This window comes from Schistocerca piceifrons, chromosome 3 (assembly GCF_021461385.2).
Source record: "Schistocerca piceifrons isolate TAMUIC-IGC-003096 chromosome 3, iqSchPice1.1, whole genome shotgun sequence".
In the NCBI taxonomy this organism is placed as follows: Eukaryota; Metazoa; Arthropoda; class Insecta; order Orthoptera; family Acrididae; genus Schistocerca; species Schistocerca piceifrons.
The window spans coordinates 528,276,366-528,420,544 of record NC_060140.1 but is presented as its reverse complement, the minus strand read 5'-3'; the positions used below and the strand labels follow the sequence as shown (position 1 = coordinate 528,420,544).

At 42.9% G+C, this 144,179-nt stretch overlaps 3 protein-coding genes across 3 annotated transcripts in view; 1 reads left to right on the top strand and 2 right to left on the bottom strand.

Annotated features, from left to right (window-relative positions):
- The window catches only part of LOC124789687 (protein scarlet-like), a 371,381-nt gene extending 366,156 nt beyond the window's left edge, over positions 1-5,225 (top strand). The window contains exon 14 of the mRNA XM_047257124.1: positions 4,919-5,225. Coding sequence (XP_047113080.1) covers positions 4,919-5,100 — 182 coding nt within the window. The 3' untranslated portion in view covers positions 5,101-5,225. The remainder of the gene's footprint in view (positions 1-4,918) is intronic.
- A 28,964-nt stretch (positions 5,226-34,189) lies between these two features.
- Positions 34,190-100,827, bottom strand: LOC124788801 (peptidoglycan-recognition protein 1-like). The gene is made up of 4 exons (XM_047256083.1): positions 100,811-100,827; positions 100,425-100,564; positions 44,393-44,737; positions 34,190-34,461 (listed from the first exon to the last, which is right to left on the bottom strand). Exons 1-4 carry the CDS (start codon positions 100,825-100,827, stop codon positions 34,190-34,192), a joined length of 774 nt encoding a protein of 257 aa, XP_047112039.1.
- A 5,704-nt stretch (positions 100,828-106,531) lies between these two features.
- Positions 106,532-136,248, bottom strand: LOC124788800 (peptidoglycan-recognition protein SC2-like). The gene is made up of 3 exons (XM_047256081.1): positions 136,224-136,248; positions 125,080-125,478; positions 106,532-106,767 (listed from the first exon to the last, which is right to left on the bottom strand). The coding sequence occupies exons 1-3, from the start codon at positions 136,246-136,248 to the stop codon at positions 106,532-106,534; spliced, it is 660 nt and encodes a 219-aa protein (XP_047112037.1).
- Positions 136,249-144,179: the final 7,931 nt, after the last annotated feature.

The following is a 144,179-nucleotide window of genomic DNA, read 5'->3' as shown; positions in this document are numbered from 1 at the left end:
AGAAGGTACCCAGAGAATGAACTGGGCCTGCCCGTACCCCCGGCGTATATCCCGTCATTCACTCGTGTGATACCTGGGTGAAACGTATTGCAGGACCTTGACATGCGCCGACGACCATCTTGAAGTTTTCAACTGCACTGATGGAGGAATGAAACCCTACCACAAGAACTTCTCTCCAAGTTTATGGGCGGCATGGGGGCACGTTGCAGTCCATCATTGCCGACCGTGATGGTCATACACCCTATCATGAACCATGTTCTATCTTTCGTAATGTCCAGGGGACATTCATAAATAGCGGTGATTCAGTGTAACCATGACCATTGAGTAAAATGATCATTTCTGTTCGTCTCATTTTGTATTTATTTCGGTTGCCGTCAGTGCTATACTGAAGCAGTTCTTTCTGTGTATGGTCCAAGTTTCATCGAGCTACATTAAGTGGCAGTGATGTACATGCGAAAGTTGCTTTCATCCTTAAGCATTGGACATCAGTGGATTTTCATTAAAAAGTACAAACTCAGTGTCAAATTCGCAGCTATAAACGTTTTATTTACCTGCGTACGTCAAAACATTCGACATATTGTGCGCTATAATTTACCGGAAACCGCATCTAGATATATCTACTCAATCTACATGTATTTAGGGATCCTGCCTGACATGCCTCACCTTGTATATGACACCTGATGAGGTTAAAATTATGTTCTGAATTCTTTATATTCTTGTCGGGTCTGCAGCCAGGACACAATGCCTTAGCAGTCCATCTCGCTAACAGTGATATCACTTGAACACCTGCCGAATCGTTAAAATAATGTGTCAAGATGAGTATTGCATACCCGACAAAAATATAACGAATTAATACGCCGGGAAAATTTACGTAGCCTTACGTTTTTTTGTTCTTATCCAACAGGCTTGAAACGGATGCTTAAAGCCACAAATTTTCCCCCGATCTTACTCTGTCTTCCGACTGGGTGAGTGTCTTGCTAACAAATTAGTGGTTACACCTGAGACTCAGTTCCAAATATGATGCTGTTCTGCAACGCTGTATTCTTTACAATCAAGGATTTAGCTTCAGAATATGCAACCAAAGTTGATACTCAGTTGATACCTTTCTGTGTCTACAGTCAGTACAATACTTCCTGTTTCCCTCTAGATCTTCAGACTGCATGTTAGTTGCAGCCAGTTAAAATCTGTCGCATTAACCTGGGGCCTCCTTTCCTTCCCCTTTCTTCTCCCTAAGCGCTTATTCTTCACTGATGATGTCCTTGCTCTTCTCTTCTATTCCATGCCAGACAAGTGGCATCGGAGTGGTGTCAAATGGTGGCCCGCTTGCAGGCGTCGACGACTGTTTCGCAGGTTTTCTCTGTAAAGGCACGTTTTTAATATTCTCAGTAAATGTTGACGGGTGTCACCGATGATGTTGCCGAACTGGGGCATCTTAGGAGGACCATTTGCCATTGTATTCACGCAAGTTTCAGTGTCGCTGCTCTCTGTGACCGTATCAGAAGAGGGTGTGAAAAAGGAGTGCTGAAAAAGCATAACCACGCTTTGCTGCTTCAGATCACATTCAGATTTCGTCGAATGGTTTTTGAACGATCCATAATGGTTACAGACTGCGGTCGCGCTGCACGCTAAAGTAGTGCGAACACGTTCAATGGTGACGCAGCCCCACAATTGCATTAGAGAGAGCTGAAACGTGCAGGGTGTCGTCAGGGTCAAACGTTCTCAAGAACATCGTCCCGTTGTTCATCGTGCTGAGGAATGTAGTTTTAGATTGTAAAATGCGCTGGCATCAGCGCCCCAGGCAAAGGGATGACTTTACTGACGCACTTTATGCCACCCACTGATGCCTGTCGATTCTGATCAGCGGTGCATTTGAAATGGTTTCCTTTGCCAGCCAGAAGAAAACAGATTGATTTCAGTGCTGTGTGTCGCCGTTCTGACCTCCATCGTGGAGGCTTGAATAGAATGGGTGACGACCTTTTCGTCATGAGACACGTCAACGGTGGCATTGGGCAGAAATGTTGCGCAATTTACTGACTATGTGACACCATTACCCCCCTTACGCTTCAGATGAACTTCTGAGTTGTTGTCTCTTTTCCGTATGTGTCTATACCTTGCTGTTTGAAGCGCCGCCGAGCCCGAGAACTTGGAAAAAGCGATCCTTTAATACTGTTGCGCGGATGTGGTGGACCTCCAACTCGTCAGACCTGAACCCAATCGAATACATCTAGGATGTGGTTGAACGTAGAACGTAGCGTCAGAGCTCATCGTCCCCTCTCCCCCCCACCCCCCCCCTCCGGGAATTTTCGGGAATGAGGTGACATGCGTGTGGAGATATGGTGCCAACTCCCTCCAGCGACCTACCCCAAGGCCTCACTGCTTGCATTCCACACCTCGTCGCTGCTGTTACCATGCCAAATGTGGACATATGAGCTATTACGTAGGTGGTCATTATGTTCTGGTTGATCAGAATATATGAAAATGCAATTGATTTGAGCATACTCCTCCGTATGTTTTACTTCTGGCAAGTTTTGATAACGTTCCAAATTTCATTACAATTAATTAACATTATTCCATGCCAAATTGAACTTAAATATCTGAATAAGACTTAAATACTGATAAAACTGTGTATATTTTCCTATTGGATTAATCAGTTGAAATCAGCTTGTCTACGTTTTGCAAATGAGCTGAAATATATTTAAATTAAGGACATCATAGTATTAATAAAGGAACAAATGTGTGAATGCAGTATATATTAATATTAGTTGTAAGACAATGTTCTTCTCAGAGTCTTTTTTTATATATGTAGCCAGGACATTATCCTCGGTGATCGCACACATATGCAAAATGAATTCCTTCTGTTCTTCACCGACCGTTAACATTCTGTTGGGATCTTGCATTAAATTCACTCCTCTCACAACGTATCATATGTCACCTTAAGAATTTTCATAGTCTCTTTGGTACTAAGGCAGAAAGTGTTTGAATCCGTAGAAGTAGGAACCTTATTTAAGAGTTATAAATCTACAAGAGACTAAACCAGCAAAGAATACAGGGAAATGTGGAAGACTGGTTGGAAAGAAGGATGTACAAGGGTAAACGAGGGCATATAATGACAACTGTAATCATTATTGTTGCTTTAGTAGATTTGTCATTAACTCTCTTCTAAAGCTGAAGGTGTTACTCAGTTCCCTAATATAAAGCGGAAGGTTGTTCCTGAGTCAGGTTCCCGCTGCTGAGGACTTCGAGAACGTTGCTAAACGGTGGAATGGGACAGAAAGGATTTTGCTCTGATGGGACAGGGTAGTGTACCAAGTTGTTCAGACAACAGCATTAAGGTCGAAGAGAGATATGGGAGATAGTGAACGTTGATAAGAAAGTAGAGAGGACACAGTGTATGAAAATGCCTGCGATTGTCTGCGTGCAGTCAGGGTTCCTGTACATATGATGGTGAAATATGAATTCAGCAATTTCCCCATTTGAAGCGCCGGCCGGAGTGGCCGTGCGGTTCTAGGCGCTGCAGTCTGGAACCGAGCGACCGCTACGGTCGCAGGTTCGAATCCTGCCTCAGGCATGGATGTGTGTGATGTCCTTAGGTTAGTTAGGTTTAATTAGTTCTAAGTTCTAGGCGACTGATGACCTCAGAAGTTATGTCGCATAGTGCTCAGAGCCATTTGAACCATTTTGAACCCATTTGAAGTAATAAAGAGATTCAGAGCAGAACATCTTAGAAAACATTTTGATGGATTATGAGTGGCCTATACGAAAGTGCTAAATTTAAATTTATTCATTGAACAGTTTAGGCTTTCCTTCAGTAGGATGTTATGGTACAGTGAATAAAAAGATTTATCTGACAACAGTTAACAACGGATCACAAGCTGCTTGGTTTGTTGTTGGCTATGATAATTCTTCAAAACCCAGTTGAAGCTCCACGTTGATTCAGAAAAGCCCCTTTTGCCACACACTGAAACTTGATGTTTACTCTAAACTTGGTGCGAATGATTAAACCGAACGTAATCTCGAGATGAGTGCACTTTTCATCCCGGCTAATTCGAAACTCACTTCTCAACGAGGGCTTATCAGGAGATCGCTGCCTACCAACTGGTAGTGATACACGCCCAGCGTGTTCTCGCAGCACGAAAAACGATGATAATTCATAAAACATTGTCAGCAGGCAACGATTAATTTTGCTTTGCTTTATTTCTCGCATTCGAGTTTCGCAATGAATAGGGAGGATCCATTTCTGGCACATGGGTTTGTGATTAAGATATTCCTAACGAATCTGAATTTGGAATAACAATAAACACGACTGAAGGTCAGAGAGACTAGGAAACAGGAGATGGTTAGAGAGGTGGAGCAGGGAGGAAGTAGGAATAGCGGGGGAAAGGAGGAGATGGACAGAGAGAGCAGGCAGGAGGAGTTGGAGAAAGAGAGGGAGGGAGGAGAAGATGGACAAAGAGAAACTGGAGTTTCAAATGTGTGTGAATTCCTAAGGGACCCAACTGCTAAGATCATCGGTCCCTAGACTTACACACTACTTAAACTAACTTATGCTAAGAACAACACACACACACCCATGCCCGAGGGAGGACTCGAACCAACGGCGGCAGGGGCCGTGCAATCAGTGACATGGCGCCTCTAACCGCGCGGCAGAAAGTGGAGGAAGTGATGGACACAGAGAGGGGGGAGGAGGAGTTTAGGAGCTATATCCAACTCCCATACATATTTTGCAATTGCGAAGCATTGCCTGGTATGCTAGAAGCTTGTAATTATCAAAAAAATAGTAAATAAAACGACGTGTGAGAATATGGGATCTTTGAAACTCAGTTTATGACACTACTTATATGGAACCTACGTGATAATGAAAGGAGAATTGCTGATCTAGGATGACGTGCTTTACCTCTGTCTCTCTCTCTCTTTGCAGCATGCGAGTTGCCCGCCGGTGCGATGGGTGCTGGATGTGCCACGGACGGCGCGGAGGTGCTGTCGCAGTACAGCTTCGCCGAGGGCCACTTCCTCTACGACATCGGCATCATGCTGGCACTGTTCTTCATCTTCCATCTGCTGGCTTACGCTTGCCTGAGGGCGCGTGCTAACACTAAGTGACTACGAAACCGGCATCAGTGCTGCCATTCCACTTCACATTCTTGTGCCATGACTACAGAGACACAACTCATCCCGTGTACAGATAATTTATTAGAATCAATAAACTGTTTTATGTTATGCTGTAATACTTGCGAACTCAATACATTATTTAAGCCCCCTCCTTATATGAAATATTGGGCACCTGGGATGTCGTACAAACTCGTTTCGTGGAACCTAATACAGTCCGCATTCTAAAAGGCACGGAACTGTTAGATGGTGTAAACCACTGAATGTTTTGCTGGGTGGTAATGCGGTCACGCATACTGCGCCCTCTGTAGAGATGAAGGCTGCAGCTGACGTACGCGGTCTTGGAGGATAGGGAAAGTTGCCTGTTATTACATTCTGGTGTCTTTCTTTTACCCTCCGTTTGTGCGGTTAAGATTCGAATTTAGAGGAAGATGCGCTGTCGCATTAATATTAGACGTGTGTGACAAGTAAAACGAAGAATACAGTGGAGTTGTAAAATATGTAGAAACACCGTGAGAAGTGTGTGCTTGAAGATAAAAGCAGATGCTAGCCAAGTCTGCAGGTTGCGCTATTGTATCTGACCACACTACAAGTGTCAGTCGTGCTCAGGACAATGTTCTGTCTAGTCATGAATGCATAATGTCGAAGCTAAGTGAATTCGAACATGGGCGAACTGTGGGTGACTCCATAACCAGAGTAGCCGAATCTTTGATGCTCAAAGAGGCACCGTATCGAAGATTTATACCGCATACAGGGAAAGGGCAAAACCATCATCCGCTAAGTCACAACGCGAAAGAAAATATGTGTTGATTGGTACCGATAGACGGATATTGAAGAGGGTTTTGACGAAAAATAAGCGGACGACAGCTGCAAAAGTCATTATACAGCTGAATGTCGCACTCGCGAACCCTGTCTGCACCGATATACACTACTGACCATTAAAATTTCTACACCAAGAAGAAATGCAGATGATACACGGGTATTCATTGGATACATAAATTATACTAGAACTGACATGTGATTACATTTTCACGCAATTTGGGTGCATAGATCCTGAGAAACCAGTAGCCAGAACAACCACCTCTGGCCGTAATAACGGCCTTGATACGCCTGGGCATTGAGTCAAACAGAGCTTGGATGGCGTGTACCTGTACAGCTGCCCGTGCAGCTTCAACACGATACCACAGTTCATCAAGAGTAGTGACTGGCGTCTTGTGACGAGCCAGTTGCTCGGCCACCATTTACCAGATGTTTTCAGTTGGTGAGAAATCTGGAGAATGTGCTGGCCAGGGCAGCAGTCGAACATTTTCTGTTTCCAGAAAAGCCCGTACAGGACCTGCAACATGCGGTCGTGCATTATCCTGCTAAAATGTAGCGTTTCGAAGGGATCGAATGAAGGGTAGAGCCACGGGTTGTAACATCTGTAACGTAACGTCCACTGTTCAAAGTGCCGTCAATGCGACAAGAGGTGACCGAGACGTGTAACCAATGGCACCCCATACCATCACGTCGGGTGATGCGCCAGTATGGGGATGACGATACACGCTTCTAATGTGCGTTCACCGCGATGTCGCCAAACACGGATGCGACCATAATGATGCTGTAAACAGAAGCTGGATTCATCCGAATAAATGACGTTTTGCCTTCCGTGCACCCAGGTGCGTCGTTGAGTACACCATCGCAGGCGCTCCTGTCTGTGATGCAGCGTCAAGGGTAACCGCAGCCATGGTCTCCGAGCTGATAATCCACGCTGCTGCAAACGTCGCCGAACTGTCCGTGGAGATGGTTGTTGTCTTACAAACGTACCCATCTGTTGTCTCAGGGATCGAGACGTGGCTGCACGATCCGTTACGGCCGTGCGGATAAGATGCCTGTCATCTCGACTGCTAGTGATACGAGGCCGTTGGGATCCAGCACGACGTTCCGTATTAACTTCCTGAACCCACCGATTCCATATTTTGCTAACAGTCATTGGATCTCGACCAACGCGAGCAGCAATGTCGCGATACGATAAACCGCAATCGCTGTAGGCTACAATCCGACCTTTATCAAAGTCGGAAACGTGAGGGTACGCATTTCTCCTCCTTACATGAGACATCACAACAACGTTTCACCAGGCAACGCAGGTCAACTGCTGTTTGTGTATGAGAAATCGGTTGGAAAGTTTCCTCATGTCACTACGTTGTAGGTGTCGCCACCTTGTGTGAATGCTCTGAAAAGCTAATCATTTGCATATCACAGCATCTTCTTCCTGTCGATTAAATTTCGCGTCTGTAGCACATCATCTTCGTGGTGTAGCAATTTTAATGGCCAGTATTGTCTCTCAAAGAGAGCTCCGTAAGCAGAGAAGTACAAGGCGAGCTGGAATTCTAAAATTACTGCATCATCAGAGATACGAACGCCGGTAATAGGAAAATGTGGTGAGAAGCCATAAATCTTAGAATAAGGAACAATGGAAGAAAGTAATTTGATCGGATGAGTCTTGTTTCACACTGTTTCCAGGTTGTGACCGCGTTCACGTCCAACGAGCAAAACATGCCAAGGTTTCAGTGATGGTTTGGGCACCCATATCGTGACAAAGCGTAGGCCCCATGGTTACTCTGCAGCGTCACATTACTCCCGAGCATTACGTGACCATATTGGTTTGTCACGTTGCCCCTGGCCACCACAGTCACTAAAAATCTCTATACAATTGGATGTGTGTATGTTTGTATGTCCCACATCCCTTGCGCTGAGAATTATTAAAACGATCTCTACGCACAAAAATTTCACCACATAAAAAAGAAGCCAGATATGAAGCACTTAAAGAAAATATTTATTTGTGAACTCTGCGCAAGGCTGATTATGAAGTAAAATTTTCAATGTCTTCACTTGAAACTGACATTCAAATTCACGCTTCCCCGTTAGGCCAGAATAATAAAACTTTTGCAGAACTTTTCAAGATAAAACCATTACTAAGTTCATCAGATTGCCATGCAGCAATTTAGAAAATTAATTATTATTTTCGTGGACAGGTTATTCCTATTAGTAAAAAGGAAAAGGGAAAATAGACGAAATGTGAAAAATAAAAGATAAGTAAGTACGTTTGTTTCAAATTTTCTGCCCGATCTGTGGCATAATTACGAAGTTGTTTTCCTGAACTGAATACGAGAAATCAGAATAAGAGATTTTTTCCCACATACTTCGTAAGTTGGCTTTCATCTTCACCAACTCAGGTATTTTAAAATTTTGTTGACTGGAGGCTCTAAAACTGGACATTGTAAATTAGTAACAATATCTCGCCAATGGCGGATCGGTACCACATCGAAGTGTTGCATTTGCCCTGCTAGAAAAAAGGACTCGCAATACAATTCACAATAAAATAAAAAATGTGGACTGGAGGATTAATAATATAACAGCACTTACGTAACACGAAATAAGTCAGCATATAACGAAATCACTGCACCTATAGCCCATGAAGCTTACTTTGTGGAAGCTGAAAACGGAAAGACAAGTGCGAACAGCCAGGCTCCTCGAAGCTGCTCTGTAAAAGAAATTTGAAGACTGTGCCTTCTTTTATTACACAGTTACACAAATATGTACATAGACTCTTGGTCGCAAAAAATTTTTACACAAGCTTTTACACAAAATACAGTTCTGTAGAAGGGGTATTACAATGCCCCCTGAGTGACTACGATACTATTGGCTACTTCGTTGTGAGTAGTCATTCAACCTTTACACATCGGAAAGAAAAGTTAATATGTAAATATCTTTTCCTTAGTTAATATGTAAATGTCTTTATCTTATTCAATAAAAAACAATTTCATTAAACGTTTCATCTAATCGTAAAGTCCTTGGAACAAATTTGTCCTTAACACATATAAATATGTCATATGAGCGACACAGAGCTCTGGGCGTCGATTTCAAAGACTTGTCGGCTTGTGCACATGGCACAAAGCTGGATGCGAGTCGATCCAACGCTTGACGTTAAGACGCGGATCACGATGTCAGTCGCAGGTTATAACGTCAGGCAGGGTTGGCGTGACGTCAATAGGCGGTGCCAGGCTGGTTGGCTTCACATTCTGGGAACGCTCGCAGTGCACGGGCACACTGTCTTCCTGGTTGTCACCTTAGTGCGTGCTTGCATTCGAGCAACTGTGCCGAGGCTCTGCTATTCACGAAATATTTGTACATTGGCTTAAGTCGTTTGCAAGGGTTCACTTCTGAGGTGCACACAGAATTAAAATGCATAGAAAAATACATTTACGGTAGATAAATATTAGATTGCTTTCCTTACAATTTGTAGCAACATAAGTTTATAATTTACAACCATTCATCTTTTTATGGTACTTAGTCAACTGGAAAAACTAGGACTTTTTCATAGCATAGGAATGATACAAATTCAGTCTAAGCTGAAAGTTTTCTCTCTGGATAGTAGATTCCTTATCTACAAATGTCAAAAGTTGTTGAATTCACACAAATGTGCCTATTTTGTTTTCTTGTGCGTAAATTAACGTGTGCATTTTGAATGGTCAATAAGTGCACTACACCGAAGTTGGACGACAATTACATTTTACTGTTGGCGCAGCCAAATCGTCTGTCTCAGGATGTCTCGTGTAGTAAAAAACGTCATTGTATAAAGTCTAAAAATGTCTACGTTATTCTGTTCCAACTCTGTTCTCACCTTGTGCCAACATGGATCTGTTTCTTTTAATTCTTTCATGTTTCTGCACGTATCAGTATCGTATTGTCTCCAGAGTTTTTCATGAGTACAATGCTATGGTCCATTACTTTTTCTACAGCTTCTACATTTTCTTTAATACCTTTTGGGGTCTGGACAATGCGTCAGTTACATTATTTTGTTTTCCTGCTATATGAAGTAATTCAAAAGAATATTCTTTTAAAGCCAATGGCCAATGCAGTAGGCACGGGTGTAATAACCTGCAAGACATCAGAAAACTCAAAGTTTTGTGACCAGTACCTAGTAAACCACTTGAAGTTTCACTGCTGCTTCATATTGACCGCTAGCGGAGGTAAGGAATATGTTATGTTTTCACCATGAATGTAGTAACTGAACTTTCTGAATGTCCACGCGATCGCTAATGTTTCTGATTTAGTCACTGAATAAAAACGCTTGTGTTCCGTGAGTGTTCTACTTGCAAAGCTAATCACTTTTACTTCGTACTTACCTTATTCTTGTCCAGTTTGAAAGGGACTTGAAAACAATCCTGTGAAGCATCTGCAGTGACACAAAAATTTTTGGTCAAACCAGTATGATATAAGCTATCCGAGTTAACTTGTGCTTCTTTGATTACATTCAAGTCATTAGCGCATTCCAGTGCCCAAAGCCATAAAGCATTCTTTCTAAGTAAACATAGTAATGCTGTGCCATTTAACTGGTCTGGAACGAAACATCACAAAAATGAGCAGAGTCCAGAGAATGCGTTTAACTGCTTCTTGGTGTATGGATACAGGAAATTCTTGACTGCACTAATTTTATCAGCATCTAGTTGTATTCCTTGTAAGGATATTATATGTCTTAGAAATTTGATTTCCTCTCTTGCAAACTTTGATATTTGTAAATTTGCTGTTATTCTTGCTTGGGAAAGTTTTTCTAGCGTTCTTTCTAGAATGTGTAGGTTCTCTTCTTATAATTGGTTGCTGTAAGGATGTTGTCAATGTACAGTGTTACACTTTCTACCACACCTAACCTAGTACAGTCTAAAGCTGTGATGAACATTCCAGAAGTAACTAAGTCCGAGGGTTGTACATAAAACTGAGAGCTTCTATCGCAAGAAATAAAGGCCATATACTTTCTAGAATCTGGAGTTAAATAACCTGCCAGTATGAACTTCTTAAATCAGTACTCATAAGATTTGGACACCATGAAATTTTTGTATCTGCTCGTTCTAAGGCCTTGTGCGTACAGGCATAATCATTTTATTTAAAGCTTATGCATCTAACTTGAAAATAATACTTCCATTAGGCTTGGCTACCGATGATAACGGACTACAGTATGGTGATTAAAATGGTTCAATAATCTTCCACTCTACCATTTGCTTCATATCGTCTCTCACTGTTGTTGGCTTCGATCAGGTGATCATGTAGGTGGCATGTAAAAATATATCATGTGGGCGAGTTCTGTATTGTAACATAGACTTCAGTAACACCTGGTTTTTGTTTAACTATCTGTGAATAGTGTAGGAGTAAATCATATAACTTATCTTGCTGTTCCTTTGTAATGGCAGTAGATGCAATCACTTTATCGCCCATGAGCTCCTTTAACTGCGATATTTCATCCTTTGTTTTGGGGTGGCTAATGTTATGACTGACATGATTGCCTAAAAATTGTATACGATAGCTCTTGCAATATTTACCATGATTCAATTTCTGTCGGGAATTACATCAATCCTTTCGCCATTGTGCGTCAAGCAAGCAAACTGCACTCACGATTCGGAATTTCTAACAAGAAATTGCGGAATAGGGATTAGTTCCCTCATCCTCTTGTATAAATTGTTTGATACAGTACATATCGCTTCCCCCGTATCTAAAGAAATTGTGGTTGGCATACCACCCACAATAGCTAGTGTTAATGCCAGTAACACTTTGTTACTTGGGGCAACGGTATTTCGCATTTTATGGTGTTAACTCGTCACGAAGGTCAATAAAAGTTCTTTCTTAATTACCGTATTAGATCAGTCGGTTCATTATCTGGTTTATTATGGTTCTTGTAACTAACGACACTTGCGACAGGGTGTTAACCCCATCATGAGCCCAGTTAAAACTTACAATGTGTCATATTGTGCCCATTTAATGTTGTGTATTTGTTACCAGCAGCGGACTGGTACTGTTGTCTGCTGCAGTTCTGAATGTAGCATGGGGTATCGTTTGGTGAGTGTTTCTTTATATGTTACCTGTAAGAGGGCTAAGTTGTCGTAATGCAAGTTGGCAGTCCAGCTAATACCAGCGATTATTTCTTTCTTTTCTTGCAATCGTACAGGCGATGAGTTAGTTTCCGGACGACTGCGGAATCATTTAGCAAATAAATTCTTTGAATTACGTTTCTGATCAGAGTAGTTAGCTGTTTGTGTTTAAACAGAGTATTGCGGTACATAAAAATTGTGAAAATCTCATTACTGCCCCCGGATTATACAATAGGTGGTATGACAGTTTCTTGCTATCCTTTGTGTCACGCGTTTTGCTAAGCTGGTTGACGTTATGTACCACGTTGTCAGAGCATGAAATTGTTGAAAGAGTATGCACTGCCCCCCCCCCCCCCGCCCCTACCTAATCGTAGTAGGGCAGGTTACGAAAAGATACCTTCCTGTATACCATATCGCTATGATGCTTGGTTTCAGAAAGGTCTTTCTTGTTTTCTGAAACGTCACTGAAATATGTATTCACGTCGTCGAACGGACATGCGTGAGGACATACCAAAAGCGTCAAAATTCATCTCACGTCGCATTGTGTTCTTGAGTGATGTGAAATTATATGACCATTCTGGTGGCTTTTTCACATAATTTTTTTTTTAAATTTCTTCACAAAAGTGACACAGTTTACATTCCTGATAAATTCATCGTGCGATAGCCTTTCACTTGCATTCCATTTGACTACGGATACGATGTCAACATTTTTGGTTTCAGAGAACAAAGCATCGTCTGCAAATGGCAAGCTGAAGGCGATTTGCAAAATTTTCTGTATTGTTGCAATCATCCGTTATTTCTGCTGTGATCAATGGCAGGACCGAAAAGTTATTTCTACTTCTTGTTCATCTAATTGTTCAACATTTGCAAATAGTAATAAAGAAAGATCATGTTCCCTAGTTTCTTTCCGTTTGCAAACGTTTGAAACCTGCTTCTGAACATTAGATATACTCGATGAGAGTTTCGAAATTATGTGGTAATATTTTTTGTTGCTTCTTCGAATTTCGTTTTCATTTCGAGCTGATACCATCGTAGCAGTTTCACTTCTGATTTCACCTCTGAACATAATCATATAAGTTCATTTTTGAACGTGTCCATATCGTATTTGGTACTCAGAGCGGATATTTCATCCTTGGGGCCAGTGTGGGTCTTTGAGCATTCATTTCCTTTTCGAAAGTTGGCATTTGTGTGGTCAGTTTAGTATCAAGAGCAGATATTTGATGGATCGTGCTGAGTAGATTTTCTGCAATATTTGTACCACATTTAGTCCGCAAAAAGCTTGTACTTGGGGAATGCACGCTCGTCTGAAACTCGAAGCATTGAGTTCGCGATGTGTTCGTTACTAGTGGATGAGTGCACATTTTGTTTTACTGTGTCATTTTCGGAACGCATATTGCTTTCACTCAAAGCAGCGTCGGTATCTTCCATATATGCGTTTATTTCTACATCGTTACTTCCTTCGACTGAAGATGTGGCTCGAAACAGTTTCAGACATTTTTCTTTTTGTAACTTTCTGCCATAATAACAAAAGATTGATGAATCACAATAAAGCATTTTTTGAAAACGTGACATTAACTGAACGCAAATATTAAACCTCTGGCATATAACGGAAGCACAGTTTGCATTTATGTCAATTATTAGCTTGACCATTGCGCGTGTGATACAACACGATCGTCTGTTTTCTAAGACCTAAACTGCAAATTTTTGTCACTGCTATCGTATTGTATTATGTTACGGGAAAATATGTTGCTAAGCTTCAAAAATAATGTACTGCTGAAGTGTTAAAATAAAGGAACATAAATTGCGGCCTAGCACTAATAGCAAAAATGAATTTTCTCTTAACTTCAATCTTATCATGCTGGTTCCGGATTATTACTGATTTCTTTTCGCATTTCCTTTTTTTTATTACATTGATTGCAGTTCTAGTTTTCATTTGGTTTATGTATTCTTGCAATAATACTCCAATTGATCGATCGACCATGAAAAGGACAAACAGTTAGCACATTGAAAACAATGATGGTTACGTACAATAGGTGTTATTTAATAATTGTGCGGTCGTGGTCGCCAGTGTACGGTGGCTTCCATCTCCGTCAACTAAGATATTTTAAAATTGTGATCCCAGACAGGTGTGGGAGCGGCGCAACAGGGGATGTGGACCCATTGAATTTTAATAGATGTAATCTGCATTTCGCTATTTGTTTGTCGCTCTATGCTGTATCGTCAATTAGAAAAACTCGGAATTCTTTTCTGAATGACTGTAGATTCTGCACGTACGGTAAGTAAGAAAGGACACTTCAGACTAGTAATAAAATCACACCAATGGTGGATCACTACCGTACCGGCACCTCCTAGATATTCTGAAAATAAGTCATAATGCAATGAATAATGAAATTAAACTTGAGGACTGGAGGGTTAATAATAAAATTTCACTTAAGCAACTCAAGATAATTTAGTGTATTGTGAAATTGTTACAATTACAGCCCACAATCCTTACATTAAGGAGGCTTAAAATAGAAAGGAAACTGCAAACAGCTAGGCTCCTAGCTCCTGTCTAAGAAATTTATTACACAGATAACGTAAATATGGTCTATAAGATCATCGACTCTTTCGTAGCAAAAACTTTTCCCTCAGTTTTTTACACAAAATATAGTTTTTTTAGAAATGAGAATCACACGATCACGCATGTGTTGTCCAAAATGTTAAATTCCTTTGATTAATATCAAATTCATCCATCAATGGACTTTTAAATAAGTTACTTTTCTACGCTTCTTACCGTACTTTGTTTTATTCAGTATTTTTTTTAAGTACATACAAGTTACTTATGTCTGCAAGCTGAGTTCATAGAAGGTACGACTGAAGAACATGTAACAAGTAGACAGATTCTGTTTCCAAAAGTTACGTGAATTTTTTAATAAGCAACAACTACAGGTATTTTCCTATATATTCTCAACAGTTAGTTTAAAATTACCTAAATCACACAAACAACGTACAAATTTGGGAGGTGGTGCCAACCAGCTTATACATATTTATTAAACACCACATTTACAACTAATGCTGCTGTTTCGCCATGTCAGAACCCTTATTTTCATCCAGTTGTGGTCACATAATATCATCATCGGGCGCCTTGTTATAAAAGACTAAGCTATTTTAAAGTACATTAAATGATGTCAGTAAAAACGGTAGTGTGACTACAAAATATCACGTGCAAGCAATTTCAATACTTCAGCACTTGCGCATTGTATTCATGACTTTCGGTTTCCCGATAACATTCATACATCGGGAAATATAATGTAACCTGCTGAAATGCGTGTGACATTTGAATAACAACGTTACATATGATCACTAAATCCTGCCACAACTTCAACAGGAACCAACATACTGGTAACTGATGAGAAACATCTAAACATACTGTTTTATATATTTCCTGATTTTTAAGCCACCGCGTGGTTTTTCTAAATGACACGAACTTTTTGGAGCAAAAATATTTAATTCTGGTACAACTGCTGTCCGAAGGATGAAACTATTGGTTAATGCTTCTCCTTCATTTCACGTATTGGGCAAATTGTCTGTTGTGGTATTCCGCTTCTTAAATAACATTCGTATATTTTTTCCAGTGCTTATATGTTTGAGAGCCTTCACCGAGAGTCCTCCACCTGCGTGGTCTACAAGTTCCTTGTACAGGGTGTTTCCGTAAAAGCGTGAAAAAATGCACCACGAAATAGAGAATACTCCACTGATGATTTTGAGACAGAGAACCTGGTGTCGGAGAAGCCAGCTTTCGCAGATATGGAAGTAAACTTGTCTAGCATTACTGTTTTCCATCTGATTTACGACTAACACGTGCACAAGTTTCCACGTAATGTGCTCTTTATTTACATGTACCTTCTTTAGCTCCTACAAGGAAACAAGGACGACGAGCCTGATTACCAGGAAGTCATGATGCAGGTTTTGTTTACTTTACTTATCCATAAGATGGCTCTGTCGTATCGTATTCTCATTGTCCCATGACAGAACGTGCTATGAAGCAATGGCAGACCCGTTCATTACTCAGTGCTATTCAGAGAGGTGCAGTACCGGCATAGTATTTCCTGGTCGCTGGATTAGGAGACGACATCCTATTACATGGCCTGCGAGATCTCTTATCCTCTTGATTATTTGCTATGGGGTCATCTAAAATCACTTGTATATGAGACCCCAGATGATATGGAGGTGGAATTAGTTGCCAGAAGAGTAGCTGCAAGTGATGTGATTCGAAACACTCTAGGGATATTTGCCACGATGGGTCAGAATCGTGTTCTCCGATGCCATGCTTGCATTGACATTGATGGCTGTCAGTTTCAGCACATTTTGTAAGATACAGCATAAATGGTACGTTCATTGTGTCAGTGATATTATTCACATTTAACTAATGTAAATAAAAAAATATACACAGTAATATAATTTTACTCTTTTGGCTTCTCCGTCCGCAGCTCGTGGTCGTGCGGTAGCGTTCTCGCTTCCCACTCCCGGGTTCTCGGGTTCGATTCCCGGCGGCGTGAGGGATTTTCTCTGCCTCGTGATGACTGGGTGTTGTGTGCTGTCCTTAGGTTAGTGAGGTTTAAGTAGTTCTAAGTTCTAGGGGACTGATGTTAAGTCCCATAGTGCTCAGAGCCATTTTGGCTTCTCCAACCCCAGGTTCTCTATGTCCTGTTACATTTTTCCACGCTCTCGCAGAAACACCCTGTAGAATATTCTCGGTTTACAAGCCGCGTCACTTCGAATAAAACACTCTAGCATTCAGTAGCTGTCTGCATCATCATCATCGAGAGTTAAAATCAGGACTGCCGAGGATGGAGCAGTGTTCTACTTATACAGATTTGAAGACAGCGTCTTCCAGAGGGGGCCGGACTGACGCATGCGCACAATTTGGGCTGCTCCTAGCAGCTCCGTCCCGCCGAGGGACCCAGTGACGTCACCAGGCGCGAGGGGGCTGGTACGATTTTTCCATTGAGCACTTTGAGGAGCAAGGTCAGAGAACTGCGAGGTTGCGTCTGTCTTGCTACCCAGGGTACGTAAATGACTCCTTGATAAGGCCTCGTGGTGAAACTGCACTGTAGCAGTTCGTCGACCAAGTGAACATTGTCCATCCCAACATTAAATCTGCTACCGAGCGAGGTGGCGCAGTGGTTAGCACACTGGACTCGCATTCGGGAGAACGATGGTTCAAACCTGCGTCCGGCCATCCTGGTTTAGGTTTTCCGTGATTTCCCTAAATAGTTTCAGGCAAATGCCGGGATGGTTTCTTTGAAAAGGCACGGCCGACTTCCTTCCCCATCCTTCCATAATCCGATGGGACCGATGACCTCACTGTTTGGTCCTCTCTCCCAAATGAACCAACCAACCAACAATTAAATTTGTGAACGAGTTGTAGAAGGACGGCTTGTATATTTTGGTTGAAAGGAAGGTAGAAGGCCGGAATGATCATTCAGTGTACAGGAAATCCACACACCGACAGGTACGTGAACACCAACAGTTTTCACCGCCATCTGCACAAGAAAGCGGTCCTGACACTCTGGTACAAAGGACAAACATTATTTCTGACGACGACAGTCTAGAGTCTAGAGTCTGACTTGTAGCATTTGAAGTGTATGTTCAGGGAAAGTGGTTAGTGCAAGGGAGACATTCCAAAAGCTTTCAGATGCCACCGACGATAGAAGCATCGTGAATTGGCGGAAGGGGCTGAGGCAGCTGCATTCCTTCAGTGCTGTGGAGCAGCTACTAGCATGATAGGACGCCTGCTAAAGAGACATGGACTGAGACCAGTGTTCCGGCCCACGTGTAGGATAAAAGATATTTTGCACCCAGATAAGACAGTAGCGGTCTTCGAGTTCCTGAGATTTATGGTGTCCCCTGTCAATGTGTTTGCGTTTACGTTAGTCAAACTACTCGCCCTGTTACTGAGCTTCGTGCAGAGCATTCACGATGCAACAAACAAGGGAACTTGAGAAATCGGCCGTGACTGAATATCGCCTAGAAAATGGGTGTAAAATACCATTTGAAAAGACGGGAGTTTTGACTCAAGCATCATCATATTGGGATTTGTAAAGGAAGCGAACGACATTAGGATAAACAGCAACAATTTTAACAGACACCAGGGGTACACACACCTAGCAGGGCATAAGGACGAGCACTGGGCGCTGAGCGAAAGCAAAGGCGGATGCTTGACGCTTGTTTGGACGCGGGAGCGGCAGTCTGAAGCGCGGTGGCGGCCCCTCGCGCGCTCTGACGACACTCGGTCGCCCGGCGGGACGGAGCTGCCAGGATCAGCCCAACTTGCCTGCACATATGAGTCACTCCGGCTCTCTTTGGAAGGCTCCAGACGCTGGCGTTATGTATCTATAAGCAGAACACGGCGTCAGCACTGACAGTCAGTAATTTTAATCCTGAGGCGGATAGCGTAGACAGCTATCTACAGCTCGCGTGTTTTATTCGAAGTGACGCGGCTTGTAAACCGAGAAAATTTTATCGAATTCATGCCATCGCGAAAGTTTCTGTGGACAAAACGTTTCTTTCAATTTTCGTTTAGGGTATATATTCCTAAATCTTTCCTTGTATCCTCAACTCTTTATCCCTTTTACCATCTTCACAACTGGTAAATATCAAAAGTATCGCTACATTGATTTTGATTCGTTATATCAATGAGCAAGTGCTGAATTATTGATCGGTTTTTAACTATATATATGACGGTAGTATCTGTTCCCGAAAGAACAGTTACCGTGGATGACCATGCAGCTTTGCTAGAAATGAAATGATAATTAAATACACACCCTAGCTGCAATCAGGCGTTGATACACTTCATTGGGGACATGTTGAAAATGTGTGCCCCGACCGGGACTCGAACCCGGGATCTCCTGCTTACATGGCAAACGCTCTATCCATCTCAGCCACCGCGGGCACAGAGGATAGTGCGTCTGCAGGGACTTATCCTTTGCACGCTCCCCGTGAGATCCACATTCCCAACATGTCCACGACACTACATTCGTAGTGCGCCTAATGGATGTTTGCCCATCATACCCATTACTCGTGGCAGATTAATCTACCAAGTCCCGTACGAGTTCGGGCATAGCGTGTGCGTTCGCACAAGAAGGTCAAAGGCCGGGAACCCATATTTTTAACTATATATATGACGGTAGTATCTGTTCCCGTACGGGACTTGGTAGATTAATCTGCCACGAGTAATGAGTATGATGGGCAAACATCTATTAGGCGCACTACGTGTTGTGGACATGTTTGGAATGTGGATCTCACGGGGAGCGTGCAAGGGACAAGTCCCTGCAGACGCACTATACTCTGTGCCAGCGATGGCTGAGATGGATAGAGCGTCTGCCCTGTAAGCAGGAGATCCCGGGTTCGAGTCCCGGTCGGGGCACACATTTTCAACATGTCCCCAATGAAGTGTATCAACGCCTGATTGCAGCTAGGGTTTCTATTTAATTATCATTTCATTTATCGGTTTCTATAATTGCTGATCATAATCGGGCTATTACTAATTTATTTTTTTCCAATAGTAATCGTAGAATCTTTGTCACGTAAACTCTGCTTTTTATTATTTCTGTTAATCACTGAGTCACATTTTTGCAGTTAATGAGAGTAACACAAGACGTAAGTCTATGTGCCAAAGTGATAAACTGTCATTATGGGACTCGTCAAGTACGGCTCACATAATACACAAATATCCCATGGGGATCAATAATGCTGCTGCCTCTTGGGCGCCCACATAAATTTATCCAGGAAGTGACAAGATTCTTAATTAGCTGTTTTCGATATAACTGATGGGCAAGCATGGTCTCCGCACTTGCCCTCAATGGAAAACGTGTGGGATATGATGGGACTACTCAACCAACAACTTTTACAGAACTACATGAACAGGTAGTCCAGGCAAGGCATAACGTATATCAGGACAGTATTCGCCCTATGTACGATCGACCGTGTCTCAGAATCAGCGCCTGCAATGCAGCCTGTGGAGCTTACACCACGTAGTAATATGAGCGTTTCAGCGTTGGTCTATAGCTGGTGCTTCAGAACCGCTTGTGTTCTTGATCTGTAAATATAAGAATTTCATGTACTTCGATTAGATTAGATTAGATTAGATTTACTTTCATTCCAATTGATCCGTAGTGAGGAGGTCCTCCAGGATGTAGAACATGTCAGAAAAACAACGATACATGACAAATATTTACACCTAAAACAAATAAGCTAATGTACATTCCACAGGTCTCAAGTGGAATGATCGTCATTTCTTAATGAACACTATATGAAAGAGTCATTTTACAAATACTAATGCGCCGAATCTACACTCCTGGAAATGGAAAAAAGAACACATTGACACCGGTGTGTCAGACCCACCATACTTGCTCCGGACACTGCGAGAGGGCTGTACAAGCAATGATCACACGCACGGCACAGCGGACACACCAGGAACCGCGGTGTTGGCCGTCGAATGGCGCTAGCTGCGCAGCATTTGTGCACCGCCGCCGTCAGTGTCAGCCAGTTTGCCGTGGCATACGGAGCTCCATCGCAGTCTTTAACACTGGTAGCATGGCGCGACAGCGTGGACGTGAACCGTATGTGCAGTTAACGGACTTTGAGTGAGGGCGTATAGTGGGCATGCGGGAGGCCGGGTGGACGTACCGCCGAATTGCTCAACACGTGGGGCGTGAGGTCTCCACAGTACATCGATGTTGTCGCCAGTGGTCGGCGGAAGGTGCACGTGCCCGTCGACCAGGGACCGGACCGCAGCGACGCACGGATGCACGCCAAGACCGTAGGATCCTACGCAGTGCCGTAGGGGACCGCACCGCCACTTCCCAGCAAATTAGGGACACTGTTGCTCCTGGGGTATCGGCGAGGACCATTCGCAACCGTCTCCATGAAGCTGGGCTACGGTCCCGCACACCGTTAGGCCGTCTTCCGCTCACGCCCCAACATCGTGCAGCCCGCCTCCAGTGGTGTCGCGACAGGCGTGAATGGAGGGACGAATGGAGACGTGTCGTCTTCAGCGATGAGAGTCGCTTCTGCCTTGGTGCCAATGATGGTCGTATGCGTGTTTGGCGCCGTGCAGGTGAGCGCCACAATCAGGACTGCATACGACCGAGGCACACAGGGCCAACACCCGGCATCATGGTGTGGGGAGCGATCTCCTACACTGGCCGTACACCACTGGTGATCGTCAAGGGGACACTGAATAGTGCACGGTACATCCAAACCGTTATCGAACCCATCGTTCTACCATTCCTAGCCCGGCAAGGGAACTTGCTGTTCCAACAGGACAATGCACGTCCGCATGTATCCCGTGCCACCCAACGTGCTCTAGAAGGTGTAAGTCAACTACCCTGGCCAGCAAGATCTCCGGATCTGTCCCCCATTGAGCATGTTTGGGACTGGATGAAGCGTCATCTCACGCGGTCTGCACGTCCAGCACGAACGCTGGTCCAACTGAGGCGCCAGGTGGAAATGGCATGGCAAGCCGTTCCACAGGACTACATCCAGCATCTCTACGATCGTCTCCATGGGAGAATAGCAGCCTGCATTGCTGCGAAAGGTGGATATACGCTGTACTAGTGCCGACATTGTGCATGCTCTGTTGCCTGTGTCTATGTGCTTGTGGTTCTGTCAGTGTGATCATGTGATGTATCTGACCCCAGGAATGTGTCAATAAAGTTTCCCCTTCCTGGGACAATGAATTCACGGTGTTCTTATTTCAATTTCCAGGAGTGTAAAATAGAGAAGTTTATTTATTTATTTACAATGTAATAAACGTGCAACACAACCACTATAATACTTATTTACAATGAACACATTACTGCACTGAAATTGTGCAGAAGTTTTATCACACACACAAGTCAGTTAGTTCTACTGAGAAATTCATGAATGGAGTAGGAGGAGTTGACCCCCAATAAATCCTTTAGGCTTCTCTTAAACTGAATTTCATTGGTTGTTAAGCTTTTTATGGCTGCTGGCAAGTTATTGAAAATGTGTGTTCCTGAATAATGTACACCTTTTTGTACAAGACTAAGTGACTTTAAATCCTTGTGAAGATTATTCTTATTTCTAGTATTGATCCCATGAATTGAGCTGTTGGTTTTAAAAAGCGATATATTTTAATGACAAATTTCATTAAGGAATAAATATGTTGGGAAGCAGTAGTTAGTAGCTCTAGTTCCCTAAACAGGCTTCTGCAGGATGTTCTTGAGTTCACACCACATATAACTCTTACTGCACTTTTTTTTTGTGAAATGAATTAAGTACATTTTCATTGTAGGTGTAGATAACGTTCTCAATATCAGAACCCTTTATAAATCGAAACTGTGACTTTCACAGTATGTTATTTGGGATAAGATGCTTATAAGGCCGATTGTACATTACTTTTTCTAAAATCTTGAGTAGATTGGTAACCTCTAAAACGGTATAATGATTATTTTTCTGGCATTGTATTATGCGTTGCTAAATGATGGAAATTTTACGTTGCACAAAAGTTTCTTCAATCATAACCTTAGCTAAAACTACTCATAACCATATTCCAGTTGTTCATCATCATCATCCGCGCAGCTCTTTTAGCTCCTCTGCTCCTTGGTCTATCAGTTTTTTTTTTCTATACGCTGCACTGAAGCTACTTCCTTCGAGGTTCGATGCTCATCGATTATCTGCAGTATTAACTCAGTGGAGATGCTAGCTGTAATATCCAACTTCTCGAGGATATGAAGTTTTGCTACATTCCCATCATTAAACCCTGTTAAGTTTCCAAAACAGAAGGCTTCGCAACCAAATTGGAACAACCACAGGCTTTGAGCATTCGTTCCTGATATGACCACTGAAGTTTTGATTTGGGTTCTGCATTTCGCCATGCAGACACTTTCATAGAGATCCTGCCGAAGCCAGTGCTCAAGGGGTAGGTATAGTGGCCGTTATAATCTCATCAGGAAGGTTATTCTAATGTTTATAAGCTTCCACACTTCTCTTGCTTTTCAGGAATTTGCGCTACTATTGGAACATGGACCATGTTGTGTATTGTCTGTCAACTAGTAATAAGATCAAATAGCTCATATTGCATTCTTAAGAGCCTCTGTCTCCTAAATACTGTATGTTTTCTTACGCCAGACTTTTGCAAAAACCAATGGAAAACTAGTTTCATTCCTGCAGTTTCCATCCCACCATTAGAGTCTAAATAATTCCTGCTAACAACAGCTTTGTGTGTTTGTTGCCGTTGTGTTTCTTTGCCAGCATCGTTATATTTCTCGTGCAGGGAACATGCAGAATAATATTTGGACGGTACCTATAAATCTAATAATGTTTCAGTGTCGATACTAATGACGGTTGAACCGTAGTGAAGTAATCCTCTCTACACCCAGGAACTGTGAAACAAAGCTGATATATCTTTGGCGTTAGTTGCATGACAGTTTTCTTGCGTAGCACTTTTATGCTGTCTTCAATTATATCTGCATTTGCAGTGAGGAAAATTGCGTTCATTGCAGTACATTGGAGTGGAGGACCAAGCATGTTCATCATACCACATTAAAAGTTTCCAGGAAGGAGTTTATGAGCGCTTAACTGTGAAGTTAGTAGTGCATAAAAAGGTTTCCACCTCGTCTTCCAAGTCCTATACAGCTTCATTCTATCACTGACCTTTGATGCCTTTAATGTTGTGACAGTGTCACAGACACACATTACTTGCCTGGCAATAACGTATACAGTATCACTGGTGTCATTGAAGCGCGCACTTAAGAACTGCAATACGGCTCACGGATGAAGTGCAAACAGCTATCTCTTTACTAATAAAATAGTCGTAAGAAATGAGGATAATATGATGTAACTATGTTATCTTTAGAGTTTGGACACAATGATCACTACATGCGTCGTGTTTGGTTATAATTTTTCGTACAGCAGACGGAAATACAAGGAAGGTAATGTTTCGCTGCAAGTATAATAAGAAAGATCTTACGTATTGTTGCCTTTGTACTGTATGTAATCCTTAACAATTATATTACACTTCAGTCTTAATTGAAGTACAGGCAGTGTTTACATAATTTATGTGCATTTAAGGGTTTTAATAAATCTAATATTAACAGACGTAGCTTAAAGATCATTTGCGGCTTTCCTTCGATAGTATGCTCGTTATGAATTAAGAATGTTCTGCTATAAATATAAAATGCTATTTGTCATTGATAACAGGTGTCCTTATTCATTTGAGTGTTCATACGAAAAGTACAGTCTGCCTTAAATGTTTCTACGTGTAACTTGACGTTTCTCTGTGATAGGTTCTAATTACGTGTGCTAAATTCAACCAGTACTCAAATATTTTGCATTTTATCCTTTACTAACAACTGCAGTCGTATATAATGAAATAATGTACAACCTCTTGCATAAAAGATATTTAATATCTTTATCGGTTTCGGGCACTTATTTGTTTACCTGCATAACTTGCTCGGACCACATCGTAAAGCTAATAACGTCACTTCGTTCCAGAAAACCGTAATAGTTCCATACACAAATTTCCTGACGCTGACATCTTACTTCAGAGAACACAAGGCTTCGGTAAAAGACGCGGATTTGCCGATCCATTTATGTATGTCTATGGTCAGCATCACAGTTTTGACATACTCGTAATATGTGTGATATACAAACCAAGTTGAAGGGGAAGCAAGGGAAGCGGCAGTTGAAAAGGGAGTAAGACAGGGTTGTAGCCTATCCCCGATGTTATTCAATCTGTATATTGCGCAAGAAGTACAGAAAGCAAAAGGAAAATTTGGAGTAGGAATTAAAATCCGCGGAGAAGAAATAAAAATTCGAGGTTGGAAGATGACATTGTAATTCTGTCAGGGACAGCAAAGGACCTGGAAGAGCAGTTGAACAGAATGGACAGTGTCTTGGAAGGAGGATATAAGATGAACATCAACAAAAGGAAAACGATGATAATGCAATATACTCGAAATAAATAAGATGACGTTGAGGGAATTAGATTAGGAAATGAGACACTTAAAGTAGTAGATGAGTTTTGCTACTGAAAGGTCTCTGTTGGATTCCTTTCATGTTAATTTCTTAAAGCTGTTGCCATTTAAGGCATACATTTCAACTTCTAAATTTACTGTGGTGTTTCTGACTCTATCTGGGAGGAGACTGAGCAATAGAACACGTTACTTTTACACACAAACAAGAACGATCTGTCACATTACTACACTTTAAAACATATTTTATATGTAATTCATGTCACACAGTCTCATATGGAACCTACATGCGCTTTCTTTTGTATAGTGTATATGATAAGATACTGTCATCCTCCTTCCCTTCTGTGTGAAAGGATGAATGAGCAAATTATTTCTAGTTGCATGCTTGATGGTAGCAGATAAACCTGTCTGCTAGAGAACAGTAGGACCAACGTCGGAACAGGTAGCTACGCTTTCTAAAAGCAAAGAGATGTCTGTTCTTGGTATGGTCCTGTCCGTCCCTTGGCATGTTGGTATAGGAAGCTGCCTCTCTGGTCACTTCCGTTTGTATCTGTGAGGCACCCTCAGTAGGGGTCCATGCCAGCTGGTCTGCGGCGAGCGTCTGAAGTAATAAGATCTCCAGCTAAGTGCGTCTCTGCTAAGTCCGTAGGACAATGGATTTCTTAAGTTCAGCCTAACTGAAAATTTAATTACCTTTGTTTCATGCTTAGATCTAAAATATCGTATGTTATCTTAAATTGCAACGCAGTGTAATTCGAGTGTGAAGTTCAGAATATCTTCCAGTAGTTGCTTTGTCACTACTTTGAAGTGAAACCACGTGTTGATGATCTGTAACTCTAACTAAGATCATCAATCTTAAATGCGGATGTGCGTGAGATTATAACGTCTCGTTTTGACAATATTTTTCAATATAGCAACTTTTCTTTATGTTCAAACCACGTGGGGTGTACTTTGTAAGACCAGTACCACGTGCTTGTATGATTGTTTGACCCATCAGCTTAATAGTATGACGATAGTAACCAGTTCGAGGTTTTTCTTTTGTAAATTGCGTTTCGATGTAATTTATTTTAATTATCAAAATTATTGTGGAGTTACACTCTTTGTGTAAACCAAGTTGACCACGTGAAGCATGTGGTGTAATCATCAAAGTAGCCCTCAGCTATTCTTTCTGAGAAGATTTCACAGATAATTAGTATGAATTTAGTATACCAGTGTGTGGTAATTTCATGACGGACAGGATTGCGCTACAACCGTAACTTCTTTGGGTGAAAATTGAATCGGTTGGTTGTGGTTAATTTCCTCTTGCATATGTTTCAACTTTCTTCGTGTGATATTTTATGAATGCAGTGTTGTATGCAGTCTCCCAATCTTGGCTCCATATCTGATGTGTTCCGTAAGATTAGAAACACACATTTTCACAATCCTAAATAAGGCACCAGTTAAGTCATGAATCAAGTTTAATATGCTGAAATTATAACGGTACAATGATCAATGTTAAAATAAATGTCCAAATATAAACTGATTTATTTCTTTTTATTTAAATTCTCTCTCTCTCTCTCTCTCTCTCTTTCTCTCTCTCTCTTTCTCTCTCTCTCTCTCTCTCTCTCTCTCTCTCTCTCTCTCTCTCTCTCTCTCTCTCTCTCTCTCATATATATATATATATATATATATATATATATAATCACTCGTTGTCGTAATGACTATTAAAGATTATAATTAATGTTAGTCTGGATGGCAACTTGGTAAACTAGACTGGATATCTGGTGAAACAGTTGCTCGGTAATGCAAGGATAACTTCCCCAGATAGCTCACAGCTTTTAACCTGGTTTTATTATCTTGAATATCAGCACCGCTTTCAGAAAAACTTAATGCATCAACCTTACACTACTTAGGGAGCAAAATAACTGATGATGATCGAAGTAGTGAGGGTATAGAATATAGACTGTCTGTGGCAAGAAAAGCGTTTCTGAAGAACAGATTTTATAGATTTAAGTCTCAGGAAATATTTTCTGAAAGTATTGTATTAAGTGTAGCCATGTATGGAAGTGAAACATGGGTAATAAATAATTTAGACAAGAAGAGAATACAAGCTTTCGAAATGTGGTGCTACAGAAGAATGCTGAAAATTAGATGGGTAGATCATGTAAATAAGGAGGAGGTACGGAATAGAATTGGGGAGAAGAGGAATTTGTGGCACAACTTGAGTGAAGCATGAAGGCATGAAGGGATCACCAACTTAGTATTGGAGGAAAGTGTGGAGGGTAAAAATCATAGACGTAGATCAAGAGATGAATAACTAAGCAGATTCAGAAGGATGTAGGTTGCAGTAGTTACTCCGAGATGAAGAAGCTTGCACAAGGTAGACTAACATGGAGAGCTAAATCAAAACAGTCTCTGGACAGAAGACCACAACAATAACATACAAACCAAAGCTTCTCTCTTTTCATCAACCGCTATATTCACTTTGCTCCATAAACAGTGCGCGAACCGTTCCATAATTGTGAAACCCTCAATTCTTTTTTGATTTGCTTTTCCTAGCACAGTACGTAATCCCACGTTTTATCTTAGATGCACTTGAAGATAATTTAACATTTTCTTCTGCAGGCCTAACCATGATGTTGAAGTGCGTCGGGCTGTAGTCATCCCTTGTTTCATTCCTTTTCACTGAGCAAACTTGATTGCATGATATGAAAGGTCTATTTAATCGATAGTTTTCAGTGTGTAAGCAAGACAGTGGTATTCTCCATGGGAGTGCATGATGATTTAATTCTAAAATCCTTTGCGGTTTCTGCCCGCCTCGGCTTGCCCTCAGCGGGCGAGGCGAGTGACCGCATGCACGGGACTGGAGGTAAACACTGGTCGCCCGAGTCGCAGGTAGCTGTCCGCTCTATCGAATTCAAATCGTTCAAATGGCTCTGAGCACTATGGGACTTAACATCTGAGGTCATCAATCCCTTAGACTTAGAACTACTTAAACCTAACTAACCTAAGGACATCATACACATCCGTGTCCGAGGCAGGATTCGAACCTGCGGCCGTAGCGGTCGCGCGGTTCCAGACTGAAGCGCCTAGAACTGCTCAGCCACACTGGCCAGCTTATCCCCTCTATCCCATTCACTACGGCAGAGGGCGGCGTGCATCTTTGACAGGGTTAGCATCGGTCGCGGAAGAAAGCGTTTCCGTTCTGTGTTCAGTGAACACTCCAGCTCTCGCTGTAGTGGCGAATATGAATGTGGCGTTTTCTCCGAAGAAACCAGCCACCCATGCAAACACCGCGTCCTGTAAGATAACATCTCACTCTCGTGAAGCAGCCTTGGGGTGCGTCCACAGGCTTATCTGGCGCTTTCAGTGTAATCATTTAGACTGTATTAGCTGTACGACTGTTGGTTGGTTAGTGCTCGCTACTTTGGGAGCGACTGTTTACCAAAGGGTGGCACTCGCAAATTTTTGGAACGAGGAGTTGTCATAGCTCAGCGCTTGTAGTCTTCCTAAAAGCGTCGCATGTCCTTCCACAAGAAATAAACATTTTTGATTGGAGAAATAGATCATAGATTGACCAAATGGCAATTTTGGAGGGCTCACAGCACGAAGGAGCAGGAGAATACAAGTTCCATATTCACTTGAGGCTAGGATCTTTAAAGAGTCAGGCGGTTCAGTGTCAGGAGCTGGAGAGAGGTATTCGATATCTGGAAGCAAACTCTGGACTTGGAGAGAAGCAGCCGATTTGTGAGGAGATCAGCCTTGCCAAGCCAGCGTCCGTCTCCTCCTGCGACCTCGCCACACCTCGTCTTCCGTGACTCGTGTAAGTTTCGCAGCGAAACGGCGTACAAAATTTCTCAAAAGTACAGGCTCATTGCCTCAGGATAATTAATCATCCACTGTACGATGACTTCTCGGAAATGATTTTATTCTTTGGGGTTCTACTACTCACTAACCTTCCAAAGCAGTCACCACTAATAATTTATGTCAGAGAACACGATTCCTTATCCGTTTGGTCTATCAGGTGAGAAACTGTGTGGTCCTTTCCTTCCTAACGTCCATGATTATCAAGCGTTTATTTGTGTATCTGCAGTCATTCTCCCGTGACGAGTATTTGATCCTCATTACTTCTGAAATTATTGTCGGAAGGATTGACTCAGCATACAAGAAAAATCAAAACAACCTTCGCTGACATAAAAAGCAAGGGTGGTAGCGTTAAGAGTGCAACGGGGCTTCCGCTGTTAAATGAAGAGGAGAGTGCGGATAGATGGAAACAGTACATTGAAGGCCGCTGTGAGGAGGAACATTTGTCTGATGCGATAGAAGAAGAGACAGTAGTCGATTTAGAAGAGATAGTGGATACAGTATTAGAATCAGAATTTAGCAGAGCTTTGGAGGACTTAAGATGAAATAAGGAAGAAATGATAGATAATATTCCATCAGAACTTCTAAAATCATTGGGGGAAGTGGCAATAAAACGATTATTGATTTTGGTGTGTAGAATGTATGAGTCTGACGATATACCATCTGACTTTCGGAAAAATATCATCCTCACAATTCCAGATACTGCAAGAGTTGAAGATTGCGAGAGGTATCGCACAATTAGCTTAACAGCTCCAACATCCAAGCTGTTGACAGGAATAAGATACAGAAGAATGGAAAAGAAAACTGAGGATGTGCTAGATGACAATAAGTTTGGCTTTAGAAAAGCTAAAGGCACCCGAGAGGCACTTATGACGTTGCGGCTGACAATGGAAGCAAGACTAAAGAAAAATCAAGACACGTTCATAAGATTTCACTACCTGGAAAAAGCGTTCGATAATGTAAAATGGAGCAAGGCATTCAAAATTCTGAGAAAAAAAGGTGTAAGCTATAGGGAGAGACGAGTAACATACATTATGTACAAGAGCAAAGAGGGAGTAATAAGAGTGGACGACCAAGAACGAAGTGCTCGGATGGTATAATCTTTCGCCGCTACTGTTCAATCAGTACATCAAAGAAACAATGATGGAAATAAAGGAAAGGTTCAAGAGTGGAATTAAAATTCAAGATGAAAGGATATCAATGATACGATTCGCAGATGGCTTTGCCATCCTGAGGGCACGTGAAGAAGAATTACACAATATACTGAATAAAATGAACAATCTAATGAGTACAGAATATGAATTGAGAGTAATCGAAGAAAGACGAAAGTAATGAGAAGTAGCTGAAATGAGAACAGCGAGAAACTTAACGTCAGTATTGAAACTTCTTGGCAGATTAAAACTGTGTGCCAGACCGAGACTCGAACTCGGGACCTTTGCCTTTCGCGGGCAAGTGATCTACCAACTGAGCTACCCAAGCACGACTCACGCCCCGTCCTCACAGCTTTACTTCTGCCAGTACCTTGTCTCCTACCTTCCAAACTTTACAGAAGCTTGGTTCGCAGGAGAGCTTCTGTAAAGTTTGGAAGGTAGGAGACGAAGTACTGACAGAAGTAAAGCTGTGAGGACGGGGTGTGAGTCGTGCTTGGGTAGCTCAGTAGCTCAGTTGTTAGAGCACTTGCCCGCGAAAGGCAAAGGTCTCGAGTTCGAGTCTCGGTCCGGCACACAGTTTTAATCTGCCAGGAAGTTTCATATCAGAGCACACTCCGCTGCAGAGTGAAAATCTCATTCTGTTAACGTGAGTATTGTTGGTCACGAAGTAGATGAAGTTAAAGAATTCTGCTACCTAAGCATTAAAATAACCAATGATGAACTGAGCAAGGAGGACATCAAAAACAGCCTAGCACTGGCAGAAAGGGCATTCCTGGCCAAGAGAGGTCTACTAGTATCAAACATAGGCCTTAATTTGAGGAAGAAATTTCTGAGTAGGTAGGTTTGGAGCAAAGCATTGTATGGTAGTGAAACATGGTCTGTGGGAAAATCGCAACAGAAGAGAATCGAAACATTTGAGATGTGGTGCTACAGACGAATGTTGAAGATTAGAAGGACTGATTGGATAAGGAATGAGGAGGTTCTGCACAGAATCCTAGAGGAATGGAATATGTGGAAAACAGCAACAAGAAAAAGGGACCGGATGATAGCACACGTGTTAAGACATCAGCGAATGACTTCCAAGGTACTAGAGGGAGCTGTAGAGGGAAAACATTGTAGAGGAAGACAGAGATTGGAATACATTCAGCAAATAATTGAGGACATAGGTTGCAAGTGATACTCTGAAATGAAGAGGTTGGCACAGGAGAGGAAAAAAAAAATCTTCTGAGCAGTCTTTGAATGGGCAACCAATAAATGTACGTGATTTGTAACCCTTGTTTCATTACAGTAGCTGATAGTCCCCATCACTGCTTAGTAATTATTAATATTCATCAGGGCACACACGTGTCACAGCAAACCCTTCCCCTTCATTTCCCTGTGCATAACTCCTTTACATACACCTCGACTACAGTGGGGGCCCTGCACCTTGAGTGATGGTTATGTTATGTTATGTTAACAGGGGACCTAGAATCGACGGAGAGGCTCCGTCCCCACCTCAGCCGCAGTGGTCCGCAACCCCACGACGATTACCGCAGTCCACCCCTCCGCCGCCCCACACCGAACCCAAGCTTAGTGTGCGGTTCGGCCCCCCGTGGACCCCCCCAGGGAACGTCTCACACCAGACAAGTGTGACCCCTATGTTTGCTTGGTAGAGTAATGGTGGTGTACGCATACGTGGAGAACTTGTTTGTGCAGCAATCGCCAACATACTGTAGCTGAGGCGGAATAAGGGCAACCAGCCTGCATTCGCCAAGGCATATGGAAAACCGCCTAAAACCCATCCACAGACGGGCCGGCTCACCGCATCTCGACACAAGTCCACTGAGCGGATTCGTGCCGGGGACCGGTGCTCCTTCCCGCCTGGAAAGCTGTGCGTTAGACCGCACTGTCACCTGGGCGGGCTGAGTGATGGTACTCGGTGCATGTCAGTGGCAAATCAGATTGACTACAGCCTTAACCCCAGCGGAGTCTTGCAATCTCAACGCCATTTTGCCTATTTGTACAGGGTGTTCGGAAATTCCCGTTACAAACTTCTAAGACTTCTAGAGAAGAGTGATTACGTAATGTTTTGAATAGAAACCCACGTGCGGGAACGTCATCAAACGCTCTAAAGAGCGTCAAAGTTATGGGCACCGGCGCCTGTAAACGCATGTACATACAGGGTGATTTCGTGAAGATGTTACAAACATTCTACGAGAAGGATAAATCTGTCAGTTTGAGGTGAAGGTCGCTGTGACGGAAACAAACACTTGAAAGTTGTAAGTGGAAACTGTTCTGATACCTATGACTGTTGTTGCTAAGACTGTAGGGTACGCAACTTTCAGACATGGCAGTATGGACCGAAAAAAAAAAAAAAGAAATTGTAGTAAACATGGGATCTAAAATACATACCTTAAGAGACTCGTGTACTCATAGCTCCTTATGTATGCATTTAGAGCCTATGTTCACTCGACATTTTTTCCTTTTTTTGGTCCATACATCCACCTCTGAAACTTACGTATCCTGAATTCTTAACAACAACAGTACCAGCGTATGCATTCCACTGTCAGACCTCTCAGAATGATTTTTACTTATATCTTTGGACTCGTTCATTTCAGAACCAGGGACACTTAGATTGATACAGTTATCCGTCTCCAGAATTCTTGAAAATTTGTACCATTAACAAGGAATCAGACGCCGGTGCCTGTAACGTCGACGCTCTTTAGCATCATTGGATGACATTTTCGGACATAAATTTCTGTTCTAAATATTATGTACTCCCTTCTACAGGTTCTGGAAGTTTGTAACGGAAACTTACGAAGATCCTGCATTTGTATAATGGGACTTAATATACTTTTTAAGTACTTTACCATGTCTTGGCATTGTAACGAAAGATCAATATATTTTCCTTGCACAAATAATGTCATAATAAATAAAATTATACTCAAATTGCACTACACAGCATAAAACTTGTTTATGAAGCTCCACACCATTGTATCAAACACTGCTCTGACCACATAATGGGGTGCGCAACTTTTCACACACACACACACACACACACACACACACACACAGATTGTAGGCTTCTAAAGCTATTGTTCAAGATTCCTCAACTGGAAACCTAAAAAAGTGGCTGTGGCGCCTTACACTTTAGAGGGTTTCAACTTTTTACTGTCATTTGTAGTTCGTGTTTCAATATCAAAATATGAGATAATAATTCCGATTATGTGTACGTATTTTGAGATATGCAAATAAAAGTGTTGCGAATTTTTCATGATTTCTGCCACCATCTCCCCTTAAATCTTCGGTTTATTAGATTCCTAGACAATCACTGTGCGATAATTTTGTAACGAATACAAAGTCTGCATTGACAGATACCGGGAGGATAAAAAGGTCCCCTCTTGCCCCCTCTGCGGATAGTGCTGTACTGCCTGGTTTCTATTTTAGTCATGGTAGTGATCTTTGACAAGGTGTCTTCCGGATTTAAGAACTATCAGTGAATGAGTAGGAACAGACAGTAGAACCAGTTTTACAATGCTTCACAAATCTTACCGAATTCAAAAGACAAATTTTCTCGTACGGGTTTCTCTACTCTACCAGTAAGTCTTACACTTCGCCCTATAACCCTATGTGGACTAAAACAGCCGGCTAAGATATATTTCAGATGAGAAATTTTGTTCTATTTTAAGAGTAACAACAGCCTGTGTTCAAACCGTAACTTATCGGTAAGTTCGGGATGGACAAAAATAGCATGTGCAGTGTTACACAACTTGATAAGTACGAGTATGTTACCAATGATGATTAACTATAAAGCAAATACGTCAACCATATTAATTTATTTATTGTAACAACAATACATGCTTGTGATACACGTATTTGCATGATCTGTTTCCAATACCTTTACATAAGCTTCCGTTACTGTAGTATACAATGTCTTTTGTTACATTTATATTATTAAACCAAGTGACATGTTCCAGGATCTAACACGTCTGTTCTGATCAAGGAACTCGTCAGTAATCATCAAGACACCCCAGTCGTGGGCAGCGTATGTATTTTCCATGTCACCCACAATTAAAATGTCCAGTTTCCGCGAATACACATGCATCCACTCTTCCTTACACTAGTGCAGTGTTGATATACTACATGGTCTCCAGCGACTTCGGACGAAGCACGGAGTCAGTTGTCAGCTGCTTCCATGAAGGTCTCGTCGACACAGGATGCAGCAGCTTCAGCGTCTGCTGAGCAGGCTGGAGTGTGGGTTCGTGCGCAGCCTGGAGCCAACTGGCGGATCGGGGCACTCCTCGTCTACACAGGGCTGAGGGTCGTCCGTCCAGTTGGGCAGCTGCGTCACCCAGGCGTACAGCTGGTCCCCCGGGCACAGCGTCGCCTTGACCTGCCGGTGGCCCAACACCAGGTACGAGTCGCTGACCTTACCCAGGGACACACCGCAGGCCATCATATTCTGCAGGGTCTCCAGAGCCGCGTCGTTTGGGAGCCGATCTGTACACATGTTATTGAAGTCGACCATTAGGAAAGACTGAAATTCTTTATGAGTCTTTCAACACATATTCGTGTGTCAAAGTAGTTTTTTATTGATGAACAAAACTGAAGAGAGTATTTTATCATATCGGCGCAGACTGACACTTCAATGCATAATCAATAGCGAACACGGACAAGAGCAGTTGAAACGAAGATTCGAAACCATTCATCGGTTTTGGAAAAGACTTCTTACTAGAATTCCGTCATGCAACTTATAAAATCATTTTTTCTTTTAATAATATGAATATTTATATATGTGTTTGGAGAGTGAGAGAGAGAGATTGATTTTTGATTGAGATTTTTGCTGTAAGTCATAACTGGTAACTGAATTTTGGTTGCTGCCTCCTTGAATGATCAGCTTCTGCATCAGTTGGTGAAGTATTGCAATTTGAAGGAAGTTATTGTTCTTTATGGTTTAAAATACGACTCTGTTAGTTACTTGGCCCTATTGCGGATAGCTTTGAGCCCAAGTTTTCGTAGCTTTTCATACCTAAGGGACCACTGTTGTAGTTATATAAGATCAAACTGCAATCTGCTTTTCGTGGGAAAAGGAGATTGCTTGGCACATAAATTTCCTTCAAACTACACGTCCTGCTACATCAAAATTGGTCAGTGGAGTTCAGCACCATACTGTTGTACAAGAACATAATCCAGTTACTGTAAATAAGAAATTATGAGAAGTTGTTACTTATTGAGTGTAAACTATAGAGAATGCATTTCTTTTCCTGTATTTTAGTGAACTTTGTACACTAACAATTCTATCGATTGATAGACGACGACGACAATTAAATTCACCGCCTTTTCCAAAAACAAGATATTTCTATTCTTCACTTCCAAAAAATGTGTATACATAAATGTTTGGCAACTCTTACATATACTTTGCTCGGTTTTATCAGTAAAATATAAGTTTTCATTAAATGTACCAATACGTTCTGAGCGACGTCCTAGCAACACGCCTCTTTTCACAAGATACAGATTAACAGTCCTCTTTTTTTAATAAATCCATACTCAAAGATTCACAACTACAATAGTTGCGGGGATTGCGCGCTAAAGAGTTTGTTGCTGTCCAGCTGCGCTTCACTTCACTTCTAGTACTTTATGAATCGCATTTACATTTACGGTATTCACATACATTACTGAGCTTCTCAGAATAAAATCAGACACAAGTTAGTTAAAAAAAGGGGCTGTGAGGTTCACATAACATCATAAACTGTCAGCTGTCAGACTTAAGGGGATTGTCAATTCATCACTTACAAATGCTTTACCATCACCTTGCCACCGTGCCTTCATGTTTATAACGTGTTTCATATAATATCACTGGACATATATTAGTCACTCCCTCAAGAGACCAAACTGGTCACTTTGGAGTGCTGTGGACTCTGTAGAACTTGCACCCAGGCGGTAACATGTGTGATGTTAGTAAAGTTTTATAAAAGCTCGAATTTCTATGCAAAATGCTATCAGTAGTTTCTACAACGAAACTCTCTCGAAACGCGGCAGAAATTACAGACAGTTTCTGGTCGTATGTGAGGCACACCAGTGGCAGCATAGAATCAACACCTTCACCGCGCGATAGTGACAATAATGTTACCCATGATAGTGCCACCAAAGCGAAGTTACTATTGACTGTTTTCCGAAATTCCTTCAGCAATCAAGGTGAAGTATATATTCCAGAATTAGAATCAAGAACGGCTGCCAACGTTAGGAATTTACAAGTAGATATCCTGTGTGTAGCGAAGCAACTCAAGTCACGTAATAACGGCAAGTCTTCCGAATCAGACTGTGTACCAGTTACATTCCTTTTACAGTATGCTGGTATATTAGTACCATACATAGCAATGATACATATTCACTTGCTAGACGAAAGATGCAAATCTACAGACTGGAAAGCTGCATAGGCCAAGACAACACTCTAGAAAGTAAATACGAGTAATCAGATGAATTATAGTCCCATACAATTTTCGTGGTTTGACAGTAGGGTTTCGAACATATACTGTCTTCAGAGATTACGAATTACTTCTATGAAAACGATCTGCAGACACAGCACGGATTCGGGAAACGTCGTTCTTGTGCGACACAGTTAGTTCGATATTCTCATGAAATAACGAGTGCTATCGACAGGGGATCTCAAACTGATACCGCATTTCTGTATTTTCAAAAGGATTTTGTTACCGTACGTCGCAATCGTCTTATAATCAAAGTGCGTGCCTATTTGAGTATAGTCTCAGTTGTGCTACTGCTTCCACGACTTCCAGTCAGAAAGGTCACGTTTCGTAGTAACTGACGGAAAACCATCGAATGAAAGTAAAATGATGCTTATCGTTTTCGAAGGAAGAGTTTTATATTGTTTAAGTCATTTTTGAGCTGTTTCTGATCTTCTGGTGACTTTACTTGACGGTAAATGGCAGTACCATCTGTAGAGGGCTTATAGCCCTCCGCTGTTCCTATACTATGCAAAAGATTTACGAGAGAATCTGAGCCGCGCTCGTTAACTGCAGATGGTACTGCCATTTACCGTCAAGTAAAGTCACCAGAAGATCAGAAACAACTCTAAAATGACTTATCAATACACTTGTTTGATGAAAAAAGTGTCTATTGAATCTAAATAATGAGAACTGTGAGGTCGTGAGTACTGAAAGGAATCCACTAAGTTTGGGTTCCACGAGAAATCACATAAAACTAAAGACTGTCAATTCAACTAAATACCGAAGCACTGTAACCACGCTTGCGCATATGAACCACCATTGGCTCCGTATTGTACTGAACTGGGACTCGAACCTTGATTTCTCGCTTTACAGGAGCGGTCGCCTTACCGCTTCGCCTACCTTTGCAGTAGTCACGACCAGACCATATCATCGTCCATATGTCACAAGCTCCACTCGTACGTTACGTATATTCCCGTCCAGGCGGCCATATTTATTGAGAGTCGGAAGCCTGGTATTGACAGATAAATACTGAATATCAGTGCCTTTGTTATTAAGATATACGATGCAATTATCCTTCGGACATGACGCAAGTCCGAACGAACAATGAATCGTACTTCTTAATAATACGGGCACTGCTATTTCTTAAATACAAAGGGATAACAATTACGAACAACTCAAATTGGAACGATCACATAGGTAATGCTGAGGGGAAGGTGAATCGCCATAGGCAGAACACTTAAGAAGACGCAAGAAATCCATTAAAGGAACTGCGTACATTACGTGGACATCGGCAAAGTTATGGGTGGGGTAGCTCGTTTCGTAACATCGCGAAATAGAGAAGACAGTGTCACGAACGTGAAAAGCGAGTTTGGATTGCAATCGTTAAAACATAGTCGTTTTTCGTTGCGGAGTAATCTTTTCACGGAATTTCAGTCACCAAATTTCTCCTCTAAATACGAAAATATTTTATTGTCGCCGACCTACATAGGGAGATATGAACATTATAATAAAAGAAAAGAAATCATTGATTGTATAGAAAGACCTGGATGTTAGTTTTTTCGGCTCCCTCTTAGAGAATAGTCACGTAGATGTAGAAGTTGTGTGCAGGTGTCAGTGGGTTGAATGAAACCAATGCAGTAAGATGTGCCGAACTGGAGACGTAGTAAAATACCAAAACAGGTATCGTGCTTGGACACGCCCATGACCACGCCGCGAATGAAGTCGTTGGAAGTGACATATCTATCAACGCAGACTGCTCAAAATGTCGACCAGAAATCGTGTACCTGTGCAGACTTGTAACACCGGTCAAAAACAACGGCTGTGGAAAGGTTCTAACGGACAGGCCCCAGAGACCAATGATACGCCTGTTCGATGATCATCGGTTTCAGACCCGCCAAGAAATGGTTCTATCAGTGAATCCAGTTCAGCCTCATCCCGTTCTTGACTGACTGTGAAGGGAGCAGCACGAATTGGAGTTTTTCAATACGGTACACTACGTGTCTCGTCGGTAGTCACTGCGCGATCTTCGTGGCTATCGGACGTGCGTGGGGTGCACTTGGCTACGGCAGTGCCTCTCTGCTGTTATTATTCTGGTATTCAGCAATAGAAATGGAATCGCTCGTTCACGAAGGGAGATTGAAGTTTACTAAGTTTAGTTTCACTTTTGGTTCTCATTAGTATTAGTATAAGAATGGTACAGGCATGCGTATTCAAATACAGAGATATGAAAACACGCATAATATGGCGCTGCGTTCCGTAACGCCTGTATAAGACATGTGTCTGGCGCAGTTGTTAGATCGGTTACTACCGCTACAATGGCAAGTTATCACGATTTAACTGTGTTTACACGTGATGCTATAGTCAGCGCACGAGCGTTGGCACCCAGCATCTCCGAAGTTGCAACGAAGTGGGGATTTTCCCGTGCGACCATTTCACGAGTGTACCGTGAATATCAGGAATCCGCTAAAACATCAGATCTCTGACATCGCTGCGGCCGGTAAAAGATCCTGCAAGGACAGGACCAATGACGACTTTCAACGTGACAGAAGTGTAACCCTTCTGCAAACTGCTGCAGATTTCAGTGCTGGGCCGTCAACAAGTGTTAGCGTGCGAACCATTCAACGAAACGTCATCGGTATGGGCTTTCGGAGCCGAAGGCCCACTCGTATATCCTTGCAGACTGCACGACATAAAGCTTTACGTCTCGCCTGGGCCCGCAACACAGACATTGAGCTGTTGGTGACTGGAAACATGGTGCCTGGTCGGACAAGTCTCGTTTCAATTTGTATCGAGCGGATAGACGTGTATCGGTATGAAGACCACCTTATGAATCCATTAACCCTGCATGTCCGCAGGTGGAGGTTCTGTAATTGTGTGGGGTGTGTGCAGTTGGAGTGATATGGGACCTCCTAGATACGACTCTGACAGGTGACACGTACGTAAGCATCCTGTCTGATCACCTGCATCCTTTCATGTTCATTGTTCATTCCGACGGACTTGGGCTATTCCAGAAGGGCAATGCAACACCCCACACGCCCAGAGTTGCTACAGGCTGGCACCACGAACGCTATTCTGAATTTAAACACTTCCGCTGGCCACCAACCTCTCCAGACGTGAACATTATTGAGCTTATCTTGGATGCCTTGCAACGTGCTCTTCAGAAGGGATCACCACTCCCTCGTCTCTTACGGATTTAGGGAGAGTCCTGCAGGATTCATGTAGTTCCGTCCAGCACTACTTCAGGCGTTAGTCAAGTCCATGCCACGTCTTGTTGCAGCACTTCTGCGTGCTCACGGGGGCCGTGCACGATATTAGGCAGGTGTACCGATTTCTTTGTCTCTTCAATGTGTAATGTGATTCGTGGTTATTTCAGAGTTAAAGAGACCATGGAGAAGATGTAGGTGAACTTGCATACAACTTAAGAATCAACACGTTGTGCGTGAAATCTAGTAATGAACAGTTGTGTAACTAGATCATAACAGTCAACGGATCTGCTGAATATGTTTAGAGTACTAATGAGGTAAGTACTGTCAACATTGCTTAAACCATGTTTGACGTTCGAACAGTGAAAGTTTACGTAAAATGCCGTTTGGAGAAGAATAAACTGTATCAAAACCGTGTTTTGTCGAAGTACGGAATCACCGTCTGCTGGTATGGAGACATGCATTTCAAATCAAGGGTGGAAGCATTTCCAAAATGGCATCTGTGGTTAAAGCATGGCGTGCAAGACGAAAACGCCCTATCCAAAACCGGCGCTGGTGCAACTGTGGCATACCACAGGCCTTAGATGACAGGGGTGAACGACAGCTGCAGAGATTTGTTCCGACGAGCAGATGTGTAACTGTTGAGCAGCTGACCACCCAACCACCGACAGTATCTTCTCAGCAACCGTTCAGCCAACATTGCTGCGTACCGACTTCCGCAACTGGTACGCACGTTGACCACGGATCATTGGAAACAGAGGCTGGAAGTTGCACACCACTATCGCAACTCTACGTCCACGGAGTCGCGACACGTGGGTTCTTGAGATGAATCTCGTTTTTTACTCTCTCCGACTGATAGCCTTTGGATCGCCACGAAGGTCCAGGACCGAGGAGGGAGAGAGCTATGATATGGGGAATGTTTGCGTGGCATTCTGTGCATAATCTCACCAATCTGGAAGTCATAATGGATAAATACAAGTATGCATTTATCCTGTTTTTCCTTGGCACGATGGCATCAACCAGCTTCTCATGATTCAGCAGAAACTAGTACAAATGGATACACGGTATTTAGTCAACACTCTTTAACAAAAGGCAAATGAAACCTGCCTTCAAGGATCAAGAATGATACAAGTGAAATAAACCACTAGGCGTTGCTAGGGTCGTGGTGTAATGAGGCAATTGTTTATTAACCATATAAGTGAGTTGACTAATTTCATCGTCTAAATTATTGCATCAGTGAAGAGTACATAAAATCTAGTGTATAATTTTACAAAAAGTACTTTTAAATACTAGTAGTAAGATGTAGTAATTACATTGAAGAACAGGTGGCGATTATCTATAGCTTTGTCTATTATTAAAAGTAAAATTTAATAAAGCGTGGAATAAATGAATAAGCACTGAACAACAAGAGATGGTTTAAACCAAAATTGCTCCCCGAGAGGCAAATTTTGAAAAAGCCATACATCAGAGTAACCAATTGTAAAACAGCCAATCAGATTACATTATAAACTAGTGTGAAATTAATAAATAACAATAATGTCAATGCACATTTGTTCTGCCTATCAGAATTGATTTACATTTCTACGTTACATATTCTCAATTCTATGGAATCATTTCTCATTCTTAAAGATTAAAAATTAAACGTGTTATGAAGCTTATGTTGGAGTTACATATATTGCATAATTCATGCCCGGTTCCTGTATTTTTCCCTTTCACTTCTATCTCCCCCTCCATTTCACTCCGACCCTCTCGTCTCCCAAAACCAATCTCCCCCCCCCTCTTTTATTGTTGAACCACTTACTAATTTACCATATGATACATATAATTCCAGCATGAGCTTCATTGTATGTCTATCTTTTAATCTTTAAGCATGAGCCCGGATTCCATGGAACTGAGAATATGTAATCTGATTTCATCGATTAGAAATAGTTTGTGAAAGCGTGTGACTGTCAAAACAATGCGTTTGTTAATAAATAACTTTCCTGCTACCAGTCATGATATTAGTTTCTTTATCTTTTACGCGACGTGTTTTGGGAAATGATTACCATTTCTCCGTGTACTGCTCCATTTTTTTTTGTACTGTTTTCGATGTGTGACGTTGTGTATTGTTCTTGTGACATTCTTGCAGTATATAAAAATGTGGAACTTTTTAGTTGATTATCGACATTTTGCTACCTGTTTTTCAAAATAATTACTGTACTTTACTAATAATATTTAAATATACTTTTTATGTACTCTTCACTGATGCAATTATTTGTACGATAGAATTGATTAAATTACTTATTTGGTTTGGAGGTTTATTCAACTTTTATCATTCTTGATCCTTCAAAGCAGTAGACTGTTTCCAGTTGCCTGAAGTTAAGAAATGTTGACTAACGTTTCTTGTATTTCTATTGATACCGGTTTTGTCTTTGTTTATAGCATTCAAAAAAGACGTAAGTCAAATCTCTTGAGGCACATTGGAACCAGCAGAAAAATGCTCCGATCTGACCACAAACAAGGTGAATTTCCTCCTCTTCGATAAAAGACTCTGCAAAATGGTGTAGCAGCTACCTCTTTCTACCTTCGTCACCACCTTCAAATATATTTCCAAATTTTGCCATGCTAACATATTCGCGCTCTTTTTAACATGCAGCTCACTTCTCACTCCCATAAGCTGCCCCCACTGTAACTCGCTCGCACTCACTAGTCCGTCATTGTTAATCTCACATACCCATCCAATCCCATCTGCCCATTATCACACTCATTCGGCCCAGCTCATTGTCATTATCTCTTGGTGGCTCTCTAGCTGTCTCTGTCTCCTCTGTCACAGCCTTTGTTCTGTCCTTCTATTACTGTCTCCTCTCACTGTGACTGCCTCCCTGCCTCTTGCGATTATCTCATTCATTCCATCCCTCTACTGCTGTCTCTTCTCAATATCTCTGTCTTCCACGTTGTCATTGTCATAGACCCTGTCTCACATTATCACTGGTTCTCACCCACTTTCACTTTTTCCTTCTCTTTATTCCTCTATTATGGCACTGTCTCGTCCACTCTTTTCCTGGTACTGTTTTCTCACTGCCCACTCTGTTCCACTGCCACTGAGTCCCTCTGTTTCTCTCACACTGCCATTGTTCCCTTCGCTCTTTCTATGCCACAACCACTGTCTAGTAGCTTCCAGTATTTATTACTCTCCGTCTCTTTTAGCCAATGCTACTATCTCTTCGCTATCAGCATAAAAAAGTGCCAATATGTTTGAATTTCAATACCTTTTGGAAAAAAATTTAAATGTGCTGAGAACGGTAGATTGAAGCATCTGGTACCCATTTTTCGGCCCCGGGTCTTTTAATAAACAGGTGCGTATTCACCTTTTTTGTGCTCCGATAGGAGCATTTTTTGTCCGGTTCCGTTCTATTCCCTATCACGGCAGAGCATGCCACTCATTGAAAAGAACTTGATGGGCTAGCTAAATTTTGATAGTTACCTTATATGAAGTTGAAATAACGCAAAACTAATTTTATATTTCAGAGCCAAAATTACGTGCGCAAAAGTTTCAGTACTGGAACGTGTGGTGATAACGGAGACACACTTTATATTATCTTTCTCCCAGCTACGTCACTTTATAAACTACGTTTTAGCCTCAGACAGAGTTTTACGTACGTTTTTTACGTGCACGAGTCGGGTAACTTTGAACCTCTGATGACCTCAGCAGTTTGGTCCCATAGGAACTTACCACAAATTTCCAATTCGAACCTCTGTACCTCGGAGACTGATGAAGATATCCATAAAATCTTCAAAGTTATTCGAGACCGGAAGCTTTCGAATATACCGTAAAAATTACAGCTACTTGGCGTGCGCAGCCACCTTGAAATCCGCGTTTGGGGTTTAATCCTCTGCTGATGACGAAAAAAAGAGTTTTTTCGGGTTTTCTCAGGAGCCGCCTATGAATTTAGTTAGGCATATGGGTCATTCATTCATTCATACATACATTCATTCATTCACGGGTATTCTCGTCAGTTTAATTAAATCACGATTTTATCATGGGTATACCCTTCACCAATCAATTTATTTACTTTTACTTTCATATTTTTCGTCTACATGTAGAGCAACATTGAACCTTTGTATCTGGGAAAGGGATAAAGAAATCAAAAAAATTTTCAAAGCTGTTCGAGATCGGGATTTAAGGAAGAGTTTTAGCCTTTTTGCTGTGCAAAGACATCTTCGAATCAACAGCTATGTCTGGGCCAGCTGGTGGCAGCGAAAATATACTAAAAAAACCTTTCTTGGGTTTTACAGAGGAACAGCCCATGAACTAATGGTACCTAAAGCCCACCATAGGATACATCAAAATCCAAAGGAACCAACCGATTTGCTCCTCTTGCCCAAGCAGAAGGAAGTATGCAGTACGTATATTTTGACCCTGTACTGTGGGATAGTGACACTAAAAAGATCCTTCAGTTCATTATATAAATAGTCCCTAGCCCAAGGGCTATCCACAATACTTGACACTACCGTTTTATCACCAATAGAATCCGAGGTACGAGCAACAGAAAATCTCATATATATGCGCAGCATTTCGGCACATATGGGTAAGCATGCCGTCTCTCATACAGGCCGATAATGATTATAAAATTGTGGCCAAGGCATCTCAAAATGTTGAAGCTTCAGGCTTGCATGTGGGTTAGAATGGACACACGAATTCGAGGGCCTGTTCAGACGTTACCAGACATTAAGAAAATGAATGTTATTTTGGGGGCCCGAGTACACTGCGGTTCGAGGACTCACCTGAGAAGTCTCCCATGACACAGATTCCGATGCTTTGCTGGTTGTAGCCCGGCGCGTGGGCCCCCCTGGCGTCCCAGCCTCGGCCCTCGTAGGCGTTGCCGTCCTCGCCCACCAAGAAGTTGTATCCGATGTCGTCCCAGCCATTTGTGTCCATGTGCAGGTCCTGGTAGGAGCGTACAATGGCCGCACACGCCTCCTCGTCGAAGCAGTACTCCTGCATGCCGCCGTGGTGGACCACCACGTATGGCACTGGCGAGATCGTCAGGTTCTCGTGAGGGACCAATGGCTCCCGAGCGCCCCACTCCTCGCGGCTGACGATGCGGGGGCACGGCGAGTCTTCAGCCACTGCGCACATCAGAGGACAGTTTAACACCTAACGCCATTTTTCTATCGATTTTCGTGATAACAAGCCAAATTATCATTGAAGATGTGCCAAAACCACGAACTGGATTGTAAAGTTCTAAGATGCAAGCCATTCCCTTATCAAAGAAATCCTCTCACCATTGGAATTAATCAAACAGATACTACACTGATGAGCCAAAACATCATGACCGTAGCCTACTGCGAGAGTGATGGTCTGATTCCCTGACAAGACCGAAGAGTACGATGCTGATGAAGGCAAAGATGTTTCAGAGCACACCGTTCAGCTCATGTGGCGCTTCGCACCCAGATGGCATTGTGGGACAGAGACAAATGGGAACGTTCTAGATCCGATATGGAATGCAAATGGGTAAAAAAACTGACTAGCAACTTCTACAAAGGGCACATTTTTATGGCTTGGTGATTGGAAAGAATAGTCTCAGAAACGACGAAGCTGGTCGGTGTTGGCAAGCTTCTGTCATATGCGTCAATGGAGAGTGGTTCAAGGATGGTGAAACCACAAGTAAATGAGAAGGTACTGGGAGAGTTTCCCAGTTCTGTAAACCAGGACAGGCGCTGATAAGCTAGAGACCTGATAATAGAGTATGATGCTGATGCAGGTACAGGTGTTTCAGACCACACAGTTCAGCTTGCATGGGCCTCCGCTACACACAACAGCAACATGTTCCCATGTTAACCTAAGGCATCACCAGGTCTGACTGCGAAAGTGTCGTCTCGTAGGATGAGTCACGTTTCTTGTTGCATCTGGTCGATGCTCGTGTCCAGATACAATGTCACCCAGTGGAACAGTGCCCAAAAAAATGTTCGAGTATCTGTGAATTCCTAAGTGACCAAACTACAGAGGTCATCGGCCCCTAGACTTACACACCACTTAAACTAACTTATGCTAAGAACAACACACACACCCACGCCCGAGGGAGGACTCGAACCTCCGGCGGGAGGGGCCGCTAAGTCCGTGACATGACGCCTCAAACCGCATGGTCACTCCGTGCGGTCAGCTGCCCGCAGCATGCACTCCTCCTTGGATGCAGACCGGTGGGAATTGTGCTATGTTATGGGGGACATTCAACTGGGCTTCCATGGGACCGGCAGTACTAATCGAAGGCGCCATGGCAGATGTGGACAATATGAACGTTATTACGAAATACCTTCATCCATTCATGCTTATATGTCTTCCTCGATGGTGATAGCATCTTGGAACAGCATAATTTTCTGTAGAAGATGACTATAATCGTGCTACAGTGGTTTGGATAGCTCATGTTGACGTTTTAATTACAAAATTCGTCTGGTTTAAATCTGATGGAAAACATCTGGGATACCTTCGGTTGCTATGTTCCAGAAGAAGCCGCTTGACCTGCAAGGTCCGGGTATTCACAGTGGGTTAGGTTATTGGTGCCTGCGAGGTCCAGTGTTAGCAGCGTCATTGAACCTTTTGAGAATATTTCTTGGAAGATGGGAAAGAAGCATATGTGTAAGTACACTCTGTGTGCATATCTGGGAGAGTCATCCTAGATGTAGAATGGGCCATTACAGACGAAATGAAGAGCACAGGGAGCAGTGAACTGTAGGTCGTAGCTCATGTCAGTACTAATGCTGTGTGCCGGTTTTGATTGGAAAAGATTCTCTCCACTTTCCGCCGGCTATCTGAAGTGGCAAGGAGTCAGTCATTCTAGCTTGCAAGAGGAATGCAGGGCCCACATCTGTATCATTACTGATGAGATCGATTGTGGATCTTTGTTACTGATATGGATGAAACGTTTGAATATGTGGCTCAGATGGCTCTGCGATTATGTATGCTGCAGATATCTTGACAAGCGTCTTAGGATGGCGACGTGTTTGGGATCCGCTTAATAGATCAGGCAACCGTTATACACAGGAAGCGGCTAAACGAGCAGTGGGGACTGTGTAAAGGGAACTAGGCGTTTATTTTTAAATTAGAGGGTCTCGGAAATGTAGAAACAAGGGTTTAGTCTCGAAGGAAGTCAAACGCAGGACAATGATCGACCTCAAAACTTTTGGTATTAAAAACTTAAATTACCGTAACTGTGATGTTGTGAGGTTCAAGTGCTCATAGAAGACAATGAAGCGGAAATCATTACATGTACTGAAACCTGGCTAAAGTCGGAGATAAGTTCTACTCAAATCTTTACCAAGGAGCAGATGCTCTTCAGAAACGACAGGTTAAATTATTTCCGTTAGAAATCATCTTGCAGTAAAATTGAAGCATATATTTACTGTGGTCTAGGGATAGTTTCATTTACTACTAATCAAAATATCATAGGTGCGATGTTCGAACGCAATGGCTGCTTAACTATTAAATAAAAATCATCAACAATGACGGCCGAAGACATCTGGCATAAATAGTCATCCTCACTCGGCCAACGGCCTTGTCCAAGATGGCGGAGGATCAGGTAGAGGTTCAGAGCACTCTCTTGCCCTTCTGGAGGCAAAGTGCCCCGAAAAGGCGGAAGAATCTGCAATGATCATCCGCATGATGACGCAGAAGGCATCAGAGACGCATAATGTGTATCCACAGGACATGTGGCCTGCAATTGGACAAAATGTCATTATCATCTCTATTGGCAAAAGATTTCGGGTTAGTCCCCCATTCGGATCTTCAGGAGCGGCCTGCCAAATGGGAGGTGACCATAAGAGAATGATGGAATAACCAATGTCGGAATAATAGTGGACGAATCGGAACACTGAGTGTCAGAAGTTAGAAAGAGATAGGAAAGCTACACTTTCTGAAAAGGGAAACGCAAAGGCTCAATCTAGATATACTGTGGGCTAGTGCTACGGAAAGAAGAGTCTAAGTCAGACGAACGTCGGGTAACACTACAGCAACATGAAACGGAATAACCGAAGTAGAGTTCGTTATGAATATTAAAGTAGGGACGAGAACAATTCAACGATGGGATTGTTCCCATCAGATTCGGTAGCAAACCAACGTCGACGACGGTAGTTAAGGCATACATTCCGGAGTCGCAAGTATAAGAGAAAAATGTAAAGATATTGAACGAGTAATTCAGTATGTAAAGCGAGATACAAATACAATGATAATGGGATTTTGGAACGCGGCTGTAGTGGAAAGTATAGAAGAAAGATTTACTAGAGAACAGAAGTTACGTAGTAATAATGGAAGAGGAGAGAGACTACTATCGAGTTTTACAATAAATTTCAGATGGTCATAGGGATTACTTTATTCGAGAATAACAGGAGGTGGAGCTCTACTTACAGAAAAGTCAGACGCACCGGAAGATTCCTTCTCGGTTACATCATGACCGGAAAGAGATTCAGAGATGTGTGCTGGAGTGTGAAGACGTAGCCATCTGCAGACATAGGCTCAGACAACAAGTTAGTAATGATGAGGAGTAGAAAGTATTTAGAGAATTACATGGAAAAATCAGCGTGGAAGACAGAAGGATAAGGAAGTATGAGAAATGATAAGTTGCGTTTGAAGTTCGAGAAGAATTTGGATATTGCGACAGGGAATATCACAGTTGGGCGTTCAGTTGAAGAGGAGAGGACATCTCTATCAGGGGAAATCATATGTCGGGCTGTCAGACACAGATACAGGAAAGGTGAAGCCGAAGAAATCTGGAATGACCAAAGAAATACTTCATCTGGCCAATCAAAGGAGGAAGTATAGAAATACTCAGCGAACGGCAGGACTAGAGCAATATAAATCACCTAGGAATGAAACAAATAGAAAGTGCAGACCAGACGAGGCGAAGTGGTTGCAGGACAAATGCGAAGAAATGGCAAAAGAAATAATCGTCAGAAGGACTGACTCAGCATATTGAAAAATCAAAACAACTATTAGTGAAATTGAAACCAAGGGTGTTAACATTAAGAGTGCATCGGGGATTCCACTGTTAAATACAGTGAGTGGATGGAAAGGACACCCTGAAGGTCTCTATGAGAGGGAGAACTTGTCAAATGACTTAACAGTAAAAGAAACTGGGGTCAATAAGGAAGACACAGGGAATCCAGTATTAGGATCAGAATTTAAAACAGCCCTGGAAGACTCGAGATCAAATAAAGCAAAAGGAATACAAAACATTCCATCGGAATTTCTAACGTAATAGGTGGGTAAAGACACCCAATCGACTCTTCTGCCGCGTGTTTAGAATCTATGAGACTGGCGACGTAACATCCGTCATTCTGAAAAATATCATCCACACAATTCTGAAAATTCACAATATGATCAAAAATATCCAGACATCCCCAAAAACATACGTTTTTCATATTAGGTGCATTGTGCTGATACCTACTGTCAGGTACTCCATATCAGCGACCTCAGTAGTCATTAGACATCGTGAGAGAGCAGAATGGGGCGCCCCGTGGATCTCACGGACATCGAACGTGGTCAGGTGATTGGGTGTCACTTGTATCATATATCTGTACGCGAGATTTCCAAGCTCCTAAACATTCCTAGGTCCACTGTTTCCGATGTGATAGTCAAGTGGAAACGTGAAGGGACACGTAGAGTACAAAAGCGAACAGGCCGACCTCGTCTGTTGATTGACAGAGACCGCCGACAGTTGAAGAGGGTCGTATTGTGTAATGGGCAGACATCTATCCAGATCATCACACAGGAATTCCAAGCTGCATTAGGATCCACTGTAAGTTCTATAACAGTTAGGTGGGAGGTGAGAAAACTTGGATTTCATGGTCGAGCGGCTGCTCATGAGCCACACATCACACCGGTAGCCAATCGACACTTCGCTTGGTGTAAGGAGCGTAAACATTGGACTATTGAACAGTGGAAAAACGTTGTGTGGAGTGACGACTCACGATACACAATGTGGCTATTCGATGGCAGGGTGTGGGTATGGCGAATGCTCGGTGAACATCTGCCAGAGTGTGTAGTGCCAATAGTAAAATTCGGAGGCGGTGGTGTTATGGCGTGGTCTTGTTTATCATGGAGGGAGCTTGCACGACTTGTTGTTTTGCGTGGCACTATCACATCACAGGCCTAGACTGATGTTTTAAGCACCTTCTTGCTTCCCGCTGTTGAAGATCCGTTGATGGTGATTGCATCTTTCAACACGATGGAGCACCTGTTCATAATGCACAGCCTGTGGCGGAGTGGTTACACGACAATCACGCCCCTGTAATGGACTGGCCTGCACTGAGTCCTGATCTGAATCCTACAGAACACCTTTGGGATGTTTTGGAACGTTGACTTCGTCCCAGCCGGCCGCGGTGGCCGAGCGGTTCTAGGCGCTACAGTCTGGAACCGCGCGATCGCTACTGTGGCAGGTTCGAATCCTGCCTCGGGCATGGATGTGTGTGATGTCTTTAGATTAATTAGGTTTAAGTAGTTCAAGTTCTAGGGGACTGATGGCCTTAGAAGTTAAGTCCCATAGTGCTCAGAGACATTTGAACCATTTGACTTCGTCCCAGGCCTTACCGACCAACATCTATTCCTCTCCTCAGTGCAGCACTCCGTGAAGAATGGGCTGCCATTGCCCAAGAAATTTCCCAGCACCTGATTGAACGTATGCATGCGAGAGTGGAAGCTGTCATCAAGGCTAAGGTTGCGCCAACACCATATTGAATTCCAGCATTACCGATGGAGGGCGCCACGAACTTGTAAGATATTTTCAGCCAGGTGTCCGGATACTTCTGATCACATAGTCTAGCAAGTGTGGACAGCCGCTAAAACTATCGAACCTCAGCTTAAAATATAGTGCATCCAAGTTTCTGACAGGAATAACTAATAGACTAATGTAAAGGAAACTGAGGATCTGTAAGATGACAGTCAGTTTGGTTTTGGGAGAGATAAAGGCACCAGAGAGACAGTTGTGAATTTGCGCCTGATAATGGAAGCACGACTCAGGAAAAATCGGTGCCCTAATAGGATGTGTCGATCCAGAAAAACTTTTCGACAAAGTGAAATTCCTCGAGATGCTCGATTTTCTGACAAAAGTAGGAGTAAGTTGCTGGAAAAATACAATATATACAAGAAACAAGAGGGAATAGTAAAGCTGGACGACGAAGACCGAAGTGCTCGCATTAAAAAGAGTGTAAGATAGGGAAGCCATCACTCTCCCCCATTCTTCAGTCTACACATCTCAGAAACAGTGACGGATATAAAAGGAAGAGTCTAGAGTGGTATTAAAATTCAGGATGAAATCAAATCAGTGATAAGATTCGTTGATGAAATTGCTATTCTTAGTAAAAAGAAAAAGAACTTAGACGATGAGTTGAGTGGAATGAACAGGTACAGAATGTGGATTAAGAGTAAACCGGAAAAATATAAAAGAGATGAGAAATAGCTAAATGACAATAGCGAGGAGCTTAACATAAGAAATTGATAGTAACGATGTATACGAAGGAATTCTGATACTTTGGAAGTAAAAGAACTCATGTCGTACGATGCAAGGAGGACATAAAAAGCAGATTACCACGGGAAAAGGAGATATTCCTGGCAAGAAAAGCCCATTGATATCAAACATTGGCCCTAATTTAATGAAGAAGAACTTGAACAAAAGAGCATCCAAGCGTCTGATATGTGGCGCTGCAGAAGAATGTTGAAAATCAGATGGACTGATAAGATTAGGATGAAGAGGTTCTCCGCGCAATCGGCGAAGAGAGTGACATACGGGAAACACTGACAAGACACGGACAGGGTGATAGGACATGTGTTAAGGCATCAGGAAATTATCTCCGTGGTACTAGAGAAAACTGGAGGGTCAAAGCTGTAGGAGAAGACATAGACCCAGCAAATAGGTGGTGGTGGTGGTGGTTAGTGTTTAACGTCCCGTCGACAACGAGGTCATTAGAGACGGAACGCAAGCTCGGGTTAGGGAAGGATTGGGAAGAAAATCGGCCGTGCCCTTTCAAAGGAACCATCCCGGCATTTGCCTGAAACGATTTAGGGAAAACACGGAAAACCTAAATCAGGATGGTCGGAGACGGGATTGAACCGTCGTCCTCCCGAATGCGAGTCCAGCCCAGCAAATAATTGAGAACGTAAAGAGCAAGTGCTACTCTGAAATTAAGAGGTTGGCGCAGGAGAGAACATCGTGGCGGGCCGCATCAAACCAGTCAGACTAAAAAAAACGTTCCTGTTTGTTAGTATGCGTAGACAATATACTCGACAAACGGAATAAATTAATAATCGATTCCTTTTACCGATGCCCTACTTAGATGACACAGTTGATTAGAGGTTCAAGGAAAATTTGTGTCTCATTTCAGTTGGAGATGACTACTATCACTTCCCGTATGTCGGTGAAAATATGTGTTTAGTGACAGTGGTAGCTATAAAACATCGTCCGAATTTGTACTAGACGCTTTCTCTGATAACTGTTTTGATCAATTAGTTCAGGAGTCTACACGTAGTGTAAAATTTTCTCATAATATACTAGACCTCTCAGGATCAACAATGTTGAGCAACTAAAGAACATCATGACACGTAAAGGGACTAGTGATCAGATGATTATTGTAGCAGGACTGAAAACCGTAGCATCGACAGCCACAAAAAATAAACGAAAAAGTAAATCTATTTAGAAAAGCTGATAGGTGTTTAAGTGAGGCTGTGGAATGGCTGTGCGACCAAGTAGCTGTGATGTTACATACCCTAATTTATGTTGAAATAATTTTTGCGAGTACAAACTACTGGCTTTAGCGTTTCACATAACTTAGATTGTTTGACTGTATACTGGTCAGCCAAAACATTATGATCTCTGTCCACCTCAACGTTGGATGCCGCCTGGTGAAAATGGGGAAATCCATTGAGATAAACAACTTTGATAAAGGGCAGATTATTATTGCGCAGAGCCTGTGAACGAGTTTGTCGAAAACTGTGAAGCTGTTGTGAGTAACTACGGAAAGAGGTAGGACAGTGAAACTACCACTAGGCGATAAATGGTTGGACGTCCACGACTCTTCACAGAACGTGGAGTTCGGAGGCTCGTCTGCTCTCTAAAGTAGGATGGACGGTGATCTGTGGCATCTCTGCCGAAAGAGCGCAATGCTGGTGCACGCACAAGCATATCGGAGCACACTGTTCACCGTACGTTGTGGACCATGGAGCTCCACAGCAGACCACCACTATGTGTTCACACGTTGACCCAACGATATCGTCAATTACAATTGCCGTGCATCCGGGACCATCGGGTTTCGACCGTCGATCAATGAGAGCTTGTCGGGTCTTTGGGTGGATCACGTTTTTGCTACACTAGGTGGATGGTCGTCTCCACAAACGCCATCATCGAAATGAACGGTGGCTGGAAACGCACAGCGCGCCACAGCCGCTGGTTGATGAGAGCTGGACTATGCTATGGGAGACATTCGCCTGCGCTTGCACCGAACCTATGATAGTAATCGAAGACGCGCTGACACCTGAGAACCGCCTGCACCCCTTCAAGGTCGATGTATTTCCCGGCTGCGATTTCGTCATTCAGCAGTATAATTGTCCTTATCTCGGAGCCAGAACTGTGCTACAGTGGTTTGAAGAGAATTACAGTGAACTCACGTTGATGTCCTGGCGAGCAAATTCGCGTTGTGTATATCCAATGGAACCCATCGGGATCGCTATCGGGCACCATCACCTCGTACGCAAATCAGCGGCCCGTTATTTACGTGTATTATATGACTTGTGCGTAGACATCTAATTCCACGTACCTCAAAAACCTAACAACAAACTGTCTGATCCCTGATACAGAGAACCAGTGATGTATTTCGACTTTATTCCGAAGATGCAGAAACAAGGTGTTAAGCAAGTGATCATAATAATGTGGTTCATCAGTGTATCTCCAGTGTTTGATGTTGCGCTACCATACGAACTTCGGATTTGCTTATAGGGTTTGATGCAGGTATGAGCTCTTATTTTTGCTGTAGTTGATACTAATAATGTTGTGTTTTCAGGCCAACGAACTTTATTTTTATGCCGTGATTGATAGCTAGAAACTGTATTTTCAGTCTCTGAAACGTGTAAGATATCTGTTGAACTAGCCTTAAAGTGAATGAAATAATTATCGTAATATTCAGATACTCTGAGCCAATGACATTACACGTACCTGTCCTGTATCCCTAATTAATTACACATGGTATTCGGAAGTTCCTAGTACAAACTTCTGTGACTTATATACGGAAGTGAGTATATAATATGCTGAATATGAACCCAGGTCCGGAAATTTACCATTTCCGTGTTACAGCCGTTTGAAAACATGTTTGCTAAGTAGGTATGCAACATGGTCGTCATGGTGGGAGATGGTTACGTCGGATCGGCTGATATCATTTGTCGTCCATCCTACCTCTCTGACCTGATTCGAATCCCATTCACGTTTCTGTGAGTGTTGGAGCAACATGGTTAAGTTCACGTTTGCAGAATACACTGACATGATCCTTCTGAATAGCGAAGCTCACGGTAATGGAAGAGCTGCTCGACGCCTTTATCAAGATAGTTCTTCACAACTTCCGACTCCATCGCATAACCTTTTCGCCACAGTTACGCAACTGATTCGAGGAAGGGTGCTTTCACCGTTACCAGTCGTGAGTGTGATGCTCCACGGAGATGCCGCACATCCGATTGGGAAGTAGCCGTAATCATCATGTTCAGAACCCGTCAACGAGTACACGAACAGTTTCTTTCGCTACTAATGAATCAAAATGCATAATCAATTATTTGTAAAAGTGGCTGCGTTACCAACATGTTTTCAAATGCTTGTATCACGGAAACGGTTCGCTTCGGGGCATATATTCGAATTCAAAATATTATTTAATCATTGTCCTCTACAAGTCTTGGAAGTTTGAAACTGGAATTTGCGAACACACTGTATACATGAATTTTATGTTTCAACCTTTATTACGTCTGTCTAGCGTAAGTTCAGTGATGTAATGACGACACACCATCCACGTATCACTACATGAATCATTACTCTGCTTACTTTAGAACCTGGAGAATGATTTGATGCAGAACGAAGTCCTATTTATCTTGCTGCGCACTGCGATGTATTTTGTCGCGTTGTATTACAAGGTCACACGGTCGCCAATCATCCGACTTATTGCTATCCAACAGAGAACTCTGCACCTGCATATAGTTCTTCAAACACCGAAAGTGAGAACAATAAGCACAGAGTCAGCTACGGAGGCAGTTTTATATAAAACATATCTCATTTTTCAATTTATTATCAGTCATTTTCATTCCCGCCGCAGCTCATGTAGTATTTCCTCCTGTACTACAGTTAATAATTCACCTTGCATCCATAATTTCATGTCAACGTCATTAATCCTACAGGACATACCAAATCATTTTAATTATTTAATTGTATCATTCGCTGACTGGTCTGTATGGAATTAATTGAAGTAACAAATGACTGGGCTTTAAAGCGACGGTGCACACCCGGCGTCTCTGATAACCAGTCAAGGCAACAAATTATAACATGCATTGCCCACAGCGATAGTAGCCTGCTAAAAAAACTGTATTTGTAGCTTTTGCACCGTTTAAGAAACATACGACAGCATTACCGAGCAGATTAAGATCAATGGATAACAAAATACAACTAGACGCAGATTCGAAGTCTGGAAGTCGAGTGTAGTAACAGCGGAAAACTCTTCAGCTCCTTTAAATGGCTCATGATATTTTCTGTAATCCACTTCCACTCCTCAAGACCTGTTCAGAAACACATCACAAACATCATTCATGCATGTATTGGAAGGTGCATATACTATGATAAATGGCAGTTTGTTTGAAATGTTTGCCAATATGAGCGTCTTGAGATGCCTGATGCCTGAACACATGCGTGATATGTACTGCTTTTTCTTTTTTTTTTAAAAAAAAAAAAAAAGATCTTTACTTCCGTAACAAAACTAATTATACATGTTAACCCACCTCCTAACATGATTAGTGGGTCATAAAGTGATAACATAAATTGGATTACAATGCAGTTTTTACTTACAGTTATGTTAGTGAGCTACAGTTTAAACTACTACAGTGTGTTAGTTTTCTACAACAATGGGCAGTTTGATTTAACCTACTTGTTAATTAATTAATCTAGATTGACTACTACCTGCACCGTCACAGGTGTGGCAGTAAAGTACAAACCTACTTAAAATAGCCAGGCTCCACGAGCTAAACCCGAGGAGCATGCCCCTGGCATTGGGCTGGCCGAAGTTAGTATTCGCTGCAGTTTCCTAAATTAATATGCTAAATCTAAGTCCTACAATAAACTAACTTAGCCCACGTCATATCCGATGCTTTTGTCATAATCGCTGGTGTTGACCCCATCCCCCATAGTCCCGTACGTGGCGGTTTCGAACTATGATGGAAGTCGGCCATTCCACGCACAGGCGGTATGGGAATGGGATCTGGTCTTAATCGGTCGATCTATGAGTTGGTACCTATTCTTGGTCCCTCAGGTATTCTGCTAACACTTTCCGTGGTACCCCATCTGCCAGTGCATTCAGAGTGTGAAAAGTGCCTTCTTGTCTGAGCAGATGGTATGTGTCGTTGTTCGGAAGTCTGTCTCGGAGTGTTGTCGCGACATCATTGAAGAGAGGGCACTCGAAAACGACATGGTCGGGAGATCCCTCTGCCGCTCCACAGTCACACTCGGGGGTTGCCCTTTTCCCAAACCGACATAAATATGTCGGATAGGGTCCATGACCAGTGAGAAAGTGAATGAGTCCTCGCGTAGGTTCGAAATATTTCATTCCCCCAGGCTCTTTTACGTCTGGTAAGAACTGGAAGGTTCTTCTCCCAGTTTCTTCTTCTTCCCAAGCCCTCTGCCAAAGTTCCTCCCGTTTCGTATTTCTCTCTTATCCTCCATCCCCACACCCATGATCTATATTATTTTCTCCCTGTTCCCCTTTTTGGCCCAGTACCACGCCGCTTGTTCACGTATTTTGATGTCTAACGGGCAGAGCCCCATTATGACTAACAGAGCTCCCCCCGGAGTTGTTCTGTAGGCCCCCACAGATTTCAAAATCATGCTTCTCTGGACCCTTCTCACTGTCATGGCGGGCACGACCCTCGTGAGCCTGTGCGCCCAGACTCCCGAGCCGTAACCCACTACTGTGATAAAGTTTTATGAGATGAGGAGGGAGATGAAATCTTTTATGTCCAATGGAGATGAGGTTGTTTAGTAGTTGGAGAGCTCTCTGGGTTACGGTGTCTATGTGTTTCCCGAATTTCCATCTCTCGTCAGTTATGACTCCCAAGTATCTCGTCTCCCGTCGCCGAAGAACTGGTGAGCTATCGATTCTAACAGTAGGGTCGAAATATTTCATACCCCCAGGCTCTTTTACGTCTGGTGAGAACTGGAAGGTTCTTCTCCCAGTTTCTTCTTCTTCCCAAGCCCTCTGCCAAAGTTCCTCCCGTTTCGTATTTCTCTCTTATCCTCCATCCCCACACCCATGATCTCTATTATTTTCTCCCTGTTCCCCTTTTTGGCCCAGTACCACGCCGCTTGTTCACGTATTTTGATGTCTAACGGGAGGAGCCCCATTATGACTAACAGATAAACTTTTATGAGATGAGGAGGGAGATGAAATCTTTTATGTCCAATGGAGATGAGGTTGTTTAGTAGTTGGAGAGCTCTCTGGGTTACGGTGTCTAGAAGCAGATATGTAGACTTACTCGGAGATATTGTCTTTTTTGTATTTTGGCACCATTGGTGCAGTTTCTCTATGGCCCTTTCGATCTTTGGTTCTATGTCTTCTCGGCTGCGACCGCCGACCAGCAGGAGGAGGTCATCTGCGTAGGCTATCACCTCTAGCACTTTTTCACTTTGCTGTAGGCTGTCTAATAACGGTTCCATATGGACGTCCCAGAAAAGGGGTCCCAAGACGGAGCCTTGGGGTCATCCTTTGCTTTCCCAATTCTCCCGCTAGGGGATGATAGCCATACCTCTCGATCCTTACAATAGCTCCTCAGACACCCATATAGCGGCCCTGGACTCTCTCTTCCGCAGACAGGAGAAGACCGAAGGCCACCATAGGATGCCAACTACGTACTTATGCGGGGTTGAGCCACAGCCCTCAGCCGCCAGAGCGATAGCATCAGATGCCGACCGCCCCAGCCTGAAGCCGAACTTCCTGCCGCTCATCCCGCACAGCACCCGGTGAGCCGTCAACCTGTCAGCCAACAGTTTTTCCAGTAGCTTCCCAAACGGGTCCAATAGGCAAATCGGCTTGTATGATTTAACTTCGGTCGGGTCTTTTTCTGGTCCTTTTTTTTAATTATTACCACGTTTGCGGTTTTCCACTTCTTGGGAAACTTTCTTTGTCTTAGGCACTCCTTAAAGAGATGAGTTAGTGGCGCAATTAACTGTGGTGCCAGGAACTGCACCACCTCAACCACAATGCCATCCGGTCCTGGAGCTTTCCCTCTTTTTAAGGATCTTATATGTGCAGCCACCTCTTATTCCAAATAGGGGTAGACTGCCATCTCGTTGTTGTATTCGTCTAGGTCCGTATTTCGCAGTTGCTTCTGACCTTCGGTTTCTCCATCCGCACTGTCGTCAGGCAGCAGGGACCGGAGGAGGACCTCTGCAGTCTCCTGCCAAGATTCCGTCATCCTGTCCCCCAGCCTGACCGTTGATAACTCCAGGGGAGAGCGGATTTTTTTCTCTCGCTAATTTATAGGGGAGACCCCATGGGTCCAAGGCAAGCTGGTTCAACACGTAGCTCTCCCAGCTACGCATTCTTACTTCGCGTAGTTCCTTCTGAAATTTCTGCTTGGCCTCCCTATATTGCAACTGCCATCTTTGCCTTTCCAGCTAGACGACACTGCGCTGGTAGTTCCTCCTTAGCCTCCTGACTAATTCGGCCGACCATGGTGACGGTGACGGTGAGGCCGCCATGGCCTTCCCTCTGGTTGGTACAGCGGCCCGCACCGCTCTGTGTACTGCGTCCACCAGTTCCTCAGCTCTTTCGTCCACGTCTATGTCTTGATGTATGTCACCTTCCGGTAAGGCAGGAATGTCGCACTCCCTTGCTAAGCGTTCCCAGTCTGCTTTGTTGTAGTTGAATTGTACTTCCGACCCCATGGTCCAACGGCACTCCCTTTCACCTAGAGTGAAAGTTATAAAATTGTGGTCGCTAGTGGTGGCATTGCTCACGACCTTCCAGTGCTGTATAAGATTTGCTGCGTTTGGTGATGTTAGGGTTACGTCGATGTTCGTGCCCTGTCCTCCTCCTGCTGCGTAGGTAGGAGGGTTGCCGAGCTTGTTGGCCACTACGAGTTGCGAAGCCATGATACATTCTTCCACTTTGTCCCCGTTTGTATCTCTGGTGCCGCTGTACCACAGGGGGGACTTTGCGTTAATGTCAGCAGTTTTGACCATCTTCCATCCCCGCAACGCCGTGGTAACTCTTGCCAGATGTTCTAAATGTTGCTCGATATCATCTCCGTATTGAAAATACGTCTTTATGAGAATTATTACTCCCACTGGAGACTGAAGCTCCACGACGTTGCAGTGACTAGTTGTGAATTGTGAAAGTGTAGTGACCCTCAGAAGTTTATTTCTAACAGCTATCGCCGCTCTAGGGTCCTCTCCTCAGCTGACAATTTGCCATGTTCCGGCAGCAAAAGCTGTTTTTCCAGCTTGGGAGTAAGGCTCCTGAAGGCAGAGCACATCCAGTCTTCTCTCCTCCACCTCTTTACGGAGCTCCTGCATCACAAGTCGGCTATTGTGAGTGATTAATTGTCCAATATTTATTTCAGTCATCAAGGTAAGTACGTGTACATGTGATCGTCTGGCCAGGTCTTACTCCAGTCGAAAGCAATTCGTCCATTTGCCAGTACAGCCTGTTCATAGATGTCCTTGAGGTCAAACTTCTCAACTCGTCTCTCGAAAACTTTCTTAAGCACGTTCCGCAGGGCTCCGAAATCAGTGGGGAGATTCACTGACTTTAGCTGAATTCTGTCCACAGCCTCCATTACCGAGAAGGTGACCTTCCTACCCTCTTAATGTCCTACACGGACCACATGCAAGGCAGTGGCCAGGGTAATCGGCTCTTCCAGCCTAGCCAGTTGCATCGTGTACTCGATATTGGGGTACACCCTTACCGGGTCCACAGATGGCAATCTGACAACTGGAGTGCTCTGTGTGGTGGAATTCAGATTTGTACGCGTGACTGTGTTGACTTGACTTGGTTGGGTTACTTTATTTTGATTTTCTGTTGAGATTGTCACAGCCACAGGATGCCCTTGCCGCTTCTGGTGGACTATCGGCTTCGTTCCCCGGCATTGAGGGGCGGGATCTATGCCCATTGAGGGGAGATCTGTTTGCATACAGTTGTCTATCATATAGGGCTCTGTTTGGATGGCCGTGTCTAGTGATTCTGTCTTAGTGGCGCCCGAGAGCGACATCAAGAAATTCTTAAATCTAGTTGCCCTCATAGCATCCCACCTCCTCTTGCTCGGGGATTTACGCTTTGGCATCCTGTTCCGTAGGCTGTAATCAGCCATAATCGATTCTAGAAATCAATTGCTGCTCCGGCATCCGATATGTTGGGCAATTACGTCCCGTGGCTCCACATGACTTTTTGCCGCTGCTATTGCAAGAAATGCAGACCGCTGCTGCCTTGCAGTCTTTGCGGTTGTGACCGTTTGTGCCACACTTCGTACAAGCAGACTCCCTGGTACAAAACCTTAGAATGTGGTCCAGGTCAGCACAGTTGTGGCAGCGAGGTACCACGATACAGTCCCTGACGTTGAGCGAGTGGAAGCCAACATACAATCTGCCCATTGCCGTGATCTTTTTCCACATTGGTGCCGTGACCTCGGCAACGTGATGAACAACATCACGCCCCCAAGGCCCTGTCTTGAACCTTAGTTAAACAGTTTCTGAATTCTTTCTGATTTATGTCGTCAAAATTTTGTTCTCTGTGTCAATAAGCTCCTCATCGGTCATTATGGCGGGTACGTCGTAGAGGATAACTAAGGGATTCCTTTTCCTTGGAGGTTCGCACTTGTTTAGTTATTAGTAGAGCACGTGCGAGTGACTAAGTCAACTGCAGAGAGGGAAGGAGTTCCGATGCTGCTGAACGAGGAACTTTGATGGTGGATGTGCCGTAAAGAGAATGAACTTTATTTCAGATGCTCCCTGGTGTAATTGAGGATATAGGACTATTCTTAGATGATTTTATAAAGAAACTTTACTTTGGGAAAAAGTAATATGCACTGAGTTTTATTTGTTGCAAGCAGTAGACGAGTTATTACTGTAGAGTATTGATTACATTGTGTTTAACAATATCCTTTTCGGGGTCCATGAAGAATTGACAATCGTATGTTCAGAATCTTAATTACAATTCTTCATCCTCCATTCATCAATTAAAAGTGTCTCATCAGAAATGCAAAAATTAAATTTTACGTGGTCTAAATAATATTTTAATGGGTTAACTTTATGGTGTATGAAAACTCTAGGAAGGAATCGTAGTTCATGTCAGTACAAGTGACTTCCGTGTAATTAAAATGACTTTAAGACGATTTCAGAATACCCTTAATTCTTTTAACAATATTTTACTGATGCCGACCCTCATTGTTTGTATGAAAAGTATAACATACTGCACTGTCACGTCCTGCACTACTGAGTGGACAGCTGGGTTCATTTTTTGGAATGGTAGCAAAATTCTCATTTCCAAAAGCAGCCCAAAGTAAGATAGGGCAAACAGCCATGCAGTAGTTTATTTCAGGTACATGCAGTACAGGACTTCATATTCTCACAACTGATCGAGATAGAGCAGAGCTGAGTTATCCATTGCATTGGTAAGAAACAACAGTGTAGCCTAAGTCAACTTTTTGAGATGAAATTAGGAACTGTTTTCATTTGCAAAATTTTCATATAATTGGGTTTTTGTAACAAGGCACAGTTCTAATGCGCAACCGTTAGCCACTCCGTGTGATGGTTTGATGAGGAAGCCATTCTGCACATTACTGATAATCATTCTTTATGCTCAGTTTCACTTACAGTTAATCAGATTCAGTTTAATGTAACTGGTATCACACACACTGAAAGTAATTTACCTCTGGAGCCCAGCAGTCTACAATAGTGAAAGGTAAGTTCTGAGAAAACCGCAAAAGAAGAGAATCGAAGCATTTAAGGTGTGGTGCAACAGAAGATTGTTGAAAATTTGGTGGGCTGATAAGGTAAAGAAAGAGGAGGTTCTCAGGAGAATCGGCGAGGAAATGAAGACAAGAAGAAACAGTGACAACAAGAAGGTACTGGACGGTAGGACATCCGTTCAGATATCACGAAATAACTTCCATGGCATTAGAAGGAGCTGTAGAAGGTAAAAACAGGTAGAGGTAGACAGCGATTGGAATACATCTATCGAATAACTGAGGACGTGGGTTCCAAGTACTGTTTTGACATGAAGAGGTTGGCACAGGAGAGGATTTAGTGACAGAGCTCCCTAAATCAATCAGGGGACATAGCTCTTCAGTTTCTCCCAGAGTATTTCTTGATCGAACAGTACACGGATACACTACTGCTCCATAGTGTCCAAGGGGCTCAATATTTAAGCGGTTAGACATGTCACAATCGTCAGATGCATTGACGTACTGAACTCCTGCGAAGAATACCTGTTTAATCATTTTTCCACTGGAAACTCACCTCAAAATGCACTGGTGTGTTCAAGAAAATTATGTTTTGGTTTGTGTGTGTGCTTCTGTGTAAATGTTTGTACTGTGTGTCTGTTTGTGCTAATTTTTGTCTTTTGTGGGAAGATTCCGGAGGTAGATTGACTAAACTCTGAATGAGTTGGTGGGGCGAACTTCATAATTTTTCATGAAATTTGATGGATTTTTCCTTTACGAGGGAATAGATGGAGGATATCCCTAAGGATTCTATAATTTGTATGTTGTGGAAGAATCCGTGTAACACGAGAAATTTTGTTTTCGATGCTCTGTAAATGAACTAGGGTAGTGTCGGCGGTCGTAGACCACACGTCCGAGCCATACAGAATGACCGGAAGTTTGAACTGGCGCCAGAGGAGAATTTTACAGTTCAGTGAGCTCCTGAGGGAGCGCGACCGACTCACATCCACTCCCACAGCTAGCCGTTCCCTCTCGCGTTGGCAGTCGCGGAGACTCTAACGTCGGATTCCGTGGTAGAGTCGATGTAGCTGCTCTGTCCGCCCTCGTCACGAGATCATTGGGTTTGCTGACCGTCTTCTTAATTAGACCCAGTGGTGGTTCCCAAGCCTCGGTGAGATTACACACCGAAGCGCCAAGGAAACTGGCATAGGCATGCGTATTTAAATACATAGATACGTAAACAGGCAGTTGTTAGACAGTTTACTGGTGCATTTAAGTAAGTTTGAACGCGATTTTATAGTCGGCACATGAACTAAGGTACACACCATCGCCCAGGGAGCGCTGAAGTGGTTTTTTTCCTGTACGACCATTTCACGAGTGTACTGTGAATATCAGGAATCCTGTAAATTATCAAATCTCTGACATCGCTGCGGCCGGAAAAAGATCCTGCAAGAAACGGACTAACGAAACAGAATCGTTCAACGTGACAGAAGTGCAACCCTTCCCCAAATTGCTGCAGATTTTAATACTGGGCGATCAACAAGTTTTGTCGTGCGATCCATTCAACGAAACATAAGCAATGTGGGCTTTCGTAGCCGAAGGCCCATTCGTTGTACCCTTGATGACTTCATGACACAAAGCTTTATGCCTCCCCTAAACATGTTGCCTGGTCGGACGAGTCTCGTTTCAAATTTTATCGAGCATATGGACGTGTACGGGTATAGAGACATCCTCATGAATAAATGGACCCTGCATATCAGCAGGCGACTGTTCAAGCTGATGGTGGCTTTGTAATGGTGTGGGCGTGTTCAGCTGGAGTGATAAGTCTAGATATGACTGATAAGTCTAGGTACGACTCTGACAAGTGACAGGTACATAAGTAGCATCCTGTTTGATCACCTGCATCCATTCATGTCCATTGTGCATTCCGATGGATTTGGGCAATTCCATCAGGACAATGCGACGCACGTCGAGAATTGCGAGTGGCTCCAGGAACACTCTTCTGAGTTTAATGACTTCTGCTGTCCACCAACCTCCCGAGATCTGGACATTATTGAACATATGTGGGACGCCTTGCAACACGCTTTTCAGCAGAGATCTCCACCTCCTCGTACTCTTACGGATTTGTAGACAGCCCTGCAGGTTCATGGTGTGAGTTCCCTCCAGCACTACTTCAGACATTAGTCGCTGCGTGGAGTGGCCGCGTGATTTGAGTCGCCATGTCACGGATTGCGCGGTCCCTCTCACCGGAGGTTCGAGTCCTCCCTCGGGCATGGGTGTGTTGTTCTTATCGTAAGTTAGTGTAAGTTACTTTAAGCAGTGTGTAAGTCTAGGGACCGATGACCTCAGCAGTTGGCTCCCTTAGGAATTCACACACATTCAGACATTAGTCGTGTCGGTGCCACGTCTTGTTACGGCGCTTCTGCGTGCTCGCAGGGGCCCTACACGATATTAAGCAGGGGTACCAGTTTCTTTGGCTTTTCAATGTAATAAGATAATCCCTGGTCCGAATTTCGATAGTTTCTCTAACGACGCTGCCCCAGTATTTGTAAATCTTTGCTAAAATCTTGGTACATCTTTATTCCATCTCATGATTCTTTGAAAAACAGTGCCCTGTGTCCGGCAACTTGTTGGCGTACATTATTCGAGTGTTCCGCTGGTGTTCGAAGCATCGATCTTCGACGGTGAGCACTGTTTGTCTAATATATGTTAATTTGTGTTTTCAAAAGTAGCGTAGCGAAGACTGTTCTAGATCTGAACACAAGGGATAAACTATAATCGAACTTGAAAACTACTTATTTTCATATTGCTAGCGAAAAGTTTTGGCTCATTCAGTTTTAAATTTCCAAGTTTAAGCGTAAAAGTTTCGAAGTGAATATATTAAAAACGTGACATAAAACTGACTTGGAGTCTCCTGTACTAGCACGTAATGTAAGAACCCGGTATATCTTGTCTACTCCTTGGAGTTAATAGTAGTCAAATAGAAACACAAGGAACATGCAGTTAAAGGTCTTGAGTGACATCTGTTTGAGTACGCTGTACGTCAACGGAGAGAATGTAGACTTGCTACTCATCTATGAACCGTCTGCTGTGTACTTGTGGTTCCATTTGTTTTCCGGTAATAGGGATTTCGAATAAACAAAAGATCCTTTTTTCTCTGGCTAGGTTTGACTCCGTAGATGCTCAGAATAAAATTTGTTGTGCGAATGAACAGTACCAAGCCATGCCCTCTTTTAGAAGTACATTTTTAACAGTTTACATACAAAGAAACTTACCGTCTTCCGAGCTATTTGCGGAGAGTCCCTGGATATGATTTCGAGGGTCCAGACGTGGAAGACCACACGCCGTATTCGCGGCCAGCAGAACCGCTACGAGGAGCGCCGCTCGGAACCTCGTCTGCCCTGCCATTACGCCTCCACTGGCCGTCGAGACGTGACTCACAACCCCCAGCCTGCTCGGCACCTTTTTATGACACTCCCCGGGGAATCCGTGTTATCTTCGATTAGTGCCAAGTCTACGAAATCACTCCAGTTTACTAGAAATTTCACACAAGCAGATACTGATATCGACAGTTTATCTAATCACCGAACGCCGATTACGGAGTCCGTCTCTCAGGGATTACTGGACCCACGTGTAAATTTTCCTTGAAGCATTCGGCTCGGCATCACAATCGTAAAATTTATTCCCGGAACAGACCTACATTGCCCAGTATTACGCCGAGTAAAACGTTGAGCCTGGGTGTATCTCATAGCTTAGCTGCCATTAATAAAACGGAAGTACCGTGTTCCAAATGCTTCGATAACAAAATAAAAGGATGGATCTCTCGTCAACGACTGACCACAAGCTCGAATATGCAAAAGTAACGATGGAAATCCATCATGCCTTTTAAAAGAAACCTTCACAGCGTTCCCCTTAAATTATGTAGGGAAATCATGGCGAAGTTAAATGTGAGTTTTGGGATGGGAATTTGACCCGCTGCCTGCCAGGATACAAGTCCAGTGACTCGGAGGGATGTGTAATACTGCTGCTAATGCTAATTTGTTCGGTGATAGGCGAGTACCAACATCAATCCTCATTGACCATCAATATATCCTTAGTTATTTAGACGTGAAATATCTTACAGGTCATTAACTGAAGGGTAATTTTAAATTATTTTTGAAAAATATGCAGCAGGTCATGCCGTAAATGTCGAACACCGATTCCGCGCAGCCGCGGGCGTATATCCAGTCTCTGAACTGCTTATAGAGATATCGAAGTTGCTGCTTCGACTCCTCGAATGCTTTGGTTCTTAAAATGTTAATCCTTCTCCTGGAGTTGCAGAGGTGTATAAGCAGTATGAGTTTCGCTGTATGAAATGTCCAGGTGAATTTAACTGCAAGTTTCTCGTTATTGATCCGAAATTATAAATAATGAATCTTCTGAATTATCTTAGAATGTAGTTGTTATTTTTTGTGATCTGTCTGAGGTACTTGATTGTATTCATGCTACTCTCTTAAAATAACTATTGTTTTATGTAACTGATCCCTTTACAAGCAATTGATCTGAATCATACGTGAAAAACAGAATGAAGAAAATTTAAATAAATTTAGGAGATATAACTTCAGTTACTGGGAAGAATTCGCGACGGGAATGCTAGAGAGTTCTATTTTCGGTCTACTCCTGTTCGTTATGTACGTGAATCCCTTCCACTTCGCTTTCACCAGGCGGGATTTCTACTTTTTGCATACTATACTAACGTTAGAATAAATCTCATTAGAGAGAAAACAGCAGACGAAGTTATTAAAGTTGTTTCTCAAACAATTATTAGATGATTCTCTGAAAATTGACTCACTCTGCATTTTAAGAAAACGCTCTACACTCTGTTTCGTACAACAAATAAAGTCATACCAGCAATTGATGCAGCACATGAGAAAGAGTCAGTAAACAGGGTAGAATGCTCCAAACTTTTGTGTGTACATATTGATGAAAACTAGAAATTGAAGGAAAATGTTACTTAGGCTGTTTTTGCTAGTCTTATAATTACTAGTCTTTGAAGCAAGTGAGTTAACTTCCAAATATATTTGGCACTGTTCCACTAAATATTTGTCTCATAGAATATTATGTGGGGCAATTCGTCAGTTATGAAGAATGTTTTGGTTAGCAAAAGCGAGCCGCAAGAATCATATGTGGAGTCCACTCGCACTCAGCCTGCGGCCACCCCTTCAAGGAGTCAACAGTTTTAACTGCCGCTGTGAATTTCATCTTAAATAATCCTTCACAGTTTGAGAGAAATAGCTTTGTCCGCGTCAGTAGTATTGGGAGAAAACATTTCCTTTATTTCTCTTTATTAAAGCTGTCAGTGGCTCAGGAAGGAATTTAGTATAAATACAACAGAACTGAACGCACCAGCTTCTGCAACATGTGTCTCCGTGGACATAGTTCAGACATTTCCTTGGAGTTAAGTCCTCTTCCGTCATCGTATCTGGCTACTATGCAGAAGGCCTCGGTTCGATTCCCGTACTGTCACGAATATTGGAACGGAGTGCATTTAGCCTCCTGATGCAAACTAGTGAGGTATTTGAGTGAGAAGTAGCGGCTGCAATGTCTAGAAAACCGACAACGGCCGGGAGAAATGACGCCTTGGTTGAGGAAGACACCACCCGAGTCAGCCGCGGTGGCCGAGCGGTTCTTGGCGCTTCAGTCCGGAACCACGCGGTTGCTGCGGTCGCAGGTTCGAATCCTGCATCGGGCATGGATGAGTGTGATGTCCTTAGGTTAGTGAGGTTTAAGTAGTTCTAAGTCTAGGGGACTGATGGCCTCAGATATTAAGTCCCATAGCGCTCAGAGCCATTTGAACCATTTTTTGGCACCACCCGAGTCAGAATGTGGAGCTTGCTTTAGCTTGCTCTACACAGCCAGGCCGCTGTAAGTAGTACAAAATATCATGCTTGATTAGCAAGAAAGAAAGAACTTATATTGAAATTTGTGACTGTACGCAGTTTGTCATTTACTTATCCGAAACAACTCCACATCATGAATCACTTGTACAGCACGTAATAGTGCTGCTTGTATTGCATTGGGTGGTGTTACAGTCGGAAGCTTAAACTTGTTTATCTAACTGTGCTGAGCTCTTAGCATTTGCCTACATGTAACTGCGGTTGTTCTGGTTGGCGAATGGATTAAATGCCATTCCTGATTTTTGTTTGTTGTGCTAAGTCCAATACACGACACGTATCAGAGAGTTAAGTTACCCTTAATTAACAATTCTTCTACAAAAATTTGTCCAAGTGCTGACAAAAAAGACTGAAAACATTACGAAAAAGGTATATCGGAGACTGTGTTTACGTCAAAATTTCCATCTCAGAATATATCCTGGGATGATGAAATTACTCTATTACATAATTTACGAGTAATGCAATACATTTTTTCTGGAAGTAGCTTCGTTTTATTCATGATTCCAATACACCACATTATTCCCCACCCTTTTGGTCACAAAACTCTATTTTTCATCATAATCTCCTTACAATACGACCGCCTTAAGCCACCTTATTGCTAGAGAGCTTGTATGCCAGCACTGCACCACTGTACTGGTCGAAGTCGGAGTGAACGTCTTGCTCCATCGATAGACCTCCTATCATCCACGTGCTGCTTCGCACGTGGTGCATCATTCATTGGGCCAAACAGTTGGAAGTCACAACATGCGAGATCTGGGTGAGATCCGGGCTGAGTAGATGAGGAAGACCAGCCCAATAAAGGCACAGACTTGGGTGAGTCCTTGAGCTCCGCTGCTAAAACCGCACTCGTCATTTCCACCGCAACATGGCATCAGGCTATACCTAACATTGGTCCGCCCACTGTTGGAGTATGCGGCCGTGGTCTGGGGGAAAGCCGCAGATGCTCACATTGTGACTCTGCAGCGGATACAGAACCGCGCCCTGAAGACTGCTATGCATCTTCCGAGGCGCTTCTCGACGCCCCAACTCCACGAGGACACCGGGATCCTGCCTCTCCGACACAGGATTCGCGCCATCGCCAGTAAGTTCTACGAGAAAGCGGGACACTTCCGCAACCGGCTCATCCGAGGACTGGGCCAACAACCTCATCACAGGCCAACCACGCGTTGGCCTGACCTGCTGAGGGATTAAGTCTTAGTAATCCCCCATTAGAGTGTGTCTTTCTCTTTTTCAGGCTCCACCGCAAGGAAAAATCAACAACAATGGTAAGATTTGTTCTCTCCCTCCTAGGAACCGCAGGAATAACAAATTTTTGTTCAAACTTCACCATCTCAAGCCAAGGAGAGGCTCGTCTTCTCAGCGTCAGCCTCAGCTTCAGAGTCCTAGAGCTATCATGGTGAAGTTCGTTTGCATTTTTGTGGCAGCGCACATGCTGATACCGTCGCTTCAGTTTCCTAAGGGGAGCACAAAACATTTCAGATGTGATCGTTATACATTCAGGGAGGAAATCTAAGAGAATAACCCCTTCAGAGTCACAGCAAATCGTCTCCATGTCTTTACTGACTGAGGATGCGGTTTTGAACTTCTTCGGAGGAGAGGTGGAGTGGCGCCACTCCATGAACTGTTGTTTTGATTCCAGTTCGAAGTGATGAACCAATTTCGACAAGAAATTGTCACGATCAGCATCGTAAAGCGCAAGCAGTTCCGCACAGATGGTCCTTCGCTGCTCTTTATGGTGCTGTGTTTGGCAGTGAGGAACCCAGCAGGCTCACGCCTTTGAGTATCCCAATTGGTGGACGAAAGTGTCAGTACTACCAACAGAGATGTCCAATATCCAGCGAGATGTTCTGCTTTGATCCGTCGATCACCTCGTATCAGAGCGTCCACACGTTCCAACGTTACAGGAGTCACAGCTGTGTGCGGTCGGCCGGCACACCGGAGTTCGTTCAAGTTTGCGCGACCTTGTTGCGACGATGACAGACAGCTCGCGCAACGACTCACCGCGCTTTTGTTCATGGCCAGGTCTCCGTAGACATCCTGCGATGCTCTGGTTTACCAGCAAAAGAAACTCAGTGGCAGCTCTGTGCTTGGAACGCACCTCCGTTAGAAACGCCATTTTGAAGGGTACGTATCGCACCGACACCTATCGGAATATCATGAAATTATAGGGACTGAAGTGGGAAAATTCCACGACGTCCCACAACAAATTCTGCATTTTTTTTTCAATCAACATTGGCCGAGGTAAAAAATGCGTTGAATTACTCACCGAAACCCCTTCTCAGTTCAGTGTTTTGACTATTTTGCTAAATAGCATAACCATAGTTGAATCTTTTAATATTTTTTGGTAAATTGTTAAGAATCCATGCAGTTAGCCCTGTGGTGTACGGAAGTGTGCTGCGCTCTTCGCATCTTTAAGGTATAAGGGAAACACCATCACAGCTGCTGTTAAGAAACACTTTAGCTTTCAATATCTGTTACGTTTACGCTACTGAAACTGTTCACATGTGTACCAAAAGCATTCCGCAACATTCTAGACACCCGTCACCTGAGGATGTTCAACGACCGCGACCGGTAGGTGGGGTGGTGTTTTACACTTGCCTTAAAGTATTAATTATTGTGACAACACTACACCCAACACGCATAAAGTTATTGTGAGCTGTTCAGATGTGACGCATGTGATAAATCCGAGCCATCCTAAAAGTCAGCGTGACGAAACAGTATCCATCAGTCTATAGTACGCCTTGAGTACATTCGACTTTATGTCTGCGGCGCTCTTTCTACGCACAGACCCTCGAATAACTACTGAAAGAAAGGAACTAAAAATAAGCTAACGCTTTCAAGCGATTAAGTCGTTAAGGAAACTTTTCGCTTCTTACAGAACCTATATGAAAACAAAACTCTGTGGCCAACTTCTGCCTCTACAGCTATCCCGAAAATTATTGCATTTCTTTCGACTTGAAAAAGCTGATGTGTTTTCTTATATTGCTTCTGACGCAACGGCAATCACGTAATAAAAGTGTTGAAGCTTTCGTCTAATTGACTCAGCAATAAGGCTTAGTCAGTTACAGGCGTTATTACCGAAGATTTTTAAATCGGGCCGAAGTTTGGATCTTACATACCCAACAGGTAACGTAGTGAATCACTACTGAACAAAGTACATTTAAGTTACCTGAAGTAAATAGATATTGTCTTCTCAGCCATTATAGTTACAAGAACCACACGTTATCCCATTGTATGTAAAAGAAGCTGGATAAATTGAAACTCTTTTCTGGTTCTGAAATTTGTGAGTGAAAATTAACATAGATCCAAAAGCGTAAGGCCGGCCGAAGTGGCCGTGCGGTTAAAGGCGCTGCAGTCTGGAACCGCAAGATCGCTACGGTCGCAGGTTCGAATCCTGCCTCGGGCGTGGATGTTTGTGATGTCCTTAGGTTAGTTAGTTTTAACTAGTTCTAAGTTCTAGGGGACTAATGACCTCAGCAGTTGAGCCCCATAGTGCTCAGAGCCATTTTGAACCAAAAGCGTAAGTTATTTTCGTACCTTTATCACCACGTAATGTCAATGGCTGGTCAAGCACTGTCCGGTTACCTCATAAAGCGTTCAATTTTCTGTGAAGCGTCTTCAGAAATAATTAATTCCAAAACTTAAAGTTGGTGACAACATTCTCCATATGATTTACGTCAGGATATATTGTAGACATTGGTACATATTCAAATATTTTTAGTTTTCTTTATTATAAAAGACTACCTTCATCAAAGTAACGGACGCACAAGCAGCCATGGCATGCTACTTTAACAACTATATTAATAACCAATTACAGCTGATGCTAATCTCTACCATGGTACATCAAGATATATTTTATACAGGGTGTTACAAAAAGGTACGGCCAAATTTTCAGGAAACATTCCTCACACACAAATAAAGAAAAGATGTTATGTGGACATGTGTCCGGAAACGCTTAATTTCCATGTTAGAGCTCATTTTAGTTTCGTCAGTATGTACTGTACTTCACCGCCAGTTGACCCAATTGAAGGAAGGTAATGTTGACTTCGGTGCTTGTGTTGACATGCGACTCATTGCTCTACAGTACTAGCATCAAGCACATCAGTACGTAGCATCAACAGGTTGGTGTTCATCACGAACGTGGTCTTGCAGTCAGTGCAATGTTTACAAATGCGGAGTAGGCAGATGCCCATTTAATGTATGGATTAGCACGGGGCAATAGCCGTGGCGGGGTACCTTTGTATGGAGACAGATTTCGAGAACGAAGGCGTCCCGACAGGAAGACGTTCGAAGCAATTGATCGGCGTCTTAGGGAGCACGGAACATTCCAGCCTATGACTCGCGACTGGGGAAGACCTAGAACGACGAGGACACCTGCAATGGACGAGGCAATTCTTCGTGCAGTTGACGATAACCCTAATGTCAGCGTCAGAGAAGTTGCTGCTGTACAAGGTAAGTTGACCACGTCACTGTATGGAGAGTGCTACGGGAGAAACAGTTGCTTCCATACCATGTACAGCGTGTGCAGGCACTATCAGCAGCTGATTGGCCTCCACGGGTACACTTCTGCGAATGGTTCATCCAACAATGTGTCAATCCTCATTTCAGTGCAAATGTTCTCTTTACGGATGGGGCTTCATTCCAACTTGATCAAATTGTAAATTTTCACAATCAACCTTGGGTTGGGCTGACGAGAATCCGCATGCAGTTGTGCAATCACGTCATCATCACAGATTTTCTGTGAACGTTTGGGCAGGCATTGTTGATGATGTCTTGAATGGGCCACATGTTCTTCCACCTACGCTCAATGGAGCACGTTATCATGATTTCATACGGGATACTCTACCTGTTCTGCTAGAACATGTCCTTTACAAGTACGACACAACATGTGGTTCATGCACGATGGAGCTCCTGCACATTTCAGTCGAAGTGTTCGTACGCGTCTCAACAACAGATTCGGTGACCGATGGATTGGTAGAGGCGGACCAATTCCATGGCCTTCACGCTCTCCTGACCTCAACCCTCTTGACTTTCATTTATGGGGGCATTTGAAAGCTCTTGTCTACGCAACCCCGGTACCAAATGTAGAGACTCTTCGTGCTCGTATTGTGGACGGCTGTGATATAATACGCCATCCTCCAGGGCTGCATCAGCGCATCAGGGATTCCATGCGACGGAGGGTGGATGCATGTATCCTCGCTAACAGAGGACATTTTGAACATTTCCTGTAACGAAGTCTTTGAAGTCACGCTGGTACGTTCTGTTGCTGTTTGTTTCCATTCCATGATTAATGTGATTTGAAGAGAAGTAATAAAATGAGCTCTAACATGTAAAGTAAGCGTTTCCGGACACATGTCCACATAACATATTTTCGTTCTTTGTGTGTGAGGAATGTTTCCTGAAAGATTGGCCGTACCTCTTTGTAACACCCTGTATATTAAGTTTTCAGTGTGTTACAAACCAATACGTTACGTATGTCAGCAGAAAAGTAGTTAGATAGGAAAAAGAGACTGTCTTTCTCTCACACTACACAGCTTCTGTTTTATCTACTAATTCATATTAATTTCACTTATTATAGCCTATGATGTATTTTGGAATAGTTAAAACCTTTTTCAGGTTAACAGGGGCCTATTTTACTCCTCTTTGAGGTTCGTGTAACACTTTTTCCACTTATTTCAAATCCAGTAGACAGAATTATAAAACTGTGTATATTTTATTCGTTTTCTTGCTTTTAAATTTTCTTTAGCCGTTTTTTGATCTTACGTAGGTGAACATGTAATGAGAAATTGTTATGTGAATAATAATATTGTTATTTTTAGGTGTAATTTTATACTCAATGTCTCTGTGTGTACTGTCTGTATATGTCTGGAATCTTTAACTCGGTAGGAAAAATGATATCTGTGTAAAGGTTTTTATGAATGCACAAAACAGACAATTGGTGATTGAGTTAGTTCAAGGACGGACCCAGGTTAGTTCAAGGAGGGATCCAGCAGTGTTAAGGTGGATCTTTCTGACAAGTCGAATAACTGATATAAAAGGCGAGAGTGTCCTGAATCGTAATGGTCGAAAGTCGAAGTTTGGGAAAAGACATCGTTCAAGCACTAAAAATATTAGTTCAAAGTGGGTCCCTGAAGCGTTGCAGCGGATAGGCAGCGAACGCGGTGTGAATCGATGAAAAGTTTAATTAAATTGTGGAGAAAAGAATAATTTTTGGCAGGGGTCGAAAGAGACAACGGAGGAGATCGGAGGCAGTAATTTTGAGATAGGGGAAGTCATTATTTGCTGGTAAATTGGAGTCGAAATTTGAACATCCTAGAAGAATATTCCGTATTATTGTTGATATAGTTTGCTAATACTTTAATAAAGAAAAATTTATTTTGGAATCGACACAGAAGAGAGGAAGGAAAGGGAAAAAAATACCAGCAGGAGGATTTAGAAGGTCCTCCAATAAGACGCCGTGGAAAAAGATACCATAGAGCCATAGAATCTTCTAGAATCAGCAACAATCGAATTACGACGCTGTTGTTATATCGTGATGTATTTCAGACAACCAACCGAACTAATGTACCTGACACTGAAAGTCGGAAGAGACTGTGAATTTTATGGTCCTACAGAATTTCGAGGGGAAGGGCCTGATAGTGTCTCAGATGTCGAACTGTGAATTTTTTCTCTAAACTCTGTTTAATAGTATGTGAGGGCCAAGCTTAGTTTATTTTGGATGAGAGTAAAAACCTACGACTTCCCGGTCGGAGACATAGCTAAGCGGTCGTCATTGTAGAAGGCGAAAACCTGTTACATAAATCTGACATATCTCGTCTTGCATATTTGGAGCCTGTTGAAATTTCTTTACAGTTTGTTAATCCATACTGCGAGGCGCCGGAGGCACTGGAAAGCTTTAGTTCATTTGTGGTCATTATTTTGTTTTGTTAACGAAATATCCATCTCCATTTTATTCGAGATCAGCGATAATTAAGACGATTGCGAAAGTCGAACAGAGTATCGGCATCAGGCAACCACAATACAGCAGTCACGAGGTAGGCCATATCTGTGATTCAGCAATCAACTGTCAGCCGCTATCTGTGATTTTTGGTTTGCCGTCGTGACACAAAACTGCAGACTGAGTATTACATTTCGGTGCAACACATTCAAAGAACAGAGGTAGCTATACGTGTAGATATTAATTTACTGAGGTAAGGTGTAACTGAGACAATTAACTTCCTTTTTTCCGTAGAGCATTAACTACCACAATTGCAATTAGCGTTCTCTTACGCAGTGTTAATTCAGCAGACTTTTTGGTATCGGTATCGCACTTTCAGGCACTGCTGCACAACAAACCGATATAAAAGGACGATTCTTCGATAGAGATTTAAAGCACTGTAGCAATGAAACTGCATAATTGAGGAATAATCAAGGTTAAATACGAACTCCATCAAACACGGCACGATAGCTTCGGAAACCGAGATATCGAAATTGCGCTGTGTGATGTGCTTTTGTTGCACGACCTTGGTGCCGGACATGGGATCTTCTCAGCAATCAGAACACAGAATGAGAGCACATTACACGTTACGTATTCAAACAATCGTGTCATCACATTTTCAGTGCGGGAACACACATACGACGAAAAAGTTCTAGGAATGAATCACGAATAAAATAGCTATTTCAGTGTAATGTCCAAAATGTACAGTACGAATCAAAGCGATGCTCTCACATACCTGTAATGTTAAGGAAACTGAAGGCGCCGGCTTCCACGAAAGAGACGGATCTGTAGTCGCTAGCCGTGCTTGCAATATTCTTCGAAAGAGTTATTGCATTACAGTTCCGCCAGGAGGATAATGTGTACCCACTTCAACGAAAAGGTGACCGAATATTTCTTTCTGGCGATGTGTTGGACTTAACATCTGCTAAACTAGGTAACTCGCGAAATGTTTGGTCTTTCTGCCATAACGTGGAATGCACCTCTGACGCCCCGTAACATTCTGTCTACGTTTTGTGTGTGAAGGGAACGGTGTTTCGTATCTCAAGTTCAATCTATGGTTCACTCTAAAGTGCTGAAAGCTTTCAGTGTAGTATGAACTGAAGCAGTCACTAACGATCGTCGCCCCACGGAGCATCTTTTCATGTATCATTCTGAACCGGTTCAAGAAAGCAGTTTTTCAACCCTCTTTGAATTCCACCAAACATTCACTTACATACGATTTCAAAGCCTGTGCTGTGCTTCCTTTACCCAAATTTCGCTTCGTCAGCTCACAACCAAACTGTTGCATTCAAGCATTGCCTAGACCTCTGGCTACGCTGCAGATCAGTCTGTCCACAACTAAGTTTCTTGCTTTCACATTCGTTGGCTTCTGCAACTCACAACCAAAATGTGGCATTCCGATCAGATCTAGGCCTCTGAATACGCTACACATAAATATTACATTACAGCCAGATTTTTGTGCCAATTCAAACTGTGCTTTTATATCCCAGCCTAGCAACACCATAGAAAATCACTACATTATCGGAAAATACAGCCGAACACAGATTAGCAACGCTCCTGGAAATCGCAACCTTTTCATAGACTAACAGCCAAGTGTTTGTGACAATAAAAAATATAAAAGCCACTGCTCTAGATCACTAAGCCCTCCTAGCATTTACGATTAAAATTGGTACCAATTTTTCGATCCCGTCAACATTTTGAGTAGTATAGTAAATGTTAGTATAGCGTATAGAACGGGACATCTTTTACTTATTTTGTACGTGACATACCACTGGAGATCTTAAAATTGTAATTAACTGGGGTATAAAATATAAATTATGACTTCCTTTGAATTTTAATGAATGATGATTGAGTCACAATGTCACAGCGCCCCCCCCCCCCCTCCCTTTCTCTGTTGTTCTAGGATTAAGTTCTGTTGTTACTTACAAGCAGTGCCATACCCTCGGAAACAGCGATATGGAAAGCATGACATATTCGGTGTAAAGCAGCCATACATTTCTCTCAAACAAGAGTAGCAGTGTCATTGCTTCATTCGCATCAATTTAAGATGTCATTTTACATCTTAGCCTAACCACATCTCTGACGAGAGAAGAGCAGAACCAAAATTATAGCTGTAAACATAGCTCTACGAATTTCAGTACTGTATGTATCTTAATTTGTGTGCGCTCGCGAAGAAACAGCCTCGTTGTCGTTGGCTGAATGTATCGCGTCTGCTATGCTCGCTGTAATTGCCTAACTAGATCACTCATCCTGTGCTCACACTGTGTAACAAAAGCACATCGTACAGCGGAATCTCGATTTTACAGTTCCCGAAGCTATAGTGCCGTATTTGGTGGATTTCGCTTTTATACTTGCTCATTCCGCAAATATGTACTTCAAATGCTACAACGCATTTAAAATCTGCCAGCCGTAGTGGCCGAGTGGTTCTAGGCGCTACAGTCTGGAACCTCGCGACCGCTACGGTCGCAGGTTTGAATCCTGCCCCGGGCATAAATGTGTGTGATGTCCTTAGGTTGGTTAGGTTTAAGTAGTTCTAGGTTCTAGGGTACTTATGACCTCAGAAGTTAAGTCCCATATTGCTCAGAGCCATTTGAACCATTTAAAATCTATCCAAGAGACATCTTTTTCTTCTCGGTCTGGTGTGCTAAAGTGCGTGGAAGTGTGATATCGATATATAAAAACTTAACCGTTAATTCTGCAATCAGAAGACTTTGCGGAACATTGTGAGAATTAGAATTTATAGTTGAGTAATTTCTTGTTTCATCCTTTTAGCAGTGTTAATCGCTGGAAGATTAGAGTTTTTAGTTGTTTCTTTCGAATTAATTCTAAATAAGACTGAGGACGACAGTGGAACTTATGAGTTAATAACATAATCTGTTGTGAAACTGTACAGTAGACTACAGTCAGCTGACAGCTACCTGCACTTGAGACTTCGTACAGGGGTGTTATTATTAAGCGTTACATTCAAGTACTAGTCAATTTTACGAAGCATTTAATTCCAGTTGTGGTTCACACTGCTATATGCTAAGTGTCCATACAGTGATTAACATTTTGACTTTACTATCGATCTGTACTTTTGCTACATAGCTGTGTCAACACACTTCACCAGGCCTATTGTGTTCATTTACTCAGAGCATAACATTTCCTAAAACATACTTGAGAAGCTTACCCACTCACACATCTATTTTTCGTACCTAACAGTTAACTGACAGCACCTATCACTACAGCAGCACCTATAAAACTTTTGTTTTGTAACTATGGTTGTGGCTGTGCATGTGTTTTATATTCATCATTTCTGTAAGGTGTAAAGAGAAACGCTAGCTACAATGTAGTTCCATAAGTAATTTTTTTCAGATTGGAAGTTTTCCCCATTAAGCTGAATTTGTCAGAAGGTTCAATGTTTCAAATGGCTCTGAGCACTATGGGACTTAACATCTTAGGTCACCAGTCCCCTAGAACTTAGAACTACTTAAGCCTAACTAACCTAAGGACATCACACACATCCATGCCCGAGGCAGGATTCGAACCTGCGACCGTAGCAGTCCCGCGGTTTCGGACTGCAGCGCCTAGAACCGCACGGCCACCGCGGCCGGCTTGTCAGAAGGGGCGTGGTGCCGAAACTATATATAGTCGTCAAGGTATCTCTGTGGCCACGTTCTTTACAGGGTACGCTCCTGCTATCAGAGCTCAAACATACAGCATGGGAACGACAGCGATTTTGCAGATGCTCCTTGGTTACAACAGGAGCTAATGCACATTAAAGACTTTCAGACTCCCCAATCTTTCAAAAATCTGTTTTAACCTAACTGGAAACGACCTTAATAATTAATAAAAGCCTGAGTACTTAGGATCGCTTTAACATGAATATTTTGGATTATATGGACACTTGTGTTTACACACCCGAGCCTACATATTCTGACAAACACTACGAACATAGACAAATAATATATTCTTTTATTTTTTTTATATCTTCAGGGAGATCCAGTTTCCTGCTTGATATCTGCTGGTAACCTGTTGAAGAATTAAGCAACAGACTATAAAACTCTGTTATTACTTCTTGTATTGTGCTTGTGAATTTCGTAATTCATTTTAACTTACAGACTTTTTTTACTTTTTATTTATTATTTATTATTATCAAATGTCCCCATTGGAGAACGATAAGCAGGTGATTTTCAGCCTTTCTTAGGATTCTTGTCATTTTGCTAATATTTCTTCATTTGCTAACAGAAGGCCTTCTTTCTTTCTTCGGTCCACTTTGATCGGTATGGTTTTCTTCCATCCCTGGAATAAACTTCCACTTATCAATTTTGCTTCTAAATGTGTTCCTGTCTCATGTGTTTGTTACCTCAATTTTTGCTTTTGTTAAATCCTTCTTATCTTCAGTTTCCCAAGGTATTGATACTTTAAGGAGTGTCACATAGTCCACTAGACGTTTAGTTATTCTGTTTCCAGGTAGTCTTTCTAGGTATCCATAGAACTTCATTCGTCTCTTTCTCATATCATTTTCGATGATTGATACTTTTGCTGTTGTCTCGATGGTTCACAGGCTGTATACATCTTGTATGTATCATGGTCCCAGAATTTTTCTAATAATCTTTCTGTCTACTTTATTAATTTCTTGTAAAACTAGATTTCGATTCAATGAGAGTGTTTCACTTGCCTATTGGCTCAATAACTTTACCGACGTACTTTCACTATAATTTGTTTTAAGTTTCGGAACATCCAACTTGGAACACATGAATTCAGTCTTCTCATTGCAGGCCAATCTTCTCTGCATATTCTTTAAGGGTCTCGATTTGTTTTACGGCTGTTTCTTCACTATCTGTTAGAATCGCCAAGTCAACTGCAAATGCTAAGTATGGAACGTTCAGTTTTCCTTGAGCTCTTCCTACTTCGATTGGCTTCCTAAATTTTTGTTTTTTTAGTTCCATTTCCCATTCTTTCATTACTTTGTCTAAAACTATGTTGAATAATAGTGGCGAGATCGCATCTCCTTGTCTTACTCCTGTTTTAACTAAGAATGGTTCCGAAATTTTATCTATGAATTTAATATTTCATTTGGTTTCTGACAGCGGTTGTTCGATCAGTTTTAGAGTTTTCGTTTCTAGCCCGCGTTCTTCTAAATTTTTTCATACAGGTTATCTATCTATAGAACAGTATGCTTATTTAAAATCAACAAACGTGCAGACTATTAGTTTCGACCTGATTGCTTCAATTTTTAAAATAGTTCTAGGATTAAAGATCTGTTCTAGGCATGATTTATTAGATTGAAAGCTTGCTTGGTAACTTGAGATTGTATGTTGTAGCTGTTCTTCTGCTCTCTTTAGAAGACACGCTGATAGAAGTTTGTAAGTAACCGGCAAAAGTGAATGCCTCTGTAATTGTTTATACCTCATCTCTCTCCCTTTTTGTGCAATTACTTTCTTACTTTTTATTTTTATTTTCATTTTTATCAAGTCCCAAGTACTATTAATATGTAAATGCATTGGTGCGTGAATGTAAAAATTCCTAACCTCTTGAAGTAACGTCTCCAAGGTGTTTGGTTACCACATTACACAATATTCTGACGGCACGAGTCCGTAAAAAGAATACTTTTTCACCTTAGCTGGACTGCCACAGAAGATTTTTCTATAGTACATTACTGAGTGAAAGTATGCAGTGTACACTAGCAATCCGATTTGTAGGTCAGCGAAGTGAGAAGGGTTTACAAGTGCAAGGTACACAGAACTGAGGTCTAATAGAAGGCAACATGGTCCGTAGTAGGTTGAACCCTCATGTAAATCGTGTGATTAGGTGATTTCGACAACTTGTCATCTTTAAATGTGGTATTACTTATTAAGTATTGTAATTATCACATTATTTTTTATACCAGTAATGCGATGAATACGACATGTAATAGTAATATCACATATATGTTTGCAAATGTCAAGCTGTTGAAACTAGCTAATCAAACGACTTAAATAAAAATCGTTTACATTGCCGCGTACTACGGACCACGTTTTCTTTTATTAAATATTTAGTGGCTCTGAATCCACACAGAAACAAAATTTTAAGAACTAAACTCTATTATTTACTCAACGACGTGCTATTGACACCTCAGTTTTTATCTTTATCTGTACTTAGGAATTCCATTCTTCTTCACCCACTTCCATAAAGACAAAATAGTAACTGTAAATTAAGATAATAGCTACACTCAGTGTAAAAGCGAGACAGTAAATACATGACGGACCTATTTATCAATTAAGTCTTCCACCTTACTTCCATAAAATTTATGTACTACGCTGCGTACACGTAATAAGATAATGAAACGGTATTCATTGTAACCATTTCTGAAATGTGTTTGTGTGCAGGAACGTTCATGTTACTAGGCAGTATTCCCCTATATACAGCGGATTCTTCAAAAATGACTGAATCACTGAATTTTCCATGCGAATCTACAGCATGAAGTATATGATCTGTGTAATTAACCGCCATTAAACGATACAGAGTTACTTTTTACACTTACAGAAAATTAACATACAGTTTGCTGCGTTTCCCATGCCAAATATCCTTGTAAAAATAATTTACGAACGTGTAAAACTACTACTACTAGTAGTAATATTAATACTACTTACCATCTACTGCATTGGTACATCTTCGGAAACAGGTCCTACTTTCAAGATTTGGTGCTGTCATCCCGCCAGCAACCATACGTTTCAAATCAGGCCTGGTTAACATTGATCACTCAAGATAAACCAAATGGCAGAAAATCCCTATCTTCATAATTTCTTTGATTGTTATTACTCTAGTCGAAAAGCACGATAGAAACCCTTTAACGAATTCCCCATTTCCACAGTGAGAAACTACCAAATTGCGTCATAAGCTTACGAAATAGGTCCCATTTCACTGAAGCTTGTTTAGATAAATTTCTTCAACATTATGCCTTCTCGTGTGATATGTAATTTACCCTCAAACGTTTTGTACTTATCTCAGTATGAGAATGCTCATGTTCACCAAACACTATATCAATATATGTCATTTCAGTTAAAAATATTGATTGTTAATGACGGAAGGGATAGTGCAAGTTTAGGGAGTCTTTTGGAAGATGTTAGCAAGGATAACTGCCGTAAGTCCTACTGCGGAAAGAGAGGAAAACGCTAACTCTGTACTACAATCTGCTCTCACTTCTGAAGATATCCGGGAAGGGTTAAGGATTTTCAGGAAGGGTTAATAGAGGGATATCGGAAGAAGAATGGGGAAAGAAATTGTCTGGAGCAACTTACTAGGGTTTTTCGTAAGCAGGATGAATCGACTGAAAGTTTCGCTGACCGTATTTGCAAAATCGTTGTAGGTACCTATGAGCTCATGCATGATGATAGGGTTAGTTCCATAGTTTTGCAGGAAGCAGAACAGAGGGCTGTTGACGCATTTCTGACGGGATTACGATCGAAAATGTCAAGAAAGTTTCGTTTGAAATTTCCTAAGTATTTGAGTAAGGCGATAGATACTGAATTGTCACTAGAGGAAATTGAGTCTGTGGTTAGGTCACGTGAACGTCAGTGTTTAGTACGGGCATAAATTGTTTTCAGTGTGGACGAAAGTATCATGTACAAAGAGATTGCAGACAGCCGCCGGCCGGAGTGGCCGAGCGGTTCTAGGCGCTACAGTCAGGAACCGCGTGACCGCTACGGTCGCAGGTTCGAATCCTGCCTTGGGCGTGGATATGTGTGAAGTCCTTAGGTTAGTTAGGTTTAAGTAGTTCTAAGTTCTAGGGGACTGATGACCTCAGAAGTTAAGTCCCATAGTGCTCAGAGCTATTTGAACCATTTTTTGCAGACAGCAGCGTTGCAGGTTTTGTAAGATATGTGGACTCTCAGATCGGTAATGCCGTAACAAAGTCAGCAAAAACGGAAGGTTCAGTTGCAGGGTAAACCCTACGGACAGTAGTTAAAAGGCGCAGGGGGCGGGTTGTCCATTGTGCCACGCTTCCAGTAATTATCACATGTAAGAAAGCAATGGCAGACTTTTTTCTGACTGGCTATGTGGGGGATAAATTATGGAGAATGATGATGGATACCAGTTCTCAGGTATCGGCGTGTCTTTGGGGCCAATAGGTTAAGGGCACTATGCTGTACCTTATGGGTGGGAGGGCATATAAATTTATTTGTTGCTGGAGTAGTGGAGAAGGTTGACTTCTAAGTGGATGAAGAAGTTCTTCCCGTGGTTGGCGGTAGGTATGACTCGACTTCCTGGCTGCACATCGCACTACTATTGACATGGAACGGCAATGGTAAAACTGAATGGAACCTTGTTTCAGCTAGGATCTGCAGCCAGAGTACTTTCACTGTCGCTAGATCTGCCTCATGTCAGGCAAAACCAATTAAATTGCCTACAAGGTCCTTTAAAGTCAATTCGCAGGATCGCACACCGAAAGGTACATGGAAGGTAATCTGAACTGATGTTGGTACTGACCTGCCAGTGAACTCACGGTGTATCGTTGAGCCTTTGTTGGATAACGAAGTACTACATGTAGTTGTTTTAGACGACGTAACATATCCTACTTACGGGAGATAGATGGCACGAGGGTAATGCTGTCCGTATTGTTAATTTTGGCCCTGAGGAAGCAAAGTAGTCGCACGGTACCCTGGTTGAGAATTTCAGATATATGAGATAAGGATGAACTAGACAGTGATTTTACAACAAATTATACAGTGCCGAGACGGTCTATCGACTGGTCAGCACTAAGGGGTAAGGTAGAACATCTTGAAGCAAAGGATGGGGCATTAATGGAAAATATGTTGAGTACGTCGAATTATTTAGTCTGTCGTGTTCATTAACTGCAACACCGCTTGTTCAGCACCACATTCCTAATGGGAGTGAAGCACCCATCTACGATGACTGTATCCAGTTCCAAGACATTTACAGCCGATTACGGAAGAGTTTATAGATCAGCATCTAAGCGATGGCATCGTAGAATCTTGTTGTAGTCCCTGGTATGCTCCCATTGTAAACAAAAAATCACCAGATTCTGCCAAAGCATATCGTTTCTGTTGTGAATACCAGTCTCTCAACGAGAAAACGGTGTCGGATACGTACCCTATGTCTAATAGAACAGACAATGGACAACTTGGGCCAGTGTCGGTGCTTGCATAGTTGTTACCATTAGCTGGAAGTAACGCTAGAAGACCGACCGAAAACTGCATTTTAAACGACGACTGGACCCTTTCAGTTTAGCCGCATGCCTTTTGGACTTAGAAAGGCGCCGGAAACATTTCAGCGTTTGTTGGATAGTGGGTTGCGGGAATAAAACCAAAACAGTGCATGGTGTACGTGGACGACATAATGGTGTATTCAAAGGATATTCCAGAACGTTTGGAGCGGTTGCTAGAAGTTTTTGATCGTTTGCCCGCAACAAGATTAACGTTGAGTTTCGAAAAATGTCCTTTTACATTGCAAGAAGTTCTGTGTGTGGGCCACATTATAGCGCAGGGTTGAATTCGTACCGATCCAAAGCTAGTTGAGGCCATTCACCCCAAGGTAAAGGAATAGCAATCTTATTTCGTGGACGAGAATTTTTACCGTAAAATTTCTAAAATTTGCAGAAATTGCCAGATTCCTTACGCAGTCGCTTTAGAAAGAAGAGAAGTGTCATTGGACCGTTGAGTGTGAGGCGGCGTTCCAGAAGTTAAAAGTTCTGTTGACATTTAGACCCGTTTTGGTCTATCAGCATTTTGGTGGTTCAAATGCCTCTAAGCACTATGGGACTTAACATCTGAGGTCATCAGTCCCATTAAACTAGAACTACTTAAACCGAACTAAACAAAGGACATCACACTCATCCATGCCCGAAGGATGATTCGAACCAGCGACCGCAGTAGCAGCGCGGATCCGGACTGAAGCACCTAGAACCGCTCGGTCACAGCGGCCGGCCCACATTTTAAAAAAACCGTTTATTCTTTATTGTTATTTGAGTCAGCAAATAGATTACGTACACTTCACGGCAGCTCAATAATGCTGAACGAAATAATTCCACTACGGAGAAGGATGCTTACAGTTATTTTTGGAATTGGGTACTTTCGTTCTTATCTATATGGTAGACGATTTAAAGTGGTGACTGATCATACAGCACTTAAGTGGCTTTTAGCATATGGACCATGCGGTTAAGCAAATTCGAGTACGGCCGGGAAGGTCGCACGCTAATGCTAACGGACTTAGCCGTAAGGCACACCCTATGGAATTCACAGGTATTGACCTAAGTAAGTGGAGGACAGCAAAAAGTGGTGGACTCTGAGCGATTTTCTAAACAACAGCAGTTCTAAAAGGAGGACGGAGTATTGATTGTATCGAGCGACACGCAATAGACCATCGTTAGTGGTACTGCAGAGCTCCCATGACGAAGTGTTGAGGTAAGTGCATGATTCGATTTTAGCGGAACATTCAGATTGAAGAGCAAAAGAGAGGAAGGCAGCGTAGAATTATTCGTGGCTGAGGCATAGATAGGACGTGGACCTTTACATGAAAAATTATGTTCCGTGTGCTCAAAAAGCACAACTTAATCATTAGAAAATTAAACTACATAGTTTATCGGCAGCTGATGAACCATTGCAAATGGCAGGGTTGTACATCCTCTCGTTACTTTTCCGTGATAGCTATTCTGGGCCAAAAAGCCACGACGGTGGCTCAGACACTTGTCAGCCAGTGGATACTTGGTTTTGGGACACCTGAAATCGTAATCACGGATCAGGGCACAAATTTTTTTGTCGGAATTAATGCAGCAGCTATGAAGTTTGTTGCGCGATTAATTATGGAATAGATCATTGCACCCTCAAGCTGACGGTTGCACGGAATAAGTCCACAGGCCCATTGCAAAAATGTAGAGTTCTTACATAAATACTCAGCATAACAATTAGGACGTCCTATTAATATACGTCGACACAGCACACAACTCGTAAGTTCAGCAGAGATCAGGATTATCCCGTATGAAGTAATTTTTGAGCGCAAGGTGCCATCGCCCTTTGAGTTTGCAGAGCCCCGCCTCAAGGAAACATCTCGTCAGTGAAGGATTTCGCTGGGAGAGTGAGACTTACATCGGCGAAAATAACAAAAATGAATACGAAAGCCTTAGAGAAACAGGAAAGGGGGATGATGTGAAACCAATGTTAACCTTATTACCACGTGGGTCATTGGGTTATGTTAGCGATCTCTTATGTGCCGAAGGGGAAAACGAAGATATTTGTTTCCCTGTATAATGATCTTTACCAGGTAATAGAGATGATATCTCCGGTTAACATTAAATTGCACCTCCCCCCACTCCCACTCCCCTCCCCCCTCAATAGTCCACGTAAGCCGAATGCGACCGTTTAAGGCGGATATGGACAATTTGCCTAGTGTGACCACCTGTTTCCGCAGAAAGGGAAAGGGGGGGGGGGGGGAGAAAAGAAGGACAAGGAGGAGAAAAAGGTAAAAAGCAAAGCGAAGAAAACAGGATAATATGGTGAATCACATTAGGATTTTCTTTCCCCTCAGGATGCACATACCTACTCCAGGATGGGAGAATATGGAAGCAGCATCTACGAGAGCATTCGGTCCATGAAGGAAGGATGGAGCGTGGAGCCTTATCGTGTTAGGCCTATTGTACTAAGACTGTGTGGCCGAAGCGGGTAAGGTACGTGCCGTGTCGGGAGGTGTGGTGTTTTCCAAAAAGACGGTCATGATTATGTCGAATTAAGGCTAAATTACAGTCTTTGGGCGGTCGGGAACGGTATTCGGAGACTGGAAGAAACTTCTGGGAAATTGCACAGCTTGATGAGTAATCAGTTAGCGACCGCTACAAAAGGAAGAGTATCCTCTGTTACAATCGGAGTTTACAAAACCAAAGATGTAACGACGGACTACGGAATTGATGCCGTCGGTTTGACGGAAAAGAGGATGGCTGGACGCAGGTGGTAGGATCCTAAAGACAGTGTTCGGTATAGCCATTGTGGATGAAAAACTAACTTCAATAATGCATTAAAGGAAGTTTGGAAGAAGCCGGAAAGCAATCAGAAGGCAGTGAATGTGCACGCAACCCAGCTCGCCATTTCGGAAAGCGATGTGCTGAACAACACTCGGCAGCTTCATAAGTGGCCGCTACTTTAATGTCTCATATTAGTTAATCTGGAAGAAACACCAATCGGTACTCGCTTGTTATTCGTGATCGCTTGGATAATAGTGATGCATAGTTAATGATTACGCCATTACTACGCAATCTTGTTGACAGCTTGACGTATTCTCGTATTGAAATTGCAGAGTTGCAGGAAGCACTGTTGCATGCCACGCACAGGCACCTTACACCAGTTCTACTACCACTGGAACAACTGCAAACGTTTCTGAAAGAAATCCAGACCGTTGTGCCAGCGCCTTTGGGACTTATTGAACCGGCAAGGGAGGACTATTTGGCTGTGTATTGTCGCATAGCGAGCCAACAGAGAGGGACTGACCTGGAATTTAGCATACAAATACCACTAATTTGTAGGGAGTGCTACTTGGAGTGCTATGTAGTATATGCGTACCCAGTTATGTGGAAGTGTTTGCGGAAGTACGTCCGATTAAAGTTGCAGGACATCTTACTAGTGGCACCAGACAGATACAGTCATCTATTAACGTCTACACAAGAGTTGTTACGCTATCACACTAGAACAGTTACCATCTGCCCTTCGAAGTTAGTCATACAGTTCCAAAGTCTTGCGAGTCCACGTTGATTTGTTCTGAGAAGGGGATCACGGAATGCCCTAAAGAAGTATCGGCGGAGGAGGGGTAATACTTCCAGCAGGTAGGACAGCACTGATTATATTCGGTGACAGAGGCAGCAGTCGTTTTTTGTGCACGTTACAAGCAGGGCAAATTAGATATCACACAAAGGCTGGTTCTGCAGAATCAAGCAGTAATACTCAATGGAATTCATGGTGAGATATCTGGAGCCACTTTCCGCTTAGCAGCTACGATAACGGAAACGATAGCCGTCAGTATAACGTAGCTGAACTCCCTTCCTCGGTTTTACACCCTCCGAACACATTTCATTTCTTAATGATACCATTGACGAGGACCTGCTCTCCTCTCTGGATCAGATGATAGACACCCAACATGATCACGCTACCATGGGACATTTCTTAGAGCAGGCGAAAAGCTATAGCGGAAAGCAGCAGTATCAATTGGTACTCATTGGTTCATTAACATCCACTGCTTGTCTATTCCCTGTGGTGATCATAGTATATATTTCCTGATAAAGAGAAGAGTCGCCCAAATTCTACCCCTCCTAACATTGAGCATATGGGTTCGTACCGATGAGAACGGCACCCCCTCCCCACCATCTCTTCCCATAAGGCTGTGTAATGAATGAACAATCATGAACCAAGTGTGTTGAAGGACCATAATGAACAATGGTGTATAAGAGGGGGAACTGTGATGTAATTATTCATGGCTAGGCACGGTATGTAGTTTCAAAGGAAGTGAGTCATGTAAATGTGGTAGAAGTCCAGTACTGATAGAGATTTCAAAAAATAGTGTAAATAGATTTAGAGGCAGAATGCGAGGATACATTCTTTCCCTACAAAGGAGAAATGTAGAGGGTCGAATGATTAGAGCAATTAAACTAGTGAAAGGTAGTAGTTTTACAGTAACGAAGTTACTTAACACGTGAAGGAGTATAGGCAGCAGAAGTTGTATGTGTGTCACATTCTGCTGCGTAGCTCAGTGGTATGGTACCGGGACGCAAGTGGGTCGGCGGAGCGCCGAGTTAAGCAACACAACGGTGGACACTGTGTCACTGACCATTAGAGGACATGACAAGAAGCAACTCGCCGCACGCCACGTGTCAACATCGAGAGCAGTGACCGGGTCAGTTACGCCAGCGGAGCGACACGAGAATATTCCACCGAACTACTGTGGAGGGAAAAGAACCGCAAATATCAGCGGCAGAAAGCCCTATTTGAAAACCCGAAACCAGATCACCACTGTAGTCTTCACCGTCACTATCATCGCACGCCGTCAGTAGGCAGCTGCCTGTAATGGGAGTCAACACCTGGGGTGCGTTGCGGTAATGCAGTGTCGCCATCGTCCTGGGATGCTGCCTCCGCAAACACTGTGACCGGGTCGGAGCTGGGGACCCCGGCCCGCAGACGCCAGACAGCCGCCGCCGGGAATCGTCTCTGAGACAGCGCGCCTGCAGTCGCCACAGCTGGCGTTCGTGTGAGCATCTGTCGGCCACTGGGTGCCGCCGAGAATATTGCTAGCAGGAGCAAACCCCGCCCAGACGGCCAACAACCAGTGCACTGCATTTGATCAATAAATGTTATTATTCTGTCATTAAGAGCCAGCCGTGGACACTCCCCCACCATCCTCTTCTTCAAGCCCACCAGAAAGCCCATGTTCGAATCCGGCAAAGGGCAATGGGGTCCCATAGGAGCATTGGACACAATGACGACAATTACTCTTAGCATCCAGCCCTAAAATAAATCCTTACTTTCAGTAGTACAAATGTATTTTCGTGAAATATTTGGCATCATGCCTCAAGTGACTAACAGTTGTGGTTATTAACATTTTGGAAATGCAGTTCCTCGAAATTATCAAACTTGCGACTATTCATTCAGCCCTTTTTTCGCATACTACGGATGTCCCGAGTTATGGCTTATTTAGTGGAGAACGAAATGGAAATATCTGTACTGCTTAGTGATCATCGATGTCGACATTGGTGGCTTTGTGGATAAGGGAGCAGATATGCAAACGATACCTATGAATGGATCCAAATTGTGCTTTTGCTGTTCCATGATGCATTTAAGTGGCTACCATTCAGTAATGCGTCAACGAAAGCAAGAAAAACAGACTCGCGGATGCTAGAAATCATATTTACCTCCAGAAGCAGCGCATCCACCATGTTTACATGCCAACCGGGTGGACCACTCACCATCCGTAATCTCTTGTGTCTTTAGTCCATAAGACACTGCGGAGTGGTTTGCAGTTACTCATATGGCGTTGACGATGCTCGCCTTACTAGCCATAATAGGGAAACGCTGACGTCTCTAACCATCAATACTGAAAGTAACAAACAGCACGTTGAGAGCCCCATATTACCAATTTTGTCAGCCAGGAAGTGGGAGAAGGTCTGTTTATATAGGACAAAAAAATGGATCTGAGCACTATGGGACTTAACTGCTGAGGTCATCAGTCCTCTAGAACTTAGAACTACTTAAACCTAACTAACCTAAGGACATCACACACATCCATGCCCGAAGCAGGATTCGAACCTGCGACGTAGCGGTCGCGCGGTTCCAAACTGTAGCGCCTAGAACCGCTCGGCCACCCTGGCCGGCTATGTAGGACAGAAAGAGAGTAAAAAGGTATTTCGATTGAAACGTTTCCCCATTCAACGTATGAAATATCGTACACAGAGAAGTATATGAGTCAACGCAGAACGTTGGACCACATGCTATACACCATGAACCGTAGCGTACCATCTATTCTCCGCTGGATGGCCAATTTCTGGTGGAAGTTTTCTCATCACGCGAGCAGTCAAACTGGCCACTTTTCCACTGTTCTCACTTTGAATCTCTGCTCCGTTCTTATTTGAACGAGTAATGGAAGCTCTCAAAATTTTAGTAGGATATCGAAAAAAAAATGTTCAAATGTGTGTGAAATCTTATGGGACTAAACTGCTAAAGTCATCAGTCCCTAAGCTTACACACTACTTAACCTAAATTATCCTAAGGACAAACACACACACCCATACCCGAAAGAGGACTCGAACCTCCGGCGGGAGAGACCGCGCAATCGGAGACATGGCGCTTCTTAACAGCGCGGCCACTCCGCGCGGCAGTCAGTGAATTACGACATAGACCTGTATCTATAATTGTATTCCTTGGTTTTTGTTTAAAAACTGCTAACGCCACTTGATTGTCCTCGGTAGCTCGTCTTTCTCATCTGGCGTCCTGCCGGAGTATTTTATCTTCAAATGAAACACATTTCATGTCTGGTACCGCTAATTAGTAAATGATTCAAGAGGAATTCTCTAACAAACCAGAGGGTCATTCTTTCATTTACGTATCATCTCGCTATCAAAATGGTCGTAATATGATGTTCAAGATTAATTATAAAGTTAGCTTTGTTCACATATACTGAATTATAGTTTAATTTATGCAATGGTCCATAAATCACTAAATTAAATGCACGTTTCTTGTCTAAATTACTATTGCCTGAAATCATTATTTGTATCATAAATCAACAAAACTACACCTCCTTTTCTATGTTTCGCAAAATTTTTCTACATGACCTGGGTTTCAAGTTACAAACACATTTTGCAGTGTTATTATTTCAAATACGTTGTTCATGTATTTGTGGTATTAAGAAACACACTCCAGCATCATTTACAGACCTCAATCCCACGTCCCGGGCTTAGGGTCGTATTGTAATCAGGAAATCGACCGAAGTGTTAGGTGTTCCAGATCAGCTGCCGAATCAGCGTTTTTGATTTTCTTTTCTTCTTTTTTGTTTGAGGGGGCAAAAACAACTGAGGTCAGAAGAGTCCATGTCATATTTTCAGATCATTAATGAAAAAAAAAGTCAAAAGCGACTGCAGGTTAAGCTCAATCGACGGAAGGAAAGATAGCTAAGAATGTGGACTTCCTCTTAGAGAAAGGTCTAGAAAATACGCCACAGAGACAGTGGAGGTCCGGAACCAAAGATTAAATGACCTTTGCCATATTGCTGTCACGGATAAAAAGTAAAAGGAGGTCGACAGTCCACACGTCGCTAGCTAAAACGGCCGGTAAACCACACGCTACAGACTGGAACGAAAGTGTTTAAAAAAAGGTATTCGGTCAATAAATGGCGAACCGTCAAAAGTTCACGACAATGAGCACAAAGTGGTGGGCTAGGCGAGAGGGCCAAGAGGAGGTCTACCAAGCCGCTGGGAGAGGATTAACTCCACGGAGCTTGTTCCCTTGAAGAGAAGACCAGTGGTTATGCCAAAGTGACGCCATCTGCTGACAGACTACAATACGGAGATCGTGGAAAGGAATGGAAGAGTTAGCGGGCAGAGGTAAGAGAACTGCAGCCTTGGAAGCAGCATCAGCAGCCTCAATTCCTGTCAGACCATCGTGGCCAGGAACGCACATGAAAATCGCAGCGGCTCCCTCCACAGCGAGCGGCGCTGTTGATGATCGCCCCGTCTTGCAATTACGTGGCGTCTGTCTTCAGTGGTCATCCAGAGGGGACCTGCTGATCACCCTAGATCGGCCAAGAATGCAGCGAGACGGCTTGGACGATGCACGGACGGGCCCGAACTGGTCGGTGCGAAGATGGTAGCTTGTAGATCATCCGCGATGATATAGAGGCGGAGGAGGGCTGAGCTTTTGCCTATGACGTGGTGGGTCTGAATACATGAGCTTATTAGCGTATTTGTCCCCATCATCGCACCGCTCAACGCTCCTTGCCTCGTTGTGTAATTTCAGTACCACTTTTAGGTCGTAAGATCGGTCTCCCTGCCGCCGTATGATTTTGTAACGGTGCTCAGATGTGGAATTATGTAGTGTGCCCCTCACGACACCTTGATGTGTACCCCAAGGTGTTTGCATTTCTGCTTATACTTTCTCGATGTCGGTTGTATTGGCTGTATGGCTTGTTGACATAACGTTTGGCAAATCAGTTCAGCTCTAACCTAATCTGTACCGAGTTCGTCTGGAGGAACTTTAATAAAAATTTTAAACCTGTACATTAAAATTATTCTATTATGGAACTAAACAAAGAATATACCACAAATACAAAAATTTAAAAGTATCAAGGCATATTGGTGGCGCAATGCCTAACACATAAAGGATAAGTACGAAATTTCTTACCACACAATTTAGGAAATCTATCACATGAATTATAGAATAATCGAAGAGTTTCTCATTACAAAACATTGTGGTATGGGTGCTCTTTACAATATTATAGCCAAAGAAACTGGTACACCTGCCTAATATCCTGTAGGGCCCCTGCGAGTACGCAGAAGTAGGGCAACACGACGTGGCATGGACTCGACTATTGTCTGCAGCAGTTCTGGAGGGAATTGTCACTATGAACCATGCAGGGCTCTCCCTAAATCCGTAAGAGTACAAGTAAGTGGAGATAGCTTCCGAACAGCACGTTGAAAGGCATCCCAGGTATGATCAACAATTTTCATGTCTGGGGAGTTCGGTGGCCAGCGGAAGTGTTTAAACTCAGAAGAGTGTTCGTGGAGCCACTCTGTAGAGATTCTGGACGTGTGGGATGTCGCATTGTCTTGCTGGTATTGCCCAAGTTCGTCGGATTGCACAATGGACATGAACTGATGCAGGTGATCAGACAGGACGCTTACGTACGTGTTGATATGTCGCGCGGCTGGCGCCAGTAGCCCTTTATTGTGTCATATTTGCAATAGATTTCGCTTTGGCCAGCCGCAAGTCAGTTGTCCACCGTGGGTACGGCTACTGAAATCTGCAGCGTCGAGGCAGCAGCTCTCAATATGTGGTCTGTCTGTTGCGGTTACAACACGGCCGGGAGATTGGCCCTTTTGGTGCGCAGGCATGGTATTGATGTAGTGCTGCGGCCAGAGACGGCGGAAAGGTTTCGGGCTCCGACTCGAGCGAGGCGTAGTGTTTTGGCTTTTCTCGCCAAGCGGTGTATGTAGAGAACAAGAGTTTGCCGGGGTGTCGCCTGGCATTAACCGTTCGCCTGGGCGTATGGTGTGTGTTCAACTTAAACAGGTGAAATTATGTGCTTATATATAATTGTTAATGGTTAATTAATGTTGTTTTCAGTAACGAGTGTGGTATATCAAAGTTATGTTACATGTGATACGGTACGGAGCCTCGGCTTTCCGCCTTAGTTTCCTACAACCTTATTACGGATCTGCAGCTGTACGCATGGAAACCAGTTGAGTTCCTCCTTATTGAGTGATGGTGCGGCGGAGCGGGTTTTGGAACTCGTCGTACTGTTCAAAGTCCACCTAGCTCAGTACGGCGTCCGCTCACTGTCCCTTTACTCTGCATGAGTAGACACAAGACGATGAAGAAGCAGCATTGAAGAAAAACGTCGCCTAATGTCTGCCCTGCAAAGTCCGCCCAAACTCTAGTAGCAGTTCTTGTATTGTGATTTAACATAATTTCGGGTGGTAATGCGGTGCGTTTCGACTGAAATAGGTGTCCTAATATTTTCAGACTAGTAATGTTTATTGCTGAATAACACAAATTTATGCTCTACCAAGTCCATATTTATTTAAAAACTATTCTATCACTCTTAGTTCTCAGTCATACCACAATCTTCACACGCAAAGCAGCCAGAAGTTTGCACAAGTCCGACCTGATTGACTACGCGGTCTCACAGTCACTGATCTGCTACTCTGAGTTTTACATTCAGCCTTTTTCAGTGGTCTTTATAACAAAAGATGCTCGCCAAATACTCTGTAATTAGTACCGAATACGCCACGCGGAATTGTCACACAGGCCGAATGTTCACACGTGGCTAACTTTCCAACAAGACAATTCCAAAATTCCCAAAACTGTCCCTAAATGCAACTGCTATTACGGCCACAAAATTTGGACGCGAGAAGCCAACAATTTATTTTACACATAATAAAAACGGAAGCGTTCAACATAACCTGCACGTCCGATAGCTGACTAGTGACTCCATTCATCCAGCCTCATTCATATACAAATGTTATAGTAATGTTTAATAAACGAAAACGTAAAAACAATAATTCTGGAAATATTCTTTAGATACAGATTTTACTCCAGCTGACTTTCTGGCTGGTCTGTTACAATAGCAATCACACCTAGACTTACGTCATCAGCGAAGTGGGGAAATACCCTAGGACCATTTTCCCACGACAGGCTTTTGTAACTCTTGCAGGTTACTTAAAACGGTATATAATGCAACATTAAAATTTGATGAATGTCCCACGTACACACTCTCATTTACTCACATTTACTCCCACAACAATATGAGAAACAAATAATAATTTTGTGTAATTTTTATATTACGAAAACAAAAAATATATAAATTCTTAATATGAAAATCTCCATTAATTAATCCTGCACACTGAGAGTTCTGTTTATGTTTTTTAAATGATACCAAAGGTTAAACTGTTGTAGTTCCTAACTGAATTTAATTCCTTACGTGTCGGTTTTTAACTTTTTAAATAATTTATCTCTACCTCTTAAACTATGATAGTTACAATGTTGAAATTTTTATACAGTTTCCTCCTGAATAACAAAAGGTAGTGTGCCGATTTTGGAAATGATTGAATAATATTTAATATCGTTTATTTAGGTCCTTATAGATGGTGAATGTACGCTGAAGTAAGAGACACTGACAAGGGAACCTCCCCATCGTACCCCCCTCAGACTTAGTTATAATTTGGCACAGTGGATAGGCCTTGGAAAACTGAACACAGATCAGTCGAGAAAACAGGAAGAAGTTGTGTGGAACTATGAAAAAATAAGCAAAATATACAAACTGAGTGGTCCATGGGCAACATATGCAACATCAAGGATAATCTCGGAGTAGGAGCGCCGTGGTTCCGTGGTTAGCGTGAGCAGCTGCGGAATGAGACGTCCATGATTGAAGTCTACCCTCGAGCGAAAAGTTTACTTACTTTATTTTTGCAAAGTTATGATCTGTCCGTTTGTTCATTGACGTCTCTGTTCACTGTAATAAGTTTAGTGTCTGTGTATTGCGATCGCACCGCAAAACCGTGCGATTAGTAGACGAAAGGACGTGCCTCTCCAATGGGAACCGAAAACATTTGATCCAGGAAAACACGTCTGATATATTCTATACGACACTGGTGACGGCATGTGCGTCACATTACAGAAATATGTTGTCCCTAAATTGCACACTTGGCGAATGGGTAAAAAGATTCTTCTACTTTGCACGATTTAGGTTTTCTTGTGGATGTGATAATCACTGCCAAAAGTGATGAAAACATAAGAGTGTGTCACATAAACTGCAACGAATGAATGCAACAGTTTCACAGACGCACACTTTTCTCTGTGCTCTGTCAAAACATATGTTTTTAACGTTTTCAATTTTTTCCGTGTGTAGACAGTCGAATCCGGCATATGTCCAAGCAAATCTGAACATGTCCTGGAATTTTGGAGAGCGAAATTGATTGTGTGTGAGTGCCTGAACTCTGATAATTGTCCGAAAATAAAAATTTGAACTTTTCACTGGAGGGAAAACTTGAACTTCCGACCTCTTGTTCCGCAACTGCTCACGCTAACCACGGGACCACGGAGCTCCTGTGCCCAGATTATCCTTGATGTTACCTATATTGTCCATGGACTACTCAGTTCGTATATTTTGCTTAGTTTTTCACAGTTCCACACAACTTCTTCCTGTTTTCTCGATTGATCTGTGTTCAGTTCTTCAAGGCCTATCCACTGTGCCAAATTATAACTAAATCTGAGGGGGGTGCGATGGGGAGGTTCCCTTGTGAGTAGCTTTCCCACGGCAGGCAGTGCTACGTGCACGTGTGTCTCCCGGGTAGGCCGCTAGATGCAAGCCCCCAAAGTTACATGCAGCAAGCAATCCTAAAACAACGTTCGCTCGGAACAACTTACAACGCTACAATCGTATATCTAAAATTTTTGTAATCTTGGTGATGAAGTGCCAAAATTTGTACCTTAATTAACGAGAAACGAAATACTTCGTTGTATGAAACATCAGATTCCATGAAAGTATAGTTTTGGTGGCTATTGCCCGTTTAAGGCAATACTCACCTGTTGTTATTACGTTTCAAGGAACAACCTTATTTAAGATGTTTAAATGAAATATTAAGGGTTGAGTTTAAAAAATGAAAAAAAGTAACGAACTTTCCTGTCTTAATGCTATTTTTTATTTTTTTATGTAATTTGAATGTGCAGTTGCAAGTGTGCTGTTGTAGTTGATTTATGCTTCAGTTGATCGGAGCGCACCCCCCTCTCCCCATCACTTTTGCTCTCCTTCCCCCCCCTTTTTTCACGTCATCTGACCAGTTCCCCCCACCTGCTCTCGGGTGTGGTATGTCCTATTTGTGCCAACTTTTTAGTGCATAAGTGAGTGTTCAGTGTTGTGCGTCTTTCCACAGTGTTTCGAACAGAAATCATACTGTCGCTTGGTGTGCATTTTATATCTCTTGCGAACAGAACCCAGACTGTCGCCGTGTTTCTTAATTGTCTGTCTATTATTTTTCTGCTTCCTGTGTGTTTTATTAGCATCATCAACCCTATGTTTTATGTTTCAAGCTTCTGAATTTTTCTGCCATTTTACCTTTAAGTCACCGATTTTATCGCCAACTGTTATTATTTTTTATTATCTTCATCTTTTTAAACCAAATTCTGTAGGCTGAAGAGCGGCGTAATAAGCTGCTGCCAGCCCGCCCCCTTTAGGGGGAATCGAAACTCGATAAAGGAAAAAAAAAGAAAAAAAGCGGAGCGCAGTGTATTTCCTCCGGGACGGTGGGAGGTGGCATCGGGGCTTGACGACTTGGCCGTTGCCAGTGGAACTGTGTTTCTTTAGACCGGGCTCCATATTCCTGGCCTTCTGTCTTGATCTCGTTCTTGAGTATTGCTTTTCCTTGTTCCTGGTTCTGTTAGATCGTTAAGCTTTGTAGTTCGTTCCTTCGCCGCCTTAGTGGGTGCCCCTTTCGCTCGAAATGTGAATTTAAACTTGTAAAATTGGGTCATTCTGTAATTAGTGCCCGATCAGATTGCTGAAGGCTCCGCCTTATTAACTCTGTATTCCCTTATCAGCCATTTTTATCACATTTGTACCTTGTATGCTGATTGTGAAGTTTAATTCTTATAAAAGAGGGTTTCAGGTGCGTATGTTCTCTGAGAAAGTTAGATGCCGATGCGCTGTTTGTATTAATTGTTTGTTTTTTAATTAGTGCCTACCGGTACTGGCACTACTTGGATTATTCCTTAGTCAGAAGTTCGTGTGCCTGGTGTCTTCATTGCCGAGCGTTGTAAAGTCTTAGTTGTCTTATTGTTACTTGTGTGCATTATGTTATGCATTAGTGTTATACCTTGGTATTAATTTATATTGCGAAAGAGAAGTCTCTGTACTGGAGAGCCTTGCGGGTTCAGAGTTTGACAAGTTTTGATTGTATGAAGTATTTACATCAACAGAAATTTTCTTAATGTTTTATGCATTTGTTATGCAGATTTCAACAGGGTCCTACTGCTTCCTGTCGTATTACTGGACGCAAATAGCACGTCCCACGTGTTACCTGTCACAGTCGTATCTAAAAGAATCAGGGGTTCCATATAACTCCAACTGCACACACCCCTCATCATTACAGAACCTCCACCAGCTTGAACAGTACCCTTCTGACTTGCAGGGTCCATGGAGTCATGCGTTGTCTCCATGCCCGTACACGTCCATCCACTTGATACAATTTGAAATGAGACTCGTCCGACCAGGCAACATGTTTCGTCATCAACAGTCTAAAGTCGGTGTTGACGGGCCAAGGCGAGGCGTAAAGCCTTATATCGTGCAGTCATCAAGCGTACACGAGTGGACCTTCGGCTCCGAAAGCTCATACCAATGATGTTTCGTTCAATGACTTTCACGCTGGCACTTGTTGATGGCCCAGCACTGAAATCTGCTGCAAATTTCCGAAAGGGTTGTACTTCTGTAACGTTGAACGATTCTCTTCAGTCGCTATTGGTCCCGCTCATGAAGGATCTTTTTCCGGCCGCAGCGATGTTGGAGATTCGGTGTTTTACCGGATTTCTAATATTCACGGTGCATTCGTGAAATGGTCGTATGGGAAAATCCCCAGTTCATCCTTACCTCGGAGACGCTGTGTCCCATCGCTCGTGTGTCGACTATAACACCAATTTCAAACTCACTTAAATTTTGATAACCTGCCATTTTTACCTGCCATTGTTACAGCAGTAACCGATCTAACAAATGCGCTAGACACTTGTGTCTTCTATAGGCGTTGCCGACTTCAGCGCCAGATTCTGCCTGTTTACATATCTCTGTATTTGAATGTGGATGCCTGTACCAGTTTCTTTCCCGCTTCAGTGTAGAAAGTGAAGGTTGTTTCAGTTGCTTTAGCAGTATTTGCCAAATGAGTTAATGGTACAAATTATATGTCTGAAAACCATAGAATCAGCGGGAGGTAACAGGAACGAACTTAAAGCAAAGCTGATTCAGTTCTGCGTACAGCCCAGTCTTCCGATAGGTCACCAGTGGAGATCCAGTTCTAGCATAAAGCAAAAAGCCCAGTTTACGTGACACCATTAAATTTTTCTTCTCCATTTTGCTATAAATTCACATGACCTTGGTTTCTTATTGCAAAGCACATGGCTGCAGGAGTAGTACGACGAGACCCATTTAAGGACACAGTATAACAATACTCTTTTCACTTCCTTCATTTACCTCAACATAAAAGCATAATAGCATGGCACATTGGTATCAATATAGATATTACAGACTACAGTAACTTGTTCTTATCGGGAAAACTTTATTTAAATCAAATGCGATAGTAAAAGGGAAAACTGAAACTGACAATATATTAAATTTATAAATTGGAGGCACCGGCAGTCAGCCTGTGAAATATAACACACATAATAACTAACAGCATAAATTACCAAGAAAAATTGAATGTTTATTTATGAATTCCTCAACGTTAAACAAGATCGCTCCTAGGCACCGCTTGCGAAATTATATCTCAACTGAACTGAAACTTCAGATTCAGATATCGCAATTCCATAAAAAAAACCTCAAAACCATGCAACTAATCCCTTTGTCAAGGGGTCTTTAAACGAGACGCAATTTTACAGCATTCAAACAAACGTATTGTAGAGAAAACTAGAAAAAGGAACAAAATCCTTCAAACAGCAATTTTAGTTTACGTAATCTGCAGCGTGATGAGCCTAGTAGAATCAGTACCCTCAACTTCCTCTTTCTTAAGAATAACATGATTTACAACAATTTTATTTAAAGAAAACACTTTGTCATCGAGATCGTGTTGTTGCACTACGGCACCACTGAGAGAGCGTAGGCCCCAATGACTGCGTGCAACGGCGGAAGCACCAAAGTCAGCGTTGGACACGACACAGACAAACAAGTTGCACTCTACAACATACGAAAAAAAAATTTATAGCCAATCGTAGTGGCTCTTGTGAAGCCGTGGGCCTTTTACGCAACGCTAATTTTAGTAAACACTGAATTAAGCGAACAGAGTAGTCAATTACTTCGGTAAATACCAAAACTCCTCCTATTGTGGCCCATATAGACCAGCTTTCTGACAAGGAGGTGAAAATTAATCATCACTAGTCGGATTCTACCTTTCCTCCTTTCCAGCATATTAGTATTAAAATACACATCTCAATTTATAGAAGCACTGGGCGTTTAAGAGGCTTAACTAACCTAAGTAACACCGAAAACAGGTAACGTGCAGCAAGCAGATTTGGAATTTACAGTATTTGTAATGACACCTCCCAGACTGAATGAAGTTTAAGAATCACTAACAGAACTACAGGAGCTTAGCGTTTCTGACTGGCTTCACATTAAATCTTTTTAAATGTACGTGCCTGGCACGACCATAGAAAACTTATTTTAAACATACAAAAAAACTGAGTTATATACGCATAGCAATATAGAAGGAGCAGAACTCGGGCACTGCTCAACCAGAAAGTAAAATTGTGCAATCACAACAAGGCAACAGAAAAATAGCTGCCAGAAACTTGGTATTTAGGAGCACAGAACTTAGAACGGTTCACTCACAAGAAAGGACGCCGTCTGTAACAGCAGCGAGAGGGTTGGATACACCGCGTGATGCCACAGGACGGGACGAAGCCACACCAGGCCTAACCGCCCACTGACAGGAACGGCTTCCACTGCGGGCGCTGGCAGCCCCAGTTCCGCTACGCCAACACGGCCTCCCACCCACGCGTCACGCCAAACCAACAGTCGGTCCCGCACTGTTCCAGGGCTGACTGCTCCTGCGACCGACATTAAAAGTCCCTCGAACCGCGCTGGAAACCGACCTGTCAGCCCGTCATAGCTCGCTCTTTTTTAAACTTCACCTGCCTAATCACGCTACGGCAAAGCAAGCTAAGGTGAGGAGCCGTCAGAGATAAAGAGAAGGCGTCACCTCTCAAGCCACTTACGGCCAACGGAAGGTCATGTTAGCGTCCTCATGCTACAGCAAATGAGACATCAAATTATTAATCATACAAAAACTTCCTATACAAATATACAATATAAAACTCCCACAGATAACACATTCAACGATTTAGCACTTCGTTTTCGTATATTCAAACTGTGAAACATCGCAAGTTTAAAAGTGTAGTTTCACACTGTAAACACACACACAATGTTTCACATAAAATAATCTGTCTCTAGATCTACAAGACTACTCTGCAGTTCACACTTGAGTTTCGTAGAGGATTCATCGACCCTCATTCATCCCATTTCTCTACTGTTCCACGCTCCAACAGTGCACATGAAAAGCAAACACTTACGTCTTTTATGCGAGTTTAGACTTCCCTTATTTTATTACAATGGTCATTTCTCCCTATTTAGATAGGTATCAAAAAACTAATTTTCGCATTCGCGGCAGAAAGTTGGAGACTGAAATTTGTGGAAATATCACGACGCAATGAAGATTTAATGTTGGTAATTTTTGCCTGACAAACATTAGTATACGCTCAATAGTAAACGTATGATGGCCAGAAGTTATCAAACAATTGTAATGTAAAAGAAATGAACCGTCGCATAGCAGCGACAAAATCTATTATTGTTTGTCTTTGCCGCTCCTGTCCGGTGACTGTAAATCTCTATGTACACATATCGATTAATGATATAAAACGAATTCTGTTGTTTCAAATGAGGCTTTGAGCGCTTCACCTTTTACTGTTTCTGTTCCAAGAAAGGGGATGCGGACTTGCTGCTTTCCACAATCTGTGTTTTATAATTTGTGGAATATATTCTGTAAATGTACTAATTGTCTTCTCAATCACAGAACATATATGTTTATGTAATTAATTACGACCAGGCACCATCAAGAGGACATTAACCTCAATTATTGGCTATTGTGTGCAAAGCTTTTGTTAATACGCACCAGCTATTGTAACTGTAATATAAAACGGTATGTAGCATTAAAAAAAACGTGTGTTGTATATGAAGTGTGCTTATTTAGACAAATTATCCTTAAGTATCTCCATCTCCTCATTACTTGAATATTAATCACTTTGTATCAGTTTACCTCCAGAACTTACGATCACGCTGATGGACCGAACGCAGCATTGAGGTAGTAGGAACATTATCGTTTTACTATCATTTCTGAATCAATCCTTTTTAATTCTGTGGTGTTGTTTTTCTTTTAAAGTCAGTAAATCTTTTGTTCCCTTAGTGTCGACCCGGGTATGACTGCATACCGGTCATGAAAACGCGCGCAAATGATAATGATGCTCTATGTCCATAGAAAGGCCGATATTTAAAAAATATTTATCAGGTGAAATAGTCATTACAGTGACTTGTTACGATGAGACAATACAATCAATCTCTGATTCTGTTGCCAGGTTACACACAAAATTTCATTATATTTTCAACACTATATTTTTTTATAACACTTCACTTGGTGCCCAAAACGAAACTGATCAAAAATCATTTCATGAATGTGTTCAAAAAATTTTAGTGTTCGTTCTAGTAACTGTTTCATTCTTTCATGTGGATACAGTTCATCCGAGAGAGAGTGGGAAAAACCATTGAATCGATCCGGAAGAACGAACACAGGAAATACCAAAAAACACGAGTATCCAGCCGTACAGCTATCAAGACAGCAAAAAGTAAGTGAAATTTTCATATGCAGTAGCCAAGCTTTCGTAGTGACGTAGCATCTTTCGGGTTGATCAAAACTTAACCCTGTCTTTTCCCGCCTTGAAACTGATTTATTTCATTTTTTCCATAGTCAAGTCTTCGGTAGTTAAATTCAGGAAAGTGTATTATTATTGTCAGTGTAGAGCAAAAAATTTTACAATACGGCGGATAGTTGAGAACACAAGTGGTAAAAGGTGTGTCATGTAAGAGATAAGAACCATCTTGTCTTCTTGAGGTATGTGAACGTCAATTGTTAGCCACAGTTAAAGTTTGATTTCAAGTCCCAGCAAGCCATAGCACTACGTCACAGACAAACGACTGACTACAGTGACAAATAATATCGGTGGCATCTTGACGTTTGACAAATAATTCACGGACATGGCTGATGATAAACAGCGGGCACAGACAAAAGCAGATGACAGCGGTGATTCGAATGGACCTCCCTATCCATTACGATGGCGCGCGATAGGTATACGTGCGGAGGCAGAATAAACCACGACTGAAGTTTTGGAAGCCGGTCCCGTTTTTTGAAAAAAGTGACCTGACTGCAATGGTCGAATCAATAATGGAAAGCGATTTCGAAATTCAAAGACAGAAAGAAACACAGACAAGGGAATGTGAAAAGCAGGAAAAAAATGGATAAAAATGCCCGCAAAGACAATGAGAAGGCCGAAAGACGGCGCAATAAAGACGCGGTCCTTGCAAATCTTCATGAGAAGATAGAATCACTAAAAACAGAGTTACGAACTGACCTTCATTAGAATGTAGAACCTATCAAAACTGATATAATTTTAGTCAAGTCAGGTATAAATTCTGTAAAAACAGGCATAAATTCAGTAAAAACAGACCTGCAAACAGAGATAAATGACCTAAATCCACGGTTAAACAACGTAAAGACCGAACTAAAAGCAGACATAACAGCTGATTTAAATACCCAGTTGGGTAACGCACAAAACCAAATCAGTAGTCAGATCAAGGCCATGAAGTTAGAAATTGACACACAAGTAGAGTCGAAAATAGAGGACACACCCAAACGGTTAGATGCCAAAATCGAAGCAGCCAAGAGAGGGCAAATTCGAAAGTGATGGAATACCATCAACAATTTGCGACATTGAAAGAAGATTATAATGAAATTTCTGATGAGGTAGAGGGAGTTAAAACCGCAGTAGACACGATGGAGCACGTTATTGATGGTCTCTCCAAACAGACTGAGACTCTCAATATACAGGATCAAGTGAAGAATATTGTCAAGGCACATGCCGAAGCATTGTCCGGCGCCTACCAGGAGTGGATTAAAAGCAAAGACGGAATCATAGAAAAGAGGGTCAAGAACGAACTAAGTGAAACTGTCAAAAATGTAACTTTTGAAATACTGGTAGCCCCCGGAATAAAAGGAGAGCCTGTCCTGTCAGAATTAGTGCAGGTAAGACGAACGTTAGCTCAGGATCTACTTGAATGGCGTCAACAGATTACAATATAATTATGTTTAAACACTGACATGTTCGCACTCTGTATTTCAAATTGTTGACTGTGCTAGGCTGGTAAATATGTTTCTACAGTTGTTGATTTAGTTCAGATTAGATGGAACACTATTGCAACAGGAAGAGCTGACTAAGTAATAGAGATGGCGACTCATCTCATACGGGTGCTAAGTGTTTACAGTAATACATTGTAGTAAAAATATCGTGATATTAAAATTAAAGTTTGTAGAAGTCCTTTTGTGGTGTGGTAAGCAGAATTTTACTGCAGGACCACCTCTCTTGTAATATGGATAACAAGAAATAAAATACCGAGAAAAGTGCCAATCAATCGAATAAAAGTAGTCGACTGTATACTCATAATTTTGTAGACAACTTTATTCTCTTTTCTTTTATGTCTAGGTACGTAATTTTCACAGATATAGGTGTAATGTACTCGTAAAGTTTAGGTAGAAATGTTTGACAGATGAGCATGACTTAACAATTACAAATATGTCAGACGAGACAGAAATGGTAAATTATTTTTATAAGACTGGAAACGATCGCATCAGAACATTAGAGATATTGAAAGTTCTAAGTTATTATATATTATTAGTCCTGTTGGTACAGTTCTGACACTGATCATAGTCACAGTGACCGGGATAAAAATACCTGAATTCAAAATTCGAAAATTTTATTTAGAGCGTAAAACGAAACATTGTTAGTAGTTCTGCATTATCACTTACGTGATAAGTTGGATGCGAAGCGCATTTGTATATTTCCGTTCACGGCCAGCTGGCTGTGTTCATTGTGTCAGTCTTAAGAAGCTATTAATTAAATTTGAGCTTATGACGGGAGCACATGTAGACAACAAGCTGTCCTTTCGTATAATCAAGTCTGTGCAGTTAACACTGGTACACAGTGCCAAGGTCTTCCGAACAGAGCTGCGATGTAAGATCGCTTAGTTTTTAAGCAGTGGTAGAAGCCGTCTTTGCAGTTCAAATTATGGAAATTCAGGTCGGCCTGCTATCCAGACAACTATTCATTTTTATGCCCAAATACGTTTTGACACATCTGTGCCATCATCAGTTGGTACTTTTATTTAGCATCAGCAAGCACCAAGCACACAACAGAAAGACAAAAAAATGTATTTTGTGAACTAAAAATGTGTGAAGTTGTGAGTGTGGTGCAACTAACCAATGTATATATTTCTACAACACATGAGAAAGTAAATGAGTATAGGTGACTCGAAATTAACTCATTAACTTCCCATTGTAGATGTTCAATCATGTGGAGTTAAAAGAACATCATGTACGCTATGACTGTAGAGCTTTCTTAGTTCACAATTGCACTTTTTCAACCTTATGGTCATTAGCAGGAGGTACTGCAGAAGATTCTGTTTCAAAATACGTCGAACTTTAAAATCCTCCGACGTGTTGACACGTCATCGTCAGAACTGAGCCTTTTCACTGTTACAATAGACCAGCATTGATAGAGTGCGAAGCTTTGTACATCGTGAAATGATGTAAATTACGTAAAATATTGCCAATGTTAACATCCTTCACAAAAATCTCAGTAAACTGATTCTCTTACAGATGAACGCAGGCAATTAGCACGAAAATACCTTCACAAATGACCGCATATAAACACTGTCTACGAAAATGAGTTTACTGCGATTCCACTAAAGGGTATTAACACTGGTAATAGTTCATGTAATTTACATGATGTTGCGCTTGTTCAGTGCTACTGTGCTGTTAGAGTGAAAATGCTCAGGTCTGACGATGACGTGTATACATGAAGGAGGATTTTAAAGTTTGACAAGTGTTGAAGCAAAATCCTCTGCAGTATCACTCGATAATCGTCTTAAGGCCGAAACTGCAGCTGTGAAATAAACAGCTTCTAGTGTCAACGGAGAATATGATGTCTTTTAAAAAGTACGTATTTAGCTGTAAGCAATCGCAAAATACAGTCGCTAAACATTTTTTCGCACAGCAAAATTTTACTGATAGTTAAATGGATTTGTTAACTCGCCAAGTTCCCTCACGAAAAAACATGTCATTTGTAGATGTCAAGCTAAAGAATAATGTAAAGTAACTTCTACAGAACGTAACATTTCAGAGCAGGGTGTTCTGACGCTGGCCCGCCGGGTGCTGGCGGCCGTGCTGTTTGCTTGCCCTCGCACAGTTAGTACATAGAGGCCATGTGCCAGGCGGCCCCTTTGCCCGTCCTCTGCGCTTGCGCTCGGCCGCCGCATTGCGTCTGCGTAAGGCTTGGTGCTGCTCGTTCCCCCTGCCCAGATGCCCATCAAGCTGTAACAGCTGTACAAGAGAACAGATAATAATCGCAATAGATTTGGTAAGCCTCCCTTTCATTCCAAAAATTATTATTTGAAATATATTTGCATTTTGCAGAATCTGACGATAGGGCAAATGTGCGTAAACGCACAATGAGAATTCACATAATTCGCATGCTAAGAATGGGGTAGTCCCAGTTCCCTGTTAAGGGCAAGTCTCTGCAAGCGGCAGCACTTCGTAGCTGCAGCGTGTGTGGAAGTCACGCCGACCCGCGGCTGGCTGCGGCCGGACACTCGCCGTCGACGCAGGGCTGCGGGTCCGCCGTCCAGTTGCGGAGCCGCTGCAGCCAGCCGTAGAGCGCGTCCCCCGGACACGTGGTGTTCCTGGCCTGGCGGTGGCCCAGCACCTCGAAGCTGGGCCGCAGCTCGCCCAGCGCCACGCCGCACCACATCAGCTGCTGCAACGCCTGCAGGGCGGCGTCGTTGGGCAGGCGCTCTGAGGGGAAAAGACGGAACAGCATCAGAACTTGAGGGTCTCATACCCATACTGCATTGTCACATATGGTGCTTACGGAGAAAAAATGTTCACATGTGTGTGAAATCTTATGGGACTTAACTGCTGAGGTTATCAGTCCCTAAGCGTACACACTACTTAACCTAAATTATCCTAAGGACAAACACAGACACCCATGTCTGAGGGAGGACTCGAACCTCCGCCGGGACCAGCCGCACATTCCATGACTGCAGCGCCTCAGACCGCTCGGCTAGGAGATCGACACAAGAGTGGAAGCGACAGAGAACAGCGTAAGAAGGCTTAAAAAAAAGTGGAAAATGATTCAAGTAATAAAACATAGATTCGCTCAACTAGGCTGTTCGGGTATTTCCGGAACCTTTTAAGATATCGTAATTTTGAATTGTTCAAAATGGTTCAAATGGCTCTGAGCACTATGCGACTTAACTTCTGAGGCCATCAGTCGCCTAGAACTTAGAACTAATTAAACCTAACTAACCGAAGGACATCACACCCATCCATGCCCGAGGCAGGATTCGAACCTGCGACCGTAGCGGTCGCTCGGCTCCAGACTGTAGCGCCCAGAACCGCACGGCCACTCCGGCCGGCTTTGAATTGTGAAAAGTCCTCCATAATCGACCTATACTTTCTTTTTATAGCTGTACTCGCTGAATACGCGGCGTCGCCTGGAAATGTATTCATTCTAGTCTTCTTCTCCTCTCTCCTCTCTCTGTCTGTCTCCTCCTCCCACCTCTCTCTGTCCAACTGCTCCTCCACTCTCTGTTGATTTTCTACTTCCCCTGTATCTGTCTTCTCCCGTACCTCCAACTCAGTCTTCCTCTTCCCCCTCTCTTTGCCAGTTTCCTCCTCTCCCTTCTGTCGGTCCATGTCTGTCCTCCTCCCCCGCTGTACAACATTTCCTCTTCCTGTTTCCTGTCCATTTCCCCCCTCCCACTCACTCTGTTCGTCTCCCCTTCCCTTCCTCTCTATTTCTTCCACCTTCTGTCTCTTTCCGTCGTCCACTCTTCACTTTTTCTGCCTGTTTTCTTCTCCTCCTCTCTTTGTCCATCTTCTCCTCCCCTGTCTATGTCGATATCCTCCTTTCCCCTCACTCTCTGACCATTTCCTCCATCCCTAACCCCCTCCCCACCTCTCTCCTAACGTTATCACGCTCACTCCAGTGGTAGCTGGTGGTTCTTATACACAGTGCATTTCTATCCACATCATAATTAATATGTGTACCAAATATGGTGAAATCGTTTCAGGTATTTATGATGATCTCTTTAACTACGGAATATGTCATAATGTTTGATATAAATTTCACATATTTTTTGCATATCTGTATGTACACTCCTGGAAATGGAAAAAAGAACACATTGACACCGGTGTGTCAGACCCACCATACTTGCTCCGGACACTGCGAGAGGGCTGTACAAGCAATGATCACACGCACGGCACAGCGGACACACCAGGAACCGCGGTGTTGGCCGTCGAATGGCGCTAGCTGCGCAGCATTTGTGCACCGCCGCCGTCAGTGTCAGCCAGTTTGCCGTGGCATACGGAGCTCCATCGCAGTCTTTAACACTGGTAGCATGCCGCGACAGCGTGGGCGTGAACCGTATGTGCAGTTGACGGACTCTGAGCGAGGGCGTATAGTGGGCATGCGGGAGGCCGGGTGGACGTACCGCCGAATTGCTCAACACATGGGGTGTGAGGTCTCCACAGAACATCGATGTTGTCGCCAGTGGTCGGCGGAAGGTGCACGTGCCCGTCGACCTGGGACCGGACCGCAGCGACGCACGGATGCACGCCAAGGCCGTAGGATCCTACGCAGTGCCGTAGGGGACCACATCGCCACTTCCCAGCAAATTAGGGACATTGTTGCTCCTGGGGTATCGGCGAGGACCATTCGCAACCGTCTCCATGAAGCTGGGCTACGGTCCCGCACACCGTTAGGCCGTCTTCCGCTCACGCCCCAACATCGTGCAGCCCGCCTCCAGTGGTGTCGCGACAGGCGTGAATGGAGGGACGAATGGAGACGTGTCGTCTTCAGCGATGAGAGTCGCTTCTGCCTTGGTGCCAATGATGGTCGTATGCGTGTTTGGCGCCGTGCAGGTGAGCGCCACAATCAGGACTGCATACGACCGAGGCACACAGGGCCAACACCCGGCATCATGGTGTGGGGAGCGATCTCCTACACTGGCCGTACACCACTGGTGATCGTCGAGGGGACACTGAATAGTGCACGGTACATCCAAACCGTCATCGAACCCATCGTTCTACCATTCCTAGACCGGCAAGGAAACTTGCTGTTCCAACAGGACAATGCACGTCCGCATGTATCCCGTGCCACCCAACGTGCTCTAGAAGGTGTAAGTCAACTACCCTGGCCAGCAAGATCTCCGGATCTGTCCCCCATTGAGCATGTTTGGGACTGGATGAAGCGTCGTCTCACGCGGTCTGCACGTCCAGCACGAACGCTGGTCCAACTGAGGCGCCAGGTGGAAATGGCATGGCAAGCCGTTCCACAGGACTACATCCAGCATCTCTACGATCGTCTCCATGGGAGAATAGCAGCCTGCATTGCTGCGAAAGGTGGATATACACTGTCTGTCAGTGTGATCATGTGATGTATCTGACCCCAGGAATGTGTCAATAAAGTTTCCCCTTCCTGGGACAATGAATTCACGGTGTTCTTATTTCAATTTCCAGGAGTGTATATTTCACCCGATTCACTAGCGAATTTCGCATATGCTTTACACATTTTACACTTAATTTACACGTATTTCACCTGTATCCCTAGCAAATTTCGCCCTGCAGTTTCATTTTCGCGCAGCTCAGTGTTTATGATGTCGTATCTCCTGAACTATGTGCTGTTAAGTTAGATAATTTTGCAGCTACATCCAGTGGTGTATGTGACTACCGTTACAAAATGTGTTGTGAATAGAATGCGTATTAAGAGATAATTCATTAAAGCGTCATACATTATGGGGCAATTTTTCACCCATCTCTGCCGTCGTTTCTCCTGAAATAGATCATTGTACACCCACCAGTCTTTTCCTTTTCTCCGTTCCTCTGATCTATTCCTCCCCATCCCCCCCCCCCCCCCACACACACACACTTTCCTCTCCCTCCCCCACAGCATCTCGACACTGCATCTGGCAGCCTCATCTGGCTAACACTCCAACAGGAAGTGCTGACTCCTCTCCCCCCACCCGTATCTTGCTATCCCTCACCCTTTCCTGACATATCCTGGACTGCTACTTGTATTCGATGTGTTGTACAATGGTCTGGTTTTTTTAGGTACGTTCAGTAACATATGTGTATGCTGTATACGAAATGTTCTGCGAATAGACTTCGCAGCAAAGAAGTAATAAATTAAAACGCCACGCATGAATCGACAGTTTTACAAGATTCTTAGTATTTGGCGTCATAACTTCGGAATAATGTGTAGTACAATGATATATTTTAGCAGATACTTGTGAATACTATGTGCAAAAGTATCGCGAATACGATTAGCGGTAAAAAAGTAGTAAATTAAAACATCATACTTCATTTGGCAGTTTTACTGCAAGAACAGCAAAAATGTAGTATACGATAAACTTATTTTTCTTTGATTATTTTGTGGCCGTTGTTGGTGAGAAAAGTTTCATAAATGTTTAAAATATGTGTGCAGAGTTTGAAGCAAGTCACTAAGCGCCCCCATTATCAAATACTGTGTGAATAAACTATGGGTATTCGCACGTCGTGGGCTACACTGCTTTTTCACCCCTACCCCCACCCATTTGACAGGTATGTGGCACTTGCTGCGACAGTGAGTGATATGTGTACCAAGTTTCATTGAAATTGGTCGACTGGTTTAAGAGGAGATGTGGAACAAACATATATACATGTACATCAATTTTTATATGTTCCAAACCGCTGCGCAAAAGAACGGGATTCTCCGGTGTTCATACCTCGTGTTCTATTAGTGACAGAAAGGTAGGGTCAACTGTCTTGGATACCCTTGGGCTAGGGACCATTTGTATATGCAACTGGAGGAGATGTCCTTCGTGTCGCTATCCTATAGTCCAAGGTCAAAGTGTGAATAGGACACACTTCCTCCTGCTTAGGTAAATGTAGGAAATCACTATGTTCTTTTTGCATCTGATGTAGTGTACGATGGAGACGGTTCCTTCTAACACCAATTTTTTTTCGCCGTCACCAGCGGACCAATAGCCAGTGGACAATTCCAAGACGGCTATGCACAGCAAATCGCTGAAAGTTTTGCAATATATACCCAGGATTCCTATCTCAAAATACCATGATACCGATGTCCAAAGTGACCATGATGGTGCACGTAAAATAAGCACGTAAATTTTTTTAAATAAACTACAGCCGTCATATCCTCTGATTTAAACTGACGGATGTACCCATGATGAATGAATGATGCATTTGCTTAAATTTTACGCGTGCAATCCGAAACAATTATATTACCTGTAGGCCTAAAAAATGTTGAAAACATGATTTTTGGTACCAAACCCCAACCGCGGATTCCGACAAGGCTGTGCGCAGCTTATGGCTCACCTTTTTTCGATATATTCGTCAGATCCCGATCTCGAAAACACTTAAATATTTTCTAGGTATCCTTATCTCTGTCCCAGATGCAGAGGTTCAAAATTTTCCTATTGGTACATGAAATATATACACGTAGAAATTAAACAGATTGATTGATGACGCGTATATCCGTGATAAACCCATGATTTAATTAAATAGACGGGTATGCCCCGAATCAATGCCCGAATGGGTGAATAAATGAATGAAGGAGCGAATGATACATTTTCGTAAATTCATGGACTATTCCTGAGGAAACCACAAAAAGGCGATTTTCACAATGTTTCCGCTGTCAGCATTTGGTCAAAACAGCTATCCATAGCAAATGCCTGTAACTTTTAGACTATATTTCTAAAATTCCAGTCTGTAGCAACAATGAAAATTTTCTAGAAATCTTTTCCCATTTTCAAGATACAGAGGTTCAAAGTTATCCTGCCTGTGGGCGTAAAATACGCAAGTAAAATGCGATGTGAGGTGAAAATGTAGTTTATACGGCTACGTAGCATGGAGGAATATGGTGTAAAGTGTCTCCGTTACCATCAGAATTGTTCTGGGAATTCCACGTTGTAGTGCTTGAAAAAATTACATAAAAAATTCCTGTGCACGTAAAATCCGATCTGAGGTGTAAAATTAGTTCTACGTTATTTCAATTATGAAAATTAGTGACCCATATGAGTTATATGAATGACATGCCCTGCCGTGGCAGGGAAAAGAAGGGAATTAGCGGAAAGATGCTTCTACAGCAGCACAGAAAACGCGAGTGTGCTTCTCTTTATTAGACGATTCTGGCCGAAACGTGGGGTATGAGCTGCCTCATTCTACCTTCCTTGGCATCTATAAAAATTTTACGAAAAATATCTGCATGAGAACATATTCGCGGTTTTTTATCCTGAGAGAGAAGTAGACAGCGGCAGAAGGAGACGGAGAAGTAATAAATACTGAAAAGTAACTGACAGTGGTTGCGATATAGAAAGAGCGAAAGAGACAATGACAGTGTGGAGAAAGAGAGGGACTCATTGGCAGTGGAGTATAGTAGACAGTCAGAGTATAGTAGACAGTGCTAGGGCGTCATGCCACGGACTGCGCGGCCACACCCGCCGGAGGTTCGAGTTCTCCCTCGGGCATGGATGTTTGTGTTGTTCTTAGCATAAGTTACTTTAAGTTTTAAGTTGTGTAAGTCTAGGGACTGATGACCTAAGCAGTTTGATCCCTTAGGAATTCACACACATTTTTGAACAGTGCTAGGAAAAGAGAGGAGACAGTGCCAGTGGGAGAGAAATAAAGAGAAGGAGAAAGCGGAAGTAGGTGAGAGTCAGTGATAATGACAGAGTATATGGCAATGACAACGAAGAAGAGAGGGGTAATGATAGTGAGAAGGCGCAGCAACATTGAGAAGGAATGGGTGGGATAGTAGAAGCAAGAAAATAGAAGAGGGAGAGAGTGACAGTGAGAGGAGACAGTATAGTGCTAAGACAGATGGAAGGCGATTATGGCTGAGAGACAGGAGGCTATGACAGTTGGAGGGCCACCATGAGATAATGACATTTAGTTGGGCCGAATGAGTGAGTGGGAATGGGAGTGAATGGACGTGAGAGATTTACAACCATGGTCTAGTGGGTGAGAACGAGTTAGAGTTAGGGCAGCTCGTGGGAGTGAGAGATAAGTTGCTTGTGAAAAAGAGCAGAACATTTTCGCATGTAAATCGTTTTGAAAAAAAAAATTATGGCGCTAAGGAAAGGAGAATGAGATAGCTGGTACCCCACTTTTCAGTCAGAGTCTTTTAACAAAGAGAAGCATATTCGCTTCTTTCATGCTCCGATAGGAACATTTTTCCGCAGGTAATATGTATGGATTAACTATGGAGATATTGGTATCAAATTTGTTTTTTCATACGGAATTGAACTAATTCTTACTGATATGGTAATTGCAAAACAGGCGAAATTAAAGGATTTTTACTCGTCGAAATCCAAGTCAGTTTCGGAGTAATTACAATATTTAGTACTTAGTATTTATCTATTTGCACATGAAACAGATTGCTGTCTCATAGGAATTAGTGTCTTCATACTCAAATGTCACGTCGGATAAGAAGGAAAATGCGTATTGCACCATCGCGATACCTATATAACAGATGCACAGACCTAATCTACCTGCATTGAATCTATGTCGTTCGTGTGTGCCAACTTATTGTTAGTTTGAAAATAAAAGAATTTCACAAGCCAAGAAAAACTAGATATGCTACTGCTTTACAGTGAATAAAGAACAAGCGTGCAAAGAACGGTGCGAATGAAATAAGTGTTAGGGTAGCTGCTGCTTATAATTTACGTGTTAGCTCCAGAGAAACTGCAAGTGCCTCTCGAATAAGTCATCCCACCGCCGTTCTCATTTTTTGCATAAACAACAAGTTCCATCCGTATTGTGCGTCACATTACTAGCGGATTCACCAGCGCCACTGCAGAAGACATGACACATTCTGTCGCTCTGTTCCGATACATCACGACAAGAGATTTTCCCTTCAAAGCCTTCTTTCTATCGACGAAACTACCTTTATAAATCATGGAAAACTGAAGATAAGAGTATATCGTGCTCGGCCGTTCGGAATCCGCAGGCAGGGCAGCTGAAAATCGGAGCCAACCGAGTGTGAACGTTTGGTGTTAAATTATTGGACACTGCATGATCGGTCTTTAACGGGTAAAAGACCTATAGAGTTTCATATGGAAATGCTACCGGCTCTCTTAGTGAAAGTGGCACTTAAAACACCTAAATGTTTGTTGTATCAGCAAGCTACTCGCTTGTGACTGCGAAAGCACTCACGCAGCTCACTTCCGATTGCTGGATAGGACGTGAAACCATTATCAGTAAGCCTGCATGTTCGTCTGATCTAATGTCAATGGACTTTTTTTTCTGGGGTGAACTCAAAGGTGAAGCTTATGTAGAATATCCAACGAGCAAAAAAGATCTAAAAATGGAATTTGGCCTCATTTGCAATGATATTTAAGGTACTATCACGCCCCCCCCCCCCCCCCAGGAGTAAAGCTAAGAACCCACCCCTGTGGTTAATTCATCCGGTACAACACACTGGCCACCCTAGCTGTCGTATTCGCAGCATTGAAGGCACACCTAGAATTCAGTTAATCACAGGAGAAGCTCGATCTCGCAGACTATTAACATCAGACTACACCAAATACTTATTTAGTCCTCAGAAGCACTTAAAACGTCAATAGAAGTAGCATGTTCAATAAAAATTGCGAATTAAGCGACCTGGTGTCCGGTCGTGCTTGAACCATATTATGTCAGTGCAAATACGGCACAAAATTGCAAATGGTGTTTGCGAACTCATTCTCTATCTCTCTCCACATAGTCCTGTTAACTGGCATTTAAACAGTCCTGCTGCATTAGAGGAAAACCCAACGCTGCTGACGAGCGTGAACGGTAATTTGTGGTACTGACGTCTGCACTTGTTGACAACATTTTCATCGTGTGCAAGTCTCTCCTCTTCAAAGCAGTATTATCGTGAAACAGAAGGCTGTCGTCCCCACGTACTTCCAGATACAAATTTCTGTTACTTACCTGATACGTCACATTGATAATGAGGAAAGTAAACATTCCGGGTGTGACTTAAGTAGACATTTGAAGAAAATATACTCTATTTCTAATTACTCCCGGTAAATGTTTACTCATATAACAAATTACAGGAGTTCGCATTACATTTTTAACAATCCATAAGAAGTTTGGAATAATTCAGAATAAATTTGAAGGTTTGACAAATCTTTTAAAAACAATGTGATGGGCACTTTTACTCGCAGCGACATATTGTATTGCTCCTCTTAGCGCATGACTACGTCCATAAATGAGGGCAGCAGACTCTACGATGCGACCTAGTATCTATTCTCGCCTGCATGAATCTATTCTATACAGCATAACTGAAAATCTAAAGACGTAACATCAGAAGCTCTCAAGTTATAAAATCGTGCTATCAGGGCGAATCTACAGATTAACAAAAGGTTTTCCCCATAGTTATCTTGGAAGGATAGTCTCTATTGTCAGTGGAATGAACTTTAGCTGTTCAAGTAACGTGTTTTCTAAAATGTTTCAGTGTCATCCCAAGGTTGCTGTGCAGCCCCTAGATACATGACACATAAGATACAGAATGTGTTAGACTTTATCAAGAACACCCTGCACACTGCTTGTCACGCGCCAAGTGGATTGTGAGTAAGGAGAGGTTTACATCGGTAAGACCAGTAAGCCTGTAGCAATACGCATCCAGGAACACGAGCACTACATTCGACTTACATAGCACAAAAGTTCGACGGTGGTTGATCATCAGAAAGACCGCGAAGAGAAAATAAAATTCAGTGACACTTGTGTAAGACCAGGGAGGCCATTAAAACGTCCGAACAAAATAAACAGAAAAGATGACTACAGCTTCTTCCACCCTCAGTACCAGCTGTCAGAGCCCATCAGGCCGTACTAGCAACTTAGGGTTGGACGAAGGCGGTACTAGTGGTCATCAGATAATGGTGTTAGGAAAATGCAGATATGGATGAAGAAGGCATTGATGGACAGACTCGAAAGTGACCAGTGAGAAACTGCTGCTACGTTTCCGATTTCCTACAAGAATAGAACGAGAAAGGATCAAACCCTACCACCGTTCCTCATTTGCTGGTGACTGATGTATCGACGGTTTTTGTGATTGGAGATTTACTGTGTAGTTTTTACGAAAGCTTTCTTTATAATTTCTTATTTTAGGTTTTTGAACGACTTTAATAATATTTTAGTGATAAGAATAGAGCAGTCACCAACAATGATCAAGTTCAAAGCAACCGAACATGGGATATAGGACTCTTTGGAGGACTAAATAAGCCTGTGATAGCGTACTGTTAAGTTACTACCGTTATTACCGTTACTGTTTCGACTACTGTTACTAGTATGATTACTGGCCATGCTCCTTGTCAAATGTACTTAATCGTGTGAGTCATTTATGTGTTGTGAAGTGAACTTCTTGAAAATATGTTGCAGAAAAGTATTTCATAGTGTTTTCGTGTTCTGAGTACTTGGAAATCCTAATCTTTGAAGACAGTGCCACTGCCCAAGCAAGCACCTAATTACAAAAAGAAATTAATTCAATAAAATCCAGATCTAAAGGACTAAAGCAAACGAGAAAAATAGTTCCAAATCATGGAGTTTTTTCTAAATAATAATTCGCAACGAAAAGTCAGAGACGTACCAAGCATTCTTGAGAGCTGACTCGCAGCGACTGCAAGGGAATGATATATCCGACAACCACCATTAACATTTCTAAATAATTTTGATACAAGGCCATTCAAGATATTTAGTATGAAATGCAGTATATTTTACAGACTAGACTTTAAATACTAAGTGAATTATTGCAGAACTGTGACTTTAGATAACTAGTTAGTGAAATAACACATGCTGTACAAAAAACTACTTTTTGCAAATCTGTGAAGTGAACAGGAAGGCAAATGATCTGTCAGATTATAAACTTGAGGCCTCATACAGAAGAAAGCATTAGTTCTGTGTCACGACCCATCATGGCTTATCTTCACTGGAGCAATAGACAACAACAGATCCGCATACGTTCGTCACAAGAAATCAGTACAACAGACTTTCTCAATTCTTCCCATAACAACAGTAAATTTCTGTGGTAATGCACGATTATGGTGAAATATTATTGGATCCTCGCCAAACACAGTACGTCAGTAGACACTGGGAAAGGTTACTTCTACCGTGGCCTAAATGTCGATTTTATTCATTTAGTGACAGCTATTTCACTACGTGACATGACTCTACGCTTAGAAATCTTTGTCAGTTGTCTAAATAGTAAAAGTCTACGCACTTACAGGTGGAAGAGGCTGATATTTAATAAAACTAATACTGAAGGCTATAAGGAAAATGCGGGGCAGTATCAAAGCAGCACTGCTGGCTGTAAAAGAAAGAGATGATATAAATGGAGTGTTTGGTAAAGGACTTACAAGAAGCCACTGTGAAATAAAGGAATTAGGATATTAGAGACCTGGATAACAGTGATATTCATTGGTATATGTTGTTGAGTTCAGTTTTATGTATGTCTCCAAGCTGATGTATCCTAAGAATGTATCAATAACTATTGCATCCTACATTCATTTGAACCCGCTCACAGTATTCACGTCTATGTCTCCCTTTACAAATTTTATCATCCACACTTACACAACTGACTGTTCCCTGATGCCTCAGGATGTGTTCTGTCGACTGATCCCTTCTTTTAGTCAAGTTGTTCTGTAATTTTTTCTCCAGTTCCATTTAGTACCTCTTCAATATATAATCGATCTGCCCGTCTAATCTTCAGCAGTTTTATTCAGCATCACATTTCAAAACTCCCATTCACTTCTTATTTGTACTGCTTGTCGTTCACGTTTCGTTTCCGTACAAGGCTACAATCCATACAGATACTTCCAGAAAAGGCTTCCTAACACACTGCATTACATGGCACCAAATTCCACATTTTCATAAATACTTTTGTTGGTACTACCATTCTGCACTTTATATCTACATCTACATTTATACTCCGCGAGCCACCTTACGGTGTGTGGCGGAGGGTACTTATTGTACCACTATCTGATCCCCCCTTCCCTGTTCCATTCACGAATTGTGCGTGGGAAGAACGACTGCTTGTAAGTCTCCGTATTTGCTCTAATTTCTCGGATCTTTTCGTTGTGATCATTACGCGAGATATATGTGGGCGGTAGTAATATGTTGCCCATCTCTTCCCGGAATGTGCTCTCTCGTAATTTCGATAATAAACCTCTCCGTATTGCGTAACGCCTTTCTTGAAGTGTCCGCCACTGGAGCTTGTTCAGCATCTCCGTAACGCTCTCGCGCTGACTAAATGTCCCCATGACGAATCGCGCTGCTTTTCGCTGGATCATGTCTATCTCTTCTATTAATCCAACCTGGTAAGGGTCCCATACTGATGAGCAATACTCAAGAATCGGACGAACAAGCGTTTTGTAAGCTACTTCTTTCGTCGATGAGTCACATTTTCTTAGAATTCTTCCTATGAATCTCAACCTGGCGCCTGCTTTTCCCACTATTTGTTTTATGTGATCATTCCACTTCAGATCGCTCCGGATAGTAACTCCTAAGTATTTTACTGTCGTTACCGCTTCCAATGATTTACCACCTATGGCATAATCGTACTGGAATGGATTTCTGCCCCTATGTATGCGCATTATATTACATTTATCTACGTTTAGGGAAAGCTGCCAGCTGTCGCACCATGCATTAATCCTCTGCAGGTCCTCCTGGAGTACGCACGAGTCTTCTGATGTTGCTACTTTCTTGTAGACAACCGTGTCATCTGCAAATAGCCTCACGGAGCTACCGATGTTGTCAACTAAGTCATTTATGTATATTGTAAACAATAAAGGCCCTATCACGCTTCCCTGCGGTACTCCCGAAATTACCTCTACATCTGCAGATTTTGAACCGTTAAGAATGACATGTTGTGTTCTTTCTTCTAGGAAATCCTGAATCCAATCACAAACCTGGTCCGATATTCCGTAAGCTCGTATTTTTTTCACTAAACGTAAGTGCGGAACCGTATCAAATGCCTTCCTGAAGTCCAGGAATACGGCATCAATCTGCTCGCCAGTGTCTACGGCACTGTGAATTTCTTGGGCAAATAGGGCGAGCTGAGTTTCACATGATCTCTGTTTGCGGAATCCATGTTGGTTATGATGAAGGAGATTTGTATTATCTAAGAACGTCATAATACGAGAACACAAAACATGTTCCATTATTCTACAACAGATTGACGTAAGCGAAATAGGCCTATAATTATTCGCATCTGATTTATGACCCTTCTTGAAAATGGGAACGACCTGCGCTTTCTTCCAGTCGCTAGGTACTTTACGTTCTTCCAGCGATCTACGATAAATTGCTGATAGAAAGGGGGCAAGTTCTTTAGCATAATCACTGTAGAATCTTAAGGGTATCTCGTCTGGTCCGGATGCTTTTCCGCTACTAAGTGATAGCAGTTGTTTTTCAATTCCGATATCGTTTATTTCAATATTTTCCATTTTGGCGTCCGTGCGACGGCTGAAGTCAGGGACCGTGTTACGATTTTCCGCAGTGAAACAGTTTCGGAACACTGAATTCAGTATTTCTGCCTTTCTTCGGTCGTCCTCTGTTTCGGTGCCATCGTGGTCAACGAGTGACTGAATAGGGGATTTAGATCCGCTTACCGATTTTACATATGACCAAAACTTTTTAGGGTTCTTGTTTAGATTGTTTGCCAATGTTTTATGTTCGAATTCGTTGAATGCTTCTCTCATTGCTCTCTTTACGCTCTTTTTCGCTTCGTTCAGCTTTTCTTTATCAGCTATGATTCGACTACTCTTAAACCTATGATGAAGCTTTCTTTGTTTCCGTAGTACCTTTCGTACATGATTGTTATACCACGGTGGATCTTTCCCCTCGCTTTGGACCTTAGTCGGTACGAACTTATCTAAGGCGTACTGGACGATGTTTCTGAATTTTTTCCATTTTTGTTCCACATCCTCTTCCTCAGAAATGAACGTTTGATGGTGGTCACTCAGATATTCTGCGATTTGTGCCCTATCACTCTTGTTAAGCAAATATATTTTCCTTCCTTTCTTGGCATTTCTTATTACATTTGTAGTCATTGATGCAACCACTGACTTATGATCACTGATACCCTCTTCTACATTCACGGAGTCGAAAAGTTCCGGTCTATTTGTTGCTATGAGGTCTAAAACGTTAGCTTCACGAGTTGGTTCTCTAACTATCTGCTCGAAGTAATTCTCGGACAAGGCAGTCAGGATAATGTCACAAGAGTCTCTGTCCCTGGCTCCAGTTCTGATTGTGTGACTATCCCATTCTATACCTGGTAGATTGAAGTCTCCCCCTATTACAATAGTATGATCACGAAACTTCTTCACGACGTTCTGCAGGTTCTCTCTGAGGCGCTCAACTACTACGGTTGCTGATGCAGGTGGTCTATAGAAGCATCCGACTATCATATCTGACCCACCTTTGATACTTAACTTAACCAAGATTATTTCACATTCGCATTCGCTAATAACTTCACTGGATATTATTGAATTCTTTACTGCTATAAATACTCCTCCACCATTGGCGTTTATCCTATCCTTGCGGTATATATTCCATTCTGTGTCTAGGATTTCGTTACTGTTCACTTCCGGTTTTAACCAATTTTCCGTTCCTAATACTATATGCGCACTATTTCCTTCAATAAGAGATACTAATTCAGGAACCTTGCCCCGGATACTCCTGCAGTTTACCAATATTACGTTAACTTTTCCTGTTTTTGGTCTCTGAGGACGGACGTTCTTTATCAACGATGATAATGTCCTCACTGGTAAGCCGTCAGGTATTTTATCGTTTCGCCCAAGGGGTGGGTCCCTCTAACCTAAAAAACCCCCGTGTGCACGCCACACGTACTCTGCTACCCTAGTAGCTGCTTCCGGTGTGTAGTGCGCGCCTGACCTGTCTAGGGGGGCCCTACAGTTCTCCACCCAATAACGGAGGTCGATGAATTTGCAACCATTATAGTCGCAGAGTCGTCTGAGCCTCTGGTTTAGACCCTCCACACGGCTCCAAACCAGAGGACCGCGATCGACTCTGGGCACTATGCTGCAGATATTAAGCTCAGCTTGCACTCCGCGTGCGATGCTGGTTGTCTTCACCAAATCAGCCAGCCGCCGGAAGGAACCAAGGATGGCCTCAGAACCCAAGCGGCAGGCATCATTCGTTCCGACATGTGCTACTATCTGCAGCCGGTCACACCCAGTGCGTTCAATAGCTGCCGGAAGGGCCTCCTCCACATTACGGACGAGACCCCCCGGCAAGCACACCGAGTGCACACTGGCATTCTTCCCCGACCTACCCGCTATTTTCCTGAGGGGCTCCATAACCCGCCTAACGTTGGAGCTCCCTATAACTAATAGGCCCGCCCTCTGTGACTGTCGGGACCTTGCCGGAGAATCGGCCACTGGCCCAACAGGCGAGGCATCCTGTGGTGGCTCGGAAACGATGTCATCACCACTAGGAAGCACCCCGTACCTGTTGGAAAGGGGTAAGGCAGCTGCCACGCGGCCAGATCCCACCTTCGCCTTTCGGCCAGGCACGCGCGAGCCCACCACTGTCCGCCATTCACCCTGGAGTGATGGCTGACCGGTAAGATGCTCACTGCCGGAAGACGCAGCGACATCAGGGGTTCCATGTGATTCCAAGGCCACCGAAGTAGGCATAGGTCTCACCACAGTTGCCCCAACGCCACTACGAGCCGACGCCTGCGCCTCGAGCTCGATGAGCCTAACAGACAAAGCCTCCACCTGCCCCCGAAGAGTGGCCAATTCTCCTTGCGTCCGCTCACAACAACCACAGTCCCTACACATGACTATGTTTACCCTACTCTATACGGTGACAAATTCCCAAGATAATCTTCTGATGAGCTACTCTGATAATCAAGAAACACTCACTGAAATACGAGACGCGAAAACTACTCTAGGTTTTCCCAGAAAAACTATTTAAAAGCTAAGCGCAGCAAATAAGTACAAAAACGCTTTATACAAACAGTACTCGCTGCTGCTGGTGCTCTCGCTCTGGCTGTCACAAGACAACTGCTGATTCAAGTGACTAGTGGCTAACGGCCGCGAAACAAACAAAAGACGGTTTTAGGGCGCTTTCTGTTCTAAACGATCAAGAAAACACTAAGAAATCTAACACGAAAACTACGTAAAGTTTTATCAAGAACTGTTAGTTACTATGCAGAGCAGATAAACACAAATAGAATCCCTTCCTTAGTGGAAGGTCGTAAACAAAATGCAAAATAAACGCTTTATACAAACAGTACTCGCTGCTGCTGGTGCTCTCGCTCTGGCTGTCGCAAGACAACTGCTGATTCAAGTGACTAGTGGCTAACGGCCTCGAAACAAACAAAAGACGGTTTTAGGGCGCTTTCTGTTCTAAACGATCAAGAAAACACTAAGAAATCTAACACGAAAACTACGTAAAGTTTTATCAAGAACTGTTAGTTACTATGCAGAGCAGATAAACACAAATAGAATCCCTTCCTTAGTGGAAGGTCGTAAACAAAATGCAAAATAAACGCTTTATACAAACAGTACTCGCTGCTGCTGGTGCTCTCGCTCTGGCTGTCGCAAGACAACTGCTGATTCAAGTGACTAGTGGCTAACGGCCTCGAAACAAACAAAAGACGGTTTTAGGGCGCTTTCTGTTCTAAACGATCAAGAAAACACTAAGAAATCTAACACGAAAACTACGTAAAGTTTTATCAAGAACTGTTAGTTACTATGCAGAGCAGATAAACACAAATAGAATCCCTTCCTTAGTGGAAGGTCGTAAACAAAATGCAAAATAAACGCTTTATACAAACAGTACTCGCTGCTGCTGGTGCTCTCGCTCTGGCTCCTTTCTGCTTCGGCCATCAACAATTATCTTGCTGCCCAAATAGCAAAACTAATCCACTAGTTTCTGTGTCTTATTTCCTAATCTAATATTCTTAGCATACCGTGATTTAATTGACTACATACAAAGTCTTCTCAAAACTCTCTACATTCCGTTCAACAGACTTTCTAATTCCTTTGCCGTCTCTAAAAGAATTGCAGTGTCATTGGCAAACCTCAAGTTTTTATTTCTTCTCCCTGTAATTTCCGATCCAAATATCTCCTTGGTTACCTTTATTTCTTGCTCAGTGTAGAGATTAAAAAACATTGGGGATAAGCTACAAATCTGTGTCCCTTCTCAACGACTGCTTCCCTTTTACTTCCTTCGACTCCCGCAACTGCAGTCTGACTTCTGTATAGGTCGTAAATAACCTTTCGCTCTCTGCATTTTGTACCTGCTACCTTCAAAATTAGAAACAATGTAATGGAGTCAATATTGACAAAATATTTCTATAAACCTGCAAATGCCATAAGCATTGGTTGGCTTTTCTTCAGGCTATCTTCTAAGATACACTGTGTGAACTAAAGTATCCGGACACCTGTCTGAAACTGACTTACAAGTTCGCGGTGCCCTCCATTGCTAATGCTTCAATTCAATACGGTTTTGGCCCACCCTTAGCCTTGATGTCAGCTTCCACTCTTGCAGCCATACGTTCACTCAGGTGCTGGAAGGTTTCTTGGGGAATGGCAGCCCATTCTTCATCAAGTGCTGCACTGAGGAGAGGTATCGATGTCGGTCGGTGTGGCCTGGCACGAAGTCGGCGTTCCAAAACATCCGGAAGGTGTTCTTTAGGATTCAGGTCAGGACTCTGTGCAGGCCAATCCAATACAAGGATGTTATTGTCGTGCAACCGCTCCGCCACAGGCCATGCATTATGAACAAATGCTCGATGGAGTTGAAAGATGCAATCGCCATCCCCGTATTGCTCTTCAACACTGGGAAGCAAGAAGGGAACATCAATGTAGGCCTGAGCTGTGATAGTACCACAAAAAGCAACAAGGGTGCAAGTCCCCACCACACGATAACATCATCGCCTCCGAATTTTACTGTTGGCACCACACACGATGGGAGATGACGTTCACCTTGCATTCATTCGCCATACCCACACCCTACCACCGGATCGCCACATTGTGTACCGTGATTCGTCACTCAACACAACGTTTTTCCACTGTTCAATCGTCCAATGTTTACGCTCCTTACACCAAGCGAGGCGTCGTTTGGCCTTTACCGGCGTGATGTGTGGCTCATGAGCAGCCGCTCGACCATGAAATCCAAGTTTTCTCACCTCCCGCCTAACTGTCATTGTACTTGCAGTGGATCCTGATGCAGTTAGGAATTCCTTGGAATTCCTGTGTGATGGTCTGGATAGATGTCACCCTATTACACATCACGACCCACTTCAACTGTCGGCGGTCTAAGTCAGTCAACAAACGAAGTCAGCCTGTACGCTTTTGTGCTGTACGTGTCCCTTCTCGTTTCCACTTCACTGTCGCATCGGAAAAAGTGGACTTAGGGATGTTCAGGAGTGCGTAAATTTCGCGTGCTGACGTGACACAATTGACAGCCTATCACCTGACCACGTTCTAAGTCCGTAAGATCCACGGAGCGCCCCATTCCGCTGTCTCACGATGTCTAATGAGTACTGAGGTCGCTGATATGGAGTACCTGGCAGTAGGTGGTAGCACAATGCACCTAATATGAAAAACGTATGTTTTAGGGGTGTCCAGATACTTCTGATCACATAGTGTAAATTATGTTGACAGTATTGGCACTCTTGTTCCTACATTTCCCTGAAACTCAAACTGATCCTCCTTGAGGTCAGAGACTGCCAGTTTTTCCGTGCTTCTGTAAATAATTCATGTCAATATTTTGTCAGTTTATTGTTGGTGCGGTACTATTCGCACCTCTAATGTTTTGCTTTCTTTGGAATTAGATTTATTACATTCTTATTTAAGTCTGAGAAAATTCTCCAGCCTCATATATCTTGCGGAAGATGAAAAGGATAATGGAGTGTCTAATGAAACCGATACTGATGTCTACAAGAAAGGAAAATGCAGATCAGTGTCAGCGCAATGCTGTTGGTATACGGCAAATGCAGGGTCCTCTGGAAGCTGTACTAGTGGACGTAAAATAAAGGAATTAGGAATGTGGAAGTTTTTCTGCAAGCTGTATTGATGGATATTTGATGACCACTACCTGAAAACTCCCCAATGATGCAGATGCCGATGCTCTGCTGATTGTAGCCGGGGGCGTGCGCTCCCTTGGCGTCCCAGCCTCGGCCCTCGTAGGCGTTGCCGTCTTCTCCGACGACGTAGCTGTACCCGATGTCGTCCCAGCCGTTGGTGTCCATGTGTAGGTCCTGGTAGGAGCGCACGATGGCGGCGCACGCCTCCTGGTCGTAGCAGTAGCCGCGGCTGGCGCCGCCGTGGTGCACCACCACGTACGGCACGGCGCTGGCCGTCATGTTGTCTGGCGGCGCCGTCGGCTCGCGGGCGCCCCACTCTGCGCGGCTCACGATGCGCGGGCAGCCGGCCTCACCGGGAGGGCTGGTCGGTTCTGGTGCTGCCTCAAGGAGGTGCTCGTCGACTGGGGCACCTGTACGGAAGTGATAACAGCCGTATGTCAGAGCGTTTAGCGAATCGGAAATTAAATTTCTTTCTATCGATGTCGCAGGAATTCCAGAACGTCTACTCTGCAGACAGCTGTGGAGTTCATGGTAGAGGGCCCTTCTCATTGATCCTTCCTATTCCATTCAAGGATGGATCGCGGGATAAATGATGGCTTGGACGCCTGTATGCCAGCTGTAATTAACCTTTTCTTAATTCCTATAGAAGTTACATGTAGAAGGTTCTGGTGTACATCAAAAGTATCCACAGACATATCACTGGACATTTATCCCCCCCGTCGTTCGAATCCTCCATCGGGCATGGGTGTGTAAGCTTAGCGACCGTTAGCCTTAGCAGCTTGGTCCCATAGAACTTGCCACAAATTTCCAAATTACTGGATATTTCAATGGGAAGTTTCTACCATTCACCACTGACGGCTTGATCTCTGCCGGGGACACATTCAGTGAGATGTCCGAATACCTGAGGAAGAAGGGCAGTCCATTTTTTTCTCAAGATCCGAAATCAGAGTAGGTAGTGACTCGATATTGGGATCTGGAGGCTAGTCGACATTATATCTAATCATACAGCTGTTTATTAGGTTCAAGTTGGGACTCCGGCAAGCCGTCTCTTTCTGGAATGTTATTGTCCACAAATCATTGCCTGACATATGCTGCTTGATGACACGGTGCGTTATCGTGCTGATACAAATGTCGTATTCAGGCTGTTCCTGAAGTGTATGAAGTACACAGTGCTGTAGGATGTGTTCATATCCTTCCACTTTCAGCGTCTTCGTAAGCGCAGTAAGAGCAGCACACTCGAACCACGAAAATCGTCCTCATACCGTAAACCACATCCTTTGTACTTCACTCTTGGCACTGTAAAGGATGTCAGTTTATGTTCTGCAGGAATTCGCTAAACCAAAATACCTCAGTCGGATTATCACAGTGTATATCGTGATTCATCACCCCATATCACTCTTTTCCAGCCATCCACCGTCCAGTGGCGTCGCTGTTTACATCACCTCTACTACCTCGAGTGTCGTATACCATTGTCTACAGAAATGTGTGGCTTATGACGGGTTGATCAAGAATTCTATCTCATCTGTATTACCTAACTGTTACCCCTTGCCACTGTCACCCAGTCCTAGTTTCAGGTTGTCTATGTAACTGTTCAAATGATTCAAATGGCTCTGAGCACTATGGGACTTAATATCTCAGGTCATCAGTCCCCTAGAATTTAGAACTACTTAAACCAAACTAACCGAAGAACATCACACACATTCATGCCCGAGGCAGGATTCGAACCTGCGACCGTAGCGGTCGCGCGGTTGCAGACAGAAGCGCCTAGAACCGCTCGGCTACCAGCGGCCGGCTGTCTATGTAACTGCTTCTAAGGGCAGCAGATACTTAATGTTCATATATGTCACATAATTATTGACTAAATTTAGAACTATAAATGCTGCCACAATCTACTTATTAAGAAGTAACGTTATTCATCCAATAGTTGAGAATTAGAGCACTTTGTGATTTATAACAAACTTTACAAATGACGTCAAACCTTCAGGAAATATTTTATCGCTGACAAGCCCCATTACATCTTCGTGGTTCGTGCAGAAAAACTGCAACGTCAAGCATGTCATTTTCATTTATTACTTCTTTATTATGTACTGGCGGCACATTTTGCAGATAGTATCCACTATTCTGCTGCATGTACCACGAAAATTACGACACGTAGTTTAGAAGAATGATGTCATAAACACTCAGATATGCGCCTCATAAATTATAGAAATGTACAACACATAGTTCAGGAGATGTGATGTCATAAACGCTGAGTGAAAAACTGCGCATCATGTATGAGGCTCGAATATGTTACTCCTTTTCCACTAAGTCTATTAGCAACACATTTCGCAGGCAGCAGTCATATACGACACATTTAATTCACATGCAAGGTAATCAGACGTTTAATGTCGTTTTATAAATGTGAGTTCGATTCTTTAAATAATCTGCGGTTGACTGGCTAGTGTTAACTCCCAGCGCACAGTAGTTGACTGGGCTGCTGGTACCACTGAGAAACACACGACTGATTCCTTTCGATGATTTCCTGCGGTTTTTCAGCGATTCTCTTTAATTCTCGACGCTCGCCGCCTGTCATTACATGAGGTCTGCCTGGTCTTCGTTTGGCTCTGGCTGTTCCTTTGCATTTCCAATTCACGTAACCAACAGTCGACTTGGGCAGCTTCAGAAGGGTTGTAATGTCCTTGATGCGCATTTTACTCGTGTGACATCAAATGCCTAGTCCAACAACGAGGTCGCTGAGCTCTCCTGCCCGATCCATTCTGGTGTTACTGCTGTTCCATTGATAGCATCCGTTTATACTGACGAGTCGGCCTCTCGTGACAGTCCAACATTACATAGAAGTGTCTGGATACTTTTGATCAGAGAGACTCTTAGATTTCTCACTCAAAACTGGTTTTTGAAACCCTTCTAGCAGGATTTCACGGGATAATTAGTGCCTGTTTTCAAGCGTCTGGCACTTCAGTTCTTTCAGCAATTCCGTTACGATCTCCCAAGGGTCAGACAAACGTGCGATCATCTTGCTGCCCTTCTTTGTGTACGTTCGGTAACCCAAGTTAGTCCTCCTCAGATTCATATCCAACCACTGTGAATCGCGGTTTATCATCAGGGAGAAGTTCCGCCCTGACGACGAAATGGGATCGTAGCAGTCAGAGTTGCGCCGGAAGACGACCTACAATAGGAGCGGAAACGACTTTTGTCTTTATTCATTACATTAAGAGTGATCACGTAGCCCTCGGACGTGGCTTCAACTGTGAGTGAATCGCAATGTGTCACAGTCTGTAGACTCGTTGTATTATCCTTGTATCCTACCAATTAACCGAAGCCTGCTCCCGATTTACCTCTGACTTAACCTACCTGGTATATCCATTTAATAACCCTTCAAACATTGTCTTGCATTCGTATCCCGCGATGGATAGTAAATATTACAGATCATTACTCAAGTAGTTTGTAGTTCTTCGGGACAACTGTATGGGACACCTCTCTACATTGGCAGTGTTGTACACGGTAACACTATTCACTTAGCCTTTAGCAAGAACAGATTTGCACCTATCAGAAGGATAACTTTGATACATCTCGAACTTTGTTCCAATATCAACACCGACACTCTAGTGGGAGCACGATTGCTAAGATATTTCTGCACAGCTACAGGTTACGACATTACTCACACAACTTTGTGCAGGGACGCTACAGTGACGTCAAGCTGGATACGCAGTAATACAAATCGATAGAAGACGTTCGTATGTAAAAGAGTGACAGAAATTAATACATACATGTTGCCTAGTCAGTGAAGTCATTATCCTGCACATGACAACCCTGTGCATCTCCAGAAATGGTGCCTTCTTGGCAATCAAAACGAATCTGCGCATCTTTGCTGGAAGGAACCACCATAGCTTACACACCCAGAGGAATGTTGGTCTTCTGGTACTCCAAACATGCGTCATATCGTCCCGTTAGAGAGAACGAATGTAAAGCATGTGTTTGCTATAATTCCTGGAATCCTAGACATTTCCAAATTCATTACCGGCTTGAGACTAATTTGTACGACTGGTTGGATCCTTCGTTCCAGACATAATATTCGCACAAAGAGAAAGTTGCTGGAAATTCGACTGCAGTCGAGCTTGCAAGTGCACGCACTTACTGGATTAAAACAGTCCTGCAACAATGTTTCACGATGGAATTTCACGCACTTCACAACGGTCAACCGATCTCGCAAGACTCTATAATGGGTCTCTTTCGTCCATTAATTGAAGATGGACCTGTCCGTCTGGTGGTAGGTTACAGTTTGCTGAGATTAGCAGTGAACACTGGCATCCAGTACTCACAGATCGGTTACATCACTTCACGAGGCTCTTCATATTTGAAAAACATTGATGTTCATCATCTCGGTTTTCCAAGTGGTGTTATCCGAACTTGGGAAATGATTGTGGATACTAGTCAATACTGGACCTGTTCAAGAAGGGACAAATGGTGGATCCAAAGAAGACCAGCGCGTTTCGCCACAGGTTCGTTTAGTAAGCGCGAAACCGTTACGGAGATGCTCATTCCAAGTGGTAGAGACGCCTGAGAGGCGTTGTGAATCACAGTTTGGTTTACTGCTAAAATTTCGAGAGCGTACGGTCCTAGAAGCATCAAGCAAAACACAACCTCCTTCTAGCACACCTCGCTGGAGGACCATGAGCACAAAATGAGATCTGACCCGGCACCGAAGGTCTACCAACAATTGTTCTTCTCCGCAGCATTCACTATTGTAATGGAATACACATTATACAGTGACAGTTTTACACATTTTACAGTGCACCACACACCATAAGGTCACTTGCGAGCATATTACGTAGATACCGGTAGTGTCGCGCTGTGGTGAGATGACACCTGATGTGGTGCCATGCTTTACAGTCGAAGTCAGTCCTGTTGTTAGGAAACATGTGTTTGGGGCAATGGAGGAATCTCACATTGCAGTCGTTCTACTCCACTGGTTTCCAGGCTTTCCGAGAGTATTATCCCGGCACAAAATCGAGGATCAGCCGTTGCACCAACGAAGTTTGGCTTCTTCCTCAACATAAGAAAAACAAAAGAAAGCACTACTGATTTTAGAAAGACAGAGGAAGTTATTAGGAAATTGAACAACAGTAATTAAGAAGCAGTGCAGAAATAAACGATCATGTAGAAAAAGTTACGGAAAGAATGAGGAAAGGTATCCTACTTTTTTATGGGCACAGCGGTGGAATGTGTCCAAACATAACCAAAAGCAAAGTTGTACAGTGTTTTGACACACTACCATAGGAAATTTGACAAACATCTAAAAGAAATTGCCATAAACAAACAATAAAATGAAGACAGTACAAAATTTATGAGCCATAAATTTTCCATAATAAATAATTTCAAAAACAAAGTGAATAAAATGTACGGCAGAACAGAGGAAAGAAAAAAGTGAACTGGTAAAGAAGTACTGGAGAAAAGGTATGGCATATTTAGAGGCTTAGACATGCTCATTAGTAGGATTTTAGGTGAAGATGAAGAACGAGCCAAGTGGTAAATACTACTTAGTCAACGTTCAAATGTTTCTACATACTTCTATCAGATTTTACTACACCAAGAAATAATGAGCTCATAAGAAGACTGGTTCTTATTTATAACAACTGCTTTTTTCCCTCTCTCATGTTGCTGTGTATTGGCCAATGCATATCGTAAGTAGTGCTCCAATTCATATGGTTCTCCGACCTTCCGTCTTCTTCATTGCTGCCATAATCTACTTTCACACCTGCAAACTGTAGCGATCGGAATCGACATTCTTTACGGTATTTCCGGAAATAATGGATACTAGCCATGGACGGTTCACCACGAACATTCATCAAAGATGATACCCCCTGCGAAAAGGTTGCAGATAGCATTTCCACGAAAATATTGCTTTTACAAGAGCAAAGAATCCTTCTCTGCAACGGAATTCCTTAACGCACACTGCTGGAGTTGTGAATCGTCTCTGTTGGAACTCTGATAACGAATTACATCACCAGTAATTTGTCAGTAAGAGGGCGAGAGGTCTTAGCGAAATGAAAAGGGAATCAAACGCATCTGGTTCAGACCCCTATAAAGGTACATTTACTCTTCCCACCACCCGCACACCCGTCCATCCGCAGAGGTGGTTAAACCACCAAGGTGCGAAAAACTATCCCAATCGTCAAACAAATGTCTCAATTTATCTGTATCACACAGATGACTGTGGCAAGTGCTGTTGCTGTGGCGTTTTGTATTGTGTTTTGGCTGTGATGTTGTGGATGAAAGCAAGGGAGAGGGTGAAATAACGTATACGCCGTGGCCCACTGCTCTCGAAGAGATTGCAATCGGGCTTTACACCTTCAACCGATTTCTGGATAACCATCAGTAGTGTGACATGTCTTCACTCCATCAAACCCAGTACAGTGATTTGGAATTTAGCCCTCGACTTCGAAGGGGGGAGGAGGACGAGGAGATTAGTGTTTAAAGTCCCGTCGACAACGGGGTCATTAGAGACAGAGTACAGGCTCAGGTTAGGAAAGAATGGGGAAGAAAATCAGCCTTGGCCTTTCAAAGGAACCGTCCCGGCGTTTGCCTGAAGCGATTTAAGGAAATCACGGAAAACCTAAATCAGGATGGCCGGACCCGTATTTGAACCGTCGTCCTCTCGAATGCGAGTCTATTGTGCTAACCACTGCTTCACCTCGCCCGGTTCAGGACTTTGGACGGTAGTCTGGTGATCAATTATGTTTCACTAAGACCTCTGGTAGGCTTACTAACCAACAAATTGGTGATGATAAATTTTTGCCACGTTCGAATAGTCCACCTCAGACTCGACCGCCAAAGCCAGGTTGGGCGTCAGAAAATTATACTTCAGTGAAGGATGCTGTGCTTTATGAGCAACAATATTTTATCGTAATTACATCTGAAACCGTCTTTGTTGACGCTTAGATCCTTATTAGTGTTATTGACGGAATCAAACCTTGACTCCTGTCTTTCGTGGACACTGCTGCATAAAATCAGTCATTCACCCACGACTGGCACAACCGTGATGTGACGAGAGTAAAATTTCCCCTCTGTCGCGGAGTGTGCGCTGATATGAAACTTCCTGGCATGTGAAAATGGTGTTCCGGACGGAGACTCAAACTCGGGATCTTTGCCTTTCGAGGGATAGTGCTCTACCGATTGAGCTACTCACAGCTTCAATTCCGCCATTAAAGCAAAGGTCCCGAGTTCGAGTTTCGGTCTGGCGCACAGTTTTAAACTGCCAGGAAGTTTGAACTCTTACGTCAGCTTACAGGTCAACTTAACAGGGGCTCTTTCCAATTAGTTCGTAACTCCTCAGGCGTTTTCCACCGATGCTGTTGTACCATCAAAATACGAAGAAAGGTGTTCCAATAAGTGTGTCGTCTTTACTTCACAGTGAGTTGACAGCGTACTATGCAGCAGACTGAATATTTGTAAGACTTAATACGACATATCTGAGTCTCAGGTTCAACTTTCCGAAAACTTACAGATTTTTCTCTTTCTTTATTAAACGAACAATAAGTTTCACTTTTTCACTTTAAAACTATAATACCATCAACTAGTATAAGATCACACTCCTCTCTTATAATTTTAATGTCAATAAGACGTTGAGCTATGATCTTATTGCCCACTCATGAGTACGTAAATAGCTCATGGTACAAAGATTGTATCGAAAGTATATTGACGACGGTTCGGACTGATTCCTCATAGCAAACAATGAAAATAAAACAATTGTATGAAAAAGGGTAGATTATCGATTTTTAAACGTAGAATTTTGTACACTTAAATTATTCGCTTTGTCAAACTCAAATAGACTCATTGAAATTGAAGGAAATATCAGCCTTCTGATTCTACGTATTGATGAATTTGCTGTGGAACGTAGCACCCATTGAAAGACCCCAACAGAAGCTGAATTCCTGTTGACGGTTGTGGCATACCTTTTGTAATTTCCGTACATTGTACGTAGGAGGGTGATTGTTACTAACTTGATCTCATATTTTAAGGATAGAAAAGCATAGTAGCATGATAGCAATCGAGAAAATTTGGCTCTTAGTACGCAGTTAGGCCTTCTGAAACCACAGCTTTGAAACAATCACGACGCGCGGGGCAGCCGAGCGGCCTAGGTAGGCGCCAGGTAACGTTCCGCCCCCCCCCCCACCCCCACCCCGCCCCCAGCGGTTCGAGTCCTCCCTCGGGCATTGGTGTGTGTGTTGTCCTTAGCGTAAGTTAGTTTAAGTTAGATTAAGTAGCGTGTAATCTAAAGGACCGATGACCTCAGCACTTTGGTCCCATAAGACCTTACCACAAATTTCCAAATTTCCAAACCGTCTTGCACTCTGTTTAGCCAGCCGAAGTGGCCGTGCGGTTAAAGGCGCTGCAGTCTGGAACCGCAAGACCGCTACGGTCGCAGGTTCGAATCCTGCCTCGGGCATGGATGTTTGTGATGTCCTTAGGTTAGTTAGGTTTAACTAGTTCTAAGTTCTAGGGGACTAATGACCTCAGCAGTTGAGTCCCATAGTGCTCAGAGCCATTTGAACCATTTTTTTGCACTCTGTTTATTAGTCGCTCCGCCCCAGTACAGGCGCCTGATGCTCCAGCCCGGAAGACAGAACAGCCAGGTAACAACAAGAGCCCTCCTATTCGAGGGACGTTGAAGGTGAAGGAAGAGGAGGGGGCAACCCGACACATCCGCCCAATGCGTTTTCCAATCTTCTTCGAGAGTGCATGTTATTCTACACGAAACACACTAAGTAATACGAGTACATAGCATGTCAGTCTCACGCAATACCCTCAATATTATTTTAACTGTTTTCTCTTTCTGATATTCTGCAGCTATGTATACGCCCCAAAATCAGAAACCTAAGCAGCTGAAAAATTATTACGAAATTAATGTCATGATTATAGATCTGCAATTTAATTACGGAAATCACTTTGAAGATTAGCTCAACTCTTGCAAATAAATTTCACTTTAACAGTGCCGGCCTTAAAATTCAAAGAAAGTAAGGAACAACAGCGATGTTAATAATTAAACGATGCTGCGCTACATCCATAATGACACACTCATTTATTCCATTGATTTACACTGAATTTGTGAATCGAAAGAAAGAAATATTCAAAGCAAAGACATCTCTGGCACCAGCTACTAGTCATAAATAGCGCATTTCGGCACAGTGAGTGAAGCATGTTATCAATGTCAAAGTCTTATTTCATAAATCTCTTATTCACTTCATTATATAGTAATTTGCTCTCGGGTATTCAGCGTCTGCAGTGGTGTGGAGCGACTGACTGCCGGTCCACACCCACCTCTAAGAGCTATACGAGGTGCATTCAAGTTCTAAGGCCTCCGATTTTTTTTCTCCGGACTGGAAAGAGATAGAAACATGTGCATTGTTTTAAAATGAGGCCGCGTTCATTGTCAATACGTCCCAGAGATGGCAGCACTGTACGGCAGATGGAATTTTACCGCCAGCGGCGAGAATGAGAACTGTTTTAAATACTTAAACCGGAGACGTTTTCCTTACTTGAACAGCGTGCAATCATTCGTTTTCTGAATTTGCGTGGTGTGAAACCAATTGAAATTCATCGACAGTTGAAGGAGACATGTGGTCATGGAGTTATGGATGTGTCAAAAGTGCGTTCGTGGGTGCGACAGTTTAATGAAGGCAGAACATCATGTGACAACAAACCGAAACAACCTCGGGCACGCACAAGCCGGACTGACGACATGATCGAGAAAGTGGAGAGAATTGTTTTAGAGGATCGCCGAATGACTGTTGAACAGACCGCCTCCAGACTTGGCATTTCTGTGGGTTCTGTGCACACAATCCTGCATAACGACCTGAAAATGCGAAAAACGTCATCCAGGTGGGTACCACGAATGCTGACGGACGACCACATGGCTGCCCGTGTGGCATGTTGCCAAGCAATGTTGACGCGCAACGACAGCATGAATGGGACGTTCTTTTCGTTGGTTGTGACAATGGATACGACGTGGATGCAATTTTTCAATCCAGAAACAAAGCGCCAGTCAGCTCAATGGAAGCACACAGATACACCGCCACCAAAAAAGTTTTGGGTAACCGCCAGTGCTGAAAAAAATGATGGCGTCCATGTTCTGGGACAGCGAGGGCGTAATCCTTACCCATTGCGTTCCAAAGGGCACTACGGTAACAGGTGCATCCTACGAAAATGTTTTGAAGAACAAATTCCTTCCTGCACTGCAACAAAAACGTCCGGGAAGGGCTGCGCATGTGCTGTTTCACCAAGACAACGCACCCGCACATCCTGCTAACGTTACGCAACAGTTTCTTCGTGATAACAACTTTGAAGTAATTCCTCATGCTCCCTACTCACCTGACCTGGCTCCTAGTGACTTTTGGCTTTTTCCAACAATGAAAGACACTCTCCATGGCCGCACATTCACCAGCCATGTTGCTATTGCCTCAGCGATTTTCCAGTGGTCAAAACAGACTCCTAAAGAAGCCTTCGCCGCTGCCATGGAATCATGGCGTCAGCATTGTGAAAAATGCCTACATCTGCAGGGCGATTACGTCGAGAAGTAACGCCAGTTTCATTGATTTCGGGTGAGTAGTTAATTAGAAAAAAAATCGCAGGCCTTGGAACTTGAATGCACCTCGTACTTTCAGAAAGTCATAAGTACGAACTCTCAGGATTATGGACCAAACTTTCGGCTGGGGTCGGTTGCTGGGGCAGATACTTGAAAGCGTGCTTTTTTCTCCTTAAAATGAGGTCATGTAGGTAATGTTTCCCTGTCAGGAGAGTAATAATGTGCTTAATTGCCATATTACCGTGATTAGTTCTTCCTTTTGTTAGTGAGGAATTTGCAGTTCCGGTATAATGGCTGTCCGATTCGCCCAGTGTAAGAATAAACTTTCCTTAACCATGTGTCATTAAGTTTTCTGTAAGCAACTGCGCATCTTTCTCCGCTAAGCAGGGAGCTGGTACTTTTTGAAGTATGTGAACCTAATACATCTAGGGCTAATACTTCTAGAGCTCTTCAGAATTAATGAAAATCAGTGACATTACAAAGTACTCCCACGTAGGGATCAATTCTATCATTGTTATTATTACTGCTGTGCGTTGGAAAAACCTGTGTGGTAATTTGATTTTAGGTACTGACTTTTTACTTCCCCGTTCATTGCCATTTCCGAGTATAGTATTATGGAAATTACGTATTGACTTGTGAGAAGAAAGCATAAATTACTGTGAAATAAGTTGGAAAATACTCCGTAGAAAATTTAATCTATTGATGCGATCAGCTTATAAATAAACTTTTGGTATTATTGGTATGCAATTTTGAAATGTAATAGAGCAGTAGAATTCAGGGTGTTGCATTGCAGCCATGTTCACCATTGTTCCGAAGGGCGAGAAGGGAAACGGCAGAGTAAGCGGCAGAAATTTTGACGTGGGCGTAAGTTGTCTCATGGAGAGGAGCTAAATGACTTCTCGGTCCTTCTAGAAGGTTACACTACCGTCAAAACTAAAGAGTAAGACTGGGTTTGAAGAAAACAAACATACCCCTGGGGCTGTAGGAAGGGACGCATCCCTACTTCTGAAGGGGGAGGGGGGGGGGAGAAGACGCGAAGTAAACCGTCATTACATGTTTTGATAAGAAAACACACTAAAATTCTCGTAATAGTTGAACCGAGGGTGTATAAGCGTTAGTCACAGTTGGTGTTAACCAGAGTATTTCAATTACGTGTGCTTTGAAAAATGACGTATCTGACGTCACAGGCGAGGAACATTTTACAGATAGAGATAAAAACCACTTGATTGATGAGATGGTGACGAGGGTTGGCCGAGCGAAGATCAGGTCGCTCGGGTGGCGATCTCAGTGCTGTAAAATCGTGCGTTGTTAGTGTTGTCTATCTGGTGCACGCACACGGCCCAGTATCATTAATGTAACCACTGTCTATGTTCGCCGTCAACGTGAAATAACCACACAGAGATGGCATGTGGCAGCATTGGCAATGGTGGGTACATACAGCTCGTAGAGTAGACGAGGGCAACATTGCAGTCACTGAAACGGGGTGATTTATGTGAAGTCGAACAGAGTAGGAGGACTGGCTTTCGAGCCAATGGTAGAAGCGTTTCCGAAACGTCTAAGTTTGTGAGCAGTTCACATGTCGTCTTTAAGGTATATCACGCACAGCAAGATGGCGCTATCGAAAACTGACGCCGAGGCAACAGCGGTGTAAATGGTTCAAATGGATCTGAGCACTATGGGACTCAACTGCTGAGGTCATTAGTCCCCTAGAACTTAGAACTAGTTAAACCTAACTAACCTAAGGACATCACAAACATCCATGCCCGAGGCAGGATTCGAACCTGCGACCGTAGCGGTCTTGCGGTTCCAGACTGCAGTGCCTTTAACCGCACGGCCACTTCGGCCGGCTAACAGCGGTGTACCATGGGCCATAGATGGAAGTGGTAAAAGATTGCTGCGGAGATGTGTAAGGGCGAATAATGTGCAACTGTTGAGCAACTGACCGCCCGATTAACCAATGGGCTACCAGGGGCTGCGAAAAGTGTCTCCTCAAGCGACCGTTCAGCGAACGTTGCTACATATGGGATTCTGCAGCTGGCTACTGGTTAATACTCTCATTTTGATGCTATTCATTGGCGACGAAGGCTTGAATTTGCACGCCAGTACCGCAACTGCACGTCCACTGAGTGGCGAAAAGTAGCCTTTTCAGGTGACTGACATCCGTTGGCGTGTATGATGTGTAACGTCTGACAGCGAACACCCTGCACAATCGTCGGAAGGTTCCAGGCCGGAGGGCGGAGCCTCATGGTATGGAGGCTGTTATCGTGGCATTCCCAGGGCGATCTCGTCATATTGGAAAGCGCCATGAATGAGGTATGATACTATCATTGGGGACTATGTCCACACCGGCCTGCAGTTTATTATTACTTGGTACGATGCAACGTGTCACACGGCTCGCAATGTACTTGACTAGTTCGAAGAGCACCAGGACGACTTTACCGCACTCCCTGGCTACCAGACTCACCAGATTTAAACCCAGCATCTGTGGGACTAGCTTGATCGGGCTGTTAACGCCATGGATTCTCCAACGAGAAACCGAGGGAAGCAGGCTATGGTATGGCTCCACAATCCTGTCCGTACCTTCCAGAGCCTCACTGACTCTCTTCCTACATATCTCGCAGCGGCACACGCTGCAAAACGTCGTTATTCAGGCTTTTGACAGGAGGTCACATGAATGTGAGTGGAAGCTTAGGAAGCGATTGTACATGTTTTCTGCCATATCATAACTCTCGGCAGCAGTCAAGGCTATCTTCGTTGGCATTTAAAACTGCTGACTGTTGGTAATGGAGGGAGATTTATATGCAGGGAACAGCAGCTTGTAGAATCTTCGGGAGCTTGCCCGAATGCGCGGAAAGCCGAGTCATCCAGTGCTGCAGATCCGATAAGCGCGGCCAGCTGACGTCGTCAAACAGCGTCTGCATCGAGTGAAGGTGACTACTTCAGAGGTTATACTATACGTACCTGCTCACTGTCAAAGTCATTAGTGTTTCAGTGTTTTCCCTATCTGCTCGTAACCACTTCCTAATCTGTCGATTTGTTAGTTACAATGAAGAATGCAGTTTTAAGTTCAACGCCTGTGTCTGGTTACATTTCGGTCAGCTAAAATACGCAGCGTGTTTCTGTCCGATACAAGACATCATCTCTCTCTTCCTGTTTGAGCTCACCTGAAGTGTACAGCTGACGCCCTCTTCTTCTTTCACGGATGCACAAGAATCCCGTTCTTGTTACTACCTAAAAATGTTTAGATATCTTCTAAGTGATAATACAGTATAGATGGTAATTATAACGATATTTAAACAGTAGAACCTAGGAAGTACATAATGCCCTAATGTTTTAGTTTTCTTGTTCCATGAGTTACAGCAGTGGGACCCATGTGTGCAATGTAATTTAATCTGCTAGTGCAGGAATATGTATCTTTTTGTGTATGTGGTGCACAATAAGGCTAGGGAATTAAATGACAAATTATGTAATTAATTTCACTGTGAAACAATTTACGAGGGCTTGCTGAAAAGTAAAGCCTCTGAATTATTCACGTGAAAACTCCATAGACATTTTAAATAAAACAAACGTTAGTAACATTCTAAAATTTCGTTCTTCGTGTCTAAATACGAGGGCTGTTAGGAAAGTATGTTTCGATCGGTCGCGAAATGGAAACCACAGTAAAAATCAAAACTGTTTCTGTGCAGCCTTTAGCTACATCTTCCAGCTACTTCTCTTCATACATGCCGCTCTGACTTCGAGATTTGTCGTAGCGTTGTTCCAACTTTCCAGGACGCTCGTCTTGAAGGCAGCTGCCTGTGCTTTCCGCCAATACTCTACGCTGGTCTACAGCTCGTTGGATGTGCCAAAATGATGTCTTCAAAGCCAGCAGTCACGTGAACGGAGACGAAACTCCGGGGTTATCGAGTTACGTCCTGTAGTGTGTGTGTGATCAAATACTTTTCAACGAAAACGCTACAGGAGAGTCTTCGTTGCCCCTGTAGATTGCTGCCGAGAATTGTCGTGAAGAAGAAACCGTATAACAGTTGTCTTACGTGGGCTGCATGACATCAGGCGAAATCTCTCGCCAGGCCCTCATACTGTCCCCTGGAATCTTTACGTGCTCACTGTGCATTCAGAACTGAAAAGGGCGACGTGACGCGATCGACAGGCATACTGGAGACATTGACTAACACATATGTGCCAAGCTTCATCGGATTTTCACAATGGTTTCCGTTTCGTAACCGATCGGAACTTACTTTCCGAACAGCCCTCGTATTTATTTCTCAACATACTCACCCAACCGGCGAACACATTTCTCTCAGCGAGAGACCAGTTTGTTGACACCGTCACTGCAGAATATCTGACTTTGTTGACACCGCTTCATCACTATCAAAGTGAAGTCCTCGAGGGTGTTGTTTTAAGTTTTGGAAGTTTTGGAAGTCTGGACTGTATTGAGGATGATCGATAACAGTGAACCCAAGGCGTCGGATTGTTGCAGATGCTGCAGCACTCGTGTGTTGTGTGGCATTGTCATGCTGAAGAAGAGGAAGCCACATGTGTGGACGAATTCTTCGAATTAGAAACTCGATTACAGCACGCTGTTTCGCCCGTACCGATATAGTTACGTTACACACCGCCATTCTACGGGCTGTAATTCGGAGCCCTCAAGCGGCAGAGGGCTGCAAATACAGGGTGTAGCGAAAAGAATCATCCGATTTGGCACGTCTCCATTTCTGACACTAATAAATATATACAATGAATCTCAATTTTGATGAACGGGAAACTCAAACAGTTTTGTTTTATCATACCTTTTCATAGGTGTTCCATATGCCCTCCTCGAGAGAGATGGCATATGTCAATGTGGTATCCAAATTGTTCTCACCCTGTAGCGATCGTGTCTTGAGTTACAATGCCTCACTTCATTCATTGTTGCTGATGATGGAGGCACATAAACAGGTTCTTTTACAAACCCCCACAAGAAATAATCACATACAGTCAGGTCCGGTGACCTTGGAGGGCTGTAATGTAATGCTGAATCATTTGGTCCAGTGCGACCGATCCATCGTTCAGTAATCCTTTGATTTAACAGTTCCCGCACTTCCAGATGCCAGTGTGGCAGTGCCCCAACCTCTTGGTAAATGAAGTCATTAGAATCAGTCTCAAACTGTGGGAAAAGGAAGTTCTGAAGCACATCGAGATATGTGCTTTCTGTAAGAGTATTCTCGGCAAAGAAAAAAGGACCACACACCTTTTCCAGTGAAACTGCACACAACACACTAAATTTTGGGGAGACCCTCTCTTGTACAGCTTCATTTGGTTGTTCCATACCCCATATTCTCACATTATGACGGTTCACCTCTCCATTTAAATGGATTGCTGCCTCGTCACTAAACACTAAGTGTGCAAGGAAACTGTCATCCACCATCTTGTCAAGAATGAAACTACAGAACTCCACACGTTGTTGTTTGTCACCTTCACGATGAGCTTACAGTAGCTCAATTTTGTATGGTTTCATGTGTAAACGTCGACACAGCACACGGCAGACGAACATCAGGTGCATGTTAAGCTGTCGAGCTGCACGGCAAACGTATTTCTGCGGATTACTTGTGAGAATATGGCGGATGCGTTCCACGTCTGTGTCAGACATTCGGGGACGGCCCGACGATTTGTCTTTACACAAAGAACCTGTTTCTGGCAATTGTTCATGCCATCGTCCATTAAGAGGATTCACGCAATAACTATTACAGAAGTCACGCTGAACAGTTATTACTGACTCGCACTGAGCAAAACGTACAACACGCTTTCTGTTGTCCCAATACCTTTTATACTAGAACTGTAGTGGGCGCACACTGCTGCTGTCTTTCGGGAATCATGTAAAACTCGAGAGTTTGCTCTTTCCAACAGTACGTTATTCACGCACGTGTCTCAAATAACATAATAGTTACGATTTTTTGTACCGAATGATTCTTTTTGCCACTCTATGCCTGTGCAGTAATCCGGACAGGGTCACAATATGGCCCAACACCTCTTCCCGTACTGTAGTGAGATTGCTTTATGTAACATGGCAGTCAGATAACAAATGAAAAGCGCATTCGTCCTAGTCCAAGAAAGTTCTTGGCAATAATTGTTCGGATTCCTATTGGAACGGTAACAACCTACACCACTATCACTGTTTCAATATATAAATGTTCTATTCATAACTCCTAATTTCACCGATTCATTATTCCATTAGCGTTGGTCATTGTCACCGGAAAAATTCAGAAATGCGTGTTATTAACTTTATTTGTTACTCAATTTGATCACTGTAACTGCACCATAGTGCTCAGAGCCATTTGAACCATTTGAAGATTGCACAAACGGAAAGAACTTTACCTAGTATACAAAGACAAAACAACAACTATGTTTAATTCTATAAAATGAAATAACTGTTCGTTTATGCATGTAACATGTGATTTGACAGAAAAATTCACTGTCACTGTCTGTTATATTTGTTGACTTGCTTTTTATTAGTGGTACAGATAACACTTGATACTGAAGCAAAATTATGTAATCTTGACTTTACCTTATTTGAGTGATAAGCTCAATCATCGTAATTGCTATTTACAAATGTCTTTCATAAAATGATATTATACCGTTTTTTGGCTCTTGCAAGACATTTTCATGTGTACGTTTCACTTGATTGCCGCACTCCGCAAGACAGCGTCGTCTAGCCTTTGTTTTCTTTATGCTACACTCACTGAATGCTGTCTGTTGATGGTAACAAAAAGGTGTAAACAATGAAATTAACCTTGTTAACAAGTGTCCCGACTTCACCATCAACTGTGATACCAACCTTCTTATATTTTTACCCTGTGATTTTATACTCTTTCGTCATCTGAGGTGACATGGGCTAGAGATGACAATCGCCTGTTATCCGTCAGTAGTGCGTATTCTAATAACCCATTACTACAGTTTATTCTTTTGTGTGTAAAATTTTCTTTAGTCTTGTCCAAAGGAACTTATAACTGAAATTTTGAGTGAGGATCAAAGAGTCCATATGATAATATTTATACTATTTGTAGAAATAAACACGGTGCGGTCTTCATTAGGTTTTCGAGGGTGGTAAGAAATTCCTGGCTGTTCGGTTTTGTCTTTCACCATCCTGATATTGTCATGTAAGCACAGTTCTCTGTAGCTGTGAATGCTGCGTAGTTTCTAGTATGGTGAACTAACTTCTATTAAAAATTGTTCAAATGCTTTATTACAATACCAGTCCATATATTTACGTTAATAATCACTGCATTGTTAGTTCTATTTTCAACCTCTTGCAGGAGAGACGCTTTCTTTTATTTTCTCCTACAACCTGAACCTGCAGTCCTTCGAAAAAGAAATCCACGAATTTTAACTAATTTCAGAGCACAATTTTCAAGAATTCCATCAGTCCACATCTTCGTTGCGCTGCTCCCAACACGAATCCGGGATAATCGCAATGTGCTGTACTTCGCTGCTTTGGAACTTATTTAGTGAGCTGTGAAGTGGAAGCTAATTCAAAGTATGCAGTTTGCTCATGTTTTTCAAGATATTGCCAAATTATGATTCTCATTCCACAGTTCGTAATGGTAACATTTGGTATGTTAATTTGTCTTGTACATGAAACATGCATTACTGATGCATAATTTTGTAATAATTTTTTTATAATTTTGTAAGTAGTGTATGTTTCTAGAAGTCATGAACATCAAGCATGTTTATGTTAAGTGCCTAATTTTAGTATACAGTTAATAGGAAACTCACATTATGTTCATCTAGTGCTTACATAAGAGCCGAACGGCACACAAAAGAAACGGGAATCGTAAAAGTGAGTTATAAGTTACAAACCTATAATTATATATTCTCTAAACAGTAATGTAACTTAACTGTGCTGCCATGGAACACTACATGTCTTATAACGTAAAAGTATAGTAAAATAGTTATCTTTATAGACTATAGACGATACCTAGTGCGAGGAATTGAGACAGTGTGGTTGTAAACAATAATAACTATTTAACTGCAAAAGATGGACAACTTTTATTGTTAGATACAAGATAGATATATTTGAAATGAAAACTGAGGAAAGATGGAGGCAAATTTTAACAATATTTTGCCATTGGTGTTATTTTCATCCAAATTGTCATGGAAACGGAGACGTGACATTATTTCCGGAGTACCCTTGGCGCAGGCGGCCAAATGGAATCGTAACTAGAGAGCATGCGTCTTCTGTCAGTGGAATGGGAAGCAGTCATATGTATTGTAGAAAATAATGTCTATATCCAGTTCCGTCTTTATACAGGCTGTCCTGAAAAGACAGAGACATACGCTATTCTGACTGTTCTGATTAGATTCGGCAAACACCCGTTTAATAGATACGTAATGCTTATTAGGCGACTTACCTGAGACGGCCGCCAGCAAGTGCATAATGATGATGAGTTTCCACGTGTCATCCATTGCCCAGCCGTGGCCCGTTCGCCTCAAGTCTGTATCTACTGCCGCCCGAAGCTACTACTAGAGTGTTGGTGGAATGGCGTGCTGCCA

Excerpts from the sequence above, each read along its gene's own strand:
- LOC124788801 (XM_047256083.1), bottom strand. Across the intron at positions 44,738-100,424 it reads TACAGACGGCGTCCTTTCTT|TGGCTGAAGACTCGCCGTGC; the intron begins GTGAGTGAACCG and ends TGATGTGCGCAG. Across the intron at positions 34,462-44,392 it reads TGTCATGGGAGACTTCTCAG|ATCGGCTCCCAAACGACGCG; the intron begins GTGAGTCCTCGA and ends ACATGTGTACAG.
- LOC124788800 (XM_047256081.1), bottom strand. The coding sequence starts at position 136,248 with ATGGCAATGAACGGGGAAGTAAAAA. Across the intron at positions 125,479-136,223 it reads AATGAACGGGGAAGTAAAAA|GTGCCCCAGTCGACGAGCAC; the intron begins GTCAGTACCTAA and ends ACTTCCGTACAG. Across the intron at positions 106,768-125,079 it reads CATCATTGGGGAGTTTTCAG|AGCGCCTGCCCAACGACGCC; the intron begins GTAGTGGTCATC and ends TTTTCCCCTCAG.